This window comes from Nomascus leucogenys, chromosome 20, assembly GCF_006542625.1.
Source record: "Nomascus leucogenys isolate Asia chromosome 20, Asia_NLE_v1, whole genome shotgun sequence".
In the NCBI taxonomy this organism is placed as follows: domain Eukaryota; kingdom Metazoa; phylum Chordata; class Mammalia; order Primates; family Hylobatidae; genus Nomascus; species Nomascus leucogenys.
Window position 1 is genome coordinate 83,139,686 of NC_044400.1, and position 144,179 is coordinate 83,283,864.

Genomic DNA, 144,179 nt, shown 5'->3' on the forward strand with positions numbered 1-144,179 from the left:
CTCCTTGGGGTGACAGCGGAAAGCCTGAGGGCTCCATGCCAGAGCCTGGTCCATAGCAGCTTTCTTAAAACCTCCACGTTTACCAGAGAATCCACCTATTCACGTGGATTTCACATGGAGAGGCTTCAGCTGATACGATCTACATTTTGCCTTCTATCTGCTATTGATCCTCAACAGAATGTCACTTTTGGATCAATAAAAGCTGTTTTAAAATACAATATACTCCACAAAACAATCTTTCACCCCACCTGTGTGGTCATTGTCCTGTTTCTGGTGGACTATATGGTAGCAAGTGGCCAGACGGTGTGCTGAGAGCAGGGGGGCTCTTTGCCTCCCCCATGGACTTGGCAGCGGCTTTGGGCAGCCCCAGACCACACTTCCAATGGCACCTGGAGGGCTTTGCACCTCCACTGCCCTCCTCCCATCCTCCAGGGCCTGGGTTCAGCCTCTGTGCACCTGCCATGGCCCCATCACGTTTTGCTAGTTCCCTTTTACACGGTCTGAACATCATTGCCTGATCTCTTTTCTTCATCTCTATTTTTTTTTTTTGAGATGGAGTCTTGCTCTGTTGCCCAGGCTGGAGTGCAATGGCGTGATCTCTGCTGACTGCAACCTCCACCTCCCAGGTTCAAGCAATTCTTGTGCCTCAGCCTCCTGAGTAGCTGGGATTACAGGCACCTGCCACCATGCCCGGCTAATATTTGTATTTTTAGTAGAGATGAGGTTTCACCATGTTGGCCAGGCTGGTCTCAAACTTCTGACCTCAGGTGATCCACCCTCCTTGGCTTCCCAAAGTGCTGGGATTACAGATGTGAGCCACCGCGCCTGGCCTTCACCTCCATTCTTGATGCAACATTTTCATAGAACTCAGATCAGATCAGGTTACCCTAACCTTCAAGAGCTGTGCTTTTTCTGAAGAAGGAAAGTAAAACCTTGTGGGCCCTCAGGCCAACTTTTCAGCCTTTGCTTCAGGCAACTGAGAGCCAGGGAGGAAGTGGTAAGGGGGGTCCTGCCTCGTGGGTACCTGGGAAAATGGGTGTGACCACTGAAGCTGGTGGTCCCTGGGCAAACACTGGGGGCCTGAGGGGTGTGGTGGGGATGGCCCTGTGGTAGAGGGGATCCCTGAGATGGGCCTGGCCTTCTGGGACTGAGAAGGGGGATGAGGGATGGGACTAGACAGGTGGATGGGGTCAGCAGGAAAGTGCTGAGGCTGAGGAGGGGATCATGTGTCTTTCTTGGCAGGTGGCATGCACTGGGGAGGCAGGCGACCGACTGCAGGTGAATGCAGGGAGGCTGGGAGAAGGAACACAGCCAGTGCAGGCAGGACTTGTGGGAATGATGGGACAGTGGCAGCCACATGGCAGCAAACAAGTCCGTGGCTCCAGTGCTCATGCCGTTGGCCTGGTCTGTCCTCGCAAGGCCCGTGTTGCCTTATTTACAGATGAGAAGACAGAGCTGCAAAGGGACTTGCCCAAAGCATGTGTTCAGGTCCCCTGGCCTCCCAGACCCACCCTGCACCAGATGCAGCTGGCCCTCAGGGGAAGAAGGACCACAGGCCCAGCCTCATCCCCACCTAGTCGTGCATTTCTGTGCATTTTACAATAGTAGGACACTCTCAACTCTTTTCCTCAGAGGAGCATCCAGATGCTATAAATGTCTGGTCCACACAGCTGTGCCTGACTCCTCCTCCTGGGTCTGGACTTGCAGGCTCTGCAGCTTGGTAAAGGGGCATTAGATGCTTTCTCAAGGGGCTCCCAGAGGCCACACAGGACCATTCATCATCCTCTCCCCAGGGGCTTGGGAAAGAGACATCAGAAAGACAGAAGACAGTGCAGTGCCTGCACGCCTGCATCTTCAGCCTGCTGCCAGCCCCAGTGTCTCGCCCCCAGGAGTGGCAAAGCCTCACACCATATGCCTGGGAGAGGCTCCTTTGGGGCAGCCAGGTTGCCTGTGAGTATTTCTCCACAACCTGCCAAGTACCCAGCAGTGTTGGGCAGGACATAAACTAGGCAGGAGGCCCTGTCCTCCAGGCCCACCAAGAGCTCCCCAGGCCCCTCGGGTCACAGACAGGACCACTCACCAGGCCTTGCTGTAGTCATCCTCAGCCACACACTTCACTCCAGCTCCAAGACCTGCCTGGGCACCATGTCCAGCCTCTAAGCCCTCCTAGGCTGTCCCTCCATGCACAGCATCATTTTCTGCCTTTTTATCCAGAAAATGCCAACATTTTATTCAACGTAAGGCCTGAGAGTAGCCTCCCCATGGAGTTGTCTGGACCTCATATGCACACATTCATCTGCACAGGAGCCTGTAGCAACCAGATCAGCCACTCTCTGAGCAGGAGAAGTGCCTAAGCTTCCAGCCTAACCCCTGGTCAGCCCCTGAGCTTCTGAAGGCAGTACTAGAATCCCTTGAACCTTCTGTCAACAGAACCAGCCATGTACCTAAGATGCAGGTCATAGGATCAGGGGGTAGGATGTACATGGTGGGACACAGGTGCTAAGATGTACCTGGCAAGATGCAGGTAGTGGCAGGTACATGGCAAGATGCAGGTGGTGGATACATGAAGGATGCAGGTGGTTAGATGCAGGGGGTGGGATGCAGTGGGTGAGATACAGGGGGTGAGATGCAGGGGATGGGATGCAGGGGGTGAGATGCAGGGGGTGGGATGTAGGGGGATGAGATGCAGGGGGTGAGAGGCAGGGGGATGAGATGCAGGGGATGAGGTGCAGGGGGTGGGATGCAGGGGTGGGATGCAGGGGTGGGATGCAGAGGTAGGATGCAGGGTGTGGGATACAGGGGTGGGATGCAGGGGGTGGGATGCAGGGGGTGGGATGCAGGGGGTGGGATGCAGGGGTGGGATGCAGAGGGTTGGATGCAGGGGGTGGGATGCAGGGGGTGGGATGCAGGGGGAGGGATGCAGGGTGGGATGCAGGGGGTGGGATGCAGGGGTGGGATGCAGGGGTGGGATGCAGGGGGTGGGATGCAGGGGTGGGATGCAGAGGGTTGGATGCAGGGGGTGGGATGCAGGGGTGGGATGCAGGGGGTCAGATGCAGGGGGTGGGATGCAGGGGTGGAAAGCAGGGGGATGAGATGCAGGGGGATGAGATGCAGGGGGATAAGATGCAGGGGGTGAGATGCAGGGGGTGGGATGCAGGGGGTGGGATGCAGGGGGTGGTATACAGGGGTCGGATGAAGGGGGTGGGATTCAGGGAGTGGGATACAGGGGGTGGGATGCAGGGGTTCGGATGAAGGGGGCAGGATGTAGGGGGTGGGGTGCAGGGGGTGACATGTAGGGGATGGGATGCAGGGAGTGGGATGCAGGGGGTGGGATGAAGGGGGTGGGATGTAGGGGGTGGGGTGCAGGGGGTGGGATGCAGGGGATGAGATGCAGGGGTCAGATGCAGGGGGTGGGTGTAGTTGGTGGGGTGCAGTTGATGTAATGCAGGTTGTGGGTGCAGCTGGTGGGTGCAAGCTTTTGTTGTAAGGATGGGTGGGATGGACAGACCAGCTCTGACAAGGTAAGAGCTTTCTAAGAGCTCTCGATTGCCTCGTGAACTTGGAGACTTTCAACACTGGTACTACCTCCTCATATTCATTCACCGAGGGCACTAAGGAGGCAGCTACTGTGTGTAGACTCAGCTTTGTTAGGTGACAAAGGACAACCTGGTCTGGCACAGGAGACTGACTTCGGCTTCCGCCATTGTTGAAAATGTGCTTAATGCCCCAGTCCAGCACCCAGGTGATAGGATGGCAGCAAATGGGGGATGCTTCAGGGAGGGTGGAGGTTCTAGGGAGGAGTGCGTGCACACCTGGGTACTAGACCCCGGAAGGTATAAAGGCAGTGAGGGGACAGAGCCCTGGCAAAGGAAGGGGAGAACCTCTGAAGGGATGAGGGGCCTCCAAGGGTCACTGAAGCTGCAGGGAGGAGAGGGAGGTGGAGGTCCAAGAGATTTGTAGGAGCAAAAATGACTGTGATGTTGACTGGACAAGGCAGTGAGGACGTGTCAGGTGTCTGGAGTGACATGATGGAACTGGAAGCAAGAATCACGACAACTCAGGGTTCCACACCAACAACTCAGGGTTCCACACCAACAACTCAGGATTCCACACCAACAACTCAGGGCTCTGCACCAACAACTCAGGGTTCCACACCAACAACTCAGGGTTCCACACCAACAACTCAGGGCTCCACACCAACAACTCAGGGCTCCACACCAACAACTCAGGGCTCCACACCAACAACTCAGGGCTCCACACCAACAACTCAGGGCTCTGCACTCCATCAGGGGCTTGGACTATCTCAGGGGCCTGTACTACCTCAGGGGTTTGTATTGCTTTAGGGCCTGGCACTGCCTCAGGGATCTGTGCTGCCTCAGGGGAGGCCTAGACATTTTAGGACGTGTATTAATTTCCTGGGGCGCTGTAACAAACTACCACACCCTGGGTGTCTTAGTAGCTATGGATTCTCAACTGGAAGTCCAAGATCCTGGCATTGGCCAGGCTGGCCCCTTCTAGAGGCTGTGAAGGAGAATCTGTCCCAGGCCTTTGGCTCCTGATGGCTGCTGGCACCCTGGGCTTCCGTGGCTTGTAGCCGCATTGTGCCAGCCTCTGCTGCCCTCATGGGAGCTCTCTGCCGTGTGTCCGTGTGCCCTTCTCGGTCTCCTACAACCACGCTCTTGTTGGATTTATGCCCATCTAATCCAGTGTGATCTGTGAAGACCCCATTTCCAAATAAGGCCATATTCTGAAGTTCTGGATCAAGAATTTGGGGGGACGCAATTCAACCTGGTGCAGAGCTCAGTGGAAGCTCGAGGTTGGCGTCTCCTTCCTGCAATGCGGGTGCCAGGCTGGCTGCTGTGGAGCTCAGGCAGCTGGCGGCAAGGATGCTGCCCTGTGGTTGGTCAAAGGCCCAGTCCATGGCAGACCACGAGTATTCACAAATCTGAATAGATCTGTCAGATGAAAAAAAAAAAAAAAAAAGCTGAATCATTAAAAGTAATTGCCTAAGGGGAAATACTTTCTGAAAATACATTTGGCTTATTTGCAAATATTTTCATATAACAGCCACAAATAACTGAATTATTTTGCAAATCCAGACGTGTGCTGTCACTCCCCCTCCAAAGTGGCCGCTGTGCCGCCTTCCGGGGGGCTCCCCTCCCTCTGGGGGCCCCTCCCTTCCTGGGGGTCTCCCTGCCTCAGAGCAGCCGCAGGAGCTTCAGGGCTGGCCTCAGTCCTGTTCATTTTAGGAGCTTTCTTTCTGCCTGCTCCCACCACCCCTAAGGTCTGTCCCCTCCCCACTGTCCTGGGCCAGCCAGAGGCCACCATTGCTGGGAGCCTCCCTGGAGCTGGCCCCCTCGCTGCAGAGTTTCCCACAGCTGTCTCAGGCCCTCCAGGTGCCTGCACCTCCCCCAGCCCCCGTGGGAACAGGAAAGATACTCTCAGAGAGTGTGCGGGGGCCTGCCCAGGAGGCCCCTTCCTGCCTTTTTAAGCGTAACTCGGGTTATTTTTTCCTTAAGTGCGTGACTTTGCGTTCTCCCACATTGAAGCTCATCTGCCACTGTGCCACCCACACACGCTGCTGCTGGAAGGAACCGCTCTGTGTGGAATTTGCTCCGAGCTCCTGTGGAACCCACCCCACTCTCCGTGTCTGTCCCATCCCCACCCATTTCTCAAGGTTGCGCTGGGAACAGAAGGCTCCAAGGACTTTCTAGGCTCCAGGCGGCCACGCCCCTTGGTGCCCGTCACCTGCTGAAGGTTATGATAACGCGTTTAACAAGCATTCAGGGAAGGTTCTGCGTGAGCCTCTGGGATTCTGCAGTGAACCAGACAACGCTGCCCGCATGCCAAGTGCACACCGAATTCATTGGCATCAGCACCACCTCATCAAAGCTAACTGTCCTGTGGGCATATCACAGGCCAGACGCTGTTTGCGAGGGCTGTGGGTTCACTGCCTCCCTTATCCTGAAAACAATCACTTTATAGGTGGGAAGATGGAGGCTTGTAGAACATGCTTCCGTGATCAAGGATGGAGCTGACACCAGCTGTTGATTCAGGCGCTCTCCTGGAATCTGGACCCAGCCCTATTCCAGCTGCAAGGCAGGACCCAGGTTCTGTTCCCAGGTGGCATTTGTGGGAGCTTGATAAGCCCAGGTAGTGGGTGAGCACTGTGAAGACCACGACCTACCTCCAGACCTCTGGGTGCTGACGTCTGCCTGCTCACCACCCCTTCAGGGTCCCCCAAGACCCCAGACCCAGCCTTTTCCCCAAACTCGACAGCTTTCCCTTCTCTGCTGGTGGCTCCACCCTCCACCCACCCATCCTCAATCTGTCTCACATGCTCTACACACACCTGTCCCTAAGACCTTCAATTCGGTGCTGTCTACTAACGAGTCTTTTTCATTTTCTTCCTTCAACACCCATCAAACAGGTCGAGGATGCCAGGTGCTGGGACACCAGGTGCTGGGACGCCAGGTGCTGGGACACCCAGGTGCTGGGACACCAGGTGCTGGGACACCAGCTGCTGTCATGCCAGGTGCTAGTGATAGAGGAGTTAAGAAGGAATTGCTTAGGCAGATAGCAAGGGCATGGGAGTCCTTGGTAAGGCTTTTCTTTTTAATGAAAAGCAGCCCCAAATCATTTTCTTTTTTGGGGCAGGGGGGGCGGTTGAGACAGAGTCTCACTCTGTCACCCAGGCTAGCTCAAAGCTGGTGGCTGCTGACTAGTCTAACTTAGAGTAGTCTCTTTTCCCCACAAGCTTCTTTAATTTTGAATTAGGAAAACTGTCGAGCATGTAGTACTGGACATAATATACACAGATGTACCTATCATTGAGATTCAGTTTGCATTGATATCAAAATTAAAATACAAAAAATTTAAGTTATAATAGTTAAAATATTTTCCCCATATTTGATCCACGTTTCCCTTTTATTTGTAAAGACGTGAACTTACAGGAGTAGCCAGAGCTTCCCCTTACCCTCCCCCCACCCTGTGGTCACCTCACGCCTGCGCCGGGCGTTGGCTGAGGGCATGTTTCTGTGCTTGTGCCATAACTGTGTGCCTGTACGCACGATAATGTATTGTTTTGTATATTTGAAAACTTCAGATAAATGATGTCATATTGTATTTAATCTTTATGCAATATGCTTTTTTGCACTCAACATCATGTTTTTGAGATTCATTCCTGGTGATGCATATGAATCTGGTTCACTCACTCTGATTGATACATCGTATCCCGCCATGCAGAGAAACTGCAGTTTATTTAGGATCCCGCTTCTGAGGCTCTCCGCCTATTTCCTTTTTCACGATTCTAATCAGCGCTGCAGTGGAAATCCTTTGACCTGCCTTCTTGCTCACAGACGGGACTTTTTTCTTTTCTTTTCTTTTCTTTTTGAGACGGAGTCTCTGTCGCCCAGGCTGGAGTGCAGTGGCACTATCTCGGCTCACTGCAAGCTCCGCCTCCCGGGTTCACGTCATTCTCCTGCCTCAGCCTCCCCAGTAGCTGGGACTACAGGCGCCCGCCACCACGCCTGGCTAATTTTTTTGTATTTTTAGTAGAGACGGGGTTTCACCGTGTTAGCCAGGATGGTCTCGATCTCCTGACCTCGTGATCCGTCCGTCTCGGCCTCCCACAGTGCTGGGATAACAGGCCTGAGCCACCGCGCCCGGCCCAGAGATGGGACTTTCTTCAGGTCCCACACCCAGGCGTGGGTCAGAGGGCATGTCTGCCAGGCACTGCAGGGTTGCTATGCTCCGTGAAGGTCCCAACATACAACATCTGTGAGTCACACCAGCAGCACAGGGAACCCATCTCCTCTGCCTTGCTGAGCACTCGGTGTGATTTTGTCATTTGTTGGTGTGAGGTCAGCCTTGCTGACCTCATCTGCGTTTCCACAGGTGCTAGTGAGGCGTCTTACTGATGGCTCAGTGTCTTCCTCTGTGTTCCTGTTCCTTAGCTTTAAAAACTGGTTTTCGGCCGGGCGCGGTGGCTCACACCTGTAATCCCGCCACTTTGGGAGGCCGAGGGGGGTGGATCACAAGGTCAGGAGTTCGAGACCATCCTGGCTAACACAGTGAAACCCCATCTCTACTAAAAATACAAAAAATTAGCCGGGCGTGGTGGCCGGCGTCTGTAGTCCCAGCTACTTGGGAGGCTGAGGCGGGAGAATGGTGTGAACCCGGGAGGCGGAGCTTGCAGTGAGCCGAGATGGCGCCACTGCACTCCAGCCTGGGGGACAGAGCAAGACTCCATCTCAAAAACACAAAACAAAACAAAACAAAACTGGTTTTCTTTTTATTTTTGATCGACTTTTAGGAGTCCATGTCACATAATTTGGATACCACTCCTCTGAGTTTGCAAATACCTTATCCTGGAATGTAGTTGTCTTTTCATTTGGCAAAAAACATCACATTTATTATTGTTCCCTTTAAGGCCGCGTTTCCTGTTCGTTGCTTAGAAAATTCTCCCTTATCCTGATGTTTCCTTTTCTTGTAAAAGTTTTACAGTTTTGCTTTCATATTTAGGCCTTTAATCCATCTGGGAATTCATTTTTGTTTATATTGTGAGGCAGAGATCCCATTTTATCATTCTTATTATATGTGTGTGTATCTGCATCTATAGATATCCATATATGCGTCTTTTATAACTTTGTCCTTTATTGTATGACTGTATTGGGGTTTTCTAGAGGGACAGAACTAGTAGGATAGATTTATATATAAAGGGAGTTTATTAAGGAGTCTTTACTCACCCAATCGTGAGTTTCCACAATAGGCCATCTGCAAGCTGAGGAGCAAGGAAGCCAGCCCGAGTCCCAAAGCTGAAGAACTTGGAGTCCCTGTTCAAGGGCAGGTGGCATCCAGCACGGGACAAACACGGAGGCCAGAACACTAAACCAGTCGAGTCTTTCCGTGTTCTTCTGCCTGCTTTTATTCTGGCCACACTGGCAGCTGATTAGACAGTGCCCACCCAGATTGAGGGTGGGACTGCCTTTCCCTGTCCACTGACTCAAATGTTAATTTCCTTTGGCAACATCCTCACAGACACACCCAGGAACAATATTCTGCTTGCTTGTTTTCTGAGACTGAGTCTCACTCTATCGCCCAGGCTGAGTGCAGTGGTGCGATCTCAGCTCACCGCAATCTCTGCCTCCCAGGTTCAAGCGATTCTCCTGCTTCAGGCTCCCGATGAGATGGGATTCCAGGCATGCGCCACCACGTCCATCTAATTTTTGTATTTTTAGTAGAGATGGAGTTTCACCATGTTGGCCAGGCTGGTCTCGAACTCCTGACCTCAAGTGATCCACCTGCCTCGGCCTCCCAAAGTGCTGAGATTACAGGCCAGAGCCACCGCTCCCAGCCAGGAACAGTACTTTGCATCCTTCAATCCAACCAAATTGACACTCAATATTAACCGTCATAGTGAAGACCCAATTGTTCCCGCACCTCTTCTCTTTTATCATGTGTTGAGCTGATTATTTTGGCGCCTTTATTAACCCTATTATTTCTAAGCTGTGACCTCGTCTGTCACGTAGACGGAGAGTCCACATTTGTGCCGTTCTCCTCATGTGGCTTCATTGTCTCTTATGACTCCCACGTCGTTCTTCTTCACTCCCACGGCTCCTCCCGCTCCCCACCTGCATTTAGGTAAGACAATCAAGTGCCACACAGCGCCCTCCAGGACTCAGACTGGAAATGCATTGGGTTTGGGGCTGATTTGGGAGAATTCCATCTTGACGGTTTTTAGTCCTTGCATGTTTGAACAGGCTTCTCTGTCCACTTATGAAGGTCGTCTTTGATGCTTTTCAATCAAGTTTGATACTTTTTCTCTGTCAAGGCCTTGCATGATCTTCGTTAGATCTTCCCCGAGATGCACGTTAGTTGTAAATATTGTCTTTTTTTTTTTTTTGAGACGGAGTTTCACTGTCTTGCCCAGGCTGGAGTGCAATGGCGCAATCTCAGCTCACTGCAACCTCTGTCTTCCTGGCTCAAGCGATTCTCCTGCCTCAGCCTCCCAAGTAGCTGGGATTACAGGAATGTGCCACCACACCCGGCTAGTTTTTGTATTTTTTTAGTAGAGACGGGGTTTTGCCACGTTGGCCAGGATGGTCTCGAACGCCTGATCTCATGATCCGCTCGCCTTGGCCTCCCAAAGTGCTGGGATTACAGGCGTGAGCCACTGCTCCCGGCTTAAATGTTGTCTTTTTAAAAACTACATTTTGTATTTGCTTGTTCCTGGTTTATAGACTATTACTGATCTGGTTAGACTAATTTTGTACCCAGCAACATTGCTAAAATTTATTCTCAGTTCTAACAGGTTATTTTAATATCATCTGTGTTTGTTTCTTGCTTTCCAAACCCTCTGCATGTTTCTGGTCTAATTGTTCTTGCCAGGGTCTGCGATCTTGAAGAGAGGCGGGTTGCAGGCTTGGACGCTTCTGAGTTCAGTCGTCAGGATGGGGCTTGCCGGGGACCGTGGTAGATCTCTTCTAACAAATTAAGAAAATTTCTTCTGTTTTTAGCTTGCTGGAGTTTTTTTTAATCAGAAAAGGTATTGCATTTTATCAAATTTAAAAGATCTTTTGGTATGATCATTTATTTTTTCTCTAGATTAACCTGTTGATGTGGTAAATTACACTAATATATATTTGAGTTTTAAATCAAACTAATAATACATACAGTTTAAAAGTCAATTGTACTATGATTTCACTTCTTCAACTCCTTTCTATCCTCATAAGCAACCACTTTCTTTGGGAAAATGCACCTTAAACCTCCATATTTAAGGAAAAGTCATCACACTGTTATCCTTGTTGTTTCCATGTTAGACACTTTTTTTTGTTTTGTTTTGTTTTTTGTTTGTTTTTTTTTTTTTTGAGACGGAGTCTCGCTCTGTCGCCCAGGCTGGAGTGCAGTGGCGCAATCTCGGCTCACTGCAAGCTCCGCCTCCTGGGTTCAAGCCATTCTCCTGTCTCAGCTTCCCGAGTAGCTGGGATTATGGGTGTGAGCCACCACGCCTGGCTAATTTTTGTATTTTTAGTAGAGACGGGGTTTCACCATGTTGGCCAGGCTGGTCTCGAACTCCTGACCTCAGGTGATCAGCCCGCCTCGGCCTCTCAAAGTGTTGGGATTATAGGCATGAGCTGCCGCACCTGGCCCATTTTAGACACTTTTAATTTTAGTTCACTGATTTCTTACTATGCAGCCTTGGGATTTTGTTTCCAGCTGGATAAGCCACCTTCTCTCCCTCCCTCCCGCTGGAGTTACGGCATATGCATGTGTATTTATTGCCAAATCAGTATTCGGTGCCTACTTTATGACGGTTATAAACTTTGTCTGTGGGTGAGGCACGCGGTGTTCCCTGACTGTATCTTCTTTCTTGCAGAACTTATATTTTCCTGAAAATTAATGACTAATTTCTTTCCATGAATCTGCCAGTAAGTTGTTGCAAACTTTTGAGCGAAGTGAAAACAGTCCCTCAGCGTTCAGCGGCCCCACGCGAGCCAGGATTTCTCTCCACGTAGACCTTCCTGTCTCCACGGGGACCCCGCGGGCCTCTGCATCGACAGCCCTGGGCCTCCCTTTGCTCCGGGGGGTCCCCGCACACGGCTTCCCACGGGCTCCCAGTACCTGGGCTGAGGCGCCCCCCGCCGGCGACACTGACCCTCAGGCACCTGCCCCACCTGCTTGACCGCAGCGTCCTCCCCGGAGACGCCCCGTCCTCCGGGCCCCGCCCAGGAGGCCTCCGCACACCAGCTGCCCGCGCGAGGAGGTCGCCGTGGGAGAAAGTGGGGGAAAGCCCTCGGTGAGAGCCTGCTGGCCACAGACGCGCTTCTCCTCTTTTACTCACTTGACGGGTTGCCAACCTCAGAATGCAGAGGACGTGGTTGCTTTGAGCCTTTGGTGCTGCTGTTGAGAATTCTGGGGCGGTTTTGCTTTGCGGACCCGGGTACATGAGCTCTTCTTTCCTCTCGGTGGCTGTGGGGTGTGTTTAATTTAGGTAACTGGGCGTCCAGTGAGCCCTTTCGATCTGGAAACCCCCAGGCTTGGGCTCTGGGACACGTCCCCACCTTATTTCTGGGACAATTCTTCCTCCCACCTTCTCTCTTCTGCTCTTTTGGGACCCCTGCTTCTGTGATGTGCCTGTTAGTCTCAGTCCCTCATTTCCTTTTTTCTCTCTCCTATTTTCCTTATTTTATCTTTTTTCTATTTTGTAGGATATTTTCACGGCTTTATATTCCAATCCTTTTATTAATTAAAAAATCCTGCTGTCACATTTTTAATTAACAAATTCTTTCTTGTTCTTTAAATGTTCCTTTTCTAAAAATAAAGCACCTCATTCTTCTGATTTTTTTTTTCTTTTTCTTTTTCTTTTGACACACAGTCTTACTCTGTCACTCAGGCTGGAGTGCAGTGGTGCGATCTTGGCTCACTGCAACCTCCGCCTCCCGGGTTCAAGCAACTCTCCTGCCTCAGCCTCCTGAGTAGCTGGGATTACAGGTGCCCACCACCATGCCTGGCTAATTTTTGTATTTTTAGTAGAGACAGGGTTTCACCATGTTGGCCAGGATGGTCTCGATCTCCTGACCTCGTGATCCCCCCGCCTCGGCCTCCCAAAGTGCTGGGATTATAGGCGTGAGCCACCGCGCCCAGCCCTTTCTTCTGATTTCTCTGAGGATATTTATTAAGGTTTTTTGGAAAGGCGTTCCTTTTTCTTCATTGTCTCAGTTTCTAGTGAGTTCCTTTCTTCTTTTCGTCTCTGCCTCTCTGGTGGCCCTTGGGTGTCAGCTCCTGAGAGAAGCCGGGGGAAGAGGCGGGGCGTCTGCTTTAGGGGAGCCCCAGCGATAGTCACCGTCTGGAGTTCTTGTCTCTTAAGTAGGGTGTTGACAATCTGTCATCCACACAGAGACACTGCTGAGAGGGAAGGGCTTCCGTCCACGGCTCCAGAACACAGCATGAGCTGTGCCTGTCCTGGGCAGCCAAATCAATGCTGTCCCTGGAGGGGCCTTCAATGCCACGCCTGGGGTCCACGTCTCGCCACCTGCACCCAGGGCCTCGGCCCCCTTTTCTGATCAGCAGGAGGCCTTTTATTTAATTCCCATGATTGGCTCTGCTGTTGTCCTTGAACCCAGAATGCCCAGCGCAACCTCTCAGGAGCTGGATCCTGTTCCCTCCTGCTGCGTGGGGAGAGGGCTGTTGTGTGTGGAGGTGGGGAGGGCTCTGGGGGCAACTGTTCCCGCCCTGGCCTTCCCCGTCTCCTGCATTACCCTCAGCCTTGGAAACGGCAGTCTCTGGCTCCTGCCCTGGACTGTCCCATCTCCTGCGTTACCCTCAGCCTTGGAAACGGCTGTCTCCGGGAGCATCTTGTCTCGCCAGAAACCCAGAAAAGTTTCCAGGACAATGAGGGCCGGGCAAAGGGCACAGAGGCCTCCTCACAGAGTCGAAGGGGCTCTTGCTTCCTTTCCCAGGGCTGGCTGTGCTGTGGGTCAGGAGCAGGATGTGGCCGTGAGGCTGGAGAACTGAAGACGGCTGAATCTCGGCCTCAGCATAGCTCCCAGAGGCGGGCCCCTAGAGGGAAGGAGGGGCCTCAGCTTGTCCGAAGTGTGGGCGGGTGGGACTCATCCCTCCTTTCTGGAAACACCAGCCCCCCTACTCAAAGCCTATGAGGAGCCCCACTGAGGGCCCATGCCCAGCAAAACTACACTTGCCCTCTTAAGAATGGCCCTTCCGTCTGCGAAGCGCTTAACTTGTGTCCACTCTCAGCCTGGGCAACCTGGGAAGGGAGAGCCCTGCTCATGGCGGGGATGAGTTACTGCCGGTGGGGCTGAGACATGGCGAACAGGAACCAGCAGGAGTGCGGAGACTATGCCTGGGGATGGATCTTGAGAGCGCTCGACCCTGTGTGTAGATGGGATGGAGATGGCGTGTGCATGTGTGTGTGGATGTGTGTAGATGGGATGGAGATGGAGTGTGCATGTGTGTGTGGATGTGTGTAGATGGGATGGAGATGGTGTGTGGATATGTGTGTGGATGTGTGTAGATGGGAGGGAGATGGCGTGTGCATGTGTGTGTGGATGTGTGTAGATGGGAGGGAGATGGAGTGTGCATGTGTATGTGGATGTGTGTAGATGGGAGGGAGATGGCGTGTGCATGTGTATGTGGATGTGTGTAGATGGGATGGAGATGGTGTGTGGATATGTGTGTGGATGTGTGTAGATGGGATGGAGATGGTGTGTGGATATGTGTGTGGATGTGTGTAGATGGGATGGAGATGGCGTGTGGATATATGTGTGGATGTGTGTAGATGAGATGAGATGGTGTGCAGGCATGTGTGTAGATGGGATGGAGATGGTGTGTGCATGTGTGTGTGGATGTGTGTAGATGGGATGGAGATGGCATGTGCATGTGTGTGTGGATGTGTGTAGATGGGATGGAGATAGCGTGTGGATATGTGTGTGGATGTGTGTAGATGGGATGGAGATGGCATGTGCATGTGTGTGTGGATGTGTGTAGATGGGATGGAGATGGTGTGTGGATATGTGTGTGTGGATGTAAGTAGATGGGATGGAGATGGTGTGGATATGTGTGTGGATGTGTAGATGGGATGGAGATGGTGTGGATATGTGGGATGTGTGTAGATGGGATGGAGATGGCGTGTGGATATGTGTATGTGGATGTGTGTAGATGGGATGGAGATGGTGTGTGGATATGTGTATGTGGATGTGTGTAGAGGGATGGAGATGGTGTGTGGATATGTGTGTGTGGATGTGTGTAGATGGGATGGAGATGGCGTGTGGATATATGTGTGGATGTGTGTAGATGGGATGAGATGGTGTGTGGATATATGTGTGGATGTGTGTAGATGGGATGGAGATGGCGTGTGGATATGTGTGTGTGGATGTGTGTAGATGGGATGGAGATGGCGTGTGGATATATGTGTGGATGTGTGTAGATGAGATGAGATGGTGTGCAGGCATGTGTGTGCATGTGTGTGTGCATGCGAAATATGAGACAAGATAAGGGAAAGTTTGTCTCTTTGGGGGAACTCACCCATGACTCAGGGTTTCTCAGCCCTGGCCAGGGTTACTGGAGCCATTACTGGGGCAGCTCCTGGAACCCTAGGAAATAGGCAGACCCCACTTGTACTGCCCAATGCTACCAGAATTGCCCAGGCAATTTCCAGGGTGCCAGGAAAGGACGTGAAAGGCTCAGTGAGGCGGGCATTTTAGAATGAGTCTAATATATGAGACGTAGGAACCCACCAGCTAACTCTGCACGTGGGGCCTAGAGGGCACTCCCTTCATGGACGCAGGAGGGATGCTCCAGTTATTGGGGGCACTGGTTTTGCAGGGCTTGCTGTCCTCTGTGGACCAGAACTGGTGATAGGAGATGCTGCCCTAAGATGGGCCTCCCTGCATCACTGAGGTTAGTCTGATTCCAGAATTCTGGCTGAGCAGAGGCCAGGTGGGCCACATTGTCATGAAAAGTAGCAAGAATGAAGTGCTCTGTAGGGAATGAAATGAGCTGTGAGGCTTGTTCCCGCAGCCCAGTGAGACAGAGGGGTAGTCAACACACAGCTGTTGGCTGTTTCCCTGCTGTTGACGGGGAAAACAGGACGAAGCACGTGCATGGGCCAGCGGTCACGTGCCCCAAGTGTGCAACTCCCTACACTGCACATTAATGCCCAGCTTAAACATCCACTGTGGAGGAGGCACAGAATCTGCTGGACGGGATATTTTGTAAGTGTCAGCTAGTCACTCCGGTGCTCACCCAGTGGGCCCGTGAACATGGCAGCCTCGATGGCAAAGAGGCCATGCTGAAGCCTGATGTGGGCCCCTCTCACCCGTGCTGACGTGGCTCCTGTTGTGGAAGGTCCCATTCATTAGCAGCAGAGACTGAAGCTGGGCCCTTATATATAATGTTTAAAGCAAAAATTATAAAACTGTATGGTGGGGTTTATGATGTATATAGATAAAATATATATGATAATAATAGTAAAAGGATGAGAGGAGGTTAGACAGAAACATACCGTTCCAAGATTCCTTTATTTTACATGAAATAGCACAACATTAATTGGGTTCTGGTAAACTGCATTAGATGCATAATATAATCTCCACAGCAGACACAAGAAATTAATGCAGAGTTTGGCTAAGAAGAAAATAGCAGAGGGACTTCTGGTTTCTGTCCCAACATATAAGGGCTTGGAAGTCATCACTCCCATCCTCACAGAAGAAAAAGGCTGGGCAGACTGAAAATCAATGTTTCTCCTTAGATCCATCAGAGAATTGAGGTGACGGAGAAAACTGCTCCCCCCCAAATTAGAGACAGATGAATACAGGTATAAATCTAACAAAATAAGTACAAGTTCTGTGTGAAAAATAAACAAAAGGCATAAAGATTGAAAAGGAAGGAGTGAAACTGCCTATTCATAGATGACATGATTGTTTATGTAGAAAATCCTAAAAAATCATCAAAACTATCAGTGAAACTATGAGTTTAGCAAGGTCTCAGGATACAAGGCCAACATACACAAAAATCAATTGCGTTTTTATATTCTGTCAACAAACTGCCAGAAAATAAGAGATAACTGCATTTAAAACACCATCAAAAAATAACAGAAACAATACCAGTAACAAATTTAACACAGGACTTGGAAATCTTAGGACTGAAAACTATAAAACGTTATTGAGATAAATTACCAAAAACCCCACAACCAGATAAATAAATTGTGTTCATAGGTTGGAAGACTCCAGATTAAGTGCCTTGTTTTCTCCAAGTTTATCTGTAGGTTTAATGCAACCCCACTCACAATCCAGCATGTTTTTAAAAATAGAAATGGATAAGCTGAGTGTAAAATTTACATGAAAACTCAAAGAACCTAGAAAAGTTGAAACAATCTTGAAAAAGAAGACTACGGCTAGAGGACTTCACTATCTAACTTCAAGACAATCCAAAGCCACAGGAATCCAAATGGTCTGGTTCTGGCATAAGAAGAGACAAAAAGATTCCTGGAACATACCAGAGAGTCCAGAAATAGACCCCACACTTTTTCCATCAATTGATTTTTGACAAAGAAGCCAGAATAATTCAGTGAGGAAAGAAAAGTGTTTTCAACTAGTACTGCTGAAATGGACGGCTATCTGCATTACGGTGAGAGGTGGGTAAGGAAAGGAAGAAAGAAAAAAAAGAAACTGAACATCCATACCACATTATACACAAAAATTATTTTGAGATGCATCACAAACCTAAATATAAAAGCCAAAACTGTAAAAATTTTAGAAAAAAATCATGAGAATATCTTTGTGACCTGAACAAAGATTTCTTAGATAAGACACAGAAGGCAATAACCACACGAGAAATAACAGATACATTAGCTTTAATCCAAAGGAAAACCTCTGTTCATCAAAAGACACCATTTTAGAAAGGAATACACAAGCAATAGATTGGGGAGAAACATTCACAAAAAAAACCTCTGATGAAGAACTTGTATTCTGAATGTATAAAGAACTTTCATTACTCAGCAAGGAAAAGATCAAGAAGCCAACCTTTAAAATGGTCAAAAAACTTGAATAGACACTTCACAGAAAAAGATGTACAAATGGACAATAAGCACACACAAAAAAGTTCTCAACGTCATTAGTCATCAGAAAAATGCAAATAAAAACCATGAGATAACATTATGCACCCGTCAGAATGAATAAAATTAAAAAGACGCAATGTTGGCTGTGACGTCGGCACTGAGAACTTCCACAGCCTGCTGTGAATATAGGCCGGCAAACCTGCTTTGGAAAGTGCTCTCAGAATCTGGGCATACATTTACTACATGACCTAGCAATCCCAGTCCCAGAGATTCTTCCAAGAAATGGGAAAACATATGTCCACAACAAGATGTGTATAAGAAAATTCACAGCGGCTTTATTCCTAACAGCCAAAAAACTGGAGAGAATCCAAATGCTAACCAGCAGCAGAATGAATAAACGAGTCGTGGTGTGTCACACAATGGAGTCTCACTTAGCTCTCGAAAGGAATGGAATTAGATTCACCTCACATGGCGAACCCACAGACACTATCCTGAGTGAAAGAAGCTAGAAGAGGAAGAGTACACATTGTCTGCATGAATTCACTTACCTGAAGTTCTAGAATAGGTAAAAGTACAGACGGTCCCCAACTTGTGATGGCTGACTTAATTTTTCGACTTTATGACGGTGCAAAGGTGACATGCATTCAGTAGTAACTGTACTCACGCGACCATACTTTTTCACTTTCAGTACAGTATTCGACACTTAAAAATTTTTCTTTCCAACTAGTGTCAACACTTTGTTATAAAATAGGCTTTGTGTTAATTTTGTCCAACTGTAGGCTAATGTAAGTGTTCTGAGAATGTTTAAGGTAGGCGAGGCTAAGCTATGTTTGGTAGGTTAGGTGGGTTAAATGCATTTTCAACTTAGGATATTTTCAACTGACAATGGGTGTATTGGAACATAACCCCACTGTAAGTCATGGAGCATCTGTAATGTAATTAAAACAGTGGTTGTCTCTGGGAAAGACTACGATGGAATTTTCTGGAAGAGCGAAATATTCTAAACCTTGAGAGAGGTATGAATTATGAGGTATGAATTACATGGATGTATCCACTTCTTGAAATTGTCTGGGTTTGCTTTTTGCATTTCAATGTATATAAATTTTACCTCAAAAACTAAAAACTGTAAAAGAAATAATTGACTGGGAGGCAGGGAGTCAAAGATGATACAAGAATGTCCATGTGTTGATTGCTGAAGGTGAGTAATGGGTGCCAGGGTCTCATCACACTACTCTGTTTACTTTGTATATACTTCAAACATTTCCAAGACATAACTCTTTAAAAAAAGGATAAATACAGGTATGCCCTTTAAGAATGTCTCCTGGTTAATTTTTTCCTAGGATAATGCTTTTTTATTTTTAATACCTAAATTCTTAGGCTATATGCTCCTCTCTATGCAACATTTCCCAGGCTTCTTTCTATAGAAAATTTAATTTATATCCTTAAAACTTAATAAGTACCAACCTTAACATAACAATATGTGGGAAATATCCCTTGTTGCGTTCCAAATATAATTGTCAACACATCTGAATCTCTGTAGACACTGTGGGAGGTGCTGGTGCTGTGGGGATGCCCGGCCCCCGCTGGCAGACACAGAGCAATGATGTCATAGGCATATTAACTGTTTAGTGACCTGGAAGTGATATTTTAAGCAGTTTGCACCCTAACGTGATGTCGTGTTCCTTCCATGTGGGTATCTCACTGCTCAGTTACCCTTCAGGAAACTGGGAGCCTGCGTAGGATATATAAGGCAAAGGTATTATCATAATTTTCCATTGAAGACAATGGGAAATAGATCCCCCACTGACATTTCAGCATGAAACAGTGGATTTTCAGAATGAATTACTGATGCTAAGTGGGAGATGTCTTGTAAATAGAAAAAAATTTAGAAAGTGATAAAAATCTTAAATATTTGGCTCAGGGGTGGTAGTTCATGCCTATAATCCCAGCACTTTGTGAGGCCAAGGCAGGCGGATCACTGAAGCCCAGCAGTTCGACACCAGCCTGGGCAACATGGTGAAACCTTGTCTATACAAAAAAAAAAAAAATTAGCCAGGTGTGGTGGCGTGCGCTTGTAGTCCCAGCTACTTGCAAGGCTGGGAGGTGGGAGGATTGCTTGAGACCAGGAGACTGCGGCTTCAAGGAGCCGACCACACCACTGCACTCCAGCCTGGGTGACACAGCAAAACCTGTCTCAAAAAAAAAAAAATCTTGAATATTTGTAAAGTAAACATTAAGTATTTGTACATTAAGAAACAATCTCCTAGAAAACTTTTGGAATGGAAAGAAAATCGTGAACTATATAGAGGACAATGAAAAGGAAAGGTAAACTCAAAAAAAGACAAAGGCAAAAAAATAGAAGGGAGGAAGGAAAGTAGAAAGGAAAGAGGGAAGGAGAAAAAAAGAAAGAAAGTACCAGGAAAAGCAAGTTAAGCACAAGAGGAGAAAATCAGTTTGGTTTTAGATCAGGCGCAACCTCAGGTAACACAAAGGCACGGCAATTTCTATCATGTCTTGAGGGAAGAAACTGCTGCACGAGAATCCTACAGCAAACCATGAAGACAGCTGAATGACATGACAGAGACGCAAACGTGTAGGAGTCCAACATCCTTGAATGCTTCTTGAAAGAATTACTAGACAATAAAACCCATCCTGCAAATTGTGTTAATAGGAATTTCGCCGGGGAAAAGGACTAGGGGTGAGCAGTGAATCGTTTATTACAGAATCAAAACTGACCAATTGTGTAAATTACAGGACAAAATATACTACTTTACAAATTATAACTCTACAGAAAATTTGGAAAGTGGGGGAATGAAGGAAGAATGTGTGATAACTGTCATCTTTTATAGCAGGGAGTCAATCGATATAAATTAAAGTAAAAAAGAGTAATTTTTGAAATCAACATTACTCCAGTTTCTTAACTCTGTGTGTGTGTGTGTGTGTGTGTGTGTGTGTGTATAGCAGGGAAAGCTCTTATTGGCATCTTAAAGATCATTTAGTTGGCTGGGGTGCAGTGGCTCACGCCTGTAATCCCAACACTTTGGGAGGCTGAGGCGGGCTGATCACGAGGTCAGGAGTTCGAGACCAGCCTGGCCAATATGGTGAAACCCCGTCTCTATTAAAAATACAAAAATTAGCTGGGTGTGGTGACATGCGCCTGTAGTCCCAGCTACTCGGGAGGCTGAGGCAAAAGAATCACTTGAACCTGGGAGGTGGAGGTTTGCAGTGAGCCGAGATTGCACCACTGGACTCCAGCCTGGGCAACAGAGCGAGACTCTGTCTCTAAAAAAAAAAAAAAAAAAAGATCATTTAGTTATATATTTTGTTATTATTTGCATAGAAGGGGTTGAGCTGACAGAGTCTTTAATGCAGATATTGTCCCAGAGATTAGATCTTGTAACACCCAGTAGTTTAAGTATATCCTAATGATAATAAAAGTGCATTTTCTAATATTTCTTGAATAATAGGAGGAAAAATAAATTCTCAAGTCTTTGATTCTGGTGTTGCAAAGACAAATAGCCATTTCATTATACAAGGATTCGTGCATTGAATTCTTTCCAAACAAGATTATAATTCATTATATCAGCATGTACCAAATGCGATTTATAGTGACCTTATAATATTTCCTAACTGAATAATTATCATTTCTTTATCATTAGAATTTTAATAGTCAGCTTCCTTTTCTAAACAAACAAATACCTATAATTGGAAATGTGATAAAATTTGAGACTATCTGGGTGCCTTAGATGTAAAGGGCTTTTGGTTGTGATTGGAAAAAAGTGAATGGGCCGGGTGCGGTGGCTCACGTCTGTAATTCCAGCACTTTCGGAGGCCGAGGCAGGCAGATGGCCTGAGCCCAGGGGTTCAAGACAAGCCTGGGCAACATGGTGAAACCTCATCTCTATTAAAAAAAAAAAAAAATTTAGCTGGGTGTGGTGGTGTGAGCCTGTAATCCCAGCTACTCAGGAGACTGAAGTGAAAGAATCATTTGAGCCCCAGGAGGTCGAGGCTGCAGTGAGCCAAGATTGCACCACGCACTTTAGCCTGGGCAACAGAGTGAGACTGCAAAAAAAAACAGTGAACAGCAGCACATCCTAGAGAAAGCATGGAGGGGTGTGAAATAGGACATCCGGGTTGAAATCTGGGCTCTACCAGTCACTATCTGCATAACTTTGATGCTCAAAGATATTTAAAAAGTTTCTCATTCTCTAAAAAATAATCTGCAGTTCTACTTTATTCAATGATCATTGTTAAGTTTACATAAGTATCGACATGCCTGATCCAAAGTAATATATCATCTGAATGTTTTCCTATAATGAGCTTTATAGTTAGTATCAGAAAATTTATCACATCAAAAACCAACTATGCAATTCAATCTGTAATTTTCCACGGAAGACACTGATTTTCACGAAGGGGAGAGGAAATAGTTGAATGGGACACCACTGAGTTGTCTGATGAGCATTTGAAAACAGGCACCACAGCCACTGTGCTGGGGCTCCCAGTGACTCAGTATTTTGTTCCTGCGTATTGCCGTGTGTTTATTTATATGAATGTCTGTTTGTGGTCCTGTGAAAGTTGGAGGGTGATGTTTGGGTGGGGAATCCCCAAACTTGGAAATATGGGAACTATGTTTACTTAATTATGCCCAGTTTTATCGTGGGGAGGCAGAGCAAGATGGCAGAACAGACGGCGCTACCGATCCCCCACCCCCACCCCTACAAGGACACCAATCTAACAACTATCTACACAGAAAAAACACCTTCATGAGAACCAAAAATCAGGTGAGCCCTCATAGTACCTGGTCTTAACTCCGTATGGCTGAAAGAGGCACTGAAGAGATAGAGAAAACAGTCCTGAATTGCAGACGCCACCCATCCCCACCCCAGCAGGGGAGGCGTGGTGCAGTCTGTGGGCACTGGGGGAGGAGAACACAGCAGTTGAGAGACATAGAACTCAGTGCCAGACCAAGCTCAGCTGACACCTGCCCACAGAGGGAGCATTTAAGCCAGCCCTAGCCAGAGGGGATCGCTGATCACAGTGGTTGGGAACTTGAGTTCCTGCAAACCTTTAGCAGCAAGAGCTAAAGTGCTCGGGTCTGTAAAGAAATTTGAAAGGCAGTCTAGGCCATAAAGACTGCAACTCATAGGTGAATCTTAGTGCTGAACTGGGCCCACAGATAGTGGACTGAGGGGCATGCAACTTATGGAGAAACCAGCTGGGGTAGCCAAGGAAGTGCTGGCATCACCCTTCCCCTAATCCCAGGCTGCACAGCTGGAAGCTCCAAAAGAGCCTCCTTCCTTCTGCTTGATGAGAGAAGAGGGAAGAGTGGGGAGGACGTTGTCTCGCATCTCGGATACCAGCTCAGCCACAGCAGGACAGGGCACCGGTCAGATTTGTGAGGCCCTGTTCCAGGATCTAGCTCCTGGATGACATTTCTAGACACATCCTGAGTGAGAAGGGAACCCATTTCACTTAAGGGAAAGACCCAGTCCTGGCAGCATTCATCACCTGCTAACTGAAGAGCCCTTGGGCCCTGAATAACCAGCAGCGACACCCAGGTACTACACTGAGGGCCTTGGTGAGCCTCAGAATTGCTGGCTTCAGGTGAGACTCGGCACATTCCCACCTGTGCTGCAGGCAAAACTCCTTCTGCTTGAGAAAAGTGGAGGGAAAAGCAAAGAGGACCTTGTCTTGCACTTTAGGTAGCAGCACCACCATAGAGGGGCAGAGCACCAGGTGGGCTCTCGGGGTCCCCAATTCCAGAACTTGACTCTTGGACGGCATCTCTGGACCTGCCCTGGGCCAGAATGGAGCCCCCTGCCTTGAAGGGTGAGTCCCAGGCCAGGCAGCGTTCACCACAAGCTGACTGAAGAGCCCTCAGGCCGTAAGGGAACATGAGTGGTGGTCTGGCGGTACTCCCCAGGGCCTGTGGTGGTGGTGGCTAAGGGGTGAGGCTCCCCTGCTTTTGGAAAGGGGAGGAAAGAGTGGGGAGAACTGTGTCTTGTCGTTCACTGCCAGATCAGCTGCAGTACAATAGAACACCAGGTAGGCTTCCAAGGTTTTTGATCCTAGTTCCTGACAGCACCTCTGGACCATCCAGGATCTGGGGGAACTTGCCACCCTGAGGAGAAAGACACAGGCCTGGCTGGCTTTGCCAACTGCAGATGGCAGAGCCCCAGGGCGTTGAGTGAACATAGGCAGCAGCCAGGAAGTGGTTACAGACCCAGTGCTGTGCTGGCTTCAGGTCTGACCCAGTGCAGTCAGTGATGTGGCCACAGGGGTGCTTGTGTCACTCCACCCCAGCTTTAGGTGGCTCAGAACAGACAGACTCCATTTGTTTGGGAGAAAGTAAGGGAAGAAAACAAGAGCTTCTGCCGGGTAATCCAGAGAGTTCTCCTGGATCTTATTCAAGACCATCAAGGTGGTGCCTTTACGGGTCTTCAAGAACCACAGTGTTACTGGGCTTGGGGTGCTCCCTAAGGCAGACAGAGCATAGATCACAACACCAAGTCCTTTCAGATACCTGGAAAGCCTTCCAAAGAGGGGGTACAAACAAGCTCAGACAGTGAAGACTATAATAAATGTCTACCTCTTCAATGCCCAGACATTGAAGAACATCTACCAGGTCAGTGCAAAAGTAACTGTGGTCTTTACTAATATCAGTACCATCCAGGAAAACATGACCTCACCAAATGACCTAAATACGGCACCAGGAAGCAATCATGGAGAAACGAGATATGTCACCTTCCGGACAAAGAATTCAAAGTAGCTGAGGAAACTCAATGAATTTAAGATGACACAGGGAGGGAATTCAGCATTCTATCAGATCAATTTAATACAGAGATTGAAATATTTAAAAAGATTCAAGCAGGAGCTCAAAACTGCAACTGGCATACTGAAGAATGCATCAGAGTCCTTTAATAACAGACCTGATCAAGGAGAAGGAAGAATTAATAAACTTGAAGACAGGCTATTTGAAAATACATGGTCAGAGGAGACATAAGAAAAAAGAATAAAAAAAATGAAGCATGTCTACAGGGTCTAGAAAATAGCCTCAAATGGGCAAATCTGAGTTATTGGCCTTTAAGAGGAGGTACAGACAGGGGTAGAAAGTTTATTCAAAGGGATAATAAAAGAGAACTTCCCAAACATGGAGAAAGATATCAATATCCAAGTACCAGCAGGCTATAGAACACCAAGCAGATTTAACCCAAAGAACACGACCTCAAGGCATTTAATAATCAAACTCCCAAAGATCAAGGATAAAGAAAGCATCCTAAAAGCAGCAAGACAAAAGAAACGAATATCCTATAATGGAAATCCAGTATGTCTGGTAGCAGACTTTTCTGTGGAAACCTTACAGACCAGGAGAGTGGCATGACATACTTAAAGTGCTGAAAGAAAAAAAGTTTTACCCTAGAATAGTGTATCTGGTGAAAATATCCTTCAAACATGGAGGAAAAATAAACTTTCCCAGACAAAAGCTGAGGGATTTCATCAACACTAGACCTGTACTACCAGAAATGCTGAAGGGAATATTTCAGTCAGAAAGAAAAGGGTGTCAAGCAATAAGTGATCACTTTGAAGGTACAAAACTCACTGGTGATAGTAAATATGTAGAAAAATACAGAATATCGTAACACTCTAACTGTGGTGTGTAATATCCTTATCCTAAGTAGAAAGACTGAACAATGAACCAATAAAACATAATTTTTCAAGACATAGACAGTACAATTAACATATAAATAGAAACAACAAAAAGCTAAAAAGCAGGGGGACAAATGCAGTTCCAGAATTTCTGCTTGGTTCTTTTTAATTAAGTTAGTTAAGGGGACTAATAAAAACTAGAGTTTTTTATTAGTTTTCTTTTTGTGTGTTTATGCAAACAGTGTTAACTTGTTACCAGCTTAAAATAATGGGTTATAAGATAGTATCTGCAAGCCTCATGGTAGCCTCAAACCAGAAAACATACAGTGGATACACAAAAAATAAAAGTGAGAAACTAAATCATATCACCAGAGAAAATCGCCTTCACTAAAGGAAGACAGGAAGGCAAGAAAGAAGGCCACAAAACAGCCAAAAAACAAGTAATATGGCAAGAGTAAGTCCTTATTTATAAATAATAATAATGAATGTAAATGGATTAAACTCTCCAATCAAGACATAGAGTGGCTGAATGGATGAAAAATCACTTTACCATGTAATGATCCCTCTAGTGTTTTCCCTCCAAACATCTTATGATTGTATTGTCAAAGTTGATCAAGTTATTGGTGTTACAAAAAAAATCCACTTGGTCACAGGTCTCCACTGAGCATAAATCAGTTAAAGTATAGCATAAACAATACTTTAAAACAGTATCGATCTTGTCATTGAATTGTCCTATCAATATTCCATAGTTACAGGTATGAAGAGGCAGAAACTCTTCCTTTGATATTGACAATCAGCCTTCCATATTGAAACAAGGCTTTGTGTATCCTCTGCCTGAGAAGCTGCCCTTTCTCTTTGTTAGCTACCAGCTCTCTTAATAGCTGTTATAAGAAATTAATTTTAATTTTATAAGAATATTGTATATTTCTTGAAGAAACATTTATTCAAAATTCAGCCTTTTCTTTGGTTTCACTTTTCCTGTTAAAAAATTATATAACTACTTTGGATTAAAGTTATATATAATATTTATATATATTATTTGGATATATATTTATATAAAATATTTATATAGTATGATTTTCATATACGCATCTATGCATCCTCCCTGCTTCTTCCATTTAGTGAACTGTATTCACTAACTGTTAGTGACTGTTTCTTCTGAATGGTGAGATTTTTTTTCTTCACATTTTCATTTTTTTAGAGATGGGCCCTGGCTCTGTTGCCCAGGCTGGAGTGCAGTGGTGCAATGCTAACTCACTGCAGCCTTGAACTCTTGGGCTCAAGTGGTCCTCCTGCCTCAGCCTCCTGAGTAGTTGGGACTACAGGCACATACCACTGCACCTGGCTAATTTTCAAATTTTTTTTTAGAGATAGGGTCTCACTACGTTGCCCAGGCTGGTCACAAACTCCAGGCTTCAAGCGATCCTCCTGCTTCCCCAACCTCCCAAAGTGCTGGGATTACAAGTGTGAGCCACCATTCACTCCTTAAAGACTTTTCTGATGAGCTCGGTTGTGATATAAATATGTGATTTTGGTATGGAATAATGAAAAACATTTGGAAATTTCTATCATCCAGTGAACTGTTATTTTCCAAACAACAATGCAGATGTTAAGAATCACATCTGGGTAAAAATTCCATTCAGGGTGCAAGACAGGTCAATGTGTTGTAATGCATCAGGACAGGAAAGTTCATGGATACGATTTCAGATTCCACATGGCAGCTAACCTTTTCTTTTTCAAAATAATGTTTATTTTGAAATAGTTGAAGACTCACAAGAAGTTGCAAAAATAGTATAGAGAGTTCTATGTATCCTTCACCCAGCTCCCCCCAATGATGGTATCTTACACAACCAGATAAAAACCAGGAAAATGATGTGGGCACAATTCTATTAATTTGAATACAGCCCTCTGTAGCATTTCACCAGTTTTTATATGCACTCGTTTCTTTTCTTTTTGTCCAACTAACCTTCAGCAAACTAACATTTGTTGAGTTTTGGTGTTGGCATCAAAAAAGATTTGGTGTTGGTATCAAAAAAGAACATCCACAATAATCAGAAAAAGGACATTAAAATATTCCTCCTCTTTGCAACTACTGATCTGAGGCTAGATTTTCTTCATATACATATAATTATTACTTTTTGAGATGGAGTCTCACTCTCTCACCCAGGCTGGAGTGCAATGGCACGATCTTGTCTCACTGCAACATTCACCTCCCCAGTTCAAGCGATTCTTCCACCTCAGCCTCCCGAGTAGCCGGGATTACAGGCACCTGTCATCATGCCTAGCTAATTTTTGTATTTTTGTAGAGAGGCGGGTTTCACCATGTTGGCCAGGCTGGTCTTGAACTCCTGACCTCAGGTGATCTGCCCCCACTCAGCCTCCCGAAGTGCTGACATTACAGGCGTGAGCCACTGTGCCCAGCCAATTTTCTTCTTATATTTTAACCAAACACACATATCACAACAGGTCGAACACAGAATCCAACTACCTTCAATTAGGCCAGGCATTAAAGACGTTTGTAAAAATGTAAAACAGTATCGCTTTTCTCATTAAACATTTATTTTTTATTTTAAAGACAGAGTCTCACTCTGTTGTCCTGGCTGGAGTACAGTGGTGCAATCATGGCTCACTGCAGCCTTGAACTTCTGAACTGAAACAATACTCTTTCCTCAGCCACCTGAGTAGCTGGGACCACAGGTGTGTGCCATCATGCCCAGCTAATTTTTGAAGTTTTTGGAGAGATGAGGGTCTCACTATGTTTCCCAGGCTGATCTCAAACACCTGGGCTCAAGTGATTCCCCCACTCTGGCCTCCCAAAGTGCTGGGTCTCACTGAATTTTTTTGTTTTGGAAAATATAGTTACTTTTCCTTCAAATGTTATATTAATATGCAATAGATTCTTTATAAATAAATACTTTTTTATCTTAGTTTTCATCTCAAATGCCACCAACACTGATATATGTAACCCTCATAAACCAAGGCTCCTTGAGGCCCTCAGTGGTTTGTAGGATTCTAAGAGCTCAGTGCTCCCTAAGATAATCTGGGTGCCTCCTCCCACAGAGCTCCTGGACTCTCTAACAAAGTCCAGAACCTTTTCATTCATTGATTTAAACACACATAGCTTATTTAGAGGAAATTAAAAGTTCAGAAGCTTCTACAGTGATTGTCAATGGGGGAAATATGATACAAACTGTATATTAAAGTGATCTTTTATTAAACTATTAACTGCTTAGTCTAAATTCAGGTACAGCAGTCAAAGAAATTAAAGTTATTCATCAACTTTGTTGAATTCACATCTTTCATTTTAGAATAACAGCAGACTTTAAGCATGTATTATTTTTCCAGTGTTTAGCTTAGTCTAAGACTGTGTGAGTCTGGTTTGATCCATTGCCGTGAAGAATACACAGACAGCAGCTGTAATGAGCAGATGCATTCCCTCGTAGAGAAGTTTTGGAGAAAATACACTCCATATAAATAAATGATAACGCAGAGATGTCACCAAAATGATATATGTGGAAACTGGAATAGAACAAATCAGTGCGTAGCAGAAGCAAGCATGACTCAGTGCTGAACCGCTGTTAATAAGAAAGAAAATGTGTATTAGCACATGCCACTTACATATCACACATGTAACAATGCTTTTACTTTCAAAAAGACTCCAGTAGCTCCTGCCCTTGGACTAGAGGGCACCGTGTTCCTTCTTCCGCACACACATCCAGTCACTATGGTGCTGGGACAGGTGCCTCTCCAGATGCCCTGGAGACAGGAAAACCCATCCTGCCCCCTTGGAGGCTGTGTTCTAGTGAAGGAGGCAGGAGAAACCAGATATGTAACATGTCAGGAAGAGACAAATTCGTGAAGAAAAATGAAGCAGAGTAAACAGAAGAAGGATGGGTGAGGGCCACCATGTCCCCCCATACACACACCTTGAGCTCTCTAGAAATGCTTCTAAAACTTGACTGTATGTAAAAATCACCTACAGTATGTGCTGGAAGTGCCACTCTGGAGGCCTCCCCCACCCAACAGAAATCTGGACGTGGTTGGTCTGGGGTGGGCAGAGGTCTGCGTCTCCACAAGGCACGGAGGCGCCCGAGGGGACATGAGCTGCAGCCCCAACTGCTCAGCCACTGTCTGCCACTGTCGTCCGTAAAACAGCTCTGAAAAACGCACCCCCAGACTTTGCAGTTATTTAAAAATTATATATCCATGTGCTACTATATCACATGCATTATAAAATACAAACGATGAATACAAAATCACAAAAGGGCGAGATACAAATAAACAAATACAAGTTCTGAGTTTTCTCCCTGCTGTTGTGTGGAGGACCATGTCAGTCCGTCTGGTCTGGGGACACTGGCCCAGCAGGGTTTGCTGAGCAAATTCTCGGAATAAGAGCCACCCCTCGAAGTACGTTAATGTACTCCCCCAGTTTTCAAACCACCAACACACTACATAAATCTCTTCCTCAAAGCAACTTCCTGTGAGTCTGTGATTATTGAAAAATGATAAATTACATTATTGGGCACTTTCCATGCCTCATCCATGACCTCTGATCAAGTTCTGTTAGAAAGAGCCCGGGGGCAGCCCCCAGATCCTCAGTCCTGTCGGCATGTGTGTGTGTCTGGGTGTGTGGGCCCTGCTGCATGTCCTGTAAAGGGCTCCTCAGTCCTGTCGGCCCAGCAGCTCCACCAGGTGTTACTTGAGGGTGTCCTGTAAGCGGCTCCTGCTTCAGTGCTCACTGCTCAGGAAAGGGTGTCAACAGCCACAAAGGGCCAAGGACGGGGCTGTCTCTGGTGGGAGGTGCCCGGTACCTCATGCCCCCAGCGACTGTCTCTGACTTCTCCACAGTCTCACCTCAGCCCCTCATTGGCTCCCCATCTCAGGCCTTGGAGGGCCCCTTCTCCCTCCTGGCTTCTCCAAACACGCCTTCACCTCAGCCTGCCATGTGCTCTGGTCAAACACTCAGATCCTGGGATCTCCCGGTGGGTGGCCGGTGCCTCTGGTCCTTTCATTGCTTTCCTTGCCAGACCCTGGCTCCTTAGGCGGGTCCCCCAAGCCCGTACCGCTGGTCACCACTTGGTATCCAGCCCCACAGGCCGGGGACCCCACAGGGAGGTGGACCCCAAGGTGTCCTCAATACACCCCCTGGTGACAGCAACACCCGGGAAAAGGTGAACATACCGGGCAGGAAGCTTTGTGGCTAAGTGGGCCGTGGCCCCATCCTACCCAGACAGTGCGTGGGAAGTTGTGGCTTAGACATGGCACCACCTTGACTTCAGTTTAACAGTTTTTAGAATTACTCTTCTAGAAGATAGCGGCTTGCTGTTCCCACCACCTCAGCAAAGAGCCATTTGCACTGCAGGGGAGCAGGCAGCCCAGGGTACCAGCCCCTGGAACAGAGGGTTGCCGACCACTCAAGGCCACGTTTTTGACCTTATGGAAACGTATTTTCTCTGTCTACCATTTAGACCTGGTTATAGTTTTCCTACTCTACTGAAACAAAATAGAAACCATAAGTAAAACTTGATGCTTTAAGCTTTTAAAAGGGAAGAAGAAAACCCTATAAAATGAAGGAGAAATGCTCCTTGACTAGGAAAAATATCATATGATACTCTCCAATTGATCAAAATGCTTTCACCTCACTTAATATTTGTCTTTTTCCCTCCCAAATACAAACGTGCCTGGCAATGTAAGAGATGAAAAGTGCCTGGTCCATCAAACTGCAATCTGCAAGCACCAGGGCGGCTGCAAGGCCGATGACCAAACCTACACAGAGAGGAGCCAGGCAAGTACTTCCAGCCCTCAGTCCCCAGCTGGCCACTGAGAGGTGTGCCGTCCACCCAACAGGTGCTTGATCACGCCCGCACAGCTGTAGCACATCCGTTCTCCAGGGCGGAGGTGGAGGCACCTCCACACGCTCACGCCTGCTTGTCCTGACACCTGACCACACGACGTGCTGACAGCCCACCCCAGACGGCCGAGGACGGGGTCTCCTGTTTCTGTAAGCCCAGTGTGAGCACGCAGCTGGCCTCAAAACCAAGTCAGAGAGAGACGTCCCAGGGCAGCTACTGACAGGCGGGCGCCCAGCAGGGGTCTCGTGGCAGACGTTTGTTTCTATGCAGAATCGAAGTCTGGAAGGACGTCTCCACACAGCCCGGCCACGGGGCGTGTCTCCCAGGCCGGTCTGTTGGTGGCTTCCGCCCCCAGAGCCTCAGCTTTCTGCTGGGATGACAAGCTCAGCGCTGACTGTAAATTACGGGGGTCTGTCCACAGACTGCCCCAAAGTGGGCGTGTCAAGCGTCCACAGGCACCTGAAGAAAACACAGGTGAATCTCAGGCATTCTTGTCCCTGGGAAGCTTGCAGTCTGGCCAGGAGGCGATTCTCACCTTGGAAAGGCTCCATGTCAGCTGTGGGAAGGCACGTGCCCACCACTGCTGAAGCAAGGCCAATGCTCCCCTGACCCCTTAATGGAAACCTGTGAGCGACTGAGCGGTCCAGCCCGGGCCCGCCGAGTCTGCGGGGCGTGAGCACTTCCACCATGGTGGACGGTTCCTCTGGCTCAGAAGCACTCATGCTGTAAGAGCCTCAACACAGGACGTGAGCGGCGAGGGGCTCCTTTCAGGGTGGGAAAAGCTCAAAGGCAGGCACAGGTGTGTGTGCCTGGGTGCATGGGCCCTGCCCGCATGTCCTGTCGGCCCGAGGACACCTCTGTGGAACGTCGACAGGTGGCTGGGCATCTGGGCCTGGAGGCAAGGCCAAGGGTCCCTGTGGCCCGGGTCTCAGGAGCTGGTCTGGGAGGGGAGTGAGGCGGGGAGAGGACCTGCGTGGAGCTGAGAGGATGACCTGGCGAAGGAGGCTGTGGAGAAGCCAGAGGGCGGAGCGGGGCCACAGAAACGTGCAGATGCTCTGTGGAGTCACCGGGAGCTCGGCAGGAGAAGCCCCCAAGTGTCCTGGGAGGGCTAGCACGGGGGCTCAGCAGTCAGCACCGCGAGAGCGACTGTTCAGTCACGGGAGGACGCAGGAGCCCTGCAGCCTCACCGCTCAGCGGAGAGGCCACAGCGCGCTCCCTGGGGCTCCCAGCAGGACTGGGGCCTCCGGTCACCACAGGACACAAGCAAAGCTCTGGCTGACCTGCCCAAAGCCACCCAGCAAGTGCGGGGGGCTGGTCCAGTCAGTGCCTCAGACGCTCGCCTGCCTGGGAGGAGGCCGGGCCGCGGCGCGCGATTTCAGCACACGGAGAAACGCACAGGCGCTGCGGCGATTCGTGACTGTGGCTGGCAGCAGGGACAAGCGTGGAGCACGGGGCACTCTGGCAGATGCCGCAGGGGCCACTAGCCCCTCCAAGGCTGTGAACGCTTCCAATGCCCCCCATTGGGCCCCCAGCAACTCCCATTTTACAGATGGGAAAACCAGGCACATGTGAGTCAAATAACTTTGCAGGCCCTGGGGTCTCTGCCAGACCAAGTTGGGAGGTAGAGAATCAACCCCTCGCACTCCACTCAGCACCTGACTCCGCCAGACCAGGCACTGAGGCTGCTATGGTGAACAGAGCTGGTGAAGCCCCTGCCTCACGAAGCCTCCTTTCTTGGGGGAGCAAGAGAGAAACATACGATGAGGAAGCAGAGAGTGTGCGGCGGTGGGAACGCTGCAGAGAACATAGGCGTGTGGATGGGGGGCTGCACCCTTGATCTGGGGTCCCCGGGGGGAAGTCTGCACAAAGCTGCCAGGAGACGGGCATGTGGATGGAGGGCTGCACCCTTGATCTGGGGTTCCCCGGGGGGAAGTCTGCACAAAGCTGCCAGGAGACGGGCATGTGGATGGGGGCTGCACCCTTGATCTGGGGTTCCCCGGGGGGAAGTCTGCACAAAGCTGCCAGGAGACAGGTGTGTGGATGGGGGGCTGCACCCTTGTTCTGGGGTCCCCCAGGGGGGAACTTCTGCACAAAGCTGCCAGGAGACAGGTGGGTTTTGGAGAGGAGACCTCAGGCTCACTGGAGGGAACGAAGCAGACCAGGCAGGAGAGCATGGAGGGCAGGCCAGACGTGGCTTGAAGGGACTTCTCAGCGACAGGGGACGGCGCTCATGTCTCTGAACTTCCCTGTGCCCCCCACCTTGTTTTTCCAACTCAACTCATCAGCGTATGTGTGAAGGGACACGTCCCCAGCTACTCAAGGACGACTCAGAACAGGCACAGCCCCGGCCAGGAGCCTTCTCCAGGGTCCTGCGCGCTCCAGCAGGGTCTCCGGAGGCCGAGAGCCGTCTTTTATCTTCATGTCCCCAAAGGGGAAGGACGACCCACCCTCCATCTGGCCACCAGCAAGCAGAAAAACCAGGGGTGGCGGGAAAAGGAATTTTCCTTCCTGTGTCTCTAGAAACCATGTGCTGGTGTGACCTGGGGAGCCCAGCGAGGCCCCGTCAGACCCGACCCTGGCCCTACACGGACCCCTCAGGCCGGCTTCTGGCCCTTGAGCTTTGGACTGTTTCCTTATTTAAAGAAAACTGTTAGAAAGACTGTTGGACCCATGGAGCTTAGACCCCCTTGCATCTGGAACAAAGTACGACCCTTAAAACCAGGCAGCCGGCCCCCAGAACTGTGCTGACGGCAGAGAGTTGCCTCACCTGTGTGTTTCTGAGCTCAGGAAGTGCACTAAGTGGCTGGCCCACAGCACAGGCCCTGCGTACGTCCCAAACGCTGTCAGGAGCACGGCTGGGATTTCCACGTAGGTGTCTAAGCCCACGAAGCCTGCGGAGATGTCCACGGTGGCAATGTTGTTGGAGTTGCCCTGGAATACAGGAGAAGAGCTGACACAGGCCTCACAACACGTGGCATCAACAGCCATGATGTTAGCATGAACCATGTAGGCAGCCCAGATAACCACGCCAGCACGGACACACGTGTGGTCAGAGGTGGCTGCCCAGCCGTTCCTTCAGACTGCCGAGCTGGCCTTGCCTGGGTGGCACCCCCTCCCCCTGCCTGCGGTGCCCAGGCTGCAGAGGGGCACGTGAGCTGACTGTGCAGAAGCTGGGGCCCCCTCTGAGGAAGGACGCACACACAGACCGGCTGGCTGACTGCAACACATCTAAGACCTTTGTCCAGACACATCGACTTTTCTTAAGACAAGCACATGAACCTCCCCTCAAGGACCCACATCCAAGGGGGCACATATGGCCCTGAGAGGCACAGCTGCTGGGACCAGCCAAGGGGGGAGTTGGGCTGAAGACTAGAACGGGCACCCAGCCAGGTCCCATCTACGGCGAGGTGCTGCCAGTGGGTTATATGGTAGAGGGCAGGCCAGCTGCTGGGGGAGCACAGCCCCTGGTGCAAATTGGTAACTCACATCTGGCTTACCTATCAGACCATGAGGACTCACTTGGTCTGGTCAAACTTCATCTGTCAAGGTTCTGGCCAGTCCCGGCCCAGCCCTGGTAGGTAACTCCCTGCAGGATGCAAGCGCTGATGCCACACAGCTTACCCTGCTCCTAGTGATTCTGGATCCCAAAAAGGGGTCTTCTGAGACCCTGCCTCTCCGGACACAGGCCCCGCCTCTCCACTCCAAGACCACACCCTTCCACTCCTAGGCCCCACCTCTCCACTCTAAGACCACACTCTTCCACTCCCAGGCCCCGCCTCTCCACTCCAAGACCACACCCTTCCACTCCCAGGCCCCACCCATCCACTCCAAGACCACACCCTTCCACTCCTAGGCCCCACCTCTCCACTCCAAGACCACACCCTTCCACTCCCAGGCCCCGCCTCTCCACTCCAAGACCACACCCTCCACTCCCAGGCCCCACCTCTCCACTCCAAGACCACACCCTTCCACTCCCAGGCCCCACCCATCCACTCCAAGACCACACCCTTCCACTCCTAGGCCCCACCTCTCCACTCCAAGACCACACCCTTCCACTCCTAGGCCCCACCTCTCCATTCCTAGGCCCCCCTTCTTGGCTCCCAGGCCCCGCCTCTCCACTCCAAGACCACACCCTTCTACTACTAGGCCCCACCTCTCCACTCCCAGGCCCTGCCTCTCCATGCTCCATCTTTACTGACTGATATCTGTCATTAGCCTGTCATGCTGACCTTTCCTCAAAAACTCATGACATCTACAGTCCGACAGCACATGTCTCTATCAAGCCCAACGAAGATCCCTCTCCAGAACCAGAACTGTTCATGTCCACAAAACACTGGCTGGGTGCTCACCAGCTTGGCTCCTTCCTCCCTTTCCATGCAGACAGCTGTGGGCCCAGGGGGTCCCCAAGTCATGTTGATGCTGCTTCCCCAGCATCTCACAGATGTGCGTTGACTCCTATCCCTGTTGTCTTAGGCCCCAGCCCTTTGACTTGGCTTCCCCTGAGACCCACTGGACTCGAGGCTACTGCCCCTCCTGGACGGTGCTGCCCCAGTCATGTGACTTCTCCACTTTGAAGCTCTTCTGCAGGGAGACTGAGGAGAGAGCAAACAGGCAGAAGCAGCAGGAGACCCTGGAGGGCGGAAGGGGGACACAGTCCCAGATGCCACGACGGGAGCAGGGGAGGAGGACACTGGGGAGGCCACTGTGGCTCTCAGCAGGCTCAGCCAGGCACAGAGACTGCCAGCCATGCTGACATGTCTGCAGCTGCACAGCGGCTTTACCTGCATGACTTCATCTAACCCAACAGTCCTGACATGTGCTTCGTGATTATCCTCGTCAAACAGGGAGGAAACGGAGGCAGAGAGACCCAGGGACTGAGCGAATCTGGAGGGCCAGCAGATGAGCAAGGGCAGTCATGTTCCTGACCCCTGATCTGTTAAGGAACTGCCCAGTCGAGGGCAGGAAGCAGGGATGGGCAGCAAAGCCACAGGTGCCTCCCCGAGGAGATCTAACACTGAGGGGCAGCGGACTCAGCCTCAAAACGGGGGCCGTGGGGAGGTGGGGAGACCAGGGAGGGCTGGGTCCTGGGGAGGCCGGGAGACCACTATCCCCGGTTTACAGATAAGGAAACGAAGGTGTGGCAAGGGCCTGCCGGAGGCCGCCTGGCTTGAACGTGCTGGACACCGGCATCCAGGCCTGCAGTTTTGCTGGGGACACCCTTGTGCCTTGTGTGGACATGGCAGGGAGAGCTGCAGCTGTGTACAAGGAGGACAGGGGCCCGAGCGGGTCAGAAGGGTTGGGGAAGCACCAGGACGGGGCGAAGAAGCTGGCCACTGGCCACCTACTCATTGTACCTGAAGTCACAGACTTCTGTAACTTCACGTCTACCACCTTTGGGCTTCAGGATCAGAGGGATAGACATACAGACAGAAAACCCTGCAACTGTGGGCTGTTCCAGGGAAAGGCTGGGAGCACCAGGAAAGGAGGAGAGGATGGAGGAGAGGCCCCGTCGGTACACAAAGAACTGCACAAGCCTCCTGGGTATGAGACAGCGGACAGGCAGAGACCGGTGCACACCAAGAAAATACAGACCTCACAGTAAAGACCAAAATGGAACCACGACGTTCAGCTGGTGCAAAGTGACTCAGCCTGGGAGTCGGGGCTGGAAGGGAACCAGCAGGGCTGTGCCCACTCTCCTGAGGTTGCCGGGAGGCTGGATGAGGCTTGATCCCTCTGAGGCCCCGTCTGCCTGTCCCTCTATGTCTCTTCATAACTGAGGTGGTTTGGGCTTGTCTGGGATGGGCCTTTAAACACCGGACAGAAGCCCTGGCGACCCACCAGGCTTCAGGGAGCTAACAGTCATGGGGGCACCAACGGTCCCCAGTGTGGACAGCCCTGACACCAGGGGCAAAGGGCATGAATGAAAACAATTATTACATTCATCAATGAAGCAAGTGAACAACGTGATGTCTGTGCTTCCTGAACTGCTTGTAATAAATAGACCCAGGCCTGGCCCAGCAGAGCAGCAATCCGCTGTCTTAAGCACCCACACATCCACACCTGGGACGTCTGTCTTAAACAACTGGCTGTACTTTATCTTATAAAATACACACGAGAGTTCAGCATAATTCACCATGCCACACTGACAGTTCTTTTGCTAAACAAACATTGTAACTTTCCAACTTATGGTAACATTTTCTCAAAGAAAAATTTAAAATAAATATGTAAAAAGTGAAGTCTTCTACCCATGATAATAATGAAAACCTACCTGAAAATAGAAGAATGCTTGACCAAACCAATAATGCATCACAGTAATCTCAGCTGCATCGTGTCTCAGGGGCTTCCAGATGAATTTAGTCATTAGAGTCTGAATCAAGAGGCTAAATGCTAAGACCGGAAGATTATGTGGTCTAAAGAGCAAGGCTGCCAGAAGAACTAATCCACTATATATCTCCCATAAACCTACAGTCTTGAGTTTGAAGTCTGCAGCAATGACTTGAGATTTAAGTAAGTCTTTGGTGCCCGTGAACAGAATGCCAAGGACAAAGACATAAACAAAACGAGCTTCAATAATACCCCTAAAAAAGAGCAAAACAAGTTAGATTCATTAGCACCAGTGAGAAAAATTCAAAAACATTTTCCCATGAAAAACACACCTATCTACCTAGGGAACCAGTAAATGTCCCAGCACTGCTGACTAAAGGAGCCGCGGCACCCTCCCTACCCCCCAGGTCCTGTCACGGCAGTGGGCATGTCTCCTCCGCACAGCAGCCCTGAGGAGCCGCCGCCAAAGGCCCACAGGTGTGTCCTCGTGCAGACTCCTCTGCTGGGGTTGGCTTCGGGGAGGATCTTGCTCATTTGGCTCATCTGGCGGCACGACCCAAGCGGTGCCCTTGTGGCCTGCCTGCTTTGCACAGTTAATTAAAAAAACCCAATGCACTAGTGTAAGATTCAACTCTAAGAAACTGCTGTTAAGTTCATAAATGTTCACTGCACAACTGAGCAGATTTAAAGAAGCGTTTGCACATTTACAGGTACACACGCATGCAGTTTTAGGTAAATAAACACCTGCACATTCACAGGCGCACACGCGTGCAATGGTGCAGTCGTCCAACCCGCGGGCTCTGAGAAAAGGCAGAGCTCTGCTCAGTCCGAGCCCTGCAGCTTACTAGCTCTCCTACTCGGGCATGTCAATCAAGACTTCTGACCCTCGGCTTTGCTAATTGTGAAATGGAGAGAAAATGGTTCTACACTTCACAAAGTCATCCTGGGAATTAAGCAAGGGAATGCAGGGAGTGTTTGGCACACAGTAAGCTCAGTAAAAATAAGTACTCTTATGATAGTTATCTGTAAAGGATACAATTACCCAAAAAATTTCATCTTACAAAACACGGATGTTCCGAAAACATATTTTAAATAAATTTTGTAAATGAAATGCTTCATATAGCCTGCAAAAGCTGATCATTTAAAATAATTATAAATTTTTTATATCATAATAATATTGTGAAAACTGAATTTTCCTATATTAGATTTTCTTAGAAAGCTTTGTACATTAAGAAAGTAAACTTTGATCACTTTAGTTCAAACAGCCTGAGCACTGTATACCATGTGACTGGCAGTGTGGCTGCCAGGAGGGGCCCACATCCTGGCTGAGGAGCTGGGGTCAGGTACCTGGCAACCCCCACAGGCCAAGGTGTGTGCCAAGTTGAGAGTGAATTATAGGCCCATCTGCATTCAAAGAAGGGAGAAATCAGCAAAGGTCACAATCACTGGAGAAGTTTCATAGAAGAAAAGGGACTGGTTTCTGTGTCAAGAGAGGACGCCAGGGCAGGCAGGGTGATGAGCAGGAGGGGCACCATCCGGGGCCTTTGGTGGGTCCTCCTCCTCCCCTGGCCGGGCAGCGCCTGATCCTGCTCATCCAGGCCCACCCCGCTTCCACCTCCACTCCAGCCATCCCTGGGCTTCTGAGTGGAGGACAGTCAGGAACTGAGTGCAAAGGATTTCAGAGTTTCAGTGGATGGCAGGGCCCGGGAGACTGACAGGAGAGCAGCAGCTGTTACAATGATCTAGATCCAGGATGCCTCTGTAGCCAGGACCTATTTACGATCGGGACAGATGGGGACAAAGGACGGAGGCACTTTACAGGAAAAAGGTGAATCAGGCAGTGCGTGTGGAAAGAAAAGGCACACTGGCTAGTTCTGGACACTAGCAAATTACATGCTGCAGGGAGCAGGCCAGGGAAGGGAAGAGAGCCAAGGTCTTGAGATGAGTGATGCTGAAATTCAGTGTATAGATCTGCGAGGAAATGAATTTATTCATACGCTGCACCTTAAACACACACACCCCCAAATGTAACATCCATTTGGATGAGCCCAAAGTCTCAGATTCCAAAGTCAACAGCCTTTGAGATATCTCCACAGAACACCACTGGTACCTGCCCATCAGCATCCTCTCTGCACCAAGCCCCAGCCTCGGATGACGGCCTGCTACACTCTCACTGCCTCAGCCAGGCCTCAGCTCACCCTAACTGCTACCCCTTACTCCCCACTCAGCCAGGAAGTATTTCCAGGGGTGCCCCCGGAGCCCCAAGGCCACCCCTCAGGCTGGCCACAGCCCTCAGCAGTCACCTTGACTTTTGCTGTGATTAGAAAAGCAACACTTATTAACTCTAGACATTGCGAAGATACAAAAATAAGTAAAGAGCAAGACCACAATCTTATGATTTCAGGTCCTAAATATAATCACCAGTATTTTAAGTATGTAGTCTTTCATATAAGTATGAAAAAAAAAAAAAAAGGTACACAATTAGTAAGCTGGGGTCACACTACCATTTTACAGCCCACTGTTCCACAACATGCTTCTCTGTTCTGTAAAAACAGGCTGCCTAACAGCCAGAAGACCCCTTTACAGAGCACCGACCTCACTGGGAGGATCAGTGTATTGCTGCTGGATAATTACCCTGGTTGCTCCTTTTTGCAAGTGTGAAGGACACTTCGGTGGACATGCCTCTGTCCCATCCCAGGCTCCTGCCTCTGCTTATATTCTTGAGATAAATGGAAACAGTCAGCTATTTAAATTTAAATAGAGGGTCACCCACATGTTACAAGCTGCCCTCCACAACGGCCTCTGCTCATCCCACTCCTGTGTTCACCACCACAACACAATTAAAATCAGAAACACGGTTGCTTTGACACAAAGAAAATGGTCCTCCTGGCTGAGCCCTCCCACCAATCAACAGGAGCTCCTGGCCCCTCACGGGCGCTCGTTGTAAATTATGAGGACGGTCTGATTTTCCAGCAAGCTTCATTTTCCAGCTGCTGGGAAACATCCACTCATCATCCTCATCACCAATTACACCCTGACCAGGAAAACAGAACCCATCACATGCTGCCACTGACTTAGAAACCGATTCATGCTCATCTGTCTGTCCCATCACACACCCTGAAGGTTTTATTTTAAATTAAAAAAATCTTACTTCCAAGTGATTTCTCTCCTAAAAGTAACACATAAAACATAAAAATTGCTAACAACGTGGCTGGTTGAGGTTTTCTTAGTTACACTCCAGTAGCTGTTGACACAATCACAATTCACAAACACCAAACTCCAGTGCTCTAAAGACTGGCTTGGTCTTCTCAGTTCATCAAAGAGTAAAGTGGTTCCACGTGCCCCGTGTCTGCCAGTTCATCAGAGTAAAGTGGTTCCACGCGCCCTGTGTCCACCAGTTCATCAAAGAGTAAAATGGCTCTACGCACCCCGTGTCTGCCACGCACTTACTTGGAAATGTCCTTGCTGTCCGGCCGCCACGGGAACCGGACACTCCCAATGGCCGCCCGGTAGCAGTAGACGCCCAGCAGCCCCAGCGCCAGGGCAGCCTTGGACACAGGAGAGCACCCCCTCTGCACTAGCACAAAAACTACGAGGAGGGAGAGGGCAGCCAGGACAGAGAGCTCGGCTTTGTGGTCAGAGCTGAAATGAGATGGAAAATGCCAGCATTACAGCAAACAAACAGCAACGAGATCAATCTACACCGAGTGGCTTTCAAAGAACTGTATTAAAAAATAGCTGATTTTCCCAAAAACCAAAGATTACATGAAATTGTTGGTTTTTATTTTCAAACAAAGGTTCTTAAAGTGTAACATATAAAAGATGGTCAACCTTGCTCACGCCTGCAATCCCAGCACTTTAGGATGCCAACACGGAAGGATCGCTTGAGGCCAGGAGTTTGAGACCAGTCTGGGCCACATGGTGAGACCTCATTTTATTTAAAAAAAAAAAAAAAAGTCAACTCGAACTCCCACTTCTCATTCACAAACGGGTCTCCCACCATCAGATCCGGATGCCCAGAGGCCAGGCGGTGACAAACAGAAACCGTCCTCTTGTTCCCTGGTACCCTAGGGGTCAGCCCTGCACCTACCAGCTCACCTCCTCTCTCCTGCCTTCTCCCATTAACTCAGTAACGCATGATATGTCCCTAGAGCCACATGGCCTCTCACAGGGTCTGCTGTCACCCACTCCTGGGTGAGGAGATGGTGCAGAGGTTGATAGCTTGTCAGAGGGCAGAGCCCGGAGTCCTGACCGCACTGTGGTGGTGCAGCAGCAGCCAGCCCTGGCCTGAGTGAGGGTGGGGAAGGCCGGGCTCCCTTCTGTTTCTCTCACTGCAGCTCCCACTTCGAAGCCTCCCAGGATGACAGGGGGAGACTGGGGCCACACAGGGGCCTGGGCCTCACCCCGGGAAGGGGTACCTGGGTGTTTGTGTATTGGTGCTTTTTAAATGGCACGTGTTTTTACACAATCTTCAGGATTGTTATAATAATAAAGTAGAACATTTATAACAATATAATTGTTACTGTCACAGAAATTGTATGAATGTGGGCTGCCTCAAAATACTGTAATATTTTCAGACTATGGTTGACCTCGCGTAAGCAAAACTGCGGATAATGCGGTTGGGGGTGGCTCTTGCATGTGGGGTGGAAAGCCAGCCAATTCTCTCCTAATGCTTTAATTTTCCAGGAAAGTAAGAAACAAGGTGTCACAGTGCTATTCCGGAACACGGAGCTCCGTGACACACCCGGCTGCTCTACATGCCTGGGATCCGACCCCGATGCTGGGGTGCCCAGCACAACCTCCCACCAGCCCGTCCCCGCTCCGCTTCCTCACCTCTGGAGTGGGGACCAACCAAAGTCCCCTCTCGGGGCTTTCTCTGGAAAGGAAACGTGTAGGCACACGGCAGGCAGACAGAAGGACCCATCTGTGATGACTTGGCTAACCGAGGTTTTAGTAATTTAGTTAATGCTTAGCCTCCCACAAGAATTACTTAATCAGAAGAATCTGTAATTTCGCAGCTTCTGATGTAAATTTACAAGTATCTTCCAAAAGAACTGTGGCACTAACGTGGCCCCAGGAATCCTCACGTGCTCACCAAGACTGAGTCTCGTCATTCAATTCTGCTTCTCTGCCTCAGCAGGTATGAAGTCACACCCTGTCATTTAACAGAAGCGCCCTCATTACTAGGACTGGGCATTTCTCTTTTCCTTCTGCTGCCATTTCTTACAGGAGTTCTCTGCAGTGACGGGACCGCAACCCGTGCCTGTTACTCTCGCCGCAGATACTCTCATTGCACTGTTCTTTTTTTGCTTTAGTTTCCTAAGTCTTCACTGCCAGACAATTAAAATTTAAGTCTAGGCAAATCTTAATTATTTTTCTGTCCTGGTTTCTTCTACTTATTTGGAGCCTTGCCTGAAATGATTTGCTACATGATTTGCTACACTTTCTAGGTGGTTTCCAGTCGCCAGTGAAAGGCTCAGGAGGTGGCTGATTCCCCCACACAGCTCTGCCCCTTCAGGATGAGGAGAGAGAAAAGGGAGGATGGAGAGGAGAAAGGAGCTTTGCTAAGGGCAAAGCTGGCCCACAGAGGCTGCACCCACCTTGCCTGGCTGACCCCGTCCTTCCTGCTGCCCTGGGGATCATCAGCAGCAGGATAGGGGTCTGGGGGAATGACATGGCTTAGATGTTTGTCCACTGCAAATCTCACATTGAAGTTGGACCTTCAGGCTGGGCGCGGTGGCTCACGCCTGTAATCCCAGCACTTTGGGAGGCCGAGGTGGGTGGATCACTTGAGGTCAGGAGTTCGAGGCCGGCCCAGCCAACATGGTGACACCCCGTCTCCACTAAAAACACAAAAATTAGCCAGGCATGGTGGCGGGCACCTGTCATCCCAGCTACTCAGGGGGCTGAGACAGGAGAATCTCTCGAACCCGGGGGGCAGAGGTTGCAGTAAGCCAAGATGGTACCACTGCACTCCAGCATGGGCAACAGAGTGAAACTCCGTTTCAAAAAAAAAAAAAAAAAAAAAAAAGACATTGGACCTCCAGTGTTGGAAGTGAGCCTGGTGGGAGATGTCTGGGTCATGGGGGCAGATTCCTCACGAATGGCTTGGTGCCATCTTCGCAGTAATGAGTGCATTCTCGCTCTGGCTGTTCGCAAGAGAGCTGATGTTTAAAAGCGCCGGACACCTCCCCCATCCCGCTCTTTCTCCTGCTCTTGCCACGTGAAGTGCTGGCTCCTGCTTTGCCCTCGCCATGACTGCCAGTTTCCTGAGGCCTCTCCAGGAGCAGATGCCGACACCATGCCGACACCATGCCTCCCATGCAGCCTGCAGAGCTGAGAGCCAAGATGAACCTCTTTCCTTACACCTGACCCGGCCTCAGGTATTTCTTTATAGCAACACAGGAACAGCCTGACACAGGGAGACGCTGAGTGATGGGCAGGGGGGCACGCAGCCAGGGCACGGACAGGGCGTCCGGAACAAGCCACTAGCAAGCTTGACCCCCAAATAGCATCTTTACTGTATAATGATCATTGAAACAGAAGTTTTCAATCATGAACAGTTACGGTGGTTCAGCACTAATAAATGAAACCTGTTAGGCTAGCCCCCAAATAAATTCACTTCTCAGCACTGATTCCAGTATCTAGTAAAACACTAGTTTTGGTGTATTTTCCCAATTCTTCAGATCTCAAATACTATCCCATTCTTAATATAAAAAATGGTCTCAATTTAGAAAAAGAAGAGCTTGGCAGGGGAACAATGGGCCGTAGAAAGTCTGGCCTGTGGCCACGGGCCCACGCTCTCACCTGGTGAGCCAGTGGCCGAGGTCAGGCCGGTGAGCCCACTGCACACCTGTCTGGTTTAGGGAGCGCAGCAGCCGGCAGCAGGCCAGTATTAGCCACGGACTGGCCAGCACCATCCACTTCTCGCGGCCTCTGAGCACTTTGGAGGTAGAGGGGCTTCTGTGGCCTTTGTCTCGCTCCAGCACATCATAGCCAGGCCCGTCCTGCCACGTTGCTGTGGCCCCGTCAAGCCCTTGTTCCACATGGAGGCCACATGGAGGCTCACCGTCATCTCCCAGAAAGTAGTTTCTGTAGGTTTCTTGGCTCAGAGCTAGACACAGGGTGTTCACGAGGAAGTACCAGGTCTGGTGCTCCTCCTCCACAAAGCTGCTGGCGCCCAGGCTCAAGACGTGGCCCACCGTCCCCAACAGAATAAGAAGGTCTAGCTCTGACCACCTTGAGCCGAGATGCACGGGGTTCTGTGAAAAGGAAAGCGCACTTTGTAAGAGACGGTCTGATAACTACACACATCTTGCTGCACGTCAAGTCCTTGCCCACAGCAGCGAATGCCCTGGACACACACCGTTGTTCCTCACACCCAGCACCTGGGCCCCTGCTCTGGAACAGCCCCTGTCTGCTCCAATGGCAGGAACCTTCCTCTTGGGACGCAGCCTGCAGGAGTGGAGACGCCCTCAGCCCAGGCAGGGGAGCTGGACACCACACGGCCAGCCAGTTGTTCTCACACTGGACTGCAAGTCCCAAGCTGAGTGACAAAGACTGAAAATGGTCAGAACCCTCTGGGCAGTGATGCAGCCCAAAGAGCTTGCCCAGAGGCTCCCGGACCTGGCCCTCCACGCTCCCGCTTCCAGGATCTAGAAGAGCTTAGGTCTTCAGATGCGTGTCGCCAGTTCCTTTTTCTTGAAACCAAAGAACCTCAACAATACATCCCACCAAACCAGATCTTGAATTTCTCCAGGAATATTCTAGAAATCCAGAACGTTTCCACTAAAATGGTTAATTCTGTTGAAATGACAAAGTTGTCGTCACAGTACTATCTCTTAAATATACTAACTTAAAGCAGTCAAAAGTAAAGATGAGGACTCAATAATTGCCGTTTATTCTTTTGATAACTATATATTGCGGGCAGCTAGGTACTCATTCAATAGCGGGAGAGACAGCATGAGCCCAGATGGGCCCGAGGTACAAGCGTGGGCACAGATCATCCTGGCTACGAGGAAGCCTGTGGCCTGATGACAACGCTGTGAGTGTCTCGGTCAGACACTCAGCACAGGGCCTCTGATGGCTCAAGCCAAGAGGGGATGGGGGCTGCACAGGGTTGGGGTGGGGGCCCAACAGTCCTGCTGCCACTGCAGTGGTTCCCTTGATCCTGGGCTCTGTGGATCTGAGTGCGACCATCCGCCTCTTCCTCACTGCCTCACCACCACTCCCCAGCTAACGAATGAAGGTGTCCAAGGCCAAAGACTAAGAATTCCAACAGAAAACGTCCGCCTTGGAAAGAAATCTGGACCTGATGAGGCAGGGGGCATTCTGGAGGTGGCAGGATGAGTGGTGCAACCAAGTCTCCTTCTGACCCTCCTGAGTGTCCAGGCCGATTGTGTCTTCTTTGCTCAGCTGCAGCTCCCACACCTCTGCTGGGAGGCTGTCTGATTCACACACCCCCTCAGTGGGGGCTCATTCCTCTGTGACCGCCAGCTCTTTACAGTCACCTTGGTAACCGTCGCAGGAACCTAGCATTCCAAGAACTAAGGCATCTGCCCTGACAGCACAGATGTGAACACCTGTGTCAGGACACCCAGAGGCCTGGGATAAGGCTGCTCCACATCCTTCCCTGAGGCCCCGTCCAGGGCACTGCCAGCACTTGGCACACAGCAGGTGTTCAACCAAAGTCCGGTAAATGAAAGGCAGCCTGAAATAACAACAGCCTGAGCAGAAGGACCACGTCACGTTCCCAGGAACCAGCCGTACGTACCTTCCTTGGGGTGTTTCCACCCACGAGCACGTTGGTCAGAACAGACACAATCACACACAGCAGCGCCGAGGCCAGCACCATCACCCCACCTGCCGCCAGCCACGAGAGGCCACAGAAGTAGCACGAACTTTCAGCTGAGGTGCACACAATGACGTGAACGGCCGAAAGAACCAGGATCACCAAATAAAAGAGCAGAGAAAACCCAGGAGATGACAGTGGGACTTCCAGCTCAGCCTTTCTGTGCAGTGCCTGTGGGATGCTGAGCAGGAGCAGGGTGAGAACCTGGAACAGAGAAACAGCAGCGTCCACAGACTGCTGGGCTTGGAGAAACCCACTTAAAAATAAGCCCAGCTCCCGCTCTCGTGTCAGCTGTCCACACAGTAAAAACAGAAAAGAAAGCTCAGGAAAAGACGATTCCTAATTAACTGCCCCAAAATGCATGGCGTGATTTTATCACCTGCAGCAATACTGAGTGAGGCCAATTGACACTGACAATACTCTGGGTCTTGTCACAAATCAGGACACACCACGAAAGAGTTAAACAAGAAAATTACTATTTTCCCATTTTTAATAACAGCAATATATATATATATTTAAAACTATAAATATTTGGCTGAGTTATCAAATCAATGCAACACCTGAGCCACGACTGTGTGAGCATCTGTACCTCCAAAACCACGACAGTCCCCACCATCATCGAATAGATGTCGTACTGGGCCACTTGTGCGCTCAGGGACAAGCTCAGCGTCTTCAGAGCATCCAGGTACTGCCTGAGAACCTTGGAGCCCAGGTTGAACAGGACTTCTGAATGCTTTTCCTCCAAGTACAGTCTGATCCAGTTCCCATGCAATCTTTCTGACATTTTAAACTGCTCAAACCCAGGATCTATTAAGAAGACAGAAAGGTTACATGTGCACACACACACCGTGAACACAGATATATATATACATACATAATCTCAAAGTATTCAGTTATGCATGGCACACGGCAAAGCCTTCACTTTTTAGAACTGACACTTAATGAAGATGAATCATTCCTTTGGGTGGGGGGTCTGCAATGCCTTCTGTAAAGCCGGGAAAGCTGCCGATGTGCATCCATCTGCCCTCTGGCGATATGGGCCTTGGTCCTTGGCATACACCCCACAGATGGCAGTGACTGCCCCCCATGCTGCCTGGCCTCTTTCTCTGCCTCCCTCATCGCTCTTACTTCCTCCTCCCTGTTCTGTCTCTTTCCACTCTCTCCTTCTTGTCAACGTGCAATATAAAAACAATCCTGAAATGCATTATGTCAACAGTCAGGTTTTACAGAGTCTTTTTAACCCTTACAGCACTGTATGGGGACTGGGCAGGCAGTGGCCTGACCCTTCTCTGCCACACCCACTTCTCCAGTGCAGACTGGCCCTTCCCGACCTCTAACATCTCTCGTTCTGCAGCCTGGGTTACTTCCTCACATCCTCTTTGGAAAGAGAGAGCAGTTTCCAGCCCTCTCTGCTCACAAGAGTGAGTTCTGCTGGGCACATGGATGCCCTGCCTCTGGATGGAGCCCTGCCCCTCTGCTATGGCGCCCTTTTATAGACCACAGTGCCATGCTGCTCACGGCACAGCTGATGTCCTTTCTTTCCAGAGCTGGCTGATGCGTGAGCCTCTGCCTGGACCACACTCACTTGTGATTGGACTGGTCTGCAAAGCAACAACTTCCTTCCCGAGACCCCCTCGGTATTTGACATGAGCTTCCTCCTCCAGAAGAGCCATGCCAAGGAGGTTCATCCCACCCTGTGGCTCTGCATGCCCCAGGCCTGCTATCACAGCAGTGAAAGAGCTGCCACAGGCGCTCGAGCCACTGAGGTCCAGGGTGCTGTGGCACAAGTCCCTGAGCGTGAACTCACATGCCCGCAGGCCCACCCCCCTGCTGCCAGCACCAGGTCGCTGAGCCCTCTCTGCTCACAAGGGTGAGCTCTGCTGGGCGCATGGGGAGACACAGCATGGCGAGCAAGCAGGTGCAATCCTTGCCTGCTGGGGCTTGGATCCAGTAGGGCTCACAGGCACACATGCACGCACGCACACACACGAGCGTAATTACAAACTGTGACTGCATCACAGTTGTAATTACAAGTTTCCCAGGAAGGAAAAGCAGAGGGTATCAATGAGGGATTTTGGTAATGGGGAGGAACTGATTTTAGATTGGGAGTGGGCACTGGACCAGGAAAGTCTGATATTTACGCTGAAATGTAAACAGTGCCCAGGAATTCGCCAGGCAAAAAACTGCAGGAAGACCATCAAGTTGGTGGGAACAGCACGTGCAAAAGTCCAGAGGCGAGAAGAAGCCGGTCTCACTACACTGAGAGAGCCGGGTGGGCACAACGCCTTCAACAGACTGGACGCCACCGAAGGACTGCATGGGCCTGGCTGTGGGTTCTAAAACGTATTTCAGCGTCAGAACACACACCCCATTTTGTTTTAGGAAATACGATCTCCAGCGGTGTAGACAATGGGCCGCCAAGGGGGGTCCCAGACGCTGTGGCTGTGTTTTCAGTCAAGGGAGGCTCCTGCATTCCTTTAACAGGCTGGTTTCCTCTCACACCCACTGTGGTCCCAGCTTCCCCCAGCCACTACTTCTGGAACCGGCAAGTAACCCTTCCACTGTTGTTTTGATTTTGTCGGTATCTTTTTTGTTTTGTTTTTCGAGACAGAGTTGCTCTGTGGCCCAGGCTGGAGTGCAGTGGCGCCATCTCAGCTCACTGCAACCTCCGCCTCCCGGGTTCACGCCATTCTCCTGCCTCAGCCTCCTGTAGCTGGGATTACAGGCGCCTGCCACCACGCCCGGCTAATTTTTTTTTGTATTTTTAGTAGAGACGGGGTTTCACCGTGTTAGCCAGGATGGTCTCCAGCTCCTGACCTCGTGATCCGCCCGCCTCGGCCTCCCAAAGTGCTGGGATGACAGGCGTGCTCGGCCGATTTTGTTGCTGTTTTTATCACTCTTAGCGTAGAAAAAAGGACACATTAACAAAACAAGCAATATGCAAAAGCTACCAAACTCATACTATTTGTTAAAAAACCAAAAGCACAAGTCACCGTTGTTCCTGGTCTTGACTAAAATGTCTCCATGGCCAAAGTCCTCCACCTGGCCACCTCACAGGGTGAGAGCTGGTGCTCGGTGGGGCCTCCAGCCACTCATCACGTCCGGTTCCCAAGCACTCCTTGGCTGGCCGGGTTTGTCTTCCACACATGACTCTAGGAGGCCGGTTTACACCTCAGCGCAAGCTTGTGGACGCTCACTCTACTTGGTAGTAATAGTATCCCTCTACTTCAAGCAGGGACATCTGCCAACACCACATTAACTGCTGCCCCCAAATAAGAGTCGACTTCCTCCAGGCTCTCAAAGGAGCCCCAGTGTCAAACATGATTCTTTGATGAACACGGTGCATCAGAGCCGACTGTCTGAAGGCGTCCCAGGGAGGCAAACGTTCCTCTCCTGGATCTTTCCTGTAGCTGTCTCCTGGCACCTCCCTTGGCCCCACACCTGCCTCAGGCAACTCCACCTCCTACTCCCATTAGAGTCGCAGTGTCTGCTGCCTAAGGCTCTCGCCTGCCCAGTACCAGCCAGGCCCTCCCCAACTCTCCATCTGATGAAGCCACTCATCACCCCCCACGGCCAGATCCAAAGCTCACTTCTCAATTCCTGATTTTATCCGATACCAACCTTTGACGCAGCTGCCCACTCCCTGCTTCCTGAAATTACTTCTTTACCTGGCTTCCTGGACACCAACACCCCCACTCACAAGCACCTGCCTTGCAGAACTCTTCCTCCTAAGTTGTGCCCTCCTGAGGAGATTATTACTCTGTTCCTTCGCTTTCAGCTGAAAGCCCCGGAGTCGTACCTAACGCCTCTGGTCTGCTCGTACCCAATATCGCAGCATATGAGCAAATCCTGTCTTCGTGACCTTCAAAATTTTTCCAGAATGCAACCACTTCTCCACCACCACTGCCTGGGTCCTGGCCACCCTCACCTCTCACAGAAGTACAGCCACTGTCTCCTGACTGGTCTCCTCCTACAGCACAAAACAGAATCCTCCACGAGGGCACCTGAGACAGCCTTTGAAAATGCGAGTGGAAGACTGTGGCCCTCACCAAACCCTGCAGCAGCTCCCCACTTAACTCCGAACACAAGTGCAAGCCCCTCCAGTGCCTAGGGGCCCTCATGCCTTAATGCCATCTCCTCTGCCCTGCCCTTGCCACTCTGGCCCCTGCTCTGACTATCCCCTGAATGTGCGCCCCATGGAGGACCCTGTCTGCTGCCCCCACAGCCTGTAATGTGCCCTCCCAGATGGCCAGCGGCTCCCCCAGCTGCTTCACTTCCCACCCCACGCCTGTTTATTCTTTTTTTTTTTTTTTTTTGAGGCAGAGTCTCGCTCTGTTGCCAGGCTGGAGTGCAGTGGTGCAATCTCAGTTCACTGCAACCTCCACCTCCTGGGTTCAAGCGATTCTCCTGCCTCAGCCTCCTGAGTAGCTGGGATTACAGGTGCCCGCCACCATGCCTGGCTAATTTTTGTATATTTAGTAGAGACGTGGTTTCACTGTGTTAGTCAGGCTGGTCTTGAACTCCTGACTTCATGATCCGCCTGCCTCGGCCTCCCAAAGTGCTGGGATTACAAGCGTTAGCCACCGCGCCCGGCCCTGTTTATTCTTTTCCTAAGGTACTCATCACCATCGGCCATCGATCACTTCCTTTTGTCTCCTCCCTCTGGAAGGTTCCATGAGGGCAGAGCCTCGTACCTGCTCTGTCTCTAGTGCCTGTAACAGCCTCTCATTCATAACAAGATCCTGGTAAATAGTTGTTGAATGAATAAATTTATGAAAGAACTTTAGATAACCGCATCTGAGGGTGTTGCCAATGGTGATAGTTTAAAGTTCTAAGAAAACTGAAACACAATCTGTATAATCAAAGAGTAGTTGTGAAAAAATACTCCTGTGACAAACTGCATACCACAGAAACACATCGGAGAAACACGAGCTCAGTGGAAACACACAGCTCTGACAGAGCTCGAAACGGTGAGTTGACTGACCTTTTTCATATGACGGTACATTCTCTTGCAACAGTTTACTAAGCTGCACTGTATTCAAATGTAAAAATCTCAACTGCTCTCTCATTGGTCTTCCTTCCACAACTGGGAATAGGAGGCTCCCTACACTGTCTTTTGGAATCGGTAAGCCAAGTGCTATCGCCAGTGTTGCAGCCACATCCGTCTGTTGGACATGCTTTGGATGTCGGATATCACCTAGAAAAAAGAAAACATTTTAAGTAACAGACTTCTAGAAAGTGTAAGATGGTAGTCATTCTTGAATTAGACCTTCTACAACTAACATGAGCCAAATGGTCTCTTCACACCACTCAACACAGAATCGTACAGGAATCACCTCGCTGCTTGCTGTGTTGATATAGTTACCGAACCCATTCTATGCCAGGGATGGTGTCTTTCCTTCAGTAGCCTGCAATAGGCTGGGAGAGAGGCTCATGTGAGGAATTCCATACAGTGAGGGCTACGAAGCACGGGCTGAACACAGAGGAAGCAGGTGGTCCAGCAGACACGGAGGGACTGTCACTTTGGCAAGGTCAACAGCCAACCCGAGAATGAAGTGAGGCTGGGATCACTGGCAGCCCGGCCCTTCTGGATTCGGAGCATCCCATGCTCTGCCCTCTATGAGCACACATGCCATTGCTCATGGAGAAAATAAACCCTTCATAGCTTCTGGGCAGCTGTGGGTGCTTCTATAGGGGAGCGTGGAATGAGGCAGGTTCAGCTGGGCCAGGTGCTCTAATCAACTTGGACAAGCTGGACATCTGCCTGTTGGCTAAAGCTCAAGCCTGAACAGTGAGTGGCTATCCTACCATCTCCTTGCAAGAACGGCTGTGATGTCAGCATGATGGGCCTAGGCCACTGCTCTGCCACCATCCACTAGAATTTCGGAGGAGAAACTCAACTTGGTCGGAGAGTTTTCATCTGTAAAGACAGCAAACAGCTCCACACCCTGGAATTCAATGTACGCCGGCAGGGCGCCAACAGGCCACAGGGATGGCTACTCAGGATAGGTGGTGCGTGAGGTGTCTTTAGATACTCAGCTGTGAGTCTTACTTTGATTGTGGTAAATTTTTTGTAGCAAGTTTTTAGTTTGTTCAAATTTATTAATCAGGTCTTGGCCAACTCTCTAATGACGGCTTCTAGGTCATGCTTAGAAAGAACCTTCCATTCCAGTGTGGCCATTTTCTTCCACTACTTCTTTCGTCTAGTATTTTCTTACATTAAGTGCTTTGAGCTGACACAAAAAATAAAACACAAAAACAAAAACAAACCCACCTTAAATTGCTTTTGACCCTCATACTGGTAGTGGCAGTGCTGGCATTGTTATTCTGAAACTGTTGCATGTCTATTGCGGGATAAAGCCAATGAGTCATTATGTGATATTCTAATTCTATCATATCTGGAGTTGTTGACAACCAAGATTCTAAACTTAGGAAGAAGAAAGTACAGATGTAAGACCTAAGAAGTCAATTTTACAGTTTTGAAGGTGAATCGATACACACACAAGATCATTTTATCTTAAAACAATTTCTTCTTTCTGTCTAGAAACAATGACCAACCACTCAGAGCTAGCACTGATAGCTCTGAGACAGTGGTCTTGAAATACCACCTTCCACTAAAAAGTAGCAGGGCATCCTGGAGAAATCGCTGACTGCAGGTCTCAAGAAGGAAATGTGCACGAGGAAACTGTAGTAAATCAAAGAGTTTTGGGGCTGGGGACCTACAGATTGAGAGACTGAAGAGACACATAAACAAAGCACAGCGTATGGTCTTATTTGTAGCCTGATGCAAACAAGCTGAAACACCTAAAGAGAGAGACAGATATTAGAGAGATGAACACTACTCAGTGATATTAAGGAATTAACACTATTTTTTAAATGTGATAAGGGTATCGAGATTATGGGGGTAAAGAGCATGTATCTTTTAGAGGTCTGCTTCCAAATAATGAAGGAGAAGGGAAATGAGTGTGGGCACAGATGAAAGAAGATTGGCTGTAACTGGCCAGTAACTGGTGAAGCTGGACTTGGGGGTTTATTATATGACTGTGACTACTGTTCCACATCTAAAATTTTCTGTACTGTAGTCTTTTAAAGACGTTAACATGCTTTGACCTGGATTGATACTGTTGTAAAGAATAAGGCAGAGAGTCTGCATTACCTTTTTCCAAAAGGTCAGCCGGGGGTATCAGCACCATTTATTGAGCACCATGTCTTTTCTGCACTAATCTGAGATGCCACCTTTGTCGACAAATCCCCAGATACACTGAGGTCTATTTCTGGCCTCTTGATTTTGCATCTTTGATTGGTTTGTGGCCAGTTCTTGCCTGCACAAACTATTTTAATAACTGTAATTCTGAAATACAAACACAGGGTAGGCCTGTGCATTGCGCCCCCGACGATGAGGGGCCATGAAAGAAGCTCCAGCACTTCAGAAAACCATTCCCCCAGCCCAGCAGCATCCTTTCACTGCGGTCTCTACCTCCACTGGCTCGCCTGCAGAGTCTTCAACATTCAATTCACAAATGATAGAACATCTGCTAGGTGCCAGGTACCAGGGGGACAGAACAACAAATAGGGCCAAACATTCTAGTAGCAAGAGGCCGAAGATAAAACAGACCCGCTTTGTCCTCTGTGGAAGTCCAGGTACAGGCATGCTCTCCTTCCCACACCCCTGGACTCTGGAGTGGCCAGACCTGTGCTGCCCACACGGGGAGGTCAGCACTCTGGGGGTGGGCAGTGGTGGGCTGAAGGTCTCTGAAGGCACTCACTACACAATGCAAAACTGCTCATTTTCAAAATAATAAACATTTTAACATTCGTTTTTATTAACAGAACAAAACAAAAATTTGCGTGCATTTTTAAGATAAAAATCCTTCAGAACTATATGGAATAGTGTTAAGAGTAGCTCCATGAACTTGCTTATCAATGAAACAAGCATAAATGGTAAAAATTTTAAAAACCACCACTACCACCGTTCACAGTCTCTGGAAATTTTCTAGGGGTACAGAACAAACAAAGAAATCTTTAGTCAAGAAAATCCGGGCCGGGCGCGGTGGCTCACGCCTGTAATCCCAGCACTTTGGGAGGCCGAGGCGGGCGCATCACGAGGTCAGGAGATCGAGACCATCCTGGCTAACACGGTGAAACCCCGTCTCTACTAAAAATACAAAAAATTAGCTGGGAGCAGTGGCGGGCGCCTGTAGTCCCAGCTACTTGGGAGGCTGAGGCAGGAGAATGGCGTGAACCTGGGAGGCGGAGCTTGCAGTGAGCCGAGATCGCACGACTGCACTCCAGCCTGGGCGACAGAGCGAGACTCGGTCTCCAAAAAAAAAAAAAAAAAAAAAAAGAAAACAGAAAATCCACTAGGCCTTGGTAAGAAGCATAAGAGTCTACAGCCCTTGAACCATGGCCTGCTCCCTCCCTCCCCCTCCTAGCTCAGTGGGACAGAAACTCTCCTGTGGTGGGTGCAGCCCAGAACACAGAGCTCCCTTTCCCCCAGCTCTGGAGGGAGGGGTGGTTGTACGATCTCCCTCTCATCCCCCCAGATCTCGATAGAGGACTATGCGATCTCCTTCCCATCTCTCCATGCTCTTCTTTTCCTCATCAAATAGAGAATATCAATAAAGAGATAAAGATTATTATTATTATTATTTCTAGATGGAGTCTCACTCTGTCGCCAGGCTGGAGTGCAGTGGCGCGATCTTGGCTCACTGCAACCTCTGCCTCCTGGGTTCAAGTGATTCTCCTGCCTCAGCATCCTGAGTAGCTGGGACTACAGGCACCCATCAACACATCTGGCTAATTTTTGTACTTTTAGTAGAGATGGGGTTTCACCATGTTTGTCAGGCTGGTCTCGAACTTCTGCCCTCGTGATCCGCGTGCCTCGGCCTCCCAAAGTGCTGGGATTACAAGCGTGAGCTGCTGCGCCCGGCCAGAAATTATTTTTTAAAAAGCATCAAATGAAACTCTGGTGTTAAAAAAATATGATAACTGTTGGGAGGCCAAGGCAGGCAGATCACAAGGTCAGGAGTTTGAGACCAGCCCGGCCAATATTGTGAAACCCTGTCTCTACTAAAAATACAAAAATTAACCAGGTGTGGTGGTGGGTGCCTGTAATCCCAGCTACTCGGGAGGCTGAGGCAGGAGAATAGCTTGAACCCAGGAGGCGGAGGTTGCGGTGAGCTGAGATCACACCACTGCACTCCAGCCTGGGTGACAGAGCAAGACTCCATCTCAAAAAAAAAAAAAAAAAAAAGTATGATAACTGAAACAGAAAATTCACTAAAGGGGTTTAACAATAGACTTGAACTGGCAGAAGAAAGAACCAGCAATTTAAAGATAGATCAATAGAGATTATGCAATTTAAACAACTGAAAATTTTCCAAATTTGATGAAACACATCAACCTACACATGCAAGAAGCTCAATGAACTCCAAGATGAGTAAATATAAAATACAGATACATTATAGCAAAAATGGTAAAAGACAAAGAAATGGGAAACCCAATTAGAGTAAGAGTTTACTTTTCATCAGAAACCATGGAGGCCAGAAGGTGGTGCGACAGCATGTTCAAAATGCTGAAAGAAAAAAACAGCCAACCCAGTCTTACAGTCAGCAAAACTATCTTTCCAAAAAGAAGACAAAATAGACATCCCAGATTTTTTCTAAAACAAAAAATTCTTTGCTAGCAAATCTGCCTTACAAGAAATACTAAAAGAAATTCTTCAGGCTGAAAGCCAGTGACTCCAGATCAAATTTCAGAAACGTAAAAAAGCAAAGAGCATCAGTAAAGGTAATTATATAATTATGAAAGACAGTATAAAAGCATTTTCTTCTTTCCTCTCCTGATTTAAAAGCAATTATATAAAACCATATCTATATAATTATGCCATCAGTTTATAACATACAGAAAAGCGACGTATTTGACAATAACAGCACAGAGCTGGCGGGTGGGGGCACAGCTATACTGGAGTAAGAAAATGACAACATAGGAAAATATACATCCACACAAAAAGCTATACACAAATGATCATGGCATCATTATTCATCACAGCCAGAAAGTGGAAACAACCCAAACGTCCATCACCTTACGAATGGTCAATGAATGTGTTAAATCCATGCAATGGAAGACTATTTAATAACAAAAGGAAATGAAGTCTTCTTCTTCTTTTTTTTTTTTTTTAAGATGGGGAGTTTCACTCCTGTTGCCCAGGCTGGAGTGCAATGGCACAATCTCGGCTCACTGCAACCTCCACCTCCTGGGCTCAAGTGATTCTCCTGCCTCAGCCTCCCAAGTAGCTGGGGTTACAGGCATGCGCCACCACACCCAGCCAATTTTGTATTTTTAGTAGAGACGGGGTTTCTCCATGTTAGTCAGGCTGGTCTCAAACTCCCGACCTTAGGTGATCCACCCGCCTCAGCCTCCCAAAGTGCTGAGATTACAGGCGAGAGCCATGGTGCTCAGCCTAGAAATGAAGTCTTGATACATGCTGTAACTATGAACCTGGAAAAACACTATCCTACGTGAAAGAAGCCAGGCACACGAGACCATATGGTTCCATTTACACAAAACATGCAGAAGAGGCAAATCCACAGACAATGATGCTGATTACCTAGGGTTGGGGGAGGGAGAGAAGACTGGGCTGGGGAAGAGGAAGGTGGCTGCAGAAGAGTATGGAGTTTCTTTCTGAGGTGAGGAAAATGATGTAAAATTGACTGTGATGATGGTGGCCCAACGCTGTGAGTACACCAGAGTACAGTCCTGGCTCATGAAACAGGTATGATGAGAATAAAGAAAACAAAACAGAAGCAACTCTCAGGACTGAAGCTGGTGATGCGTTTGGCACTCAGGCAGCCTGCACGCATGCAGCTGCCCCAACCACTCCTAGCTCTGCTCAGGTCAGACATTCAAGATGAAGAAGTGTTGGGAACAAGCCTCCCAAAATCCGGCCTTAAACTGGCCATTAACAGAATCTCTGCAGCACCGTGACATGTTCGTGACGGCCATAACGCCCATGCTGGGAGGTTGTGGGTTTACCAGAATGAAGGCAAGGAACACCTGGCCCACCCAGGGCGGAAAACCGCTTAAAGGCATTCTTAAGCCACAAACAATAGCATGAGCGATCTGTGCCTTAAGGACATGCTCCTGCTGCAGTTAACTAGCCCAACCTATTCCTTTAATTCGGCCCATCCCTTCTTTCCTATAAGGGATACTTTTAGTTAATTTAGTATCTATAGAAACAATGCTAATGACTGGTTTGCTGTTAATAAAAACGTGGGTAAATCTCCCTTCAGGGCTCTCAGCTCTGAGGGCTGTGAGACCCCTGATTTCCCACTTCACACCTCTGTATTTCTGTGTGTGTGTCTTTAATTCCTCTAGCGCCACAGGGTTAAAGTCTCCCAGACTGAGCTGGTCTGGGCAAAGAAGCTTCATAAAAAGATATAAGAGGTCAGGTGGAGATGCTTCCCCAACTAACTCTCACTTAAGTGAAAGGGCCATTCATTCAGCAAATATTTCTCGGCAACTAACATGTGCCAGGCAATGTTTCAGGCTCGTGGTGGACAAAACAGACATGGTCCTGTCCTCATCTGGCTTAAAGTGTAATGTGGAGGCAGATGTTCCATGAATCCCACCAATAAACAGTAAGTCTGCAATGACAAACTACGCCAAGAATGATGAGCGGGGACAGCTAGAGAGATCAATCTGACCGGTGTGGGGCCTATCCATGGCATTTACAACCACAGAGGCAGATGAGACCATATCTCTAGGGCGAATGCAGAATGAAACAAGAAGGCAGTACAGTAAAAAAGACCAGGGAAAGGAAACTAGGCTGGCAAAGGAGAGAAAAGGAGGAAAACCAGAAAGATGTGAGGTCCCAGAAGCTACGGGACCAGCAGCACTAAGGGTGCTGAAGGGTCAGTGAGAGCAGCGCCCAAAAGTGTCTGCTGTGCCTGACGGCACTGCAGAAATAACCGCTGAGCTCACCGCGAGTGAGTCAGCGTGTGGCAGCAGAAGCCAGGCGCAAGTGGAAGGCAGGCCGCCGACAGGACAGCAAGGCCAACGGCTGCGAGGGCAGAGTGTGTAGGCTGGCGGCTGAGTCAGGGCACAGGTCAAAGTGGGGTGTGTGTGTTTGGGGCGTGTCTGAATACTGACAGATGGGGCCTCTGTCTGTCCTGCTCTGGCTGGGTCCCATGACTCTTGTTGACACTGCTATTCAATAGATGGTTTACGATAATGCAAACTTTAAAAAAAGCCGAGGTATTCACGTTTCCTTCAGTTCATACATGCTGTCCAGATGTCTCTGAGCTACTGGCAATTTTTCTCAACAGTTCCAGATATCCTGGCAGCAACATTCATACAACAAAATTCTGACAAAGAACAATTGTATTTTAAGGATTCAGGGAAGGAATGTAACTTCAGATCCCAAAAGAATAACTGTATTTTAAGGATTCGGGGAAGGAATGTAACTTCAGATCCCAAAAGCCTTTTGCCCCATTCATTACTTTTCATTCTCACACTGCTTGGGGACTTCAACCTTATGGAGCTTCTAAAAAATAGGTTTTCAAAATTAAAACCAGACTATAGAAAACTAATATAATAGTTTCCAAATGTTAACATTCCTAAATTCTTACCAGGTTTCCTTTCAAACGCAGAACTGATTAAAATCAGAGGTGTATTTACTTCCTCTGTGGAGGAGGCCCCGTGACTTCCTGTTTCAGACATGCCATGGTCACCACAAAGAACCAGCAAATTGGGTAAAGGCGTCTCTCTCTCCTACAAGGCAAAGGAAAAACGTTTCAACGGCGTTCAGACTGAAGAGAGCACATCACCTTAAGAAGACAATTTTCGGTTTTAGCTGTACTTTATAGAGTGGTTGCTCTTTCTCAATGAATTAGATCTTTTTTTTCCTATGAGCTCATAGCCAGATCACAGGGTTACAGTCAAATAATGTCATAAATGAAGTTCACAGAATTGTACACAGCTCATGGAGCACAGCAGGCTGCATTTCTGCCCTCTGATGGCAGACGGTTTGTATCTGGTTTCTGTCTTTGCCACTGCCAAGCTGTGAGACTCTGGACACATTCTACTCCGTGCCTTGGTCGCCTCATCTGTCAAATGGCATCTCTTTCACAGGACTCTGGTGAGAACACAACACACAGCACAAGGCAAGAGCGCTGAGCCATGCGCGGGCACCCACCAGGCTTCTCTGCCTCTGGGGCTGCAGCCATACAGCCTTTGCTGCTCCGGGACAAGCCAGGCAGGCTGTGCCTGACCCTCGCTGCTGCTCCTCCTGGAACACTTTTGCACAGACCACATGGTCTGCCCCTCCCTCCCTTCAAGTCTCTGCTCACCCTGCACACGTCTTCAGGGAGGCCTTCTCTCAACGCGCTGCTGAAAGCCCCTCCTCCCGCCCTCTGAGTTTCTGCAGCACCCATCACTTCCTCACATACTTATTTACTCATCTTTCTCGTCTCTCCTGGCTAGAACGTGAGCTTCACAAGGGATTATCGACTGCTTCACTGATGCACCCAAATGCATGGACAAAAAGAGTGACATAGAACAGAAAGAGTGACACAGAACAGAGAGAGTGACACAGAACAGAAAGAGTGACACAGAAAAGAATGGCACAGAACAGAGAGAGTGACACAGAACAGAAAAAGTGGCACAGAACAGAGTGACACAGAACAGAAAGAGTGGCACAGAACAGTGACACAGAAGACACAGAACAGAGTGACACAGAAGAGTGACACAGGACAGAGTGACACAGAACAGAAAGAGTGACACAGAACAGAAAGAGTGACACAGAACAGAAAGTGACACAGAAAAGAATGGCACAGAACAGAGAGAGTGACACAGAACAGAAAGAGTGACACAGAAAAGAATGGCACAGGACAGAGAGAGTGACACAGAACAGAGTGGCACAGAACAGAGTGACACAGAACAGAAAGAGTGGCACAGAACAGTGACAGAGAAGACACAGAACAGAGTGACACAGAAGAGAGAGTGACACAGGACAGAGTGACACAGAACAGAAAGAGTGACACAGAACAGAAAGTGACACAGAACAGAAAGAGTAGCACAGAACAGAAAGAGTGACACAGAACAGAAAGAGTGACACAGAACAGTGACACAGAAGACACAGAACAGAAAGAGTGACACAGAAGAGTGACACAGAACAGAGTGACACAGAACAGAAAGAGTGACACAGAAGAGTGACACAGAACAGAGAGAGTGACACAGGACAGAGTGACGCAGAACAGAAAGAGTGGCACAGAACAGAGAGAGTGACACAGAACAGACAGTGACACAGAACAGAAAGAGTGACACAGAACAGAAAGAGTGGCACAGAACAGAGAGAGTGACACAGAACAGAAAGAGTGGCACAGAAGGTCTTCGGGAGGTTATTAGTTGAATGAATGCATACACGGGTAGGAGTGAGAGCTGCTGTTCTGCAGGGCTGCTGGAAGATGGAGTCAGTGCAGCAGACACTGAGACAGTGCTGCCCATGGCATGCGGCCCCTGGCTGGCCGACTGATGGTGGACATTCACACAGGCACCCTGATAACTCAGGCAGTTGCATTTATTCTAGGCAATATCCACGTGAAACCACATCAGCACACAGTGCATGACGGCGAGCCTCACCTTCGACTGCAGCGAGTTGTGGATCTTCATCAGCACGCTGTCCATCTCGCTCAGCTTGTGCCCAATCAGGGGGCTGTTGGGCCCTGAAATGTGGCCAATGTGGTCCAGCCCCAGGTAGTGGAGGATTAATATGTCCCAGTCTCCTCTTTTTAATACTTTATCCAAATGCCTCGTGACATTATTATCCACCTTTGAAGGGGAAACACATGTATAAACAGCTCACCTAATTTCCCTGGATCTTCACTCCCCGGGGAAAAGGCAACAGTCATCTTACAGTCTAGGGGTTTACTCAGGTAACAGGATTTGGGGGAGTTGAAACACAACAAAATCTATGTCATTAAAAATAAATAAATAGGCTGGACACAGCAGCTTATGCCTATCATCTCAACACTTGAGGAGGCTGAAGCGGGAAGACTGCTTGAGGCCGAGAGTTCAGGACCCGCCTGGGCAACACAGCAAGACCCCATGTCTATAATAAATAAATGAACATTAGCACTGGATTAAACTTTTGCTAATATTGTTTTTATGTTTCTAGGCTATGGATCAAATATATTATACAGATAATTTAAATGAGCAAGGCTTGTTCTGACAAAAATATTTTTCTGTGGGATCACTGCAGGGCTTAATGGGCATAACTAAAGGTGAGCAAATGGGCAAGTTAAATAGATCACAAGTTGTCATGAGGTAACTAAGGGCAAAGGGCAGTTAATTAAAGACAGGACAGTAGCCAGCATTAAAGTAACCAGCAGGACGGTGAAGCTGAGGGTATCTACATGTGTCCTACAAGAAGGCTGTTCTTGGAGGGAAAAAGACACAGCACTCAATGATCACATTTATTTCTGAAATAAACACATCATGGAGGAGAGATGAGCAGTTGATCAGCCCCAGACAGAGCTGTCAGCCTGGTGAGCCCTGACCCCTCAGCTAGCTCATCTCCCTCCCACTAAAGAAATCTGCTATGAAGAGAAGTGTTTCTCAGCGATGCCATATATAGTCAGGAAAACTCAGTCTCTAGTTACTTTTCACGTAACTGGAAAAGCACCACACTTCAGAACAGGACAGGACTACAGATGCTACACACGACCCAGCCATCGAGGTGAAGCTGGCTAGACCCCAGGCCAGGTAGGTGTGCTGGTGTGCTCCTGCCTCAGCCCCAGGGTTTGCTTTCTAACACACGGGTCTAATTTTTGTTGGAAAAGCTCCAGGAAAACCCCCTCAGGACCAGGCCCCACCCAGTCGGCCACCTGCCCTCAGGGCACGATGAGGCTCAGCTTGCAGCAGAACCAACAGGCTGCGGAGTCCTACAGCTCTGCCATGTGCAGAGGCTACCAGCCTGTTCTGCCCACCTGGGGAGTCCCCACTCACCCATCACATCTCGGCTCAGACGGCCCCTTGCTGTGTCAACCTTCCTGATCCTCTCTGCCCCTCAATGGCACTCAGCTGTTCCAAGCTTTGGGTTCCATAAAACTCTGCTCACACCTGCTTCAGGTTTGTATTTCTGGGTTGTTAACTGATTATGTGAGTGAATAATTTTTATAACTGTCGATAGTACTCCCTATAAATTAATAAAACCAAATACAAAATAGTATCATCTCTCACTAAGTAATGGTGATGCCAGGCTCTATCCAGTATGATATTCTAGTATGATATATTTTCTTATTTTAAAAACCGACCTCTGTGTAATCTGACACGAAAAATGAGGTTGTTCCATCATATTCCACAAAATGCTTTGGGAACAATTTAACCCAGGTTTCATCTCCATAAAAGATTATTCTTTTTCCAGCTGCTTTTGCTTGTCTTATCACACTGTCTTCCAGCAGCGCGGGAGAATTGAGGTTCCTGATGACATCAACAAAGCCAGGAAGGCTCCCCGTCATCAATGCCTGCAGTCAGAAAATGCAAGAATTAGGCCACTGAATCCAAAACCGGAGCATGAAAAGGGCACTGAAGTTTTTTTTTTTTTTTGAGACAGGGTCCCTCCGTGTTGCTCAGGATGGAGTGCAGTCACACAGTCATGGATCACTGCAGCTTTGAACTCCTGGGCTCAAGCGATCCTCCCACCTTGGCCTCCCAAGTAGCTGGAACTACAGGTGTGTGGCACCATACCCGGCTTTTCGGCTTTTTTTTTTTTTTTTGGTAGATACAGGGTCTCGTTATGTTGCCCAGGCTGGTCTGAAGGTTTTTTATGGATAAAACAGGTGAGCATAAAGCTAGGGTATCCCTAGTACTGGTGGCTGGGTCAATGTTCGGACAGTAATTAGGGTAAAGAAGGGAAAGAGGCATATAGATTCTGGTGAAAAACTGTAAACTCAATAGTAACAAAGATAACCATATTAAAGGACATTCATGGCTCCTAATAATCTTTCCAATTGACAAGAGGTTAAAGGAGGCGGCTAGGGATAGAGAGACAACAGCAGCAGCCAGAGAAGCAGCTATGGGTTCGTGACGTAGCTGAAGCAAACGGCAAAGTGAGGTATACGTTAGAAACATTAACCTGTGTATTCAAAGCCTCCGTCAGGTTCCCAATTAAGATTCAAATCTCCACGTGACAAGCAAAGTCCATACGACTCCTAGCAATCCAGCAATTCCTTTGAGTGGAAAACCAGGATGAAAGCAGTCCTAAAGCGTGAACTTTCAGAAATTTGCAAAGTGAACTGGGGGCCAGGGAGGCCAGTGGGATAGTCTCTTCTGCTCCCACACTCAATGTGGCCCCATATTTTCTGGGAGGGATGGGAGGTGACATGCCCTCATACCCTTCTGATAATAGAATTGAGTCAAGAATTTCCCTGAGTTTAGCATAGAACCTAAGAGGCCATAGTAATGGGTAACAGATCTCTGTGATTTAGAGTTATACAGCCACCCCAGCCAGCACTGGCATCCTGGAACCTGTGCAGTGAAAATAAACGGGAATCTGGATAACACCAGCAGGTGAAATAATTTTACTAAGGCATCTTTAACGGCAAATAAATGCAAGTATGAATTATCCAGACCTCTGGAATGCCACAGGGAGGAGCTCAGCAAAATCTCTCTCCCAGGAGCAATAATAAAACTGGATGAAACTGTCAAAAGCAACCATTTTAGTGCTTTGGAAATTCACCAAAATTATAGAACAGATTGAGAAGGGCTTATTTAAGAAAAAAAACGGAATCTCAGTAAGAACAGCAAGTGCCCATGGTGTTTCCACACAGGGCGGCTCCCACCTCCCTCCTTTCCAGCTCCACGCTGCAGCCACCGAGAAGCCCCACGCCCAGGGAGGGTATGAAAACACGTGAGGGTGCTGAAGCACAACCTCTGACCAGTCACTGGCTGACCACTAAGCTATGCGGAGCCAGGGCCAGCACTCAGGAAGACAGGCTTAAAGATAAAAACAAGAACGTAAAAACCAAAAGAACCAAAAGACCTAAGTCAAAACGTCAGTTGCCGCATGCTCCTGGGGAAACAGACTGCAGAAGTCGTTTAGGAAGTCACTGTACAAACAACCAAAATAACCCTGACAGCCACCAACATTCCTACGGTGGGGTCAGAACTGAGCTGAGGTGGGGTTTGCCTGGATGTACACATTTGTTAAATGCTGTACATGCAAAAATGTAATTGTATAAAAATTATATTTCAATAAAGTTATTTTTTAAAATGTGAGCCTCTCTCACCCCAAAATTCTACTCCTTAAAAGGCAGCCAATTACTCTTGGTGAGTACCCTTTTAGACTCTTTCCTGTGTGTGTGTGTATAAAATCACAAATATATGAAGGTACACATTTTTTACCAAAATGGTAGCACACTATACAAATTACTCTCAAACTTCTTCAATTAATAGCATATCATGAACCTCTTTACCTAGGGAAAATACAAGCATTTTATCTTTTTTCCAAACAGCTACAGAGCATTCCAGTGTGTGGCTGTACAATAACGTTTTTAACCAAGACCATTTTACTGGGCATTTATTTTAAACAGCTTCCTATGGAAATGCCACTTGAGCTGAGACCTGAGGTTGAAAAGTTGTGGAGGTGAGGTGGGACTTTCCAGAGTAAAACACCTGCAAACTGCAAAGGCTCCTGGCAGAAAAGACAGCAGCACCAGGAGGAACTGAACTGCATGTGACCTGTGTGGATGAAGGGCGAGGGAACACGGAAGGGCGCCTATATGAGGATGAAGAGGTAAATGGGAGAGAGGCCGCACAGAGCCTTGAGGCACGGGTGACGGCGTACGGTGTTCAAACCCGGCAGAGCGTAAACTACTGAAGGGTTTTAAAGAGTAGTGTAGCAGGGTCTGATTTGTGTCCAGATGGGATTTGGGCCAAGAAAAGGCGCTAGGGCATTTATAACAGTTCAGACTGGAGCCCACAGCAGCCTGGACGACGGTGGTGGCAGTGGAGATACTGGCTCAGTCAACCTGTATTCACATCCACAGTATTTCAAGAGCACCTGTTCACCTTGTTTCTTGTGCGGGGTAGAGATCATCAACCTTTAAATTTTTACAATATGATAAACAAAAACTGGCTTACGGGTTGTTTTGTTTGCCCTGCTCTGATTACTAGTCAAGAATCTCTGCATGTGTTTATTGGCCATTCCACTTTCTTCCTCGGTGGATTCCGTTATATACTCGGCCCAGTTTCCATAGGACTGTCCCTCCTTGATCTGAACCTCTTTAAACATCATGGACTTAACATCTTGTATGTCATGTCCACTGTCAATAATTTTTTCAGTTTATCATGTTAGTTGACTTTGTTTACAACATTTGACAATATAAAAGTTTTCTGTTTTCATCCCTTATTTTGTGGCTTTTACAAGGCACCTCCCTCATCCTCACACTAGCTTGGGTTCCCACCGATATTTTTAAAGAGGGTAGGGACTACTTGGCATCCCCTCATCCCAGAAAGTGTGCAGGCAGCGAGTGGGCTGCACTCACAGTCCTAGGAAATCTAAGGGAAAGCTCAGGTCTGTCAGTCAATGCCAGCTATTATTATGACTAGAAAGTTCTTGAAGAATGAAAAGGCATTCAAAAACGAGTTACACGACTTTAAAACAAAGCTGCTGCAGGGTCTTAGCAAGTGAAAGCACAGCGGACATGTCAGGGTTGGCGTCTGGTTACAAATGTATCAACACCAGGAGATGCTCTGAGCCCTTTCTCAGACTGGAGGCAGGGCAGGGGACACTTTCCTCAACCAACACTGCACAACCTACCAAACTCGAGCTGTACAATCCTAACTCCAGTATGGGCTTTCTGTTCTAGCTCCTCCCTGATGGGGAAATAAGGAGCAAGAATCCTCAAAGGACTGAAAATGAAACAAAACACTAGCTCTGGGGTGAGGCTCCCCAGCAAAGGTGAGATAAAACCAGTAAGCTGGAGACAGAGGCCCCAAGAACCACAGTGCCAGCGTGCTGGTCTGAACAGAACCTGGAGCCTGCACAATCACTTATACATTTTCTCAAATCTGCCTGTTAAATCTTAAAAATAAAAAAAAAGGAGAAAAGGGTTCCTTCCACACTTCTGATGGAGCAGATAAAGAAATCGGTGTTCCGGAAGATCAGGGGGCTGCATGTCTTTCTTCCAGATTCCCACAGCTAGTTTCAGCAGAACGGCAGAAACTCTGAGTGTTGTGATCAAAGGAGCCTGCCCTTCTCCCCTTCGTTCTCTCTCACCTCCCCCTCCATTCCTTCCAGAGCAGTTGTCACTGTCTGAAACGATCTTCATTGATTCACATTTTACCGATTTTCTATCCCTCCAATTACAAAGTAAGCTCCATGAGGACAATGCTGTCTTGTTCTTCACTGCATCCCTCCTGTCTAGAACAGTGTGGCACACAGTAAATGCTCAATAAATATTGCTGAATGAAGGTCACATCACATTTAAATGTGGCAGAGAGAGTAAGAAATTCAAGGAAAACGTCAGTGAGCGATATGGCACTATGCCTCCTTTCATCCAGTGAACATTTGCCGAGCATCCACAAATGGGGCTGCCCTGAAGCCTTAAATCAGTAAGTAGCTCCTTCTCACCAAATAATAAGGTGTCACATGATCAACGACACAGCTAAGGCTCCGTCAGAGACTTGATGCCGTGCTCACATGCGATACACTCATACACACACTTCAACCCCTCTGCTCCTTTCTGTCCCCACCTTTATTCATCCTTCCAGTCTCAGTTTAAATGCAATTTCCTCAGCCAGGCTTTCTCACCCACTAATAATCACATCCTGTTCTTTCTCATCATGCATTAACCACACTTTACAACTACATGTTTTCATATGCTCCTTTATTAGAGTGGCTGTACATCTAAAGACTAAAAGCTACACGAAGGCAGAGATACTATTTTTTCCCCAATTGTGTACCCATTAAAATATCACCACATAGTAGTTGCTCAAAAGTTTTTGAGCCAATCAATAAAGGCTTATTTTTTCTTTACCCATGGTTCTTGGGAAACGCACTATGTACTTCAAAGCTGCTGTCAGTAGGCTGGACACCTGAAGGATATGGTGGAAACAGTGGTAACTGATGAGGCCAGATCATACTGATTTGATCATTATGTATACTGGTGGATAATTTTGGAGAAGTCACGTTTAACTTATCTGAGTTTGCTTTCCTATCTATAAAGTCTAGAGACTGAACTAGATTAACTCTAAAGGCTCCTTCTAAGATTGTAAATGACCCAGTGACGATTAAAGAAGAAAGCAGGTTACCAAGAATGGCATATCTTGGGGTAGGTTAGCCTGGATGATCTTGCTCTAAATCTTTTATACTTCCCATGAAGCATGAGCTTTGGCTACTTGACAAGGGGCACAAATGATGGGTCTCAGTTCCGTCCTGTGTGAGAATCCTTCAGCATTCTATTGCCCCAGCCAACTGACAGCACAAAATTTCCACTTTCTTAAAATTGCAACTCCAAGCGAAAGACTACAGAGGCCCCCTCTAAATCTTCAAAACAGCCAAACCATTATTCATAAAACATTAAGGCAAACTTACCTTGATTCGAGGCATAGTAACTGTAGGTGGCTTTGCTTCAGCCACAAAACTGTGAGATGCTCCTTTTTCCACAAGGTAAGTTGTGTAGGGCATAAATTTCACACCCTTTGACCCAAACACAAAATCATCTCTCAAGGCATCTATTAGAACAATAACAACTTTACTGAAGAGAGATGGTGGCAGCGTGGTCCAGTTAGAACTGGCTCCTAAGTGTTTGAAAGAAGAAAAGGAAATTGAACTTTAAGCTTTTCTTAGCATTCAAGCACCTTCACAACCTAGCTGCTATCTACTTCTCCAGCACATACCCTGCGATATCTACATAACCCAACCCAAAAGGAGGCGCCTTGTACTTGGTAGGTAGTGCTGGGGGGAAAAGACGGGGGTTAACAGGAGTAATCTTAGAGACCCACAGTAGCAAGCAGTGAATTATCCCTAGTATGGTGAGGAGTACTGGGGTAGGGGAATCCCTACGTAAGGGTCGTGGAATGGGACATTTAGCGAGCTTGACCTAAAACGCAGAGCTGCAGCTACGGGATGGCTGGGCGTTTATATACTGCGTTTACATGGTCAGCGGCTGGTGGTGTGTGCACGTGGTGCAGAACCAGGGCGTCTTTACTTGCTGTATATGGCAGGGTAGGTGAAGGCTAGGAAGAGGCCTAACGCAGAGAGGCCTGAGCCCCTAGGCAGGGAAAACATCTTGGAGGAATGTAAGAGACCCAAACGCGAGGGGATCGGCAGGGGTCTTAGCTGTTGTGTGCTAGGGGGCAAAAAGGGTGCTGGAACAGGGAGTGACCCAAAGGCTGCTCAGGAAAGGGGCGGGGGCTCTGGACGAGTAGAACTGGAGAGGCCGGATCTCAGGTATGGACACAGCTTACTTTGTGGTGATCAGGCAGGAAGGTCGAAGTGGGGCCAGTAGAGGCGGTTACCACAAGGTTGTAAGAACACAGAAAAGAGACGATGGAGCGGTTAGAAAAAAAATTTCTGAGGTGGGGACCATAATGGAAGAGACCACCGGGGAGCGCCGAGAAGAGCCGAGAAGAAATCCGAGCAGCGAGGCTCAGAAAAAAGGTCTCCTAGGGGATGTGGAGTCAGGGGAGCGGAGACGCCGGGGAGGGGTCCGTACCAGCCGAGGGTTCGGGCGCTGGGGGCTCCGCTCCGTGTTCCGCTCTGGCAGAGGAACGAACGGGAGCCGGGAAGAATCCCCGAAGGAAGACCGCGATCCCTAGCACCTCGATCGCTACGCAACAGGCAGCGAAAGTCCCGGAGCCCAGCCGCATCGTGGACACGCCAGGCTGGATGCGGAACCGACCCCACCTGGAGTCTCGCCCTGCCGCAGCCGCGCTTCCGGCTCCAGGTAGCCGCCTCTAAGCAAGAACGCCAGGCTTTATCGTCGCAGCGACAGTGGCGTCACGTCCCCCGGCGCGTCGCAGCGGCGCGTCACTTCCGCCAGCGCGCCGCAGCGGGGCGTCACCTCAGAAATACGCACAGCTAGCGGTGCTCCCGGCTCCGTGGGGCCGCTTTCCCGGCGAGTCCGCGACGGTCGCCGCCCACGGCGAGGTACGAGGTTTTAAAAATGTTTTAATTTGGAAGGCCGGGTTCGGTGGCTCACGCCTTTAATCCCAGTACTTCGGGAGGCCGAGGCGGGCGAATCACGAGGTCAGGAGATTGAGACCATCCTGGCCAACATGGTGAAACCCCGTCTCTACTAAAAATACAAAAAATTAGCGGGGCGTTATGGTGGGTGCCTGTTGTCCCAGCTACTCGGGAGGCCGAGGCCGGAGAATCGCTTGAACCCGGGAGGCGGAGGTTGCAGTGAGCCGAGATCGCGCCACTGCACTCCAGCGTGGGTGACAGAGTGAGACTCTGTCTCAAAAAAAAAAAAAAAAAATTCAATCCAATACCTCAGGCAACTGGTAAATATCTTAATGATTAACTTCGTTTTAAAGATTCCACATGAGTGAGATCATGAGGTATTTGTCTTTCTGTGTCTGTCTTATTTTGCTTACATGATATCCTCAGGTTTATCCATGTTGTGGCAAATGATAGGGTTTCATGCTTTTATTAGAGCTGAATAGTACTCCATTGTGTATATATACCACATTTTCTTTGTTCTGAAAGGAAAATCATGGGGCCCCAAAATTACTAAGCTAAGGGAAAAGTCGAGCTCGGAACTGCTCAGGACAAACCTACCTCCCATTCTATTCAAAGTCATTCCTCTGCTCACTGAGATAAATGCATATTCTGATAGCTTCCTTTGGAGAGGCTTATCAGAAACTCAGAAACTGCAACCATTTGTCTCTCACCTACCTGTGACCTGGAAGCCCCCTTCCTGCTCCAAGTTGCCCCCGCCTTTCTGGACAGAACCAATGTCCTTCTTTTTTTTTTTCTTTTCTTTTTCTTTTGGATGAAATCTCACTCTGTCGCCCAGGCTGGAATGCAGTGGCGTGATCTCAGATCACTGCAACCTCTGCCTCCCGGGTTCAAGCAATTCTCCTGCCTCAGCCTCCTGAGTAGCTGGGATTACAGGCGCCCGCCACCATGACTGGCTAATTTTTATATTTTTAGTAGAGACGGGGCTTCACCGTCTTGGCCAGGCTGGTCTTGAACTCCTGACCTCGTGATCCGCCCGCCTCGGCCTCCCAAAGCTTTGGGATTACTAGCGTGAGCAACCGTGGTCAGCCTGCTAACATTTTGTTTTTTAGAGGTTTGCTTTCCTCTTCAAATCTCAGGTGTCCTACTCAAAACACCACAGGCCAGAAAGGTTATGAAATGTAAAATATTAAAATAATTGTCATTATATTGTTTCCATTTGTGAACAAGTGTGTGTCTGTGGGGGTGCGCGCGCGCGCGTGCACAATTTATAAATTGACGTAACCTTACACACCAGAAAGTTAAAATGAACCCTGTGCGGAGCCAGGCCTAGCACAGAGATTAAGCGCTGCTTTAAAGTGCATGGAAGTACTAGTCTGTCACTCTTGCCTCATTCAGTGCACTGTATGGTCACAGTTTCTGTCATTCAAAGCCTGAGGGCGTGAAGCCTGGACCCATATCCAATCAGAGCGCTCGACTGAGAACTGCCCAATCAGGCGCGCAGTCGGAGAGGAGGGGGCGGCATCCGGGATCTTCGGTGGCCTTGGCCTCTCGCTTCAGCCTGAGCTCGGTTAGGGCGTCACCGCCCTGCTTCCACCCCAGGGAGGCCTCGGTTATTTTGCCAGAGCTCAGCCTCCATCGCTCTGTGACCTGCGGGTATTGGATGATTCGTAGCTAAGACTTCGCGACACCCTTGAAGCTGAGAAATGGTGAGTGTGCGGGGCAGGGCGTCCCAAGGCTGGGGAGGCCTCATCAGAACCGGCGGCAAATGGCGGCGGCGGGACGGAGTCTGCGAACGGAGTCCCCGCTGCAGCCGCTCAGCCCTCTGTCTTCAGCCCCCTCCGGTGAGGGACCTGGGCTCCTGTCGGTCCCCTCACGGCTGCTCTGGCCCAGCCTGCAGCCCTCCTTGTGCAGCTCTGCGCCGCAGCCCCGCACCTTCTCCGGGCTGTGGGATGAGGAGGAGCTCATCGGGAAGACGCCGGGCGCGGCGTGCGCAGGCACCGCGTGGGAGGAGCTGTGGTCCAGGGGTCCTGTCCCTACTTTACGGAATGAGATCGAGGCCCCATCAAAACATACAGTTCATGTGAGCAAACCGGGACTCATTAATGGGACAGCGCCGGCTGTGGCTCGTGGCTCGGGGGCTGCCAGAGGGTCTTGAAAAAAAGACTTTTGTGAGGTGTGTGAGGAAGTGAAGCGAATCACCCGCCCGCCCCAACCTTCCCACCAGTCCCCTTGCCCTGTGCGCCTCCTCCGCGTGGCTGTTCCTGAGTGGCATCAGGATGATGATTGGTGGTCTTGTCTTGGGATGAAAAGCATTTGTGTTGGGGTAAGGGACTCTGTGTGCTGTGCCTGCTTTGTCTAGCCGAGTGGTACTATAATGGGTCCAGGTGGAGGAACATCAGCATTAACAGGAGACTTGATAAAAGACGCTAACTCATGGACTCTTCTCAAACCTGCAAAATTTTGCTACAGTGAGGCCTTTAACATCAAATAATTTATATGCGCATTGAAGCTTGACAGGCAGTGCTTAGCTAAGTGACTCAGCCCAGTTTTCCCATAGGATCACACGGACAATTTGAAGTGAAATCATCACCTGTGCCCTCCCCTCACATCCTGTCTATTGTTCTGGGTGGAAACATTTTTGGTTTTTAAATTAAGTTCCTCGCATATTATAGCAAGGCCAAGGTCAAGCATGAGGACTTCCAGATACTTTCATGAGAGGTGAGTTCATCCTGTTTTCCAGGAGGTCACAAGGCGTACTCTGCTTGGTTTTGGTAGGGGCAGGTCAGTGTAGCCCATTATTTTTATTGCAGGAACAGAAACTGTTGGAATGCCTTCCTTTTTCCGCAGAGCTATAGAATACTTTAGAGAACATTACTGTGTTGAAAGTTATTTTATCAGATAATCCCAGTCAGTCACATGTCAGAACTAGTTCTCTTAACTCATTTCACCTGTAGTCAAATTAAGAACTCTGTTGCTTGATACATATGTGTTTTCAGGAACCCTTAACATTCAGGGATGTGGCCATAGAATTCTCTCCAGAAGAGTGGAAATGCCTGGACCCTGCCCAGCAGAATTTGTTTAGAGATGTGATGTTGGAGAACTACAGAAACCTGGTCTCCCTGGGTGAGGATAACTTTAATGCATAATTCCTAATCCCTCTCAGTTTTATTTTCTATTTTTGTAGAATGTCTTTTGAGATATATCTATGTCTATATAAAAATGTGTGTCTCTCACACACACCTGTATAAGTTATATATGTGTATAGTAAATTCTTAACATTGTTGATAGATTCTCAAACTGTAAGTGAAGCAACGTATCATTTAGGAAAATGAATTTTAGGGCTGGGCGCGGTGGCTCACGCCTGTAATCCCAGCACTTTGGGAGGCTAAGGTGGGCAGATCAGGAGGTTAGGAGTTTGAGACCAGCCTGGCCAACATGGCAAAACTCCCTCTCTATTAAAAATACAAAAAACTAGCTGGGTGTGGTGGCAGGCGCCTGTAATCCAGCTACTCGGGAAGCTTAGGCGGAGAATCACTTGAACCTGGGAGGCAGAGGTTGCAGTGTCCTGTCTGGCGACAAGAGCAAAACTCCGTCTCAAAAAAACCAAAAAACAAAAAAAAAGAAAATAATTTTAGCAAAGTTTGTTACAAACAAGAGTTATGTTTGGTATATAGCAACATTGCTTCATTTAAAGTTGCGGTTTTCGAGAACCTGTTTTGAACATTAAGTGAGGACTTACTCTACATCTGTGTTTGTGTGACATGGATTTTTCTGTTAAATAAAAATTGTTTAACTATATTTAATGTGTACAATGTAATGATTTGATATGCATATATTGTAATATATGCATATATTTTATTGCAAAATAAAATGTAATCAAGTTGATCAACATATCTATTACCTCATATAGATAACGATTTTTTTTGGTAATAAGAACACTTAAGGCCTAGTGTCCTAGCAAATTGTAAGCATACATTGCAGTATTATTAATTATAAATGGAATAGTGTTTTGCTAATCTAATGCTAATGTACATTAGGTTTCTCCTTATTCAACTTATAACTAAAAATTTGTACTCTTTGAACATCTCATATTCCCACTCTTAGGCACTAAAAATCGCCATTCTACTTTCTGCTTTTATGAGTTTACATTTTTAGATTTACCTATCTATGTAAGAAGAAGCAGTTTCTTTGTCTGTCTGTGTTTGGCCAATTTCATTTAGCCTCATGCCCTCCAGGTCTATCCATGTTGTAAATGGCTAGATTTTCTTTTCTCTTATGGCTGAATAATATTCTACTGTGTATATATACACTCCATATTTTGGCTATTGTAAATATACTACAATGAACATGGGGCTGAAGATATTTCTTCAAGGTGTTAATTTAATTTCCTTTGGTAGTATGACCAGAAGTGGTATTGCTGGATTATATGATATGTCCGTTTTTATTTTTTACTGGTTTTTATGATGATTTTGTCAATTTACATCTCACCAACAGCATATAACATATACCTTGTATGTATGTCTTTGGGAAAAAAATTCTAACCTTTTGCCCATTTTTGAATGGGTTATCATCAGTATTATTGTTTTGCTTTGAATTATAGAAGTTTCTTAAACATTTTGGATATGGATATTAACTTCTTTTTTTTTTTTTGAGACGGAGTCTTCCTCTGTCACCAGGCTGGAGTGCAGTGGTACGAGCTCAGCTCACTGCTAACTCTGCCTCCTGGGTTCAAGCAATTCTCCTGCCTCAGCCTCCTGAGTAGCTGAGATTCCTGGTGCACACCACCACACCCAGCTAAGTTTTGTATTTTTTAGTAGAGATGGGGTTTCACCATGTTGGCCAGGATGGTCTCGATCTCTTGACCTCGTGATACACTCGCCTTGGCCTCCCAAATTGCTGGAATTACAGGTGTGAGCTGCTGTGCCTGGCCTTTTATTTTATTTTTTGAGACAGAGTTTTGCTCTTGTTGCCCGGGCTGGAGTGCAGTAGCACGATCTTGGCTCACTGCAATCTCTGCCTCCCAGGTTCAAGTGATTCCTCTGCCTCAGCCTCCCAAGTAGCTGGGAATTACAGGCATGCATCACCACACTTGGCTAATTTTGTATTTTTAGTAGAGATGGGGTTTCTCTACGTTGGTCAGGCTGGTCTCGATCTCCTGACCTCAAGTCATCCTCCCACCTTGTTCTCCCAAAATTAACTGTTATCAGATATATTGCTTGCAAATATTTCTATCCTGTAGAGTTTTTAGACATTTTGTTTTCTTTTCCTTTGCTGTGAAGAAGCAGTTTACTTTGATACAATCCCACTTGTTTGTATTTTTTGTTGTTGCTTTGCTTTTGATGGCATATCAAAAAATTATTGCCAAGACCAGTATCAAGGTTTTTCCATATGTTTTCTTCAGGAGTTCTAAGGTTTTTTGTCTCACAGGTAAGTGTTTCATTTTGAGTTAATTTTGGGGTATGGTATAAGAAAATGATCTACTTTTGCCAGGTGCAGTGGCTCACGCCTGTAATCCCAGCACTTTGGGAGGCCGAGGCGGGTGGATCACGAGGTCGGGAGATTGAGACCATCCTGGCTAACATGGTGAAACCCTGTCTCTACTAAAAATACAAAAAATCAGCTGGGCACGGTGGCGGACGCCTGTAGTCCCAGCTACTCAGGAGGCTGAGACAGGAGAATGGCGTGAACCCAGGAGGCAGGAGCTTGCAGTGAGCCGAGATGGTGCCACTGCACTCCAGCCTGGGCAACAGAGCGAGACTCCGTCTCAAAAAATAAAAAAAAAAGATCTACTTTTATTCTTTTGCTTGTGGCTCTCCAGTTTTTCTAGCACCATGTATTGACAAGACTATTATTTCTGAATTGTATATTCATGATCCCCTTGCCAAAATTCGTTGACCTTGTATGCATGAATTTGTTTCTGGGCTCTCTATTCTGTTCATTGGTTTTTGTATGTGTATTTATGCACATGCCATACTCTTGCTTACTACAACCTTTACATAAAGTTTAAAACTAAGAAGTATGATGATGCCCCTAGCTTTGTTCTTTCTCATGATGGCTCAGGTTATTTAAAGTTGTTTAAGGTTACACTTATATTTTACAATTGTGTTTTCTTTTTTTTTTTTTTTTTTTTATTATACTTTAGGGTTTTAGGGTACATGTGCACAATGTGCAGGTTTGTTACATATGTATCCATGTGCCATGTTGATTTCCTGCACCCATTAACTCGTCATTTAGCATTAGGTGTATCTCCTAATGCTGTCCCTCCCCCCTCCCCCCACCCCACAACAGTCCCCGGAGTGTGATGTTCCCCTTCCTGTGTCCATGAGTTCTCATTGTTCAATTCCCACCTATGAGTGAGAACATGCGGTGTTTGGTTTTTTGTCCTTGCGATAGTTTACTGAGAATGATGTTTTCCAGTTTCATCCATGTCCCTACAAAGGACACGAACTCATCATTTTTTATGGCTGCATAGTATTCCATGGTGTATATGTGCCACATTTTCTTAATCCAGTCTATCGTTGTTGGACATTTGGGTTGGTTCCAGCTCTTTGCTATTGTGAATAGTGCCGCAATAAACATACGTGTGCATGTGTCTTTATAGCAGCATGATTTATAGTCCTTTGGGTATATACCCAGTAATGGGATGGCTGGGTCAAATGGTATTTCTAGTTCGAGATCCCTGAGGAATCGCCACACTGACTTCCACAATGGTTGAACTAGTTTACAGTCCCACCAACAGTGTAAAAGTGTTCCTATTTCTCCACATCCTCTCCAGCACCTGTTGTTTCCTGATTTTTTAATGATGGCCATTCTAACTGGTGTGAGATGGTATCTCACTGTGGTTTTGATTTGCATTTCTCTGATGGCCAGTGATGATGAGCATTTCTTCATGTGTTTTCTGGCTGCATAAATGTCTTCTTTTGAGAAGTGTCTGTTCATGTCCTTTGCCCACTTTTTGATGGGGTTGTTTGTTTTTTTCTTGTAAATTTGTTTGAGTTCATTATAGATTCTGGATATTAGCCCTTTGTCAGATGAGTAGGTTGCAAAAATTTTCTCCCATTCTGTAGGTTGCCTGTTCATTCTGATGATAGTTTCTTTTGCTGTGCAGAAGCTCTTTAGTTTAATGAGATCCCATTTGTCGATTTTGGCTTTTGTTGCCGTTGCTTTTGGTGTTTTAGACATGAAGTCCTTGCCCACGCCTATGTCCTGAATGGTATTGCCTAGGTTTTCTTGTAGGATTTTAATGGTTTTAGGTCTAACATATAAGTCTTTAATCCATCTTGAATTAATTTTTGTATAAGGTGTAAGGAAGGGATCCAGTTTCAGCTTTCTACATATGGCTAGCCAGTTTTCCCAGCACCATTTATTAAATAGGGAATCCTTTCCCCATTTCTTGTTTTTGTCAGGTTTGTCAAAGATCAGATAGTTGTAGCTATACGGCATCATTTCTGAGGGCTCTGTTCTGTTCCATTGATCTATGTCTCTGTTGTGGTACCAGTACCATGCTGTTTTGGTTACTGTAGCCTTGTAGTATAGTTTAAAGTCAGGTAGCGTGATGCCTCCAGCTTTGTTCTTTTGGCTTAGGATTGACTTGGCGATGCGGGCTCTTTTTTGGTTCCATATGAACTTTAAAGTAGTTTTTTCCAATTCTGTGAAGAAAGTCATTGGTAGCTTGATGGGGATGGCATTGAATCTATAAATTACCTTGGGCAGTATGGCCATTTTCACGATATTGATTCTTCCAAGCCATGAGCATGGAATGTTCTTCCATTTGTTTGTATCTTCTTTTATTTCATTGAGCAGTGGTTTGTAGTTCTCCTTGAAGAGGTCCTTCACATCCCTTGTAAGTTGGATTCCTAGGTATTTTATTCTCTTTGAAGCAATTGTGAATGGGAGTTCACTCATGATTTGGCTCTCTGTTTGTCTGTGATTGGTGTACAAGAATGCTTGTGATTTTTGTACATTAATTTTGTATCCTGAGACTTCGCTGAAGTTGCTAATCAGCTTAAGGAGATTTTGGGCTGAGACAATGGGGTTTTCTAGATATACAATCATGTCATCTGCAAACAGGGACAATTTGACTTCCTCTTTTCCTAATTGAATACCTTTTATTTCCTTCTCCTGCCTGATTGCTCTGGCCAGAACTTCCAGCACTATGTTGAACAGGAGCGGTGAGAGAGGGCATCCCTGTCTTGTGCCAGTTTTCAGAGGGAATGCTTCCAGTTTTTGCCCATTCAGTATGATATTGGCTGTGGGTTTGTCGTAGATAGCTCTTATTATTTTGAGATACGTCCCATCAATACCTAATTTATTGAGAGTTTTTAGCATGAAGGGTTGTTGAATTTTGTCAAAGGCCTTTTCTGCATCTATTGAGATAATCATGTGGTTTTTGTCTTTGGTTCTGTTTATATGTTGGATTACATTTATTGATTTGCGTATGTTGAACCAGCCTTGCATCCCAGGGATGAAGCCCACTTGATCATGGTGGATAAGCTTTTTGATGTGCTGCTGGATTCGGTTTGCCAGTATTTTATTGAGGATTTTTGCATCAATGTTCATCAAGGATATTGGTCTGAAATTCTCTTTTTTGGTTATGTCTCTGCCAGGTTTTGGTATCAGGACGATGCTGGCTTCATAAAATGTGTTAGGGAGGATTCCCTCTTTTTCTATCGATTGGAATAGTTTCAGAAGGAATGGTACCAGTTCCTCCTTGTACCTCTGGTAGAATTCGGCTGTGAATCCATCAGGTCCTGGACTCTTTTTGGTTGGTAAGCTATTGATTATTGCCACAATTTCAGAACCTGTTATTGGTCTATTCAGAGATTCGACTTCTTCCTGGTTTAGTCTTGGGAGGGTGTATTTGTCGAGGAATTTATCCATTTCTTCTAGATTTTCTAGTTTATTTGCATAGAGGTGTTTGTAGTATTCTCTGATGGTAGATTGTATTTCTGTGGGATCGGTGGTGATATCCCCTTTTTCGTTTTTTATTGCATCTATTTGATTCTTCTCTCTTTTCTTCTTTATTAGTCTTGCTAGCGGTCCATCAATTTTGTTGATCTTTTCAAAAAACCAGCTCCTGGATTCATTAATTTTTTGAAGGGTTTTTTGTGTCTCTATTTCCTTCAGTTCTGCTCTGATTTTAGTTATTTCTAGCCTTCTGCTAGCTTTTGAATGTGTTTGCTCTTGCTTTTCTAGTTCTTTTAATTGTGATGTTAGGGAGTCAATTTTGGATCTTTCCTGCTTTCTCTTGTGGGCATTTAGTGCTATAAATTTCCCTCTACACACTGCTTTGAATGTGTCCCAGAGATTCTGGTATGTTGTGTCTTTGTTCTCGTTGGTTTCAAAGAACATCTTTATTTCTGCCTTCATTTCATTATGTACCCAATAGTCATTCAGGAGCAGGTTGTTCAGTTTCCATGTAGTAGAGCAGTTTTGAGTGAGTTTCTTAATCCTGAGTTCTAGTTTGATTGCACTGTGGTCTGAGAGACAGTTTGTTATAATTTCTGTTCTTTTACATTTGCTGAGGAGAGCTTTACTTCCAACTATGTGGTCAATTTTGGAATAGGTGTGGTGTGGTGCTGAAAAAAATGTATATTCTGTTGACTTGGGGTGGAGAGTTCTGTAGATGTCTATTAGGTCCACTTTATGTAGAGCTGAGTTCAATTCCTGGATATCTTTGTTAACTTTCTGTCTTGTTGATCTGTCTAATGCTGACAGTGGGGTGTTAAAATCTCCCATTATTATTGTGTGGGAGTTTAAGTCCCTTAGTAGGTCACTCAGGACTTGCTTTATGAATCTGGGTGCTCCTGTGTTGGGTGCATATATATTTAGGATAGTTAGCTCTTCTTGATGAATTGATCCCTTTACCATTATGTAATGGCCTTCTTTGTCTCTTTTGATCTTTGTTGGTTTAAAGTCTATTTTATCAGAGACTAGGATTGCAACCCCTGCCTTTTTTTGTTTTCCAGTTGCTTGATAGATCTTCCTCCATCCCTTTATTTTGAGTCTATGTGTGTCTCTGCACGTGAGATGGGTTTCCTGAATACAGCACACTGATGGGTCCTGACTCCTTATCCAGTTTGCCAGTCTGTGTCTTTTGATTGGAGCATTTAGCCCATTTACATTTAACGTTAATATTGTTATGTGTGAATCTGATCCTGTCATTATGATGTTAGTTGGTTATTTTGCTCGTTAGTTGCTATAGTTTCTTCCTAGTCTCGATGGTCTTTACAATTTGGCATGTTTTTGCAGTGGCTGGTACCGGTTGTTCCTTTCCATGTTTAGTGCTTCCTTCAGGAGCTCTTTTAGGGCAGGCCTGGTGGTGACAAAATCACTCAGCGTTTGCTTGTCTGTAAAGTGTTTTATTTCTCCTTCACTTATGAAGCTTAGTTTGGCGGGATAGGAGATTCTGGGTTGAAAATTCTTTTCTTTAAGAATGTTGAATATCGGCCCCCACTCTCTTCTGGCTTGTAGAGTTTCTGCTGAGAGATCAGCTGTTAGTCTGATGGGCTTCCCTTTGTGTGTAACCCGACCTTTCTCTCTGGCTGCCCTTAACATTTTTTCTTTCATTTCAACTTTGGTGAATCTGACAATAATGTGTCTTGGAGTTGCCCGTCGCGAGGAGTATCTTTGTGGCGTTCTCTGTATTTCCTGAATCTGAATGCTGGCCTGCCTTGCTAGATTGGGGAAGTTCTCCTGGATAATATCTTGCAGAGTGTTTTCCAACTTGGTTCCATTCTCCCCATCATTTTCAGGTACACCAATCAGACGTAGGTTTGGTCTTTTCACATAGTCCCAAATTTCTTGGAGGCTTTGTTCATTTCTTTTTATTCTTTTTTCTCTAAACTTCCCTTCTCTTTTCATTTCATTCATTTCATCTTCCATCAGCAATACCCTTTCTTCCAGTTGATCGCATCTGCTACTGAGGCTTCTGCAATCTTCGCGTAGTTCTCGAAACTTGGCTTTCAGCTCCATCGGCTCCTTGAAGCCCTTCTCTCCATTGGTTATTCTAGTTATCCATTCTTCCAATTTTTTTTCAAAGTTTTTAACTTCTTTGCTGTTGTTTTGAATTTCCTCTCGTAGCTCAGAGTAGTTTGATCGTCTGAAGCCTTCTTCTCTCAACTCATCAAAGTCATCCTCCATCCAGCTTTGTTCCGTTGCTGGTGAGGAACTGCGTTCCTTTGGAGGAGGAGAGGTGCTCTGTTTTTTAGAGTTTCCAGTTTTTTGGTCTGTTTTTTCCCCATCTTTGTGGTTTTATCTACTTTTTGTCTTTGATGATGGTGATGTACAGATGGGTTTTTGGTGTGGATGTCCTTTCTGTTTGTTAGTTTTCCTTCTACCAGACAGGACCCTCAGCTGCAGGTCTGTTGGAGTTTACTAGAGGTGCACTCCAGACCCTGTTTGGCTGGGTGTCAGCAGCGGTGGCTGTAGAACAGCGGATTTTCGTGAGACCACAAATTCAGCTGTCTGATAGTTCCTCTGAAAGTTTTGTCTCAGAGAAGTACCGGGTTGAATGAGGTGTCAGTCTGTCCCTACTGGGGGGGTGCCTCCCAGTTAGGCTGCTCAGGGGTGAGGGACCCACTTTAGGAGGCAGTCTGACCGTTCTCAGATCTCCAGCTGCGTGCTGGGAGAACCACTACTCTCTTCAAAGCTGTCAGTCAGACAGGGACATTTAAGTCTGTGGAAGTTCTTGCAGAGTTTTTGTTTGTCTGTGCCCTGCCCCCAGAGGTGGAGCCTACAGAGGCAGGCAGGCCTCCTTGAGCTGTGGTGGGCTCCACCCAGTTCGAGCTTCCTGGCTGCTTTGTTTACCTAAGCAAGCCTGGGCAATGGCGGGCGCCCCTCCCCCAGCCTCGCTGCCGCCTCGCAGCATGATCTCAGACTGCTGTGCTAGCAATTAGCGAGACTCCATGGGCATAGGACCCTCCGAGCCAGGTGCGGGACACAATCTCCTAGTGTGCCGTTTTCCAGGCCCGTTGGAAAAGCGCAGTTAGGGTGGGACTGACCCGATATTCCAGGTGCTGTCTGCTTCCCCTTTCTTTGACTAGGAAAGGGAACTCCCTGACCCCTTGCGCTTCCCGAGTGAGTCAATGCCTCGCCCTGCTTCGGCTCGCGCACAGTGCGCTTCACCGACTGTCCTGCACCCACTGTTAGGCACTCCCTAGTGAGATGAAACCAGTACCTCAAGCAGAAATGCAGAAATCACCCGTCTTCTGTGTCGCTGGGGCTGGGAGCTGGAGACCGGAGCTGTTCCTATTCGGCCATCTTGGCTCCACCCCCCGTGTTTTCTATTACTGTGAAAAATGACACTAAAATTTCGATAGGGATCGCATTTGAATCTACAAATCACTTTCGATAATATACTTTGACAATATTAGCGATCCTACTGAAATATGTGTTTGTGTCTGCTTCAATTTCTCTCATTATTGTATTTAGTGTATACATTTATTGTGATAAACTAGATTTTTTATTTCTTTGTTAAATTTATTTTTAATTTTTTATTTTTATAGTATTGTAAATTGAATTTTTTTCTTTTTTTTGGGAATTTTGTTGTTACTTTATGGAAATGAAACAAATATTTGTATGTTGGGGCAGATATAGTGGTTCATTTTTGTAATCCCAGCACTTTCAGAGGCCAAGGCATTTGGATGATGAGCACAGGAGTTTGAGATGAGCCTGGGCCTCAGAGTGAGACCCTGTCTCAAAAACACACAAAAAAACAACCCACAAGTATTTACATGTTGATTATGTATCCTGATACCTTAATGAATGCATTTATTAGTTCAGTTTTTGTTATTCTACTCTAGGGTTTCATATATATGCATGATCATATTATCTACAAACAGTAACATTTTTTCTTCTTTTGCATGCAGGAGAGCTTTGTTCTCCTTTTCCTTGCCTAATTCTTCTGATACAAACTTTTGGTAGTATGTTAAGATAGAAGCTGTGGTCCTGGAGGCATGCTTGCAGTTCTTGGCCTCAGCTGTGGTCCCTGAAGCAGCCCTGTGTCTGTATATTTTAAGGATTTAACAATGATTACAGTTTGTATAATTGTTTTTTGGCAGGTAAACATCTCCTTTTGTTGGGTCCCCAGGCTGATGAGATTACCTCTGGGGTTGCAGAGAAAAGGGTTGTAGCTGAGTCACAAGGGTGCTGCTGGGTCTGCTGTGGGGCCTGCCTTTGAGGGTTGTGTTACCAGAGATTTGGACAGTCATAGATTCTTTCTGGGCCCTAGAAAGATTAGATTTCCTTGAGGACATTAATCTATATGGCAGGCAGTAGGATTGGGTTTTGAAGTTTGTCTGCATATGATGGCCCAAATACCAGGTGTATAAATGGGTTTGGCTTTTACTGACTACCTGGGAACAGTTTTTTTTTTTTTTTTTTTTTGTGATGGAGTCTGGTTCTGTCGCCCAGGCTGGAGTGCAGTGCCATGAACTTGGCTCACTGCAACCTCTGCCTCCCGGGTTCAAGTGATTCTCTTGCCTCAGCCTCCCAAGTAGCTGGGACTACAGGCGCGTTCCACCATGCCTAGCTAATTTTTTTTTTTTTTTTTTTTTTTTTTATTTTTTTTTTGAATCAGAGTCTCACTCTGTCACCCAGGCTGGAGTGCAGTGGTGCTATCTCAGCTCACTGCAAGCTCCGCTTCCCGGGTTCATGCCATTCTCATGCCTCAGCCTCCTGAGTAGCTGAGACTACAGGTACCCATCACCATGCCAGGCTAATTTTTTATATTTTTAATAGCGATGGGGTTTCACCGCGGTCTTGATCTCCTGACCTTGTGATCCGCCCGCCTCGGCCTCCCAAAGTGCTGGGATTACAGGTGTGAGCCACTGCACTCGGCACGCTCGGCTAATTTTTTGTATTTTTAGTAGAGACGGGGTTTCACTGTGTTAGCCAGGCTGGTCTTGATCTCCTGACCTCCTGATCCGCCCGCCTCGGCCTCCCAAAGTGCTGGGATTACAGGCGTGAGCCACCGCACCCGGCCCCTGGGAACAGTTTTTATAGGTCTCTCTGTGGGCCTCTGAGTGTGTGTGAGTGGCCACGGACTGTGACTACAAATGGCTTGAGTTGAGTCACAGGGCTGCTTCAAGGAGCACAGCTGAGGCCAGGATCTGCAGTCCTGCCTCCAGGGTCATGGCTGGGTGTGTCTTCCTGCAGGTCTCTTGATGGGAAGGACCATTTCTGGACTATAGCTGGAGATTGAGAACTGCTTCATAATCCTCAGTAAGACCAAGCTGCATGCACCATTTTCTTGTCTGTAGCCATGTTTATGGGCTCTGGAGTTGGCCACCTGGGTGAGGACCTGCTTTTTCCAAATAACCCTTCCTTGGTCTTTTACTCCACTGAGGTTTCACAACTCTATAGGCAAGCACCATTTTACTTATGTTTTCTAGGAATTTAATACTTAAAATATCTTATGTAAGTGGAATCATACACTGTCACTTTGTTAGTGTCTTATTAAATAATGGTGTCTAAATAATGTCTTATTAAAATAATGGTTTTGAGATTTATCCTTACTGTGTGATCCGACAAGGTATTTTCATTTGATTCTAAAGAATTTTTCATTGTATGTGTAAGCCATGTAAGCCACATCCTTTTTTTTTTTTTTTTTTTTTCTTTTTTTTGAGACGGAGTCTTGCTCTGTCACCCAGGCTGGAGTGCAGTGGGGCAATCTCCACCCACTGCAAGTTCCACCTCCCGGGTTCACACCATTCTCCTGCCTCACCCTCCAGCTGGGACTACAGGTCCCTGCCACCACGCCCTGCTAATTTTTTTTTTTTTTTGTATTTTTAGTAGAGACGGGGTTTCACCGTGTTAGCCAGAATGATCTTGATCTCCTGACCTTGTGATCTGCCTGCCTTGGCCTCCCAAAGTGCTGGGATTACAGGTGTGAGCCACCACGCCTGGCCAAGCCACATCCTTTTAAATTATTCATCTGTTGAAGGATGTTTGAGGTTTTTCACTTTTTGGCTTTTGTAAGTAATATGGTTTGGATCTGTGGCCCCATTCAAATCTCACATCAAATTGTAAGCCCTAGTGTTGTAGGTGGGGCCTGGTGGGAGGTGACTGGATTATATGGTTGGATTCTCATGAATCATTTAACACCATTGCCTTTGGTACTCTCTTTGCCATAATGAGTGATTTCTCCTGAGATGTCACTTACTTTCTTTTTTTTTTGATATCCATCGCAGTTTAATCTATAAATGAAATTTCTACAGAAACAGGAACTATTTTAACAAAAAAATCCCTCATTCAAACTTCTTTGTAGTAGTAATGGCCGCAAATTTGCAGCATTTAGAAAACTAAACTATTGGCCGGGTGCGGTGGCTCACGCCTGTAATCCCAGCACTTTGGGAGGCCAAGGCGGGCGGATCACGAGGTCAGGAGATGGAGACCATCCTGGCTAACACGGTGAAACCCCGTCTCTACTAAAAATACAAAAAATCAGCCGGGCAAGGTGGCGGGCGCCTGTAGTCCCAGCTACGCGGGAGGCTGAGGCAGGAGAATGGCGTGAACCCCAGGGGGCGGAGCCTGCAGTGAGCCGATATCGCGCCACTGCACTCCAGCCTCGGTGAAACAACGAGACTCCTTCTCAAAAAAAAAAAAAAAAAAAAGAAAAGAAAACTAAACTATCAACAAGCTTTGCTTTATGAACTGAGATGTACAAAATCTAGAAAGCAGATGAAAGTGAATTATTTCTTCAACATTTTAGTAAAACTTCTGATAATCAGAGTTCAAAGCACATAACAACTCAAGCATAAATGAAGACGAGAGCCTGGGGAGTTTGATTTCTTAAATTTTCCAAAAAGGTATTATTGCAAACATATAGGATTTCCCCCCTATTTTAACCTTACGAGTTTCAAAGGAAAGTAAAGGTACTGGATTACAAGAAGACAGCATGTGTGCGACTGCACACACATGCAGGGTGGCAGGTAGAGTGTCTAATTCCTTTTTCTTGCTACCCAAGTCTCACTTCACAGAAATCATTAGGTAAAGGAAAACCAACGAGGAGTTCTGCAGTTTTCTTTTAATAACAGGCTGAGGCAGGAGAATCGCTTCAACTCTGGAGGCGGAGGTTGCAGTGAGCTGAGATCGTGCCACTGCATTCCAGCCTGAGCGACAGAGTGAGACTTCGCCTCAAAAAAAAAAAAAAAAGAAAAGAAAAACGACAACAAAAAAGATAAAAGGCAGAGAAATAACTTATGACTACCATTTTGTTCATTGTTTTCTGACCATGTAGTAGTTTCTGTTTTTTAATTCTTTCATGCTGTCTTCCCTTGTGTAGTGTTGAGTTTTTGTTTTGTTTTTATTGTTATATGCTTTGGTTTCCTTTTTTCTGTGTGTATCTACTACAGTTTTTTTTTTTTTTTTTTTTTGTAATTTCCAAGAGACATAAAATATCTCATAATTATAAAAGCGTAGCTTGGCCAGGCACAGTGGCTCACGCCTGTAATTCCAGCACTTTGGGAGGCCGATCACGAGGTCAGGAGATCGAGACCATCCTGGCTAACATGGTGGAAACCCATCTCTACTAAAAATACAAAAAAATTAGCCAGGCGTGGTGGTGGGTGCCTGTAGTCCCAGCCACTTGGGAGGCTGAGGCAGGAGAATGGTGTGAACCCAGGGGGCAGAGGTTGCAGTGAGCCGAGATGGCGCCACTGCACTCCGGCCTGGGCGACAGAGTGAGACTCTGTCTCCAAAAAAAAAAAAAAAAAAAAAAGAAAGCCTAGCTTAAGATAACAATCTAACTTCTTTTTTATTCACATAGGGTCTTGCTTTGTTTCCCAGGCTGTAGTGCAGTGGTGCATTCACAGCTCAGTTTGGCCTCAAACTCCCCAATATCAAACAATTTCCCATCTCAACCTCCCAAGTAGCTGGGAATACAAGTACATGCCACCAGGTCCAGCTAAGTTTTTTGGTATTTTTTTATAGAGACAGGGTTTTGCTATGTTGCTCAGGCTGGTCTTGAATTCCTGGGCTCCAGAAATCCACCTGCCATGGCCTCCCAAAGTGCTAGGTTTACAGGCATGCATTATCAGGCCCAGCTGCTGTTTTTGTTTGTTTGTTTGTTTGTTTTTTTAGATGGAGTCTTTCTCTATTGCCCAGGCTGGAGTCCAGTGGCACGATCTTGGCTCACCACAACCTCCGTCTCCTGGGTTCAAGCAATTCTCCTGCCTCAGCCTCCTGAGTAGCTGGGACTGCAGGCGCCTGCCACCACACCTGGCTACTTTTTTTTTGTATTTTTAGTAGAGACAGGGTTTCACCGTGTTAGCCATGATGGTGTCGATCTCCTGACCTTGTGATCCTCCTGCCTCAGCCTCCCAAAGTGCTGAGATTACAGGTGTGAGCCACCGCGCCCAGCCTCACCTGCTGCTTTTTAAAAAAAGACTAAATAGCGTTCTGAAGTCTTTATTTTATTTTATTCCTGTATTTATTTTAGAGTCAGGGTCGTGCTATATTGACCAGCTGGTTTTGAACTCCTGGCCTCAAGCAAAAGTTAACCTCTATATATAAAAATATTAAACAGTTTTACTCCCTTCAACACACTATTTATGTCACACTTTACATCTTTTTATATTATTATATACCATTAACAGATTATTGAAGCTATATGCTTTATTCACTCTTTCATTTTTTTCTTTTTTAATTAGGAACTTTCAAACGACTTTTTTTTTTTTTTTTTTTTGAGATGGAGTCTTGCTCTGTAGCCCAGGCTGGAGTGCAGTGGTGTGATCTCGGCTCACTGCAATCTCTGCCTCCCAAGTTCAAGCGATTCTCCTGCCTCAGCCCCCAAGTAGCTAGGACTACAGGCGCCTGCCACCATGTCCAGCCAATTTTTGTATTTTTAGTAGAGACGGGTTTCACCATGTTGGCCAGGCTGGTCTTGAACTCCTGACCTCAGGTGATCCACCCGCCTTGGCCTCCCAAAGTGCTGGGATTACAGGCATGCGCAACCGCGCCCAGCCTCAAATGACTTTAAAGTTTGCTGATTTTATCCTCTGTATAACTGAGTCTCCTGTTAAAGCTTTCTGTTAAAATTTTTTAGTTCTACTATTGTGTACTTCAGCTTCAGCATATCTCCTTGGTTCCTTCTTAATGATTTGTTTCTCTTTATTATAATTGATTTTCTTCATACATTGTTGCAATAAATTTAGTAATCTTTGTACTTTTGCATCTTATCGAGATTTTTTAAGATATTTTGAATTCTCTGTTAGCCATTTTTTCATCTGTATTAGCAATTTATTTTTTATTATTATACTGTAAGTTCTGAGGTGTATTTGTAGAATGTGCAGGTTTGTTACATAGGTATACACATGCCATGGTGGTTTGCTGCACCCATCAACCCGTCATCTACATTAGGTATTTCTCCTAATGCTATCCCTCCCGTAGCCCCCCTCCCATTCCCTTACAAGTCCTGGTGTATGATGTTTCCCTTGGTGTGTGCATGTGTTCTCATTGTTCAACTCCCACTTAGGAGTGAGAACATGTGGTGTTTGGTTTCCTGTCTTTGTGTTACTTTGCTGGGAATGATGGTTTCCAGCTTCATCCATGTCCCTGCATATGACATGAACTCATCCTTTTTTATGGCTCCATAGCATTCCATGGTGTATATGTGCCACATTTTCTTTATCCAATCTACCATTGATGGGCATTTGGGTTGGTTCCAAATCCTTGCTGCTGTAAACAGTGCTGCAATAAAAATATGTGTTCATGTGTCTTTGTAGTAGAATGATTTATAATCCTTTGGGTATCTATCCAGTAATGGGATTACGGGGTCAAATGGTATTTCTGGGTCTAGATCCTTGAGGAATCGCCACACTGTCTTCCACAATGATTGAACTAACTTACACTCTCACCAACAGTGTAAAAGCATTCCTATTTCTCCACATCCTCTCCAGCATCTGTTGTTTCCTGACTTTTTAATGATTGTCATTCTAACTGGCATAAGATGGTATCTCATTGTGGTTTTGATTTGCATTTCTCTAATGACCAGTGATGATGTGCTTTTTCTCATGTTTGTTGGCCACATAAATGTCTTCTTTTGAGAATTGTCTGTTCATATCCGTTGCCCACTTTTTGATGGGGTTGTTTGGTTTTCTCTTGTAAATTTGTTTCAGTTCTTTGTAGTTTCTGGATATTATCCCTTTGTCAGATGGGTAGATTGCAAAAAATTTTTCTCCCATTCTGTAGGTTGCCTGTTCACTCTGATGATAATTTCTTTTTTTTTTTTTTTTTTTTTTTTTCTTGAGACGGAGTCTCGCTCTGTCGCCCAGGCTGGAGTGCGGTGGCGCAATCTCGGCTCACTGCAAGCTCCGCCTCCCGGGTTCACGCCATTCTCCTGCCTCAGCCTCTCCGAGTAGCTGGGACTACAGGCGCCCGCCACCACGCCCGGCTAATTTTTTGTATTTTTTTTAGTGGAGACGGGGTTTCACCGTGGTCTCGATCTCCTGACCTCGTGATCCGCCCGCCTCGGCCTCCCAAAGTGCTGGGATTACAAGCGTGAGCCACCGCGCCCGGCCTGATGATAATTTCTTTTGCTATGCAGAAGCTCTTTAGTTAATTAGGTCCCATTTGTCAATTTGGCTTTTGTTACCATTGCTTTTGGTGTTTTAGTCATGAAGTCTTTGCCCATGCCCGTGTCCTGAATGGTATTGCCTAGGTTTTCTTCTAGGGTTTTTATGATTTTAGGTCTTACATTTAAGTCTTTAATTCATCTTGAGTTAATTATTGGATAAGGTGTAAGGAAGGGGTCCAGTTTCAGTTTTCTGCATATGGCTAGCCAGTTTTCCCAACACCACTTATTAAATAGGGAATCCTTTCCCTGTTGCTTGTTTTTGTCAGGTTTGTCAAAGATCAGATGGTTGTAGATGTGTGGTGTTATTTCTGAGGCATCTGTTCTGTTCCATTGGTCTGTATCTCTGTTTTGGTATCAGTACCATGTTGTTTTGGTTACTGTACCCTTGTAGTATAGTTTGAAGTCAGGTAGCTTGATGCCTCCAGCTTTGTTCTTTGTGCTTAGGATTGTCTTGACTATATGGGCTATTTTTGGTTCCATATGAAATTTAAAGTAGTTTTCTCCAATTCTGTGAAGAAAGTCAGTGGTAGCTTGATGGGAATAGCATTGAGTCTGTAAATTACTTTGGGCAGTATGGCCATTTCATGATAATTGATTCTTCCTATCCATGAGCATGGAATGTTTTTCCATTTGTTTGTGTCCTCTTATTTCCTTGAGCAGTGGTTTGTAGTTCTCCTTGAAGAGGTCTTTTACATCCCTTATAAGTTATATTCCTAGGTATTTTATTCTTTTTGTAGCAGTTGTGAATGGGAGTTCACTCATGATTTGGCTCTCTATTATTGGTATATAGGAATGTTGTGATTTTTACAAATCGATTTTGTGTCCTGAGACTTTGCTGAAGTTGCATATCAGCTTAAGGAGATTTTGGGCTGAGACGATTGGGTTTTCTGAATATACAATCATGTCATCTGCAAAGAGAGACAATTTGACTTCCACTCTTCCTATTTGAATACCATTTATTTCTTTCTCTTGCCTGATTGCCCTGGCCAGAATTTCCAATACTATTTTTTTTTTTTTTTTTTGAGATGGAGTCTTGCTTTGTCACTCAGGTTGGAGTGCAGTGGTGTGATATTGGCTCACTGGAACCTTTGTCTCCTGGGTTCATGCAATTCTACTACCTCAGCCTCCCGAGTAGCTGGGATTACAGGCATGTGCCACCACGCCTGGCTAATTTTTGTATTTTTGGTAGAGACAGGGTTTCACCATATTGGTCAGTCTGGTCTTGAACTCCTGACTCAAGTGATCCATCCCCCTTAGCCTCCCAAAGTGCTGGGATTACAGGCGTGAGCCACCACTCCTGGCTTTCCAATACTATTTTGAGTAGGAGTGGTGAGAGAGGGCATCCTTGCTTTGTCCCGGTTTTCAAAGGGAATGCTTCCAGCTTTTGCCCATTCAGTATGATATTGGCTGTGTATGTCATAAATAGCTCTTATTATTTTGAGATACATTCCATCATTACCTAGTTGATTGAGAGTTTTTAGCATGAAGGAGTGTTGAATTTTATTGAAGGCCTTTTCTGCATCTATTGAGATAATCATGGGGTTTTTGTCATTGGTTCTGTTTATGTAATTGGTTACATTTATTGATTGGCGTTTGTTGAACTAGTGTTTCATGCTAGGGATGAAGCCGAGTTGATCATGGCGGATAAGCTTTTTGATGCACTGCTGGATTCATTTGGTTTGCCAGTATTTTATTGAGGATTTTCACATTGATGTTCATCAGGGATATTGGCCTGAAATTTTCTTTTGTTGTGTCTCTGCCAGGCTTTGTTATCAGGATGATGCTGGCCTCATAAAATGAGTTAGGGAGGAGTCCCTCTTTTTCTATTATGTGGAATAGTTTCAGAAGGCATGGTACCAGCTCCCCTTTGTACCGTTAGTAGAATTTGGCTGTGAATCCATCTGGTCCTGGCTTTTTTTGGTTGGTAGGCTATTAATTACTGCCTCAATTTCAGAACTTGTTACTGGTCTATTCAGGGATTCAACTTCTTCCTGGTTAAGTCTTGGGAGGGTGTACGTGTCCAGGAATTTATCCATTTCTTCTAGATTTTCTAGTTTATTTGCGTAGAGTTGTTTATAGTATTCTCTGATGGTAGTTTGTTTCTGTGGGATCAGTGTTGATATCCCCTTTATCATTTTTTATCGTGTCTATTTGATTCTTCTCTCTTTTCTTCTTTGTTAGTGTTGCTAGTGTTCTATTTTGTTGATCTTTTCAAAAAACCACCTCCTGGATTCATTGATTTTTTTGTTTTTTTTGAAGGGTCTTTTGTGTCTCTGTTTCCTCCAGTTCTGCTCTGATCTTAGTTATTTCTTGTCTTCTGCTAGCTTTTGAATTTGTTTGCTCCTGCTTCTCTAGTTCTTTTAATGATAAGGTGTCGATTTTAGGTCTTCCCTGCTTTCTTTTGTGGGCATTTAGTGGTATAGATTTCCCTCCAAAGACTGCTTTGGCTTTGTACCAGAGATTCTAGTAAGTTGTGTCTTTGTTCTCATTGGTTTCAAAGAACTTATTTATTTCTACCTTAATTTCGTTATTTACCCAGTAGTCTTTCAGGAGCAAGTTGTTCAGTTTTCATGTAGTTGTGCGGTTTTGAGTTTCTTAATCCTGAGTCCTAATTTGATTGCACTATTGTCTGAGAGACTGTTATAATTTTCTTCTTTTGCATTTGCTGAAGTGTGTTTTACTTCCAATTATGTGGTCAACTTTAGATTAAGTGAGATGCGGTGCTGAGAATAATGTATGTTCTATTGATTTGGGGTGGAGAGTTCTTTCGTTGCCTATTAGGTCTGCTTGGTCCAGAGGTGAGTTCAAGTCCTGAATATCCTTGTTAATTTTCTGTCTCATTGATCTAATATAGACAGTGGGGTGTTAAAGTCTCCCATTATTATTGTGTGAGAGTCTAAGTCTCTTTGTAGGTCTCTAAAAACTTGCTTTATGAATCTGGGTGCTCCTGTATTGGGTGCATATATATTGAGGATAGTTATCTCTTCTTGTTGCATTCATCCCTTTACCATTATGTAATGCCTCCCCCCTTTTTTTTTTTGAGACGGAGTCTCGGTCTCTTGCCCAGGCTGGAGTGTAGTGGCACGATCTCAGCTCACTGGAAGCTCTGCCTCCCGGGTTCATGCCATTCTCCTGCCTCAGCCTCCTGAGTAGCTGGGACTACAGCCGCCCACCACCACGCCTGGCTAATTTTTTGTATTTTTAGTAGAGACGGGGTTTTACCATGTTAGCCATGGATGGTCTCGATCTCCTGACCTCGTGATCTGTCCACCTCGGCCTCTCAAAGTGCTGGGAGTTACAGGTGTGAGCCACTGCGCCTGACCCCTTCTGTTTTTTATCTTTGTTGGTTTAAAGTCTGTTTTATCAGAGACTAGGATTGCAACTGCTGCTTTTTTTTTTTTTGCTTTCCATTTGCTTGGTAAATATTCCTCCATCCCTTTATTTTGAGCCTATGTTTGTCTTTGCACGTGAGATGGGTCTCCTCAAAATAGCACACTGATGGGTCTTGACTCTTTATCTGATTTTCCAGTCTGTGTCTTTTAATTGGGGCATTTAGCCCTTTTACGTTTAAGATTAATATTGTTATATATAAATTTGATACTGTCATTATGATGCTAGCTGGTTATTTTGCCCATTAGTTGGTGCAGTTTCTTCATAGTGTTGATGGTCTTTACAGTTTGGTATGTTTTTGCAGTGGGTGGTACCGGTTTTTCTTTTTCATATGTCCATCCTTCAAGAGCTCTTCTAAGGCAGGCCTGGTGGTGACAAAATCTCTAAGCATTTGCTTGTTTGTAAAGGATTTTATTTTTCCTTCACTTATGAAGCTTGGTTTGGCTGGATATGAAATTCTGGGTTGAAAATTATTTTCTTTAAGAATGTTGAATATTGGCCCCCACTTTCTTCTGGCTTGTAGGGTTTCTATAGAGAGATCTGCTGTTAGTCTGATGGGCTTCCCTTTGTGGGTAACCTGACCTTTCTCTCTGGCTGCCCTGAACATTTTCTGTTACCCATTTTTTAGAACTGTTTTTTTTTTTTTTTTTTTTTTTTTTTTTGGAGACAGAGTCTCGCTGTCGCCCAGGCTGGAGTGCAGTGGCGCAATCTCGGCTCACTGCAGCCTCTGCCCCCTGGGTTCCAGTGATTTTCCTGCCTCAGCCTCCTGGGTGGCTGGGACTACAGGCACATGCCACCACGCCCTGCTAATTTTTGTATTTTTAGTAGAGATGGGGTTTTGCCATGTTGACCAGGCTGGTCTCGAACTCCTGACCTTGGGTGATATGCCCTCCTTGGCCTCCAAAGTGCTGGGATTACAGGCGTGAGCCACCACACCTGGCCTAGATCTGTGTTTTATTGTTAGTGGTTCCTGGAGCATTTTTAGTTTCCTTTAGTGGTGTTATGTTTGCCTGATCCTTCATAATTCATGAAGCCTTGTTTTGATGTCCTTGCATCTGAAGGAGTAAATACCTCTTTCAGTCATTATAGACTAGTTTGGGGAGGTAAATATCTTCTCCTGTTGGATTTCTGGGCTGATGAGATTTCCACTGAGATTGTAATAAAGTGTTTCGGATTCAGGTCACATGAGTACTACTGGGTCTGCAGTGAAATTCATGCTTGGCAGACCTGTTATCTGGGCATCAGACAGTTGTGGATTCTATTTTCTGACAAGACTGAACTTTCTTCAAGATGTTGATCAATGTGACTGGCACTGAGGAAAAAAGCCTCCAGTTATATCTGCAGATTAAGGTGCTGATAAAATCAATTTGAGCAGGTGTGGCTCCTGCTGTGTCGCTCTTGTGAGGTGTTTGGAAATGCTCTAACCTAGTCACTGGACAGGTTCCTAGATGAGCAATACTGACCCTTGATCACAGCTAAGAGGGTGTGGAACTGATTCATAGGGCTGCTTCAGGATACACAGCTGAGATCAAAGTCTTCAGGTCTGTTTTTGGATTCATGGCATTTCTCCCTCCAGATTTCTGGGTTGGCAGGACTTCTTTCAGACTCTAGGTGACAGAGACCAGAGCTTGGTTATAGGACTGCTTCACAATTCACAGTGGGAATAAAGTCAGCATGCCTACAGGGGCACATACGGGTGTGTTTTTTGGCAGGTCCCAGGTTAGGAAAAAATTCTTCTGGACTTTGATTGCATGGACTTGGAGCCAGCTTATAGTGCCACGTCAAGATCCACCATCAAATAAACATTGGCAAGCCTACATCCAGGGGCACAGATGGATGTTTCTCTCTGTGGGTGTCTGGGCAGGATTTCTTCCACGCCATGACTGATATGTGCAAAGGGTAGATTTTGGGCTGATTCAGAGATCACAGATAGAACCAACTTCTAAGGCCTTTCACCTGAGGCATAGGTGTCTTGGTTTAGGTGTCTTCACAGATGGTGCTAGTGGCAGGAACAAAACCAAATGGTCTACAGCTAAGTCTACAATGAAAATTGGACATATTTTATTCTGTAGCTGGGACTGTGATGGGCAAGCATGCCACTCAAGCAAGGGCATGTCTTTTCAATACAGCCCTCCTCAGTCTTGGGTTCACAACCCTTGACATGGATTCCAAAGCTCCCATAAAGTTCCTTTTTTCAGGACATAACTGCTGCTTTTTTATAACTGTAGAAGTTGTGGGTAGAGAACCTCCTGCCATCTTACTGTGTTTTCAGTTTCTGATATATTCTGTGTCAAATTTATCTGATTTCAAATTCAAAATTTCTGAAATAAAATGCTCACATTTACTCATTGTGTAATAAATGTATTGAAATGCTTCATTCTTATTAGAGCATTTTTTAATTGAGATGCATTTTCATTGCATGTAAGGATTCAAAATGCCAGATCTTCGTAGGTACATAGTCAGAGTTGAAAACTGTAGTTATTTAAAGGATTGTTTTTATGATACATCTATATTATATTCAGTGTTTTATAGATCAGAATTTTTATTCTAACTTTCAACTCTGTCTTACTGGGGAGTGTTTTTTCATGTAGGTTCTCCATCATTTATTTACTAATTTATTTATTATGGAGTCTCGCTCTGTTGCTAGGCAGGAGTGCAGTGGCACAGTCTCGGCTCACTGCAACCTCTCCCTCCCAGGTTCAAGTGATTCTTCTGCCTCAAGCTCCCAAGTAGCTGGGACTACAGGCGTGCGCTCCTACACCCAGCTAATTTTTGTATTTTTAGTAGAGACAGGGTTTCACCATGTTAGCCAGAATGGTCTTGATCTCTTGACCTCATGATCCGCCCGCCTTGGCCTCCCAAAGTGTTGGGATTACAGGCATGAGCCACCGCGCCTGGCCTATTTTTGTTTTTAATTTTCATATTTGTATGGTAATTTTCAACTCTGTACCTTTTATGACCATGTGGTGTTTAATTCAAATAAAAATCATTGGGTTTTACTCAAAGCAATTTAAAATATATGTATAATTCAGACATTTCTATTGCCTATAAAAGTTATCTATGTGGTGTTTGCCTTTATAAATATTGCCCTTACCTGGTTTATAAATTATTTTTTTGATGGGCCGGGCGTGGTGGCTCACGCCTGTAATCCCAGCACTTTGGGAGGCCGAGGCGGGCGGATCACCTGAGGTCAGGAGTTCAAGACCAGCCTGACCAACATGGAGAAGCCCCGTCTCTACTAAAAATAGAAAATTAGCCAGGCACGGTGGTGCATGCCTGTAATCCCAGCTACTCAGGAGGCTGAGGCAGGAGAATCACTTGAACCCAGGAGGCGGAAGTTGCAGTGAGCCGAGATCGTGCCACTGCACTCCAGCCTGGGCGACACAGCTAGACTCCATCTCAATAAATAAATACATAAATAAATAAATAAATAAAATTTTTTTTGGTGGTCATCACTGTTTTCTTTTGTAGGTGAGTAGTCAAAGAAACAGTGGAATATTACCACCTATTTATTGTTTGATTATGTTATTTTGTGAGAGAAACACTTTTGTTATTTGAAGGTGATTTTTGAAAAATGGAACCTTTTTAGGTAGATGTAAATATTTAGTTGTGATGAAAAACATAAAATTGCCTGAAGGTTTTCAAGTGTACAGTCTAGTGGAGTTAAGTACATTTACATTATTTTGAAATGGATCTCTACGTTTTATCTTACAAAAGTAAAGTTTAATACTCCGTGAACTATAAACCGCCATTTTTTTCTTTTTCTTCAGCTCCTGAAGAACACCATTTTACTTACTGTTTCTGCAATTTTGACTGATTTTTATATTGTCATTGGTGTAGTGTTTTCTTTTTCTTTCTTTTTTTTACTATCTTCACATAATGTTCTTAGGCTTTGTTTTTGGTTGGTTGGTTGTTTTGAGATGGAGTCTTGCTCTGTTGCCAGGCTAGAGTGTGGTGGCACGATCTCGGCTTATTGCAACCTCTGCCTCCCACATTCAAACGATTCTCCTGCCTCAGCCTCCCAAGTAGCTGGGACTACAGGTGCACACCACCACGACCGGCTAATTTTTGTATTTTTAGTAGAGACAGGGTTTCACCATGTTGGCCAGGATGGTCTCGATCTCTTGACCTCAGGTGATCTGCCCGCCTCGGCCTCCCAAAGTGCTAGGATTACAGGTGTGAGCCAGGACAACTGGCCTCAGGCTTTTGGTTTTGTAAGACTGTTCTGTGCTGCGGGGTGAAGGGAGAAGGAAAGAGACACACACAATATCTTTAAGGGTAAACAACCTTTATCCCATGTAAATGGCAGTGTAGGTATATAAGCAAATGATATAATAAGCAGATTGCAGTGGAAAGGGGAGAAGGGAAAAGGATACATATATTTACATTTACCAGACTATGGAGGATTCACCACCAGACTGGGAAGCAAAACAGCCTGGGCTCTAGAGTCCACCATTCATCCATGCACAGATGAGGAGAGGTCTTGTGAAGCTTTGGTGCAGTCTGGGACCCTAGCTCTTTTTGTAATGAGTTGTTTGGCATGAGGCCCAGTCACGAGGGGCTTTTGCGCCTGAGCTCAAGGAACACAAAAAGATCAACTAGTTTTTGCAATTGTCTATTGTTTTTCAATAATTAACATACAGGAATAGGTTGAAATAGAGATTTCTCCAAAACGGCACTGGATGAACGCGTCAAGGGGCTCACACAGCCTGTGCTGGGATTTGGTGACCATTGTTTGTGTCCATGTTCAATTGAGTTCAAATTTAATATTTAACTTTTCCTCCACATTCGGCCTCAGTTTGATACTCAGTTGGATACTCAGTTGTAGGAAAATACCCTTACAGATACATGGGGAAGTCATAGTTGATATAGATTACAGATACAGGTAAGCACAGGAGAACTAAAAGCACAGTTAATAAAAACCACACCCACCATGGCTTTGCAAGGAGAGTGATTGTGAGTATTGTCAGGGATGTACACATAACATTCAGTATGCAGTAAGGCTCAAACCCCTCCTTGGGCTGCAGTAAGCATATCTAATACCATTCAGTTTTGCAACACAACAGTACACAGCTGAGCAAATTCCTCTGATGACAAAGCTTTGTCTACATGTAAGCTTAATATTTTAATTTGCTGCTGAAGCAAGATTGTACCAGCAGCAGGGGAGAATACTGTAGTAGGCTATCACCACCAGGTAGTCCAACGCATTTGTATGGTGGATGGAATTAATGGCCACCCCCAAGTGTATCTCTCTGTCCATTGTAGGGGCAGGTATCACCACTGGTAGGATCCACATATCCAGAGGGCCCCCCAGGGGACTGCAATATAGTTACTGTAATCATAGTGTACTAATGTGTTATTAAAGTAGGAAAGAGATTGTGTTTCATTAGGGACAATGTTGTTGATTTGGAGTATGTGTTGACAGTTGTCTGGTGGGAGAAACCCAGAGTAACATTAGAGGAGCAATTGAAGGCCTCCAGACAAAGTGGCGGGGGGGCTATGTGGAATCCGGCCACCAGCACAGCAGATTCCCAATATATACCGTTCCAGGCATATTGGGCAGGATACCAAGGCTTTTGATGCACGGTGAGGGTGGAGTTCATCTTTCACCTGACTTGGGCATAAATAGATTGCTTGGTTTCGTCATAGGAAGTCCAGGTTGGATTGCAAGTGTTGTTGTTGTGGTCCCATTGGTAGTGACATAGCCATTCAGAAATGTTGTCAGGGACGATTCTTCAAGGTAGCTCATTCCTGGTGGCCTCTGGCAACTCGACGCATAGCCGACATCGATTGTGGTTGGCTTCTTCTATAGTGGTGGCTACCCAGTTGATGAATTTATCCTTGGCCTCAGACACAAAGACACAGGTGCTGACCACTAGTAGATAGGTTATTCCATTATAATGCCTCTCATTGCAAGGCTTGAACATGTTGTAATCCATTCATTCACATTCAAGTTTGCAGTTGTGGTGGAAATTTTGGCCGGTTGATCTGCCAGCTGGTTAAATAGTCTGTCAAGAGAAAACAGAGATGCATGAGCATCAACATGGAGAACAGTGATAATGGTGGTGTGTGCCAGGATTCAGGTATCTTCCCAGTATTTTTTTCCTCAAACCTCTTTATTCCCAATTAACCATTTGTTTCGTTGCCATTGGGACAACCAGGTAGTAAGACCATCTGCTACTGACCAAGAGTTGGTATACAACTGACAAATCCCTCTGGCCTCCTCCCAAATAGCTCAGAGGACCGTTACTGGTTTAACCAGCTAGCTGCTTCCACCTTTTCCTTCATCAGAAATGCTTATGTTTTCTAACAGGATTGTAAGCCACGGCCTTCTAGCGTCAAGTGCCACCGATGTATTTGGTGGTCCATTAGTAAACCAGGCATATTTCTGGTCCTCTGGGCTTAGTTTTTTAAAGGATTTGTCCCATTGGATGGGGGAGGTTTTCTTCCCTATCTGAAGGGCTTGCTCAGCGGTTTTCTGAGCTGGCAAGTTTTGTACATCCTTATGCAAAAGCAGTATCCCTTTTGGTCCTGGCTTAGCCCTATCTTGTGTATACCATTTCCATTTTATAATGCTACTTTCTTGAGTGTGCCCTATCTGGTGAGTATTGGGGAAACTCATGACCCAAGTCATAATAGGAATTTCAGACCTCATAAAGACCTCATGGTTGAAGCAGAGGTCCTCTTGTTTGCAGCAAAACCCAATAAAAAGCTAACAATTGCTTCTTGTAAGGGGTATAAGCTTTGCCAGCCTATGGCAGTTTCCGGGTCCAAAACCCCAAAGGTACCCTCTTCCCACCTTGTTTCTGCCTAAGACTCCAATTAGCATGTTGATCTAGGACAGCTACTTGCAGTTCTACTGGCCTGTTTTGTATGGGCCATAGATCCGGGGTCAGTTGCACCGCTTGTTTAGCTTGTTGAAAAGCCACGCTCTCTTTCTGTCCCCAGTGAAAGTCATAGTGTTTGCTAGTGACTGCATGCAGAGGTTGTAAAATGCTACCCCATGTGGGGCATATGATGTCTCCACAATCCAAACAAGCCAATAAATTTCTGGGCCTCCTTTTTAGTGGTAGGGATTGCAAATTCTAGTATTTTAGCCATAGCCTTTTGTAAAATGGACTATTACCGTGTATTTCAGAGGATGCCAAGGAATTTTACAGTTTTTGCAGGTTCTTGAATTTTCCTAGGGTTAATTTCCCATCCTTGAGATAGGAGCTGGGTTTTTACCTGCTCCAAGCCCCGGCTGACTAGTTCTTCAGTTTTACCCCGACCGGCCATTTGGACAGCTGCTTTTTTCAGCAATAGGCTGATAGCTTTGAGCCTGGTCAGTCAAGACACAGGCCTGGCCAGGGCCAGTCAGGATGTCAGATTAGCATTTTTTTTTTCAGCTTACATTTCTCATGTAGCAACCAGTCCCTATCTTGGCACATTAACTTACAAGCAGTAAGCAAGCACCATCCATGCCGGGAAATTCCCTCAGCATTCCCTTTACCAGCTGGGATTCCCTGCAGCACCTCACACACAGCCAACGGTTCAAAATGCACTAATTTAGATTCCCAATTTTCAAAAAGGCCAGCTCCCTTGGACCACTCGGTGGCCAAGGGAGAGAACTGGGGGAGTTCCCATCCCAGGATATGGGAAGCCCCCAACCTCCCAGCCCAGTCCTTGTGGCTGAAAAATGGCACGTTTTCACTTTTGGATCCTGTGCCTGACACCCAAAATGTTCTGTGCAGGAAATGCGTTAGGGGAGAAGAAGACACACATACATTACCTTTAAGGATAAACAACCTTTATCTCATGTAAATAGCAATGCAGATATAATAAGCAAATGATGTAATAACCAAATTGCAATGGGAAGGGGAGAAGGGGAAAAAGGGTATATGTATTTACATTCACCAGACTGTGGCGGATTCACCACCAGATTGGGAAGCAACAGCCTGGGCTCCGGAGTCGGCCACCATCCGTGCACAGATGAGGAGGGGTCTCATGTAGCTTCGTCATGCTGTGGGACCCAGCTGTTTTTGTAATGAGTTGTTTGGCATGAGGTCCCACCACTAGGGCATTTCGTGAACTGGGCTCAAGGAACACAAAGTGGTCAACTTGTTTTTGTGATTGTCTATTCTTTTTCAATAACTAATGTATAGGAATAGATTGAGATAGAGATTTCTTCAAAGCAGTGCTGGCTGAAGACGTCAAGGGGCTCGCTCACACAACCCGTTCTGGGACTTGGTGACCATTGTTTGTGTCCATGTTCAATTGAGTTCAAATGTAATATTTAACTTTTTCTCCACAAAGATGTCTCAGAATATGTTTGTTTTAAAATAAAAAATTGTATGTATATGTCACATTTTAAAAATCTGATATTTATCTCTAAAGGGACATTTGTGGTTTTTTTTATTATTTACAAAAGGAATTGTCTTTTGTAAATAATAATGAACATGCATGTGTAAACATGTATTTAAAGCCCTGCCTTGAATATTTTTGAGATATTTTTTATACAGTGATGTGATACCATGTGTATGTCCATATTTTTTTTCCTGAGCCTTTGATGTTATATTCAAAAACTGACTGCCGAGACTAGTTGCATCATAAATGTTTATATTAGATTTCACATATGTGTAAGATCATGTGGTATTTGTCTCAGTATATCTTTTATTTCACTTAACGTAATAGCCTCCAGGTTCATCTGTGTTGTGGCAAATATCAAAATTGTATTCTGTATTGTAGATGCATAGTATTTTATTGTGTATATATACTACATTTTCTTTATTCATCCAAGTTTTGGGCACTTGGGTTGATTCCATATCTTGGCCATTGTAAACAGTGCTGTAATAAACATGGGAGTATAGATTTCTCTTTGACATACTGATTTTGTTTAGCTACAGTGAAAATAGAACTTACATATGTTCCAGCAATCCCATTTAATTAAAAAATTAAAAATAGAACATGTGATCCAGCAATTTCAATTATTTTTTCTGTGTGTGGTTGTCCACAGTTTATTGTGTAGGCAAGGAGTCAAAGAAACTGTTAAAATACCATTTGTTGATGGTTTAAATATATGTTATCCTGTGATACTTATTTTTTTCTATAATGGCTCTACTAACTTACAATTTTACCAACTGTGTGTGTTTCCTTTTCTATTCATTCTCACTAACATTTTTTTGTCTTTCTAATTACAGTCATTCTAATTGGAGTGAAGTGATATCTTGTGGTTTTGATTTGCATTTCTCTGACAATTAGTGATGTTGAGCATCTTTGCATATACTTTTTGGCTATTTGTATTTCTTTTGAAAAATGTCTCTTAAAGTCTCTTGCCTATGTTCAAATTGTGTTATTTTTAAGTTTGTTATATATTCTGTAAATTTATCTTTTGTCATATGTATATTTTGCAAATATTTTCCTTCATTCTATAGATTATCTCTTCACTCTGCTGTCTTTGCTATGCAAAGCATTTTTACTTTGTTGTAATCCCATTTGTATATTTTTGCTTCTTTTGCCTGTGCTTTTGAGGTCTTCAGATTCTTTGCTCTGTACTGTGTGGTAAAGCATTCCTGTATGCTTACTTCAAATAGCTTTATTTGGGTTTCCCATTTAAATCTTTATTTGTGATTGACTTTTTTATATCATAAGAGGTAGGAGCCTAGTTTTATTTTTTTATTATCTTGTAGATAATTTTCCTAGCACCATTTATTGAAAAGATTGTCTTTTTCCAATAACAAAAATGTTATTGGAAAATCTATATTTTTGTGTGTGTGGGAGATACACTTTTGTGATTTGAAGATAATTTCCAAAACTGTGATACCTCTATCTCTTTTAGATATTATTTTTAATTGTTTTCAAAAATGCATAAACTTTACAATCATATATTTTTAAATACTTAGCTTAGTCATATTAACATTGTTATGCACTCTATCTTTAGAATATGTTTATCTTGCAAAGCTAACACTCAGTACACATTAAACAACTACCTACTTTTTCTATTCTCTGGCCCTTTACAAAAACAATTCTGCTTTTTATTTTAAAGTCAAACTGCTTTAGATATCTGATGTAAGTTGATTCATACAGTTTCTGTCTCTTCATGACTTATTTTGTGTTAATGTCATCAAGGTTGATCTTTACTGTACTTGTTTAATTTTTGCTTTTTACAAACTGAGTAATATTTCATTATTTTAATATTTCAAATTTACCAGTTTGGTGAGAGAAATCTGTGTTGCATTTATTTGCTTTCAGTAACAATGCTGCAATAATTATGAGTGTCTAAAACTCTTCATGTGACCGTGTGTGAGTTTATATTTTCGCCAGATTTTATTTTATTGATCTAGCTGTTCAGCTTTATATCTATCCCAAATTATTTTAATTCTTTAGCTTTGTATGTGTTTTGAAATCAGGAGCTGTGAAGCCTCTGAGATTGCTTCTCTTTTTGAAGATTGTTGGGTACTTCACTGTTTCTTAATTCCATATAATATGGGGGTTGCTGTTTCTATTACTACAATAATTTAATTACAGATCTGACAGGGATTGCATTTAATCTGTAGATTACATTAAGCAGTCTAGATATCTTTATTATTTCAATCTTTAGTTTGTGTTGTTTAATTTCTGTAAGTATGTAATTTTTTTTTTTTTTTTTTTGGGATACGGAGTCCTGCTGTGTCTGTCGCCCAGGCTGGAGTGCAGTGGTGCGATCTCAGCTTACTGCAAGCTCCGCCTCCTGGATTCACGCCATTCTCCTCCCTCAGCCTGTCGAGTAGCTGGGACTACAGTCACCCACCACCATGCCTGGCTAATTTTTTGTGTTTTTAGTAGAGATGGGGTTTATAGTTTTCTTTCTTTTATTCTACATTCATTCCAGTTTGGTCATTAAAAGAAGTCTGTAAAATTTGAATTTTAAAAACTTCTGTTAAGACTTTTTTTGTGCCCTAATATGTAGTTTATCCAGGAGAATATTATATGAGCTATTCAGGAAGGTGTGTATTCTTGTTGTTGAGCAGTGTTCTTTAAAATTCTGTTAGGCATAATTGTTTAATACTGCTTTCAAGTCTCCTGTTTCCTTATGAATATTTTATCTTATTTCATTATTCTTTATAGAAATTGGGGTATTTAAATATCCTAGTATAATTATATATTTTTTTTGTCTTGCTTTAATTCTGTCAGTATTGGCTTTGTATATTTGGAACTCAATGTGGGACACACACAAACAGACACATTAACATATGTATACACACATTCGTCATGAGTTCCCAGTAAAGGAACGTTTTTATTGTTGTTTAATGGCCTTTCTTAGGATCTTTTAGTTAAAGTATATTTTATGAAATAGGACAGTTTTGACTTAAGATATACTTTGTGTTATATAATTTGGTTATTTGCATCAAATGTCTTCTTTCCTTTTTCAGTCTTTTTTAATCATTACATCTCAAGTGACTCCTGTAGAAAAGCAAGCTGGATCATGTTAATTTTTGCAATCAATCCCTTCATTTGGTGCATGTATTTTGAATGGAAACTTCATAAATATTTGAATAATTTGCTGAAATAGACTTACACATTTTATTGATTGTTTTACTGGATTATATCGGTTTTGCCCCTTATTTTCTTTTTCTGTCTTCCTTAGTGTCTTTTTGGTTTTTGTACTGATACACCTTTACTTCTTATTTTTTGGTGTATCTATAGAGATACTTTTTTCTAATATCTTGGGAAGTACATAAAATTTCTTAAAATAATATATTTTATTTTTTGTTTTGTTTTATTTATTTATTTATTTATTTATTTATTTATTTATTTATTTTGAGACGGAGTCTTGCTCAGTCACCCAGGATGGAGTGCAGTGGCGCGATCTCGGCTCACTGCAAGCTCTGCCTCCCGGGTTCATGCCATTCTCCTTCCTCAGCCTCCCAGTAGCTGGGAGTACAGTGCCCGCCACCACACCTGGCTAGATTTTTTTGTATTTTTAGTAGAGACGGGGTTTATCCGTGTTAGCTAGGATGGTCTCAATCTCCTGACCTTGTGATCCACCTGCCTCGGCCTCCCAGAGTGCTGGGATTACAGGTGTGAGCCACTGCGCCCTGCAAAATAATATATTTTAAACTGGTAAAAACTTGAGTTGCATTTGAAAAATTCTTCCTCAGCCAGGCGCGGTGACTCACGTGTGTAATCCCAGCAATTTGGGAGGCTGGGGCAGGCGGATTACAAAAAGAGATCGAGACCATCCTGGTCAACATGTTGAAACCCCATCTTCACCAGAAATGCAAAAATTTGCTGGGCGTGGTGGCGCACCTGTAGTACCAGCTACTTGGGAGGCTGAGGCAGGAGAATTGCTTGAACCCAGGAGGAGAGGTTGCAGTGAGCCAAGATTGCGCTGCTGCACTCCAGCCTTGCAACAGAGTGAGACTCCGTCTAAAAGAAAAAAAAGAAAAAGAAAATTCGGGGTTGGGTGTGGTGGCTCACGCCTGTAATCCCATGTAATCCCAGCAGTTTTGGAGGCCGACGCAGGCAGATAATGAGGTCAGGAATTCGAGACCAGCCTGGCCAGTATGGTGAAACCCCGTCTCTATTAAAAATACAAAAAATAGAAGAGCATGGTGGTGTGTACCTGTAGTTCTAGCTACTCAGGAGGCTGAGGCAGGAGAATTGCTTGAACTGGGCAGGCAGAGGTTGCAGTGAGCCAAGATAGTGCCACTGCACTCCAGTCTGGGTGACAGAGTGAGACTCTGTCTCAAAAAAAAAAAAAGGGAAACTTCCTCATTACATCTGTCCTCAAGTTTCTTATTGATGTCAGTAATCATATTTTTTATGTTGTATATTATTACCAGATAATGATCAATAGTTTATGATCATTTTTATGCTTTTAACTTTAAAATTTTAGAGAATAATTAAAATGTTTTCTGCACTATTATGATAGTGGTACAGAACTTTGTGTACGTGCATATCTTTTTCAGAAAGTTACGTATTTTCGTATGATTATGTTTGGTTTTCTTGCATTATGTTATTTTCACTGGAAGACACTTTCTTCAGCATTTTTTTGGTAAGACAGGTGTTGTGTTAATATACTTTTTCAGCATGTGCTTATCTTGAAAGGTCTTTACTTTTTCTTCATTTTTAGGACAGTTTTGCAGGTTATATTATTCCCACGTAGAATTTTTTTTTCTCCAGCATCTTAATTATATTGCAATTCCTTCTGGTGTGAAATAGTTTTGTTGACAGATTCACTGGTAATCTTATAAGACCGTGCTTACAAATGACACATCACTTTTTTTGTAGTTCCTAAGATACCTTTCTTGTGTTTGATTTTTCAAACTTTGCTTATCTATATATGTGCCTTGCGATAAATCTGTATGTGTATCCTAGTTGAAGTTTGTTGAGCTGCTTCATTTATTACATCCTTTTTTTAACTTTTGAAAATTTCTGAGTCATTATATTTTTTCACCTCCGTGTTTTTTTATGTTTTTAATGTTTTCATTGATGTTCTAATTTTTCTGATTACATTTAGTTGTATGTGTTTTCAGTTAACTGATTCAGCATTATTCAGATTACATTTAAAAAATTTGTACTTTATGGTTTTCTGAAAATTTTAAAATCATTTATTATAATGTGTTCTAATATTTTGTATACATTGTAATATTTGCTTGTTATTTGAACATTAACAAAAAGCTATTTGTCACAATCTTTATTATGTTGCTTTGTCATGATGTAGTATGAAGCCAGTTGTCTTTGATAGAGATTATGGGAACTTGTCATACATGTTGGAAGGATGTCTCATCTGGAATTTTGTGTTTATTTTTTAGTTAAAAGGGTTTCTTCATGTTTCCTCTTAAGAGTCTCTAATCGGCTGGGCATAGTGGCTCACTCCTGTAATCCCAGCACTTTAGGAGGCCGAGGCAGGTGGATCACGAGGTCAGAAGATGAGACCATCCTGGCTAACACGATGAAAGCCCATCTCTACTAAAAATACAAAAATTAGCCGGGCGTGGTGGTGGGCACCTGTAGTCCCAGCTACTGGGGAGGCTGAGGCAGGAGAATGGCATGAACCCAGGAGGTGGAGCTTGCAGTGAGCCAAGATCCCGCCACTGCACTCTAGCCTGGGCAACAGAGTGAGATTCCATCTCAAAAAATAAATAAATAAATAAGTCTCTAATCACTTGCTGTACTGTATTTAGCACTTCAGTCTGCTTTTGAAATATTTATATTTTGTCTTCAAATACCCAAGTTCTTCTTCCAAAGTATCACCATTTCTTTCAGCACTGTTTTATTGGAGGTAGAAATCAGTTTTTGTAAAGACCCTAAAAGCCAGAAGTAAGGATATGTGTGTCAGTATTTTTCTTCTCTTTTAAGGAAAAAGACAGGAGTTAAGAGTTTTCTTCTAATGGCACAGTGCTATATTGGGGAGGAAGAGCTGTTGGTGGGTAAATTTAACAAATATTCCTTCCTGTTCTATGTGGCTCTTGGCATTTTGCTTACCTGAGGCGTTACATACAATTAACTCATTTATAGATTTCACAGAAAGGCGTCTTTGTTAGTATATGTTTGCTACATGTATATGTCTGTGAAGAAGTTATGGCCTGTGGGATTTTGTTATGCCATCTTACTAATGTATTTTGAATAATTTTATAAGATTTGTAAAGTATATTTATGTGAATCTACTAAGTGGGATAATTTGTAATTTTTATTTCTTTCAGCTGTGTGTTCTCATTTCACCCAAGACCATTGGCCAGTACAGGGCATAGAAGATTCATTCCACAAACTTATACTGAGAAGATATGAGAAATGTGGACATGATAATTTACAATTAAGAAAAGGCTGTAAAAGTTTGAATGAGTGTAAGCTGCAGAAAGGAGGTTATAATGAATTTAATGAATGCTTGTCAACTACCCAGAGCAAAATATTTCAGTGTAAAGCAAGTGTCAAAGTTGTTAGTAAATTTTCAAATTCAAACAAACATAAGACAAGACATACTGGAGAGAAACACTTTAAATGTAAAGAATGTGGCAAATCATTTCGGAAGTTTTCACACCTAACTCAACATAAGGTAATTCATGCTGGAGAGAAACCCTACACTTGTGAAGAATGTGGCAAAGCCTTTAAATGGTCTTTAATATTTAATGAACATAAGAGAATTCATACTGGAGAGAAACCTTTTACTTGTGAAGAATGTGGCAGCATCTTTACCACATCCTCACACTTTGCTAAGCATAAAATAATTCATACTGGAGAGAAACCCTATAAATGTGAAGAATGTGGCAAAGCCTTTAATAGGTTCACAACCCTTACTAAACATAAGAGAATTCATGCTGGTGAGAAACCCATCACATGTGAAGAATGTAGGAAAATCTTTACCTCATCCTCAAACTTTGCAAAACATAAGCGAATTCATACTGGAGAGAAACCCTACAAATGTGAAGAATGTGGCAAAGCCTTTAGACGGTCCACAGATCGGAGTCAACATAAGAAAATTCATAGTACAGATAAACCCTACAAATGTAAAGAATGTGACAAAGCCTTTAAACAATTCTCACTCCTGAGTCAACATAAGAAAATTCATACTGTAGATAAACCCTACAAGTGTAAAGATTGTGACAAAGCCTTTAAACGGTTCTCACACCTGAATAAACATAAGAAAATTCATACTTGAGAGAAATCCTACAAATTTAAAGAATGTGGCAAACCTTTGGATGATCTACAAACCTGAATGAACATGAGAAAATTTATACTGTAGAGAAACCCTGGAAATGTGAAGAACATGACAAAGTTCTTTACCTCATTCTCAAACCTTGATAAACAAGAGAATTCATACCGGAGAGAAACTGTACAAATGTGAAGAATGTGGCAAAGCCTGTGGATGGTCCACAAACCTGAATGAGCAGAAGAAAATTATTACTGGAGATAAACCCTGCAAATGTAAAGAATGTAGCAAAACCTTTAAACAGCCCTCACCGATGAATAAACATAAGAAAAATCATGCTGGAGGGAAGCCCTACACATGTGGCAGAGTGTGGCAAAGCATTTCATTGGTCCTCAGTGCTTAATAAATATAATTCATGCTGAAGAGAAACTTCACATGTGAACAGTGTGGCAAAGCCTTTAAATGATCCTCAATGCTTAATGAACATAAGCGAATTCATGCTGGAGCAAAATGCTTCACATGTGAAGAATGTGGCACAGTCTTTACCACATCCTCAAACTTTGTTAAACATAAGAGAATTTATACCAGAGAGAAACCCTACACGTAAAGAATGTGGCAAAGCCTTTAATAGGTTCTCAACCCTTACTGTACACAAGATAATTCATTCTGGGGAAAAAAATGCTACAAATGTGAAAAACGTGGCAGAGCCTTCAGACCATCCACAAACCTTTATGAAAATTCATATTTGAGCATAGAAGATTCATTCCACAAACTTACATTGAGAAGATATGAAAGATGAATATAAGAAAATTCATCCTAGATATAAAACCATAGAAATAAATGTAAAGGATGTGACAAAACCTTTAAGCCATACTCCAGGCTTCTTAAACATATGAGAACTCATACTGGAGGAAAGTCTTACAAATGTGAAGAATGTGGCAGTCTTTAAATCTTCCTCAGTCTTTTCTAATCATAAGATAATTCACACTGAAGAGAAACTGCAAATGTGAAAAGTGACAAAGCTTGCAACCACACTCAATCTATTCTAAATATAAGAGAAATGATATTGGTGAGAAGCCACAAAAATATGAAAAATGTGGCAAAGCCTTCAAATGCTTGTCACATCTTACTGTATATATATAATTCCTACTGAAGAAATCCCCTGGAAATGCAAAAAATGTGGCAGAATTTTTACCAATCCTCATCTTTTTGCACATGATAGCCTTTATACTCGAGAAAAGTTGTAGAAATATAAAAAATATACAAAAGTCATATCTACTCACATTTTACTAACTAGCAATATTCATACTTAATAAAAACATTATAAATGTAATTTCTATTGAAAGACTTTTCAGAAAATATAGGCCTTTAAAGTGAAGAAGAGTATTCTTAAGACAGACAATACAAATATAAAGAGGGTTGTAGTACCTGTACTTCTCTCATGGATTTTGTTGTACGCATTTTGTAATAGGGGAAAACCCTGAAGGAGACTTTCTTTAACATCAGAAGATTTATATTGGTGAGAAATCCTACAAATGTAATAAATGTGGAAAAACATTTGTTCAAAAACTGCAGCTTAAAAAACAGTTTACACTAGAAAATATTTTGTGGACACAGTAAATGTGAAGAAATATTTAGTCTAAAATTAAGAGTATGTAAACATCAGAGGATTTACAGTAGAATGAACTAAGGAACTAACACTTCAGACACTGCAGTAAATCAGAGTATTAAGTATAAAAAAAATCCAAAGTTGAACCTGTTAGAGAATTTCTTTGTATATAAGTTGAAAAGAAGATTTTTGAAGAGATACTACATTTAAAGTATATTTTTTCACTTGAAAAAGGTATAGATTTTTTGAAAAGCATATAATAGTTAATTCAACTCAAATTATTTCATACTATTTCAACATTCCTGTTTATATGAAAGCATGTGATAAATTGTTGCTGCATCAGAGATAAGAGAGATTCTTTTTCATTAGGTGGGCATTATTCATGAATTTTTACAATAAAGAGTGAGGACAGAAATGAAAGATCCATGATGAAAATCTAGCAGAGAGGCTTTTTTGTAGTTGACAATATTGAGTGATGCATGAGGTAGGTGTTCAGAGTAATATTCTTCTGCATTATAGTGAGAGAAAATCTGTTTCAGTAGTAAATTGTTTTACCAATTATACAGTTATGTAATAAAATACAGTAAATTTTAAAATTATTTTAAGATTATGTGGGAACATAATTTTTTAACTAAACAAAATTGTTAACGTGTTGAAATAATTGTTGCTTGAATGAAGTGTCATTATGCCACCAACTTAAACCTATCCCACCTTACTTAAGAGTGTAGGTAAAAGATGGTAACAATGGTAACATAGTTGAATGACATTTTTAGTATTCTCTTTTTCCAGTGGCTTTAAATAGCAAATACATTGAAGAATATCATTCCCATATGTTGCATTTCCACTCTTGTTACTTTCTAAAATTTTTGTGGGTACATAGTATGCATATTTATCTATGGCATATATGGGTTATTTTCTTATACAGGCATACAACATGTAATATACCAGAGTAAATGAGTTATTCATCACCTCAAGCATTCATCCTTTGTATTACACGCAATCCAATTATACACTTTAATTATTTCTAAATGTACAATTATGATTGTATTATATCAGTATAATTATAATCCATACATTTATGCATCCTGAATACTTTTAAAAAATGTTTTACATTTATCTTTGAACATGTGGCATCTTTTCCTGCAAACTTATATGAACTTTAGTTCCATTTACATGAAGTTAAGTATATAAATGTGTTGCTCTAAAGATAAACCTTAGGTGTAAGAAAATTATGGAGCAAGCAATTGTGTTTATGTGAGTTTGTACCTATTTTCCAAAGAAAATAGCAATATTAGAACAAAGAAGGTTATGTTAATACCATGGATAATTTACTGGAAATCTAGAAGCCTGAAACATTCTATATTTTCTTCTTTTTACTTAATTAATTACTCTAAAATCTAATGGATTGTTGTTGAGAATCTCCCCATACAAATTCCCTGTTTTTATTTGTCTGGTGCTCATGCTAGAGCTATAATTTCTTTGATTATCTTTTTTGTTTTCACTTCATGAAGTGTATTATGTGAGCTGGTCAGAAATTATAAGAATGATTTTTATAAAATGTAGTGAACATAAAATTTTTAGATGTAATTTCATAATATATGTATTAAGTTATATTTTAGTTAGAACATTTCATTTTGTTGTTTTAATTTAAGAACCCTATATAAGCTGTTTTCTTTAGTTATTGTTCCTTTCAGTTTTTATAATTGACATAAATGAGTTTATTTTGCCAATTTGTTCAGCTAAGTACTTGCAAGACTTTGTCAGTCATGGGGATGTTTTGATCTATTATTGTAGTGAACAAACAAAGTTCTGGGTGTGTAATAGATGCTTCATAATTAGCCATAAATATTCCTGGAGCTAGTTTGTAGCTCCAAGTAAGAGATGGAAAATAATCTGTGGTGAACAAATGGTGTTAATTGTGCATGTGGAGAGGACATCTGTTCCCAGGCTGGAGAACCAATTCATTATGAATATAAAGAGGATTTCTTTTCTTATTTTCTAATTGTCTTCAGTTTTGTGATGTCTTTATGATTTATCCCTAGCTATGTATGCCTCAGAGCCTTTCTTCATTTGTGCGTTATGGCTAGTTTGTCACTGTTCTGTTCATTCCACATAATTTCACATGGACTTTAGGTTCTGATGGTAAGTTTCAAGTTTTTTACTGTGGTAAATTGTTTTTAACTGGGGTGTTAGGTTATTTGTAGGTTATCAGTGCAACATTTAGATCACTTAATTGAGATAAGAGTAATTCACTATCAAGAGGATTAAGTCAGTTGGCATTGTTTTTCTGTGTTTGTAAAAGAAAAATTGTATGAGATTCTATCACAAAGTGTGTAAAATGTAACAAAAGTTAGAATAAGTAAAGCATTAATATAAGTGGGTTGTATATTGTACCACCATATGAAGAAACATCAGAATTTTGAAATTTCTTAAGAGGAAATATATCTTAGAAATAAAATTTTTAGGCCAGGTGCAGTGGCTCACACCTGTAATCCCAGCACTTTGGGAGGCCAAGATGGACGGGTCATGAGGTCAAGAGAGCAAGATCATCCTGGCAAACATGGTGAAACCCCATCTCTACTAAAAATACAAAAATTAGCCGGGTGTGGTGGCATGTGCCTGTAGTCCCAGCTACTTGAGAGGCTGAGGCAGGAGAATCGCTTGAACCCAGGATGCAGAGGTTGCAGTGAGCTGATGTTGCACCACTGCAGTGCAGCCTGCCAACAGAGTAAGACTCCGTCTCAACAACAACAAAGAAAAAAAAGGAAGAAAATTTTTAGGAGACAATGGTAAGTGAAGAATTTTACATTTAATTTTCTGTGACATAGCAAAACATTTTTCCATACAAAATCTTCTATTTGTTTATTTATATATTTATTTTAGATGGAGCCCCACTCTGTCACCAGGCTGGAGTGCAGTGGCACAATCTCCGCTCACTGCAACCTCCGCCTCCCAGGTTCAAGTGATTCTCCTGCCTCAGCCTCCTGAGTAACTGGGACTACAATCGCCTGCCACCACGCCTGGTTAATTTTTATATTTTTAGTAGAGATAGGGTTTCACCATGTTGGCCAGGATGGTCTCGATCTTTTGACCTCATGATCTGCCTGCCTCGGCCTCCCAAAGTGCTGGGATTACAGGCATGAGCCACCGTGCCTGGCCAGAATATTGTGTCTTTGAGTGTGAATGTTAAATGGTGGAGAAACAATAGAATGATCTCTGTAGATTCAAAATCTGCACTGATCTTTTTTGTCCAGATTCATATTACAATCTTGAGGAATTTCTCATAATTTTTTGTTTTAGTGGGTGCATTTCATGGGCTACAGTTTTCATTTTTACTCACCTAACTTTATCCAAGTCCTTGGTCACCTTCTCTGGAAAAAATTTGAAGATTATGGCAGCTGTTGAATTCAAACAGTATCTCAGTGATTTTTTTTTTTTTTTGAGATGGAGTCTTGCTCTGTCACCAGGCTGGAGTGCAGTGGCACAATCTCAGCTCATTGCAACCTCCACCTCCCGGGTTCAAGCAATTCTCCTGCCTCAGCCTTCCGAGTAGCTGGGATTACAGGTGCCCACCACCACACCCAGCTAATTTTTGTATTTTTAGTAGAGATGGGGTTTCACTATGTTGGCCAGGCTGGTCTCGAGGTCCTGTCCTCGTGATCCACGCACGTCAGCCTCCCAAAGTGCTGGGTTTACCGGCGTGAGCCACTGTGCCCAGCCTCTCAGTGATTTTTGATGCAAATTCATTTACTGTGTTCACAAAGTGGCCAATTTTGGGACCTTTTAGCATCACTTGCCCTTTTAATGTCATATGTATGATTACCATCAGCACTGGAAATTCCAGGTACTTCAAGCTTAAAAGTAAGAGCTCTAGAGTGTATTGTCTTGTATTATATATTGTTCTGGGGTCTAAGCCATGCTAGTAAATATTAGAGTTCCTATGATTATTTTCTTCTTTATTTTATTTTTGAGATGGAGTCTTGCTCTATCACCAGGCTGGAGTGCAGTGGTGCGATCTCAGCTCACTGCAACCTCCGCCTCTCGGGTTCAGGCGATTCTCCTGCCTCAACCTCCTTATTAGCTGGGGTTACAGGTGTGCACCACCATGCCTGGCTAATTTTTATATTGTTAGTAGAGACGGGGTTTGGCCATGTTGGCCAGGCTGGTCTCAAACTCCTGACCTTGTGATCCTGCCACTGTGCCCAGCCTCTATGGTTATTATGTTACAAAAACAGCACAATATATATATTTTTGATAATATTCAAGTTGTTTGACAAAGATACTCATCATTTGCAACATTATTCTGTAATTTTAAAAATATATTTGTTAATTGACAGATAAAATATCCTGTAGAACATGGTGTTTTGTAGTATATATACATTGTCAAAAGCTTAATTCTAGCTGCATAACAAATTCTTCACCGCACATAATTACTTTTGGGATAAGAGCTCGTAACATTGAATGTGTTAGCATTTTCCAAAAATACGTTATTGTTAACTGTATTCACCATGCTGTACAATAGATTTCTTGAATTTATTCCTCCTAGGCAACTATGTGTTATTTTACAGACATGTCTCCAGATGCCCCTTTCTTGTAAATACCCAAGCATCTCGTAACCAGCATTCTACTGTCTGGCTTATTTCACTTAGCATAGTGTCTTCCACATTTATTCACATTGTATCAAATGAGAAGATTTCCTCCCTTTTAACGTTGAATTGTATTTCCTTGTGTATACCACATTTTTGGAAAAATACATTCATTTCTTGGTTGAAAAACTCATGTAATGAGAAGATATTTCTGTATTAAAGCATGTAATTCAGTATATACATGTTTTATTAATAGTTGATTTCTACCAAATGCTAACCATAATACTGTATATATGTTAATAAATTTTATTTTTGGCCAGATTGCAGTGAGCCAAGATCACGCCATTGCACTCCAGCCTGGGTGACAAGAGCAAAACTCGATCCCCCCCCCCCAAAAAAAAAATTAATTTTCACAGAAAATTAATAGCATAGGTATTATTATCCTCATTTTACAGAGAAAGAAACAGCCATAGAGAAAAATGACTTGCTCACAACACAGGCAACTTTGACTCTAGAAGTAACACTTATTACAGTAAAATCCCTCTTCAGACAGAAAATACATGATTATCTTAAACCCATTCTTAATAAAAATTTAACAAAAATTGTTAAATGTTTCTTGTCATATATGTGTGTGCAAAACGTATAAAATATACAGAAAAGAGAAATACTTCCGGTATTTAAACCATATAAACTCTAGAATTGCCCTTTGATACTGACGTATTTGGGAACAGCTTTCCTTTCAACTGTCCTTCACCACCGCTTTAGCAATTCAGAATATTTATAGCATAATTTTTACCTATACCTGTAGTCAGTAAATGCTGTAATGTAATTAAATATTATTTACTACAAACTCACATAGTACACTATGATTTTATTACTTTTATAAATACAAATTTATTTCTTGAGTTAAATATTTCACTCTATTAGTTTAGTTTCCTTTGTGCCTATTTCTCAGTTTTGCCTAAATGCTACCAATTTTCTTACACTGGCTCCCCAAATAGGTATTTATTTGTTTATAAAACTTTAAATTATCTCTAGGAACCTCAGCCGAGCAGTCAGAACTCACAGCTCTGACCAAACCCCTACAACTAAGAAAACCAAAAAGTTACTATTACAGACTTCAAATCTGCTTTTTTTTTTTTTCTTTTTTTTTTTTTGAGACGTTGTCTTGCTGTCGCCCAGGCTGGAGCACAGTGGTGCAATCTCGGCTCACTGCAACCTCTTCCTCCTGGGTTCACACAATTTGCCTGCCTCAGCCTCCCGAGTAGCTGGGACTAACAGGTGCGCTCCACCATGCCTGGCTAATTTTTGTATTTTTAGTAGAGACGGGGTTTCACCATGTTGCCCAGGCTGGTCTCAAACTCCTGACCTTAAGTGATCCACCCAGTCAGCCTCCCAAAGTGCTGGGATTACAGGCGTGAGCCACCATGCCCTCAAATATGCCTTCTTAGTACTCCACGTTTATGTGCCATCTGGAAAGAAAGGAGACTTTTGACAGCAGAGAATACCCCTATTAAATATGGGTCACAGATTTTTACCCTAGTCCAGCCTATCCACCTACCACAGAAAGTAGCTGTAGTTCATTGCTGGGGTCACCAGAAGGGTCAAGATGAAATTGCTCAGAGAAACAGGAGGGCTGACCAAGCAGCTAGGGCCACCACCATCTCTGGGAACTGTTTTTTTTGTTTGTTTGTTTTTTTTAGTGGAGTCTTGCTCTTGCCCAGGCTGGAGTGCAGTGGCTCGATCTTGGCTCACTGCAAGCTGCACCTCCCAGGTTCACGCCGTTCTCCTGCCTCAGCCTCCTGAGTAGCTGGGACTACAGGCACCTGCTACCATGCCCGGCTAATTTTTTTGTATTTTTAGTAGAGACCGGGTTTCACCATGTTAGCCAGGACGGTCTTGATCTCCTGACCTCGTGATCTGCCCGCCTCAGCCTCCCAGATCGCTGGGATTACAGGCGTGAGCCACCGCGCCCGGCCTTAGTTGCGTGTGATTTCTATGAGTGCTCTAGGTACTTGCCTTGTAGCTGCTCCTTAATGTGGGGTCTTAGAAAACATCTTGTCTCTTGGAAGCATACTCTGCTGTTTGGCGGAATTGCACTGGGAAAAAATAGCACCCCTATTGCTATGTCACTTCCCTGCAGAGCAAAAGTTGATTGAGGAACAGTAATTTGACTGTGTATATTAAAAATCATAGTCAACAAATACAAAAAATACAAAGAATTTGCAGGTATGATGAGTGCATTATAGGTGTTTTCAAATTTCTCCTGTGATAAATTAAAAACGTAATGTTGGGCATTAATTTCCTAAACCCAATGCTCAGCAGTTTTCTCAAATTGTTTCCAGTTTTTCCAAGAGACTTCAGAACCATTCCCTGGAGTGAATTATTTCCAATGGTGAAGAGTAATGGATGGATGGCATGAGATTCTCAAAAACATCTTGCTCCTATTTCAGAAGTGTCACTCCAGCCCCTTGAAGGTCCAGGAAACCTGGCTGAGTAGTGTGGTCTATGGAGGTGCATGGGCTTCAGAGTCAGGCCAACGGTGATCCTGAGTCCCAGCCAGCTGCTTAGTAGCTGTGGGATAGTTATGCGAGACACATCTGTAAGAAAAGTCATGATAAAATTGATTGCAAAAACAGCAATTAGAAAAATTTCGTATTGTATTCATGTCCTTGGAAATGGCTTTTATAGTCGTTCCTATCAAGAGACAGATTCTGTTTCCCAAACTTGAATCTCTTGACTTATTTGCAGTGGCACAGGGTGCCAGTTTGGGGCCCAGGTTTAAAGATCCTAAATGCTTCTGTTATCTTTTTCAGAATTCTTCCATCTCTATAATAACAAGCCCATTTTAGCTTTCTGGAGAATAAAGTAGCATCTGAGAAAAGCCAAAGTGCCTCAGTTTACAGACAGCTCACTCCCAGAAGCAGAGCCACCTAATTCACCAGCAGCTGACCACTCACACCTGAAGGAGCCAAACAGCCCAGAAGAATGGCCCAGCTGAGCCCAGCCTAAATTTCTAACCAGCTCAATCCTGAGCTAGTATGTTTCAGGATTGTTTGTTATGCAGTTATAACTTAGTAATATATACACCCATTAAAGACAGGATCTCAGGACACATTGATTACAAATAACCTGCAAATGCTTGGCACCCTGTGAGTATTGGTTTTCTTTTTTCCTTTATTTAAAGTTAGATTTGTTGTAAGATGATACTGAGTTACACAGAAGTGAGGCAGGAGAATAGGGTATGGAAGCAGGGAACTTAAGGCGAATTCGTGCCGACTTCCTTAAAGAAAAAACACCAAGGTCTGGGGGCAGGGAACCTAAGGCCAGTTAACGTGAACTTCCTACATCTAAACCAAAAGGAAAAACCTCATCTACACCCAAGTAGCAAAGGATCAAAGGCGACTGTCGCTACAACCCTCCCCCTTGCACCAGTTCTCTGATAGAAAAGGAGAGTGCCAGGCCGGGCGCGGTGGCTCACGCTTGTAATCCCAGCACTTTGGGAGGCCGAGGCGGGCGGATCACGAGGTCAGGAGATCGAGACCACGGTGAAACCCCGTCTCTACTAAAAATACAAAAAAATTAGCCGGGCGTGGAGGCGGGCGCCTGTAGTCCCAGCTACTCGGAGAGGCTGAGGCAGGAGGATGGCGTGAACCCGGGAGGCGGAGCTTGCAGTGAGCCGAGATGGCGCCACTGCACTCCAGCCTGGGGGACAGAGCGAGACTCCGTCTCAAAAAAAAAAAAAAAAAAAAGAAAAGGAGAGTGCCTTGGAGTGGCCGTGGGCCAAGCACAGGCCATGCCTTCATCTGCATGGGGTACCAATTTGCCTCAACCTTTGATTAGCCAGGACCAAATCCTTCATTCAGATAAGGGGTAGCTGATAGGGACCTCAAAAGGAGTACTTAAAACCCAGAAAACGTTGTAACTGGGTCCTTGGGCGGCTTGCTGGGGCCCATACCCACCCTGTGGAGTGCTTCCTCACTTTAATAAAATCTTGCTTTTGCTGTTCCCTTCCTGTTTTTCATTCCTTTGTGTGTGCAATTTTTTTGTTCAAAATGTCAAGGTCCTGGACAATTCACACTCACGGCCTGCCTTCTGGGAACAGAAGTGCAGGTACATGTGGATGCATGTGATTGGTCCTTAAACTCACACAGTGCCCCCACACAACAGGAGAAAAACACATAGTTACAGCCTGACAATTAGGTCCAAGGATAAATAGCAAAACAAGAAGTTTGCCTTTAATCTATTCCCTCCACATCTAAACTCTGGAGGGCAAGGCTGTGAAGAGATCTGAAGACATGGTGCTCTCTCCTCCTGTGTACCCATCATTCCTTGTTCACCATCTGATATTTGAAAGGAAGAGGAACCCCTGAGAAAGGAGGCAGAGGCTGGTTAGGAAGATAGGGAGGGAAGGTGTCGGGAGATGAAAAACACCCACGGGACCACACCTGCACCACTCCTGTAGCTAGCAGGAAGAAATGTGGTTAAGAACTTCCTCTTATGCCAGGGTGTTAATCAGAAGGGACTGTCCCCACTCAGGCCCAGGTGTAATAAATCAACCTAAATGTCATTAACTTGACTCAGCTCCTTACAATATTACCAACATTACATAAATATTTTGGTTTTAGCTTCACTCTATCTGCCATCGGTTTTGCTTGGGCACTCATGGGTAATAACCAAGATGGAGTCACTGTGGTCAAGTCCAGGCATGCACAGATACAACACCCTTAGCGGGGAAGTTTACCCCTCCCATTTGGGCAGAACCCACAGATGACTTCCTTGTTCTTGCCACATAAAAGACCCAGAACTCAGCCCCATTTCTGGCAACCCGCTTTCATGTCCCCTTTCTGCTGAGAGCTTTCCTTTTGCTTAATAAATCCTTTTCTGCTTTATTCACTCTGATGTCCGTGTGCCTTATTCTTCCTGGCGATGGAACGAGAGTCCACACCTGGCTAAACTGAGGATACCATCACACTGGCACCAAACAGCAACTGGGAGACCGTAGTTTTCACGTGGACACTCTCAGCTTGCAGCCCCTGCTCTTTCTAGAGGCACTGTCCCACCCACAGTTTAGCCTGAGGAGAAAAGTTGGAAGAGAGGCTGTTCCCTCACTTACAGCAGAAAAGAAGTGTTCAGGCCCTCACTTCCCTGAGGGAAGAGAGCCCTCATGGCTGCACTCAGTGTGGCTGCCACCTGCCATAGGTAGCTACTGGGTACCTGGTATATGGCTGGTTTGAGGTAAAATGTGTTGGAAACATAAAATACACAGTGAGTTTAGAAGAATGAGATCAGAAATATACCTTATTTCTAATTATATATTGATCACATATTAAAACAATAATATTTGGGGTTTAAATTTTTATTTATTTATTTATTTATTTTGAGATGGAGTCTTGCTCTGTCACCAGGCTGGAGTGCAGTGGCACGATCTCGGATCACTGCAACCTCCGCCTCCCGGGTTCAAGCAATTTTCCTGCCTCAGCCTTCCCAGTAGACGGGACTACAGGCATATGCCACCATGCCTAGGTAATTTTTTGTATTTTAGTAGAGACGGAGTTTCACCAGGTTGGCCATGATAGTCTGGATCACCTGACCATGTGATCCACCCACATCAGCCTCCCAAAGTGCTGGGATTACAACCGTGAGCCACTGGGCCCGGCCAATATTTTGGATACAATAGGTTAAAATTATCACAATTTCACTTGCTTCTTTTTCTTAGTTTTGATGTGGCTAATACAAAATTGAAAATTCACAAATAGCTAACATTTTATTTTTTAGAGGTTCGCTTTCCTCTTCAAATCTCGGGTATCCTACTCAAAAGACCACAGGCCAGAAAAGTTATGACATCTAAAATATTAAAATAATTGTCATTATATTGTTTCCAATTGTGAACAAGTGCGTGTCTGTGTGTGTGCGCGTGCGTGCACAAGGTTAAAAATGAACCGTGTGCAGAGCCAGGCCTAGCACAGAGAGAAAGCCCTGGCTCTAAGTGCCTAGAGGCATGAGTCTGTCACTCTTGCCTCAATTAGTATACTGTGTTTTCGCAATTTCTGTCACTCAAAGCCTGAGGGCGTGAAGCTTGGAGCCCTATCGAATCAGGCCGCTGGACTGAGAACTGCCCAATCAGGGACGCAGCCGGAGAGGAGGGTGGGGCATCCGGGATCTGGCGCGGCTTTTGCCTGTAGCTCCATCCTGAGCTCGGTTAAGGCCTCACCGCTCTGCTTCCACCCCTCAGGGAGGCCTCGGTGATTGGGCCTCAGCCTCCGTCGCTCTGTGACCTGCGGGTATTGGATGATTCGTAGCTGAGACTCCGCTACACCCCTGAAGTGGGGAAATGGTGAGTGTGGGGGGCAGGGCGTCCCGAGGCGACGGGGGAGGCCTCATCAGAACCGACGGGAAATGGCGGCGGCGGGACCGAGTCTGTGAACAGAGTCTCCGCTGCCGCCGCTCAGCGCTCGGGCCTCAGTCCCCTCCGGTGAGGGACCCTGGTTCCTGTCAGTTCCCGCAGGGCGGCTCTGGCCCAGCCTGCAGCCCTCCTTGTGCAGCTCTGCGCCGGCAGCCCCGCACCTTCCCCGGGCTGTGGGGTGAGGAGGAGCTCATCTGGAAGACGCCGGCGCGGCGTGGGAGGTGGTCGCGTGGGAGGAGCTGTGGTCTGGGGGTCCCTCCCTACTTTACCGTGTTTGGAATGATACCAAGGCCCCATCAAAACATAGAGTTCATGTGAGCAAACGGGGACTCATTAATGGGACAGCGCCGGCCATGACTCGTGGTTTGGGGGCTGCCAGAGGGCCTTGAAGGAAAGGCTTTTGTGAGGTGTGTGAAGAAGCGAAGCAAATCACCCGCCCGCTCCAACTTTCCCACCAGTCCCCTTGCCCTGTGCGCCTCCTCTGCGTGGTTGTTCCTGAGTAGCATCTTTTAGAATACGCTAGTGTGGGTGCGCACAGCGCTTCGCTGAGTTCTGTGAGTAGTTCTGCCATATTATTGAACTTGAGGAGGGTGTGGGCGCCCCTGGTTTGTAGGCAGTGTTCAGAAATGAAGACGGGTGTCCAGAGGCAGGGACTGGCGTCTGCAGGGGGCGACTGCGAGAAGAGCGCTGAGCTTGTGGGGTCTGCGCTGACTCTGGGTGGTTTTTAGTGAGTTGGGGTTGGAGCATTCACCGGTGTTGAGCAAACTCCGCACGTTTTCTGTCAGAAGAAAGACTTGGCTGAGCCTGGGCTGGAGGGAGTTGCCTGGTGTCTGCGGGAGGCGCGACTGGGTTTTGCACATGCGCGGTCCTGCTGGGCACTGTCCTGCTCCTCCAGGTCTCCTCCCGGGCAGAGAGGGGACTGGAAATAGAGGAAAGGAGTTCTGAGAAACATCCTTCCCCACACCATGCTGCCAGTCCCCACCCAATGCTAACCCACTCCTGAGCCCGCCCACTGGGCATTGACATGGCCACACTCCTTCCAGGATAGGGTTCTACCCTCAGAAATTGTGCCCATTGGCAGCTTTGCTCCTACAGTTTTCTCCCAAGAACACACAAAGTGCCCAGAAGACTCCTGACTCATCTCAACCCCAGATCTGTAGCAGGAATCTGGTTTCTTCACCACCCAGTCTTCTAGACCACCTGATCCTAATCTCCTCTGCCCTTGCGGACTCAGGAGTCAGTCAGAGCGTAGCCCTGCGTCGGCCTGCACTTGTAGTACAAACCAGTGCTTTAGTCAGTCCTGCCTTGCCCCCACCCAAGGCTCTTGATGGCACCTTCCTCTCTTCTGCTCTTTCCTTCCCCACAAATCCTCTTTCCTGTGTTCACAGTGTGCCCAAGTCCGTCCCTCAGGTGCCTACAAGAATTCAGACATAAGTTCAAGACCATGCCTTTAGACCAGGCTGTTGTAGGACCAAATACAAATTAGAAGCTTAATGCTTTCTTTTTAGAGTGTGGGAAGAATTTTTACTCTTCTCCCTTTTCTTAAAGCATTTAATTTGAAAACTTTTATATTTAAATATTTTATCTGCTTCTTTGAAAAATATATAAATCATTTTTATCAGTTAACTAGGTCATTTGTCTTTTTCGACTGAAAATTGTCTTTATCTAGGACCTGGAAACTATTGTCTTGAAATGTAAGTCGCAAGAATATACACCCTATGCCACAGTTTTTGTAGGAGAGTAGGGGGCTGCTTTCAGCAGGTACCTGGCTCAACATTTCAAAACTACGTCTTATCACGAAGATGTGGGAAGTTTTTTTGTTGTTGTTGAATGCTACCAATTAGAAAACCCTGTTGGGACTACAGGCGCCCAGATGACCTCCCAAATTACTAGGTGACATAAACTGTGTATGACAAATGGTGCTGTCATGTCTTGTACTTGAGAACTAATTACGGTGATGTTCTTTCTGTATTTGCAATCTATTAGTTGATTGCCTGTGATGCATATCATATTTTGGTATAATTAAATAACAACATTTTCTTGCTGTTCTGTTATTGTGGAGAGTATTTTAGGATTGGAGATGATTTTGCTTTTAGTTATAGTTACCACACTGTTCAGAATTACCAGATTTATACATAAAGTGCCCACTAGGCTTCACTTGAGAGAAAAGCTTTTTTCTAAGGATTCCAGTCACAATCCACAATTTTGTGGCAAAGTGCACAAAGTGTAGCAAAGTGCTCCCCAAAGCTGCAAAAAAAAAAAAAAAAAAACCGCCGGGTGCAGTGGCTCACGCCTTTAATCCCAGCACTTTGGGAGGCTGAAGTGGGCAGATCACGAGGTCAGGAGATTGAGACCATCCTGGCTAATACTGTGAAACCCCGTCTCTACTAAAAATACAAAAAATTAGCTGGGCGTGGTGGCGGGCACCTGTAGTCTCAGCTACTGGGGAGGCTGAGGCAGGAGAATGGTGTGAACCCGGGAGGCGGAGATTGCAGTGAGCCAAGGTCACGAGACTACACTCCAGCCTGGGCAACAGAGTGAGACACCATCTCAAAAAAAAAAAAATCTCTCTATTTGGGTTCTACAGTCACTTCTAAAGCAGTTAGACTAGATTTCTACAAAAATAACTTTTCAGGACAGCAATCAGTTATTCCATTTCTTTTAGTGCTCCTGGCATCTTCAGATCTGACACTGGTTCAGACATCATGGGGTCCATAAACCCAACCAGGATCACATAAGTGCATTAATTAAACCAGAGAACTTCAATTCTCGCTCTTCTCCCCTTGCCCAAATGCCCACAAATGTGCATAGCTTACCAGCCTTCCAAGACCTAAATGTGTGCAGTTCCAAATTCTGAATTAATGTCCTGGGATTTGAGAGAAAAACGGCACTTTTGTCGGAGAAATACAAGTTCTTTTAATTATGAGACCCAGAGACTTGTTAAAATGAGACCGCAGTCCTACTCTTCCCCGCTTTGAACTATTTATTTTTTGAAAGTCCTTGCTATTGCTACCAGCGGCTATAAATTAACCTAATAATACCACAATGGACACTATAATGCACACCCTATGGCTTAACAATATATATAGCCAGACACTAACCAGTGTTACTTCTATAAACCAATAGGAATGTCTGAGAACTTTCTATCAATCCCCTCTCTGCCTTCTTTTTTGGCTTTAAAAATACACTTGTAACTGCTTCTAATTGGAGTGTATGTTCAGGGCAGCTTTATACTCCAGGGTTGCAATCTTCAAGCTTTGGCCCAAATAAACTCTCTAGTTATGTTTACCCCAGCTTTTTCCTGGTAGGTCAAAATACTCTTCAGAATGTGTTGAAGGAGCCTCCATGAGAGGATCTCTCTGGTTTTACTCTGTTTGCTGTAATCCCCAAGAATGCAGAGGCACATTGATTCTGAGAGAAGAGAGAGACCCTCTCATATTGTTTTATATTGTTTTATACTCAGTAAAAACAACAAGGAAGTAAAATCAAAGACAGGCAGCCCGGCGCCAGGCCCGAAACCAGGCCCTGGGCCTGCCTGGCCTAAACCCAGTAGTTAAAAATCAACTTATGAATTAGAAGCCGACGTTATTCATAGATTCCAGACATTGTATAGAAGAACATTGTGAAACTCCCTGCCCTCTTCTGTTTCTACCTGATCACCGGTGCATGCAGCCCCTGTCATGTACCCTTTGCTTGCTCAAATCAATCATGACCCTTTCATGTGAAATCTTTAGTGTTGTGAGCCCTTAAAAGGGACAGAAATTGTGCACTTGGGAGCTTGGATTTTGAGACAGTAGCTGGCCAATGCTCCCAGCTGAATAAAGCCCTTCCTTCTACAACTCGGTGTCTGAGAGGTTTTGTCTGTGGCTCGTCCTGCTACAATTCCACCTAGAATCTGCACATAAAAGCTGGCTTCTGCCTAGGATTCACAAGATAGGGCCAGACTTTGGGTTGAAGACATACAGAAAACTCACAGAAGGCATTTTCTGCATCATGAGAGGTCAACATAGACATCTTAAACCCCACTTTCAGAGTGGAGCCCTTTGAGTTTTCCGGGTCTTGTCTAGTCACTTGGTACAACTATGTGAGAGGCTTCTGGTGTGAACAGAATCCTGTGGCAGAATCTGTAAGTGTAAACAAGCACCTTAGCAGTGGGAGGTCAGGGCCACAAAATATCCAGAGTCATAATCACAACCATAATCACTAGTCTGCCACCCTGTATACTGGGGTACTGGAGTACTTTCATCTTTCCCCTTGTTTCAGAATTAGCTGATCAGGGACAGTGCATATGACATCTGGATCCAGGATCTGCAGCTCTACCAGGGCAGTTCTGTTTTCTGTTTGCACTCCACAAAGTCAGCCTGAGTCTCTCTTGCCTGGATCACTATGGGGGCTTCAGCCCAGGGTCACTGAGGACACTCTCACCAGCATCAGTGAATATTTGAGACATTTGAGGATGTCCTGTGCAGACTGGGGTCAGTCTGACAACAAAGTCTAATTCTGGTTCCATTTCAGAGAAAGAGAAATGACTTATCCAGGGTTTGTTCCTCCCCTCACAGAAAGAATCTCCTTGGTTCATAACAGATAAGAGTTGTTCCAGTTTTTTTGGTTCTTTGGTGAAAATGAGGAGATCTAGAGACTCAAACTGATCAATAAGTAATTGCTTCTATTTCATATGGTCATTAGAAAAAGAGATGAACCAGTCATGGTCCCTACCATCAAGTAACTTGCAGTCTGGAGCACAAAGATGGAAACTGTACAGGAGACTTAAGCCTCATTTGGGTTACTTCCCTTTTATTGTTTTGTGAGTTTTGATGCCTCCACCTGAAGGGCTATTCGTGGACTGAAGAGAATTTGTTATTATTATTATTTGTATTGTTTTTAGCTTGCTAATAATAAGTATTTGGCTCCTAATATAATTGGTCTAGAAAAAATGAGGATTTTGGTTAAGTTCCTTCTTATTGTATGTTGTAATATAGACAGGGAAGTGGCGAAAGTAGATTAAAATTACACAAACTCTGGGAATAAAATCTCTCTTGGGCAGGCTTAGAAAAAACAAAACTGAAAATACTTAATGGCCTAGAGAGCAGAAGCCTAGGGCCCACTTTCTGCCCCAACTCTGCCCAGATCCACCCTCTGCTGAATCTTGTCCAGGTCTGACCCCACACTGAAATCTCTCACAGAACTGCTTAGAGATCAGAGTTTGGGGTGGCTACTTCTACTGCCTGAGTTTGGGGTGGCTACTCCTACTGCCTTTCCAGAGCTGGTGCTTCCAATTTCCTGAAACACAAAAGCAGATAAATGGGGAAAAGCAATATACTTTTGTGCCTTGAATTCTTTTTTATGAGACATCTCATCCAGCAATCAGTTCTCCAGCCCTATAGTTTTAGTGTTTGTTTGTTTGTTTTTACAATTCTCGAAGTAAATACAAATACAAAAATAAAAAATTCCTCTGAATTGCACTTAACACTTTCTTTCTGTTTCTCTCTCATCTATCTATATTGAACTATTCTATACATTAAAAAAAAAACAATCATAGGAAAACAAGAAGAAATAGAAATGCCGGGTCCTGTATTTAAATCCTAGGAATTACGGGACACTTAGTACCCACCTCCCAGGATGTTATGAGAATTAACACACATAATGTGAGCTTCCCAGCAGAGTGCTCTGTGACATACTCCTGCACATAGTACATGCTCCATAAAGATCACATTAATGCATGTGCACGTTTTTCAAATGCAGACTTACTCAGACATTGCCACCATCTCCAGCCTTTGTAACCTTTGAAGGGCCTGCAGAGAATGCCATGTTTCAGGATGATGATTGGTGGTCTTGTCTTCGGGTGAAACGTATTTGTGTTGGGATAAGGGACCCTGTGTGCTGTGCCTGCTTTCTCTAGCTGAGTGGTACTATAATGGATCTAGGGGGAGGAATATCAGCATTAACAGGAGACTTACTATAAGAAGCTATATAATTCATGGACCCTTTTCAAACCTGCAGAATTTTGTTACAGTAAGGCCTAGAATAGCAAATAATTTGTATGCGCGTTGAAGCTTGAAAGCCAGTGCTTAGCTAAGTGACTCTCAGCTGAGTCTTCTAATAGTATCACATGGACTGTTTGAACAGAAACAGCCACTTGTTCCCTCCCCACAGATCCTGTCTATTGTTCTGGATGGAAACATCCCTGTTTTTTAAATTAAAACATGATTCTACAGTGAGGGCAGGGTCAAGCATGAGGGCTTCCAGATACTTAATGAGAGGTGAGTTCACCCTTTGTTCCAGGAGGTCACAGGTTCTACTCTGCTTGGTTTTCATAAGGGCAGGTCAGTGTAGCCCATATTTCCATTGTAGCAACAGAAATTTCTGGCATGCTGTAGAAAATGAAGTAGAGGTTCCTCTTCAAAGGGACTTTCCTCCCAGTCTAATTGAGAATAAATAGTAACCTCTCTTAGAAGGAAAATTTACTCAAAGACCTATGCTGATATTTTTAAATATCTGCTAACCGTAATAAAGAAATCAATATACTTTGTATTCTTAACTCCCACATTTTAGCCTAAGATATTTGCCCTGGCATGCCTAAGCAGGTCCAAGCAAGCATTAGGTCATAGGCTGTTCCTCTTACTTACTTGGAGGTGTTTTTGGCCTTTCTCAGCATTCCACAAGTTACTTCCTCTTTTCCTTTATTCTCCTCTGCCTTCCCCTCTTTTGGAAAGTTCTAAATTGCTAGCCAGTCGGGACAAGGACAAAATGTGAGGTCCTATTCCAGCCAATGGAAACCAGACACAGCCATAGGGTGGATGCATCAGGTTATAAATGACCCTGCCTCCTTTATTCGTGTGTGCTCTCATGGCAAGACTGCTAGTGAGCGGCACCCTTTCTACAGAAAGTAAATTAGCCTTGCTGAGAGATACTTTGTCCCAGTGTTGATTTTTGGTGACACCGAATACCCATTCCTGACACATGCTGTCCTTTTTCCTCAGAGTTATGGAATACTTTAGAGAACATTACTGTGTTGAAAGTTATTTTATCAGATAATTACAGTCAGTCCCATAAGTCAGAACCAGCTCACATAACTCATTTCTCCTGTAGTCAATTTAAGAACTCTGTCTTTTGATAAATACATGTTTTCAGGAACTCTTAACATTCAGGGATGTGGCCATAGAATTCTGCCCAGGAGAGTGGAAATGTCTGGATCCTGCCCAGCAGAATTTATATAGAGATGTGATGTTGGAGAACTACAGAAACCTGGTTCCCTGGGTGAGGATAACTGTAAAATGTAATTGCTAATGCTCCCTCAGAGTTTCTGAAAAGGCTGCATTTTTTTCTCATGTTCACAAATTAGGGGCATCTTCGGTCCCATGCTGTTAAATCTTCTAAGAATTCTCTTTTTTTTTAGTGATCTCCCTTCAAGTTTACATGGACAGCCAATGTCCACTTTATCACTTATAAGGGGCTGCATGATCTGACTGCTGTTCCATTGCTTTTGCAGACATAGGAATATTTGTGTTATTGAGGAGCTCTATGTTAACTTATTTTTTTCAAATACTGTTTTTGCATCATGTCTAAAATATGTAAGGCAAGTAGTGGACATATTAGGATTTGGGTCAGAAATCCCAGGAACACCAGAGACAGATGTTACAGATTTTCTGCTTACTGATTTTTAATCCTATTGCAAATGTAATTCTACAAAAATTCTTTGCTAGCAATTTTTTCAGAATGATAAGCATTTTCCTAAATATGAAAAATGTAATGTTGATTGTACTTCAAAATGTTATTGTTTTAGTATAAACTGAGATTTGTAATTTAAACTCTATACGTGTAAATTTTCAAGTTATAATATAGTTTAAAGCATGGGTTTCCAAACTTTTGGCTTCCCTGGGCCACATTAGAAGCAGAATTGTCTTGGGCCACACATAAAATACACTAACACTAATGATACCTGATGAGCTTTAAAAGAAAAGTTCATGAATAGTTTTTATGGTGTCTACCACAACAGGTATGCAAAATTTTCTTACATTCATAGGGTTGGACACCACTTGATTAAAGTATCTACTCACCTTCTAGATTTCTTAAATGTACTTTCACAAACCAGCTTAGAACACTGCTGAGTGTATATTATTATTTCTTAATAACGATTATCTTATAATTTTAGTAAGAAGCCTACTGGGATTCTGTTATTGAGATCTATCTATATCTAAAAATGTGGGTCTCACGCATATACACACCTATGTAAATTATATATGTGTATTGTAAATTCTCACTTAACATTGTTGATAGGTTCATGGAAACTGTAAGTGAAGCAACATATTCTTTAAAAAAACTAATTTTGGCTGGGCACAGTGACTCACACCTGTAATCTCAGCACTTTGGGAGGCTGAGGTGGGCAAATCACGAGGTCAGGAGTTCAAGACCATCCTGGCCAACATGGTGAAACCCCATCTCTAGTAAAAATACAAAAAATTAGCTGGGCATGGTGGCATGCACCTGTAATCCTAGCTACTCGGGAGGCTGAGGCAGGAGAATCCCTTGAACCCAGGAGATGGAATTACCATAGTTTAATTGGTAGAAACAAGGGTTATGTTTGAATGGCATATAACAACATTGTTTTATTTAACGATGCAGTTTTCAAGAACCTATTCTGAACATTAACTGAGGACTTACTGTACTTCTGTGTTTGTGTGACATGGATTTTTCTGATACATAAAAATGGTATAACTATATATTTAATGTGTACAATGTAATGATTTGATATGCATGTACATTGTGAAACAAAATACAGTCAAGTTGATGAACATATTACCTAAAATTTTTTTTGTAGTAAGAACACTTAAGATCTACTGTTGTAGGCCGGGCACGGTGGCTCACACCTGTAATCCCTTTGGGAGGCTGAGGTGGGTGGATCACAAGGTCAGGAGTTCGAGACCAGCCTGGCCAACATGGTGAAACCCTGTCTCTATTAAAAATACAAAAATTAGCCGGGCATGGTTGCACGTGCCTGTAATCCCAACTACTCAGGAGGCTGAAGCAGGAGAATTGCTTGAACCTGGCAGGCAGAGGTTGCAGTGAGCCAAGATCACGCTGCTGCACTCCAGCCAGGGCAACAGAGTGAGACTGTCTCAGGAAAGAAAAAAAAAAGCAAATTGTAAGCATACATTACAGTATTACTAACTATAAACACAATGCTATTTGGCTAATCTAATGCTAATTTACATTAGATTTCTCAGACTTGCTCAACTTATAACTAAAAGTTTATACTCTTTGAACAACATCTCCTCATATTTCCACCCTCAGACACTAACAACCACTATTCTACATTCTGCTTCTGCTGGGCGTGGTGGCTCACACCTGTAATCCCAGCTCTCGGGGAGGCAGAGCTGGGAGGATAGCTTGAGCCCAGGAGTTTGAGACCTGCCTGGGCAATATAGCAAGACCCTGTGCTCCACAAAAAGGAAGAAAAAAAAAAGGACAAAAAAAAAAATAAGTGTAACTACACTCTGCTTCTATGAGTTTATGTTTTTAGATTTCTCGTCTAACTTAAAACAAGCAGTTTCTTTGTCTTTCTGTGTTTGGCTTATTTCATTTAGCATAATGTCCTCCAGGTCTGTCCATGTTGTAAATGGCTAGATTTCCTTCTGTGGATGGCTGAATAGTATTCTGTGTATATACACACACACACCATATGTTGGCTTTTGTAAACAACACTACAGTGAACATAGGGCTGAAGATATTTCGTCAAGATAGAAATTTTATTTCCTTTGGTAGGATGCCCAGAAGTGGTACTGCTGGATTATATGGTATTTCTATTTTTATTTTTTACTGGTTTTTATGATGACTTTATTTATTTACATCTCACCAACAGCATAGAGATTTCCCTTGTATGTATGTCTTCAATGGGAAAAAAAGTAACCTTTTGTCTATTTTTGAATGGGTTATTATAGTTGTTTTGCTTTGAATTCTAGAAGTTTTTTATATGTTTTGGATATTAACTTCTTGTTAGATATATGGCTTGCAAATATTTTCCTATGTTGTAGGGTTTAAAAAAATTTTTTTCTTTGCTGTGCAGAAGCTGTTTGATTTGATGCAGTCCCACTTGTTTGTATTATTTGTTGCTATGCTTTTGATATCATATCAAAAAAGTTAATGCCAAGACCAATATCAGCAAAGTTTTTTTTTTTATATGTTTTCTTCAGGAGTTTTAAGGTTCTATATCTTACATTTAAGTCTTCCATTTTGAGTTAATTTTGGGGTATGGTATAAGAAAATATTCTACTTTTATTCTTTCACTTGTGGATATCCAGTTTTTCTGGCACCATGTATTGACAAGACTGTATTTTCTGCATTGTATATTCTTAGTGGCCTTGTCAAAGATTAGTTGACCTTGTATTCCTGGTTTTGTTTCTGGGCTCCCTATTTTGTTCCATTGTTTTTTGTATTTGTCTTTACGCATATACCATACTCTTGATTATTACAACCTTTAAATAAAATTTGAAATTAGAGAGTATGATACCCTAACATTGTTCTTTCTCAAGATTGCTCAGGTTATTTAAAGTTCTTTAAGGTTACACTTAAATTTTACAATTGTGTTTTCTATTACTGTGAAAAATGCAACTAAAACTTTGATAGGGATCACATTGAATCTATAGATCATTTTGGATAATATGACACTTTGACAGTGTTAGTTATCCTAATGGAATATGTTTACATTTATTTGTGTCTACTTCAATTTCTGTCATCAATCTTACTGTATTTATTGTATAATTTTTTATTGGTTAAATTTATTTTAATTAAGTTTCTTATTTTTATACTTTTTTTATTATTATACTTTAGGTTTTAGGGTACATGTGCACAATGTGCAGGTTTGTTACATATATATCCATGTGCCATGTTAGTTTGCTGCACCCATTAGCTCGTCATTTAGCATTAGGTATATCTCCTAATGCTGTCCCTCCCCCCTCCCCCCACCCCACAACAGTCCCCAGAGTGTGATGTTCCCCTTCCTGTGTCCATGAGTTCTCATTGTTCAGTTCCCACCTATGAGTGAGAACATGCGGTGTTTGGTTTTTTGTCCTTGCAATAGTTTACTGAGAATGATGGTTTCCAGTTTCATCTATGTCCCTACAAAGGACATGAACTCATCATTTTTTATGGCTGTATAGTATTCCATGATGTATATGTGCTATATTTTCTTAATCCAGTCTATCGTTGTTGGACATTTGGGTTGGTTCCAAGTCTTTGCTATTGTGAATAGTGCCACAATAAACATACGTGTGCATGTGTCTTTATAGCAGCATGATTTATAGTCCTTTGGGTATATGCCCAGTAATGGGATGGCTGGGTCAAATGGTATTTCTAGTTCTAGATCCCTGAGGAATCGCCACACTGACTTCCACAATGGTTGAAGTGGAAATTGTTTCTTTTTTTGGAAAGTTTGTTGCTACTGTACGAAAATGCAAAAAATATTTGTGTGTTGGGCCAGATGCAGTCTCTCATTTCTGTAATCCCTGCCCTTTCAGAGTCCAAGGCAGGTGGGTCACTTGAGGACGGGAGTTTGAGATGAGTCTGGACAACACAGTGAGACTCTGTCTCCAAAAAAAAAAAAAAAAAAAAAAACCCACAAGTATTTGTATGTTGATTATGTATCTTGATACTTTAATGAATGCATTTACCAGTTCAAACAATTTTTGTTGTTTTACTCTAGGGTTTTATATATATATATATATATATGCATGATCTTATTACCTACAAACAGTAACATTTTTACTTTTCCAAGCTGGGGAGAGCTTTGTTCTCCTTTTCCTTGCCCAATTGTTCTGAAAGAAACTTCCAGAAATATGTTAAGGAAGCTGTGGCCCTGGAGGCAGGCCTGCAGATCTTGGCCTCAGCTGTGGTCTCTGAAGCAGCCCTGTGCCTGTACATTTGAAGAATCTAACAAGGATTACAGTTTCTATAAACTATTTTTGACAGGTAAAGATTGTCATGCGCGTCTGTGTGAAGAGAGTCCACCAACAGGCTTTGTGTGAGCAACAAGGCTGTTTATTTCACCTGGGTGCAGGTGGGCTAAGTCTGAAAAAGGAGTCAGCAAAGGGTGGTGGGATTATCATTATTTCTTATAGGTTTGGGATAGGCATACAAAGTACCTTCTTAAGGGTAGGGTGGGGGAGAATATTACAAAGTACCTTCTTAAGGGCAGGGGAGAATATATGTATCAGGGTGGGGCAGGAACAAATCACAATGGTGGAATGTCATCATTTAAGGCTATTTTTACTTCTTTTGTGGATCTTTAGTTGCTTTGGGCTATCTGGATGTATACATGCAGGTCACAGGGGATATGATGGCTTAGCTTGGGCTTAGAGACCTGACATTCCTGTCTTCTTATATTAATAAGAAAAGGAAAACTAAATAGTGGTGAAGTGTTGGAGCGGCAAAAAATTTTGGGGGTGGTATGGAAAGATAATGGGTGATGTTTCTCAGGGCTGCTTCAAACGGGATTAGGGGTGGCGTGGGAACCTACAGTGGGAGAAATTCAACTGAAGAAAGATCTTGGGTTAAGGGGTGATATTGTGGGGTAGTTAGAAGGAGCATTTCTTGTATAGAATTATTGGTCATGGCCTGGATGCGGTTTTGTATGAATTGAGAAACTGAACGAAAGACACAAGGCTGAGCAAAAGGAGAAAAATAGGTATTAAAGGACTAAGAATTGGGAGTACCTAGGACATCCAATTAGAGAGTGTCCAGGGGGGTTCAACGTTATTGTTTGCTTGGTTGGCGAGTTTTTGGGCTCTATCCTTTGAGTTTTTTTATGTTGTCATATACCAGGCCAGATTGATTTAGGTAAAAACAACACTCTTCATTAAAAAATATACAAAGTCCTCCTTTTTCAGCAGTGAATAAATTGAGGCCTCAGCAGATCTGGAGGACAACTACAGCTAAAGAGTCAACCAGGGCTTGGAGAACAGATGAAGTTTGTGATATATCTGTAATGCTAGCAGAGAAGTCATTAGAGAGGCTGCAGAATGTTGTGACAGAGGTTAAGATGCCTGCTATTCAAGTTCCAAGTGCAATAGTGGAGGCAGAAAGTCCTAGACCCACAAATGAAGGGATTAGTGGGAATACTCTTTTTTTGTCATGTTGGTGTCATGAGAGGGACAGGCAGTTTTTCGTTCCCATCTGCAAACTGGATTTGGGGGGTAAGGAAGACTAGAGCACATGTGCCCATCCAGTTGGCAGGTAGGCACATGTAGGTGGAAGAGCCACATAAAAAGAAGAGACCTTGTGTCAGGCAGAACTGGACATGTAAAGTGGAAAGATGAGAGGGTGTACTGAGAAAGGAGTCCTGCACCCGGAATCCTAGAGGTACAGCAAGGGCAGCAGCCGTTAGAGGTTGTAATGGGGATTGATGGTGCAACTGCATAGAGGGAGGGGTTTGGTTTTCATGGTGTATGAGAAAACGCATAGTGTCTACAAGTAAGCTTTGACTGCTATTCATGGGGCTGGGTATAAGCAAGCAAGAGGAGGGGATAGGAGGAGATTCAGAGGAGGAGGGGAAGGGTAGCCAAGGATGGAGTGAGATGCAGGGTAGGTGTCTTCCTAAACAATAGTGACTGCCAGTGTTTTTTAGTTTGTCAGTAATGGGCTTATCAATAATGTGAAGTTGGAATGCTCCCATCTGTTTGGTTATGTGTGGCTGGGTTCTGGAGATAAAGAGTAAAGGAATATTTGGACAGTGGAAGGTTGCTTAAAGGGATTCCAGTAGGCTGTTGTTGGGAGATGCATAACGGAGCAGCAACAGGGATAATTGTTTGTGTGGTTAGGGGTCCAAATATGGGTGGGGGTGGAATTGACATTAGGAGAAAGGTGCTGTAAGTAGATGCAGAGAAGTGTGGCAGCTTGTTGGTGTGAAATGTCTGGGGAGTTCTCACCAAATCTGTCTAGAAAGTAAAGAAGTTCCCCAGGCATGTAAAGATGAGGGCTATTAAAGGAGGTTCGGAGGTGCAGGGAGATGGGAGAGGTAGCCCAGTTGGCCTGTAGAGCGCAGATGGCTGTGTAAGAGCAGGAAGAAAGGGAAATGCATAGCCAACAATTGTTTGCTAGAGAAGGATTGGAGGCAGTGAGGAGAGAGTGGGTGAAATTGATAGTATGCTGGAGGTGATTAGGGAGAGGTAAAGAGTGGCATAAGAATGGGAATGACAATAAGAGTGAGTATAAAAGTAAAGAATAGAACTTCATCAGGGTAGAAGTATTGGAGGGTGCCCTGTCAGCAAAGATCATCTGTCCACTCCAAGAGGGAGTCAAGAGTGGTGGTTTGGGGATAGCACCAGGAGTTATCAGCTGTGATGTCTTGGAGAAACAACGTAAACCGGCAGTGTAAACAACAGCAGGTCATTTATGAGTAGTTGAGAATGGTCAATAGGAATATGACTAGACAGAAGATAGTAGGGATGACAAGTTTTTGGGGTGCAGTCCAAGTAGTGGGGATTACTGTGTAAAGCACTGTTGCGAAGAGTAGGGTAAGGATGGATACACCTAATAGAATGAAGGGATGTATTAGGCTCATAAGGGTTATTATTCTTCTTCAGAAATGCGAGTGAGTTTAAGGGAAGTAGGGGAGAGTACTTGCGACTTCCAGGAGGAAGAGGAGATATCAGGCTGTCTGTCTGATGGACACAGCTTTATTCTGGAATGGTGAACCCAATGGGGAGGGTCCTGCAGGTGGACGGCAGTTGGGGTACTACAGATGACTAAGTAGGGTCCGGTCCATTGAGGTGGTAGAGTTTGAGGGGTCAGATTCTTAACAAGAACTGATCGTCCAGCTAGGGTGTCTTTATATCACTGGGAATCTGGAGTAGGCAAGAGAAGATTAACAGCCTGGTGAATTTCCTGTCTAGACTGCTGGAGGACTGGAAGATAGTTGCCTAGAGGGCTGGTGTCTGGGACAAGGTTGGGCCTAGTAAGAAAGTGCATCCATATAAAAATCAAATGGACTATGCCCTGTAGCATCTCGAGGACAGTTTCTAATTCTGAGAAGGGCAAGAGGTAAAAATACTGTCCACTCCTTTTTAAGCTGGAGGATGAGTTTGGTGAGGTGTGTCTTTAAAAGACCATTAGTCCATTCTGCCTTTCCTGAAGATTGAGGACGGTAAGGAGTATGAAGTTTCCACTGAATACCAAGAGTCTGAGAAACTGCTTTGGTGATTTGACTAATAAATGCCGGTCCATTATTGGACTGTATAGAGGTGGGAAGGCCAAACTGAGGAATTGTCTGACAAAAGGGAAGAAATGACTGTGGTGGCCTTCTCAGACCCTGTGGGAAAGGCCTCTACGCATCCAGTGAAAGTGTCTTCCCAGACCAAGAGGTATTTTAGTTTCCCGACTAGAGGCATGTGAATAAAGTCAATTTGCCAGTCCTGGGCGGGGGCAAATCCCTGAGCTTGATGTATAGGGAAGGGAGGGGGCCTGAACAATCCCTGAGGCGTAGTAGAATAGCAGATGGAACACTGAGAAGTGATTTCCTTGAGGATAGATTTCCATGACGGAAAGGGAATGAGAAGTTCTAAGAGGCGGGCTAGCGGCTTGTAACCTACATGGAAGAGGTTATGAAATGATGATGTGTCCGGAATTGGTGGGTTCTTGGTCTCACTGACTTCAAGAATGAAGCCGCAGACCCTCGCAGTGAGTGTTACAGTTCTTAAAGGCAGCGTATCCGGAGTTTGTTCGTTCTGATGTTCGGTTGTGTTCGGAGTTTCTTCCTTCTGGCGGGTTCATGGTCTCGCTGGCTCAGGAGTGAAGCTGCAGACCTTCGCAGTGAGGGTTACAGCTCTTAAGGTGGCACGTCTGGAGTTGTTTGTTCCTCCCGGTGGGTTCGTGGTCTCGATGGCTTCAGGAGTGAAGCTGCAGACCTTCACGGTGAGTGTTACAGCTCATAAAGGCAGTATGGACCCAAAGAGTGAGCAGTACCAAGATTTATTGCAAAGAGCGAAAGAACAAAGCTTCCACAGTGTGGAAGGGGACTCGAGTGCATTGCCACTGCTGGCTCAGGCAGCCTGCTTTTATTCTCTTATCTGGCCCCACCCACATCCTGCTGATTGGTCCATTTTACAAAGAGTCAATTGGTCTGTTTTACAGAGAGCTGATTGGTCCGTTTTGACAGGGTGCTGATTGGTGTGTTTACAATCCCTGAGCTAGACACAAAAGTTCTCCATGTCCCCACTAGATTAGCTAGATACAGAGGGTCGACTGGTGTATTTACAAACCCTGAGCTAGACAGAGTGCTGATTGGTGCATTTACAAACCTTGAGCTAGATACAGAATGCTGATTGGTGTATTTACAATCCCTTAGCTAGACATAAAGGTTCTCCAAGTCCCCACCAGACTCAGGACCCCAGCTGGCTTCACCCAGTGGATCCCGCACCGGGGCTGCAGGTGGAGGTGCTTGCCAGTCCCATGCCATGTGCCTGCACTCCTCAGCCCTTGGGTGGTCAATGGGACTGGGCGCCATGGAGCAGGAGGTGGCGCTCATCGGGGAGGCTTGGGCTGCGCAGGAGCCCACGGCTGGGGGCATGGAGGGTCAGGCATGGCGGGCAGCAGGTCCTGAGCCCTGCCCCGTGGGGAGGCAGCTAAGGCCCAGCGAGAAGTTGAGCACAGCAGCTGCTGGCCAAGGTGCTAAGCCCCTCAGTGCCTGGGGCCAGCGGGGGCAGCCGGCCACTCCGAGGGTGGGGCCCGCTGAGCCTACGCCCACCCGGAACTTGCGCTGGCCTGCAAGCGCCATGCGCAGCCCTGGTTCCCGCCTGCGCCTCTCCCTCCACACCTCACAGCAAGCTGAGGGACCTGGCTCTGGCCTTGGCCAGCCCAGAAAGGGGCTCCCACAGTGTAGCGGCGGGCTGAAGGACTCCTCAAGTGCAGCCAGAGTGGGCGCCAAGGCCGAGGAGGTGCCGAGAGTGAGCGAGGGCTGCGAGGGCTGCCAGCATGCTGTCACCTCTCAATGATAGAATAGAATGGGCCTTTGAGGCTGGAAGGAGATATTTTCCTTGGTCCAAGAACCATTTGCCTTATGTGGGAAGAGATTGATAGGTGGAAGTTTCAGTGGGAGCGTAGGTGGGAGTGACCGATGAGGAGAAAAACTGGCCGTAAGGGACAGAAGTTGGAATGCTAGCTGCTTCTTTAGCTACCTTATCAGCATAAGCGTTGCCCTGAGTGATGGGATCTGATGCCTTTTGATGGCCCTTGCAGTGTATGACTCCAGCTTCCTTTGGAAGGAAAGCGGCTTTGAGAAGAGTTTTTATTAAAGAGGCATTAATGATGTGGGACCCTTGCATAGTGAGGAAACCTCTTTCAGCCCATATAACAGCATGGTGGTGAGGATATGGAAGGCATATTTAGAGTCAGTATAAATATTGACATGTAATTCCTTGGCAAGAGTGAGTGCTCGAGTTAAGGCAAAGAGTTCAGCTTGCTGAGAGGTAGTGGAGGGGGCAGAGTGGTAGCCTTAATGATAGATGTGGAAGATACTATAGCATAGCCTGCCTTTGCTGTTGAGTGGCGATTAGGCCTGGTGGAACTGCCATCAATAAACCAAATGTGATCAGAGTGAGGAACAGGAAAGAAGGAAATATGGGGAAATGGAGTGAATGTCAGGTGGATCAGAGAGATACAGTCATGGGGGTCAGGTGTGGTATCCGGAATAATGTGGGAGGCTGGATTGAAGTCTAGGCCAGGAACAATGGTATTTGTGGGAGACTCAACAAAGACTGAGTATAGCTGAAGGAGCTGGGGGGCAGAAAGTATATGTGTCAAGCGTGAGGAGGAAAATAGATTTTGAAAGTTATGGGAACTGTAGAGTAAGTGGAGCATAGCTTGTGATTTTGAGGGCCTCTAAAAGTATTAAAGCAGTGGTAGCCACCGCACACAGACATGAGGGCTATGCTAATACAGTAAGGTCAAGTTGTTTGGGCAGAAGTGCTACAAGGCGTGGTCCTGGCTCTTGTGTAAGAATTCTGAGCACACATCCCTGCAGTTTGGCTGTGTGTAATGAAAAATGTTGGGATGAGTTAGGGAGAGCTATGTGGGAGCAGCTTTTAGGGCTGTTTTTTAAGGAATGGAAAGGGGAGTGGGGAAAGGATTTAAGATTTATGGGGTCAGCTAGGTTTATCTAGAACAGAATAATGGGTTGTGGAGGGAGGTATTGAGGATAGGAGAGCATATGGGTTTGGCACCATGGGATGGATAGGCAAGACAATTTGGTTGATAAGGCGCAGATCCTGAACTAACCTGTAAGACTTGTCCAGTTTTTGGACAGGTAAAACGGGAGAATTGTAAGGAGAGTTTATAGGCTTTAAAAGGCCATGCTGTAACAGGCAAGTGATAACAGGGTTTAATCCTTTTAAAGTGTGCTGTGGGATGGGACATTGGTGTTGAGCAGGGTAAAGGTGATTAGGTTTTTTTTTGAGATGGAGTCTCGCTCTGTAGCCCAGGCTGGAGTACAGTGGCGCGATCTCTGCTGACTACAAGCTCTGCCTCCCGGGTTCACGCCATTCTCCTGCCTCAGCCTCTCGAGTAGCTGGGACTACAGGTGCCCGCCACCATGCCCAGCTAATTTTTTGTGTTTTTAGTAGAGACGGGGTTTCATTGTGTTAGCCAGGATGATCTCGATCTCCTGATGGCACTCTTGTGGTTTACGCTTCATTCAAAAAGCCACATCCTTGTGGCATTAAGATTTTCTTTCTCCCAGTCCAGTTTCTATTTTTTGGAGACACATTGCTGCTTGGCCAATGGAATTCTGATCTTGAGGGGAAAGGCAGAAATAATTTCTACCATCTGGATTTTTTCAGAATTGTGAAGGGAGAAAAATATAGTATCCCCAAAGACAAAGTCCATTCTAGCAAGATGGTGCATGGACCAAAAAAAAAAAAAAAAACTCCAGGCACACATGGGGATGCAGTGCAGAGGCTCTTGGGAGGGTGGTCATTGAGTACTTCAGTGAGAAGGATGAAGGTGGGAGGATGTATATCACACAACAGACAGCCCAACTTGACACTTGAGTCAGACATATCATTATTCCAGCCAGTACTGCCACTCCTTGGGTTTGTCGTCTTGAAAAAAATGTTTACTTATTTCAACTTCCATTTAACAGTTAATCTGTACAATACATTTTATTGGTAGAGCTTGAAACATAGAATATTCTCAAAGAGACATAAATATGTAAATTTAAAAAATGTCTAATGATATATTTGTTAAAAATTCTTTCGTTTTCCCTTGACATGTGTAATAAGTTTCTCAGATCTGTATATTTTGGGAGTGGTTTCAAACAGAACCTCAGGGCCTAGTTATGGGAATATTACTGGGTTAAAAAAAGTAGGAAACATTTCTCTTCCTCTATGGCTGCAGAGAACTGAATACATTTTTAGAAGAAATTTTGGTAGATAAATTGGTGATTTAGAGATGTGCCAAAATATCAGTTTCTCTTTTCTGCGTGGCGGGGAATTTGTAATAATGAATAAGTCTGCTCTGTATCTTGTTATCTGGATGTCTGAATTTAATGTTAAATTTTATGGAATAGGACTTGACACTCCTGGTTAATGTTCATGTATGATTACCAATTTGTTATGGAAATAATACCTAAATGATTATTGTCTGAAATTGATATATATTTTGGCTTTTCTTGTTGAAGTATAAAATGTAAGTGCCTTACAATCTCCTTTCCTCCTATAAACATAAGCAATGAGTTTGAGGAATTTTGCTGGTTTCTTTAAACACCGAGTTCTTTTATATAAAACTAAGTGAATAATCTTGACTGGGAATCAGAGACCTAAGACTGTTGACTGCAAGGTAAGGCCAATCTTGACCCTGCCAAAGGAGGTCATCGATAGCCCAGTAGTTTCTTCCTGGGAACATTTTCTGCAGGTGTCCCAGCCTGGCTCAAATTAGACATGAAAGGAGCCTTTATACTGCGAAGCTACAGAGCCCTGGAAAGCTGAGGATCCACAGGCAGATGCAGTGAGAGTTGGGATGGGAGGAGGGCTGTGATGTCCTCTGAGAGGGTGTAATTGTTATTGTCATCGGTTTGTTTCTAGATATCATCAAATAAAATAAATTCTGATGTAGGTAAGAAGTGACTTTATTTTAAGGAGTATTGCAGTGGAAAAAGCACCAAGCACAAGATCTGCAAGCATCTCCAAAATGAGACAGATAAGGGCGATTTTTCATATGGAGGATCAAACAAGATTAGAAGGAAGGTGGGAGGGATAAGGCAGAATGGAGAATGAGAATGGCAAAATCAGATTCAAGATTAGAGAATGTTTCACCCTGAAGTCACCCTGTTCTTGGGAGAGGCATCAAGAGGGTTGTATGCTGGCTTAGACTGAAGGTGGAGCATAGTCCAGGGGCCTGGGAGAAGGAGAGAAACTTGAGCAGTTTGGTTAACAAGTATTCTGTTCTGAACACTGAAGACAAAATTATTAATGATTTGAGGGAAAAATGAGAATGTAGAATCTGAATTTGTGATACCTAAAGAGGGAGTATCATAAAAGTCATAATGAAAAGGGTATTTCTTTGCAGTAAGCTTTTCTTGCAGAACACAAAGGATTTGAGAGATGTTAGTCATAACTACCATCATTCACTGCCCACCTCATGTTTTCCCTGCTTTTCTTTGTCCTATATATTGTTTCCTCTTGGCATTTACTGAGTTGTATCCAATATAATAATCTAGTAAACATAGGTAAAGTGTTTTTGCCAAGTTCTGTCAGTAGTTTTATCAAATCCTTTAACTTGAGGGAGGGAGTTATGGAAGCCCATAATTTATAGACAGTTCCTCAGAATTATAGATGGGTCCCTGGGGCTTGTGACTGGCATATGGAGTGGAAGCAGTGTTGTGGGACTCAGCCTTGAGCTGGTGGGGTCTATGCTGACCTGGCTGTTTTCAGAATTGAGTTGTTGGACACCCAGTTTGTGTTGGAGAATGGTTGATGTTCAGCAAACTCCATATATTTGGTGTTAGAATAAAGATATTAGGGCCAGGTGTGGTGGCTCATGCTTGTAATCCCAGTACTTTGGGAGGCCGAGGCAGGCGAATCATGAGATCAGGAGATCGAGACCATCCTGGCTAACACGATGTCTCTACTAAAAATACAAAAAATTAGCCAGGCGTGGTCGTGGTGTGTGCCTGTAGTCCCAGCTACTAGGGAGGCTGAGGCAGGAGAATGGCATGAACCCGGGAGGCGGTGTGTGCAGTGAGCCAAGATCGCGCCACTGCACTCCAGCGTGGGCGACAGAGCGACACTCTGACTCAAAAAAAAAAATTAGGCTGGGTACGGTGGCTCACGCCTGTAAACCTAGCACTTTGGGAGGATGAGGAACGCAGATTGCTTGAGCTCAGGAGTTAAACACCAGCCAGGGCAACGTGGTGAAATCCCATCTCTGCCAAAAATCCAAAAAAATTAGCTGGGGACGGTGGCACACACCTGTATTCCCGACTACCTGGGGGGGTGCTGAGGCAGGAGGATCGCTTGAACCCTGGGTGGCCAATGCTGCCATGAGCCAAGATCACACCACTGCACTCCAACCTATGTGACAAAGTGAGACCCTTTCTCAAAAAAGTAAAATTAAGATATCATAGCAGCCTTGGTTGGAGGGAGACACTGGGTCTGTTGTAAAAAGGAGAGGTTTTTTTTTCCTTACTTCCTTTTTTTTTTTCTTTTTTTCTTTTTTTTGCAGACAAGCTGTCGCACTGTGAATTGTCCTGTGATTCTAGGTTTCCTCCAAGAGTCAAAGGAGACTGAGGACTGCTTCTAGAGTTTTCCACTAATAGGCCACATAAGTGTCCCGAAGGTTCATGGCTTCTTTCTACCTCCCAGATCTTGAATCTGCACCAGTAACCTCTTTCCTGCAGTAGCCTAGGTTTCTGGACCACCTGACCATCTCATCTCCCTGCACGCACACATTTATAAGTCAGAGCTGTCCTGCCTGGGCCAGTATCTGTAGCACTAACCAGTTCTTTCACCAATTGTGCACCAAACCTCACCCATGGGTTCTTGATAGCACCTTTTCTATTCTGCATTTTTCCCCCACAAACCCTCTTTCCTGTGAAGACAGTGTGCCCAAGGTCACCCTGCAGGTGCCTAAATCCAGGCCATGCTGGATATCAGATGTCCATGAGTTCGAAGCAGAGTTTTTGGATGTGGTTATTGTAAATATAAGTGCAAAATAGAAATGAGAGACTTAGTCCTCCAACTGGAAAATAAAGGAAGAGTATTTACTCTCCTCCCTTTTCTGAAAACCTTTAATTTAGAATTTTTTTTTTTTCTTGAAATGGAGTCTCACTCTGTCACCCAGGCTGGAGTGCAATGACGCAGTCTTAGCTCACTGCAACCTCTGCCTCCTGGGTTCAAGCGATTCTCCTGCCTCAGCCTCCCGAGTAGCTGGGACTACAGGCCCATGTCACCACACCCGGCTAATTTTTTTGTATTTTTAGTAGAGACGGGGTTTCACTGTGTTGGCCAGGCTGGTCTCAACTCTTGACCTCGTGATCCCCCCGCCTCGGCCTCCCAAAGTGCTGGGATTACAGGCGTAAGCCACCGCACCCGGCCTTTTTTTAGAAAATTTTTATATGTAAATTCTTTCTCTGCCTTTTTGCTTTTTTGTTGTATTTTAAGTATCTAATTTATTTCTATTAGAGGTCTAATTTTTATTTTATTATGCTAACATTGGGATTAGTTATTTTTCAAGTGCTTTGAGGATTAAAGTTTCATTGTTTAAGATCTTCTTAGTATAAAAATATATTGTTATAAAATTCTTAGAACATCTTTTGTTACATTTCAGTTTTGATATGTCCTGTTTCTATTTTCAGTTTTCTCAAGATAGTTTGTGATTGTTTCTTCATCTTTGACCCATTGGTTTTTCAGAAGCATGTTGTTTAATATACACATATTTGTAAGTTTTTTACTTTTCCCTATATTGATTTCTAGTTTTATAAAATTGTGATTTAAAAATTTGATATGATTTCAGTCTTTTTAAAAATGAAAAGACTTGTTTGTTTTTGTTGTGGGCCACATTTATGATGTGTCCTGGAGAATGTTCCATGTGTGCTTGAGAAGAATATAAATTGTACTGTTGGATGAAATGTTCTATATATGTCTGTTAGGTGCAGTTTTATAGTGTTAAGCAAGTACATTGTTTTTTCACTAGCTTTCTGTCTGAATGATGTATTAACTAGGGCAGTATAGTCCCCTATTATATCTGTTTCTCCACTTTTCTTAATATGTGTTAATATATTTATGGGCTCCAGTGTTTGGTACATATATATATTTAATTATGTTTTGACAAATTAGACTCATCATTATATAATAAAGTTCTTTTTTTCATGACAGATTTTTTTCTAGAAGTCTATTTAGTGTGATGTAGTTATAGCCACTCCTACACTCTTTTAGTTATTATTGGCATGGAATATTCTTTTTCATCCTTGTACCATTAAGCTATGTATGTCCTTAAATCTAAAATAAGTCTCTTGTGCACAGCATATTGTTGATTTTTTAAATCTATTCAGACATTCTGTGAATGTTTTCATTTATTTTTTGCTTC

The 144,179-nt window shown here is 44.9% G+C and overlaps 2 protein-coding genes across 15 annotated transcripts; one reads left to right on the forward strand and one right to left on the reverse strand.

Moving 5' to 3' along the window:
* Nucleotides 1-28,410: 28,410 nt before the first annotated feature.
* On the reverse strand, nt 28,411-69,254 carry PIGG (phosphatidylinositol glycan anchor biosynthesis class G). Of its 13 annotated transcripts, none has more exons than XR_001114095.1 (13): nt 68,965-69,254; nt 67,842-68,047; nt 62,560-62,769; nt 60,887-61,075; nt 58,876-59,017; nt 51,231-51,443; nt 46,882-47,053; nt 46,169-46,450; nt 44,203-44,657; nt 40,846-41,037; nt 37,340-37,649; nt 33,839-34,002; nt 28,411-28,794 (listed from the first exon to the last, which is right to left on the reverse strand). XR_001114095.1 is itself a non-coding variant. In XM_003280542.3 (13 exons), exons 2-13 carry the CDS (start codon nt 67,932-67,934, stop codon nt 28,578-28,580), a joined length of 2,685 nt encoding a protein of 894 aa, XP_003280590.1. In that variant the 5' UTR covers nt 67,935-68,047; nt 69,156-69,254; the 3' UTR covers nt 28,411-28,577. The 13 variants fall into 13 exon arrangements, 9 of the variants coding, with proteins under 9 accessions (XP_003280590.1, XP_003280589.1, XP_003280588.1 ...); XR_004027284.1 differs by having other exon boundaries at nt 44,465-44,657; nt 68,717-69,250; XM_003280542.3 differs by having other exon boundaries at nt 46,836-47,053; nt 69,156-69,254.
* A 60-nt stretch (nt 69,255-69,314) lies between these two features.
* Nucleotides 69,315-110,448, forward strand: ZNF141 (zinc finger protein 141). 2 transcript variants are annotated; one of them, XM_030801118.1, is made up of 4 exons: nt 69,315-69,398; nt 70,830-71,514; nt 72,431-72,557; nt 107,067-110,448. In XM_030801118.1, the coding sequence occupies exons 2-4, from the start codon at nt 71,200-71,202 to the stop codon at nt 108,017-108,019; spliced, it is 1,395 nt and encodes a 464-aa protein (XP_030656978.1). In that variant the 5' UTR covers nt 69,315-69,398; nt 70,830-71,199; the 3' UTR covers nt 108,020-110,448. The 2 variants fall into 2 exon arrangements, with proteins under 2 accessions (XP_030656978.1, XP_030656979.1); XM_030801119.1 differs by having other exon boundaries at nt 69,339-69,398; nt 71,034-71,514.
* Nucleotides 110,449-144,179: the final 33,731 nt, after the last annotated feature.

Bases quoted from the DNA above. Each gene is read 5' to 3' on its own strand.
- PIGG (XM_003280540.3), bottom strand. From the start codon at position 69,118: ATGCGGCTGGGCTCCGGGACTTTCGCTGCCTGTTGCGTAGCGATCGAG. The intron at 62,770-67,841 runs GTAAGTTTGCCT...TTCTGACTGCAG, and splicing joins TTACTATGCCTCGAATCAAG to GCATTGATGACGGGGAGCCT. The intron at 44,658-46,168 runs GTACGTACGGCT...TCCTTTTCACAG, and splicing joins GTGGAAACACCCCAAGGAAG to AACCCCGTGCATCTCGGCTC.
- ZNF141 (XM_030801118.1), top strand. From the start codon at position 71,200: ATGGCGGCGGCGGGACGGAGTCTGCGAACGGAGTCCCCGCTGCAGCCG. The intron at 71,515-72,430 runs GTGAGCAAACCG...ATGTGTTTTCAG, and splicing joins CATCAAAACATACAGTTCAT to GAACCCTTAACATTCAGGGA. The intron at 72,558-107,066 runs GTGAGGATAACT...TATTTCTTTCAG, and splicing joins CAGAAACCTGGTCTCCCTGG to CTGTGTGTTCTCATTTCACC.